General features: G+C 48.8%; 3 protein-coding genes across 7 annotated transcripts; 2 read left to right on the plus strand and 1 right to left on the minus strand.

Moving 5' to 3' along the window:
• The first annotated feature begins 1,257 nt into the window (after window positions 1-1,257).
• inpp5e (inositol polyphosphate-5-phosphatase E) lies at window positions 1,258-46,403 on the plus strand. Of its 5 annotated transcripts, XM_068012059.1 has the most exons (13): window positions 1,258-1,379; window positions 9,082-9,161; window positions 16,432-16,573; window positions 17,471-18,545; window positions 19,312-19,435; window positions 20,847-20,944; window positions 21,614-21,738; window positions 21,840-21,959; window positions 24,386-24,493; window positions 26,201-26,362; window positions 27,744-27,859; window positions 28,760-28,896; window positions 29,256-31,086. In XM_068012059.1, exons 4-13 carry the CDS (start codon window positions 17,713-17,715, stop codon window positions 29,383-29,385), a joined length of 1,953 nt encoding a protein of 650 aa, XP_067868160.1. In that variant the 5' UTR covers window positions 1,258-1,379; window positions 9,082-9,161; window positions 16,432-16,573; window positions 17,471-17,712; the 3' UTR covers window positions 29,386-31,086. The 5 variants fall into 5 exon arrangements, with proteins under 5 accessions (XP_067868160.1, XP_067868159.1, XP_067868162.1 ...); XM_068012058.1 differs by lacking the exon at window positions 9,082-9,161; XM_068012061.1 differs by lacking the exon at window positions 9,082-9,161 and having other exon boundaries at window positions 20,850-20,944.
• pmpca (peptidase, mitochondrial processing subunit alpha) lies at window positions 33,666-75,592 on the minus strand. The gene is made up of 14 exons (XM_068012063.1): window positions 75,489-75,592; window positions 75,169-75,368; window positions 63,100-63,179; window positions 61,840-61,922; window positions 58,435-58,529; window positions 52,816-52,916; window positions 48,795-48,978; window positions 47,911-47,990; window positions 47,310-47,402; window positions 44,664-44,782; window positions 41,270-41,360; window positions 41,060-41,122; window positions 38,916-39,060; window positions 33,666-34,154 (listed from the first exon to the last, which is right to left on the minus strand). The coding sequence occupies exons 1-14, from the start codon at window positions 75,533-75,535 to the stop codon at window positions 33,985-33,987; spliced, it is 1,551 nt and encodes a 516-aa protein (XP_067868164.1). The 5' UTR covers window positions 75,536-75,592; the 3' UTR covers window positions 33,666-33,984.
• Window positions 75,507-105,610, plus strand: entr1 (endosome associated trafficking regulator 1). Its single transcript, XM_068012064.1, has 8 exons — window positions 75,507-75,642; window positions 87,325-87,446; window positions 88,512-88,952; window positions 89,932-90,005; window positions 96,363-96,474; window positions 98,006-98,068; window positions 98,493-98,632; window positions 103,512-105,610. The coding sequence occupies exons 1-8, from the start codon at window positions 75,522-75,524 to the stop codon at window positions 103,618-103,620; spliced, it is 1,182 nt and encodes a 393-aa protein (XP_067868165.1). The 5' UTR covers window positions 75,507-75,521; the 3' UTR covers window positions 103,621-105,610.
• The last annotated feature ends 4,612 nt before the right edge of the window (window positions 105,611-110,222 follow it).

Here is a 110,222-nt window from a genome sequence, read left to right on the forward strand (position 1 = left end):
TCAGGTTGGAGAGTAAGGTTGAGGAGTAGTGATGGGTCGGGATAGGGATTTTGTGGGGGGGGGGTGCATATGGGTGGTGGCGCAGGTGTAAAGTACCCTTGAGGGGAGAAATGACTGGGTAACGGGAGGGAGATAGATGCAATGGGCTCTGGTCTGGAGCAGCAGACACAATGTACATGTGAATGGACGGTGAGGAAATTCAGCTTCCATTGACATGTCATAGATTAGAAACGAGATGTCCAGGTTGTAAACAGGAAGGAGGCAATGAGAGAGTCCAAAGTATGAAGAATTTCCTGATGCCTTGGTGTCTGAATGTTGCCCTGTAACTGTTTCGAAGCTTGGTGTTCAATCACAGCGTTTCCATTGGCCTGTTCAGTTTCTCTGACCAGCCTTGTGTGGTGATATTGGACCTTGGGAGGCCCCTTCTCCGCCAATGCACCCAACCCCCACCACAGTCCAGGTCATGACCTCCAATCGTCTGTCTGTACACTCGTGTCCAGTGTGTGTCTGTTCTGATCTTCTCTTCTTTGGCCTCCTTGTCTCGAGACGCAATGGGTAAGTGCCTGGAGGTGGTCAGTGGTTTGTGGAGCAGTGCCTGGAGTGGCTATAAAGGCCAATACTAGAGTGACAGACTCTTCCACAGGTGCTGCAGAGAAAATTGGTTGTCGGGGCTGTTACACAGTTGGCTCTCCCCTTGCGCTTTTGTCTTTTTTTCTGCCAACTGCTAAGTCTCTTCGACTCGCCGGTTCTGATAGTCCATTGTGAAACCACCAGGAATTTGCCAATGGAGATCATTCTAATCTGAATATTAGTGAGGCTGCTTCTCTTGGTTGGGTTGCCAACTTTGGTTGACCATATTCCTGGAGCTATCACTATATGGTGACCTGGCATTAACTACTTCACCCCTATAATCCTCCCATCAGTTCCCAAAGTGGCTTTCTTTTAATTTTCTCCAGGGTGTTGCATTTAGCAGAGTCGCTAGGAGATTAATCTTTAATTCCTGGAGACTCCAGGATATTCCTGGAAGGCAGGCAACCCTGTCTTCCAGATCGAAGCGCCCTGGAGGCCGCCAACTTTTCGTCTGATGCCCGGGATCAGCATCAGCGCCCTTCAGGCCCCCCCAAGTGTCGGTTCAGGGCGGAGGCCAAGGAGAGGTGCTCCTTTACCAAGATGGCCGCCGTTTGCCTGTCTCCGATATCCCGACATGCATTGCGGCTAAATGCCTGGGAGGAGTCATCCTTTATCCCGAAATGCACCGTGTCTGGCGTTGCCCGCTCTGCTCTGGTCCGGTTGCTAAGGGCCGCAGGCGGTTTCATGGCCGCGGCGTCAGGGCCTGGCGGACGGCACGGCAGCGGGGCCGGGCCGGGCCGCTGTGTGGGGTAAGCGGAGGCGGGTTCCCCGCGGCTGATGTGTTACTGGGAGCAGCGGCCCGAGGGAGGCGGCCTGGTCCCGAGCCGGGAGTAGCTTCAGCTTCCTAGCTGATAGCCACTGCTGATCGGGTCCCTGACCGCGGCTGGGCTCTGGGTTCCACAGAGAGAGGGAAAACTGGTCAATATATTCGACCGTGTGGGGCATCACAGCCCCCCTCCTCCTCCTCCTCCAAGGGTCACCCGGCGGTACTGAGGCCAAATGTGCTCTCGCCCCGGTATCCAACGTGGAGTCTGGGGGTGGAGAAAGGGCTCAGTGGGCAGATACTTTGCCTGGTGTGGTAGTGAGTTCCATCCCCAGTCTGTGCCCAGTTAGCCGGGGCTGCATTTGGCTTCAGTGCCCCTGGACTAGGGTTCCTGCTCCTGATCGCAATCCAGTGACTCCTGTGTGAACCCACAAGAACGCAAGAAATAGGAGCAGGAGTAGATCATTCGGCCCATTGAGCCTGCACTGCTATTCAGTACGATCATGGCTGATCTTGGGCTTCAACGACACTTTCCTACCGGCTTGCCATATCTCTCGATTCCCCGAGAGACCAAAAATCTGTCTATCCCAGCCTTAGATGTGTTCAGAGAATTCCAACCCTTTGAGTAATTTCTCCTCATCTCAGTCCTAAATGAACAACCCTGTGTTTTAGATTCCTTGACCAACGGAAATAATCTCTCAGCGATGACCCTATCCAGCCCCTTCAGAATCTTTCATCTTTCAATGAGATCACCTCTCATTCTTCTAAAGCCTCACAGCTCCAGCGACCCGGGTTCGATTCCGGGTACTGCCTGTGTGGAGTTTGCAAGTTCTCCCTGTGTCTGCGTGGGTTTTCTCCGGGTGCTCCGGTTTCCTCCCACAAGCCAAAAGACTTGCAAGTTGACAGGTAAATTGGCCATTATAAATTGTCACCAGTATAGGTAGGTGGTAGGGAAATATAGGGACAGGTGGGGATGTTTGTTGGGAATATGGGATTAGTGTAGGATTAGTATAAATGGGTGGTTGATGTTCGGCACAGACTCGGTGGGCCGAAGGGCCTGTTTCAGTGCTGTATCTCTAATCTAATCTAATCTAATCTAAACTCCAGAGAATATACACCCAATTTACTCATCCTCTCATTATAGGAAAACCCTCTCATCCCAGGGACCAATGTAGTGAACCTTCGCTGCACTACCTTAAATGTGGAGACCAAAACTGCACAGTATTCCAGATGTGATCTCACTAAAACCCTGTACAATTGTGGCAAGACTTAATTATTCCTGTACTCCAGTCCCCTTGCAATAAAGGCCAACATGCCATTTGTCTTCCTAATTGCATGCTGTGCTTGCATGTTAACTTTCAGCATTCCTTGTACAAGCACACCCAAGTTTCTTTGAGCAATACTTACAAGTTTTACACCTTTAAAAAAATATTCTGCTTTTTTATTCTTACAACCAAAGTGAATACCGTCACACTTCTGTACATTATACTCCATCTGCCATCTTGTTGCCCACTCACTTAACCTGTCTATATCTCTTTGCAGCCTCTTTGTGTCCTCCTCACAGCTTATCTTTCCACCTACGTTTGTATCATCAGCAAACTTAGATACATTACTCTCTGTCTCTTCATCTAAGTTATTAATATAGATTGTAAATAGCTGAGGCCCCAGCACTGATCCTTGTGGCACTCTACTATATACTGCCTGCAAACTTGAAAATGCTCCATTTATGCCCACCCACTTCCTGTCCATTAACCAATTCTCTATCCACGCAAATACAGTACCCCCAACTCCATCGGCCCTTATCTTGCCGATTAACCTTTTTTGTGGCACTTTATCATATGCCTTTTGGAGGTTCAGGTATACTACACCTACTGGTTCCCGTTTATCTACCCTACCCTTTATCCATCCTCAAAAAATTCTAATAAATTTGTCAAGCAGGATCTCCCTTTAGTAAAACCATGTTGACTTGTTCTAATCATACATGATCAGGCCTGGCTGTGATGCCCTACACAGTCGAAGAGCTCACTGCTCCTGGCCGTCAGTACAGAGGTAATTGTGAGCTGGAGTTGCATCTGCTGAACTGTGAGCCCAGTAAAAGTCACTGTTGCCACTAGCGACATTTATGCTGACTCCAGTATCATCTATTCTAACACTCTCCTGACGAGCCTTCATACACCCTCAGCTCGTCCAAATCTCTGCTGCTTGTGTCCTAACTCGCATCAAGTCCCGATCACCCATCACTCCTGTGCTTGCTGGCCTACACTGATTCCCAGTTAAGCCACATCTTGATGTTAAAATTATCATCCTTGTTTCCAAATCCCGCCATGGCCTTGCAGCTCCCTATCTCTCCAATCTCCTCTAGCCCCACAATCCTCCAAGATCTCTGCTTCTCCAATTCTGGTGTCTCGGGCATCCCCAACTTCGCTTGCTGGACCATTGGCGGCTGTGCCTTCAGCCGCCTGGGCTGTAAGCTCTGGAATTCTCCCCAACCTCTCTGCCTTTAAGACAATCCTTAAAGCCTACCTGTTTGACCAAGCTTTTGCTCATCTGCCCTGCTATCTTCTTGTGTGACTCAGTGTCAAATTTAGTCTGATAATGTTCCTGTGAAGTGCCTTAGGGTGTTTCACTACATTAAAGGTGCAATATAAATATTGATACTACCTCGCCATGATTTTCTTTACTTACAGTAATTAATAAATAAGGCGCTATCGTCCTACTGATTCCATGATAAATTAAACTCTCGTGCTAGATAATTTCAGGGCCATCTGCGAAGTGCAGTGAAAGCCTCCTGTGTCTGTTGACTGTAAAGGTTCTCTCAGATTGTCTTAACCCAGCTCCTGGTGGGCAGGAATCCTAGGTACAAAAATCCTCTCTAATTTGCACTAAATTTACCAATCTTATTCAGGGCCTACAGGATGACTTAAAAAAAAAATTCACGATTAGGATTGGGTGCACTGCTGTGGCACATTGTTGTGACAGCATAGAGGGAGCTTTACTCTAACCCTGTGTTTTTTTTCTTTTTTTATATAAGGTGGCCTTTATTCCCCAGGCCCCCTTTACATACATTTTAAATAAATAACTTTATTAAAAACAGATAAATAAACAAAACTCAAAATGCCATTCTTGGTAAAGCATGGCTACCCGACCCGAACCTGACGGGACCTGATGACGTGTCGGGTTCGGGTCCGATTTGCGTCGCTCTTCCGGGTCCAGAATTCGGGCTCAGGTCGGTTTGGGCTGGGTTGGACACATTCTATCACCACCTCCAGTACATGGCTCCAATGTTAATGTACTTTTTGGACTTGAAAGGCTGTTTAGTTACAGTTGTTTTAAGCTTGTGCAGATAAGCAACAAAGTGAAAAACGGAAGCTAGGTTAACTGATGGTCGGGTTGGGCGCGGGAAAAAGTGAAAGGACTCGGGCCGGGTCAGGTTCGGGTCGGGTTTCATTTGCAGACCCGAGCCGGCCTTTAATTCTCGGCATCAATGATGCACTCCAGTCCCTGTGGTGCCCGCTGGTCATGGAAGGCCTCAAGTGAACCGGCGGACACTGCATGCTCCTTCTCCAGGGACACTCGGGCGGGAACGTAACTTCAGAAGAGGGGCAGACAATCAGGGCGGACGGACCCCCCGACACCCGCAGCCTGGACTTGTGAATTGCCGCCTTGGCCAGGCCCAGGAGCAGAGTGACGAGGAGCTCCTCCTCCCAGCACACCCCCCTCTGCACAGGGTGCCCAAAGATCAGGAGCGTGGGACTGAAGTGCAACCAAAACTTGAGGAGCATCCCCTTTAAATATTTGAACAGGGGCTGCAACCTCGCACATTCCATTGTATACATGGAACACGGACTCATCCAGGCCGCAGAAATGACAGGCGGCCTGGGAGTCTGTGAACCTATGAGCTGCAGGTCCCTCAGCGTGCCCTTCTCTTTGTATGCCTGCCACAGGGCCGGGTCCGCGACGGTCTGACTGAGACAGGACTCCAAGTCGAGCACCTCCCTGTTTAGCGTCTGATCTCGGCTTCCCGCCTCTTGATCGGCCCCTTCGCGTATTCCTGACAGAAGACACAAGTGAGTCTTGCCCACGTCCCACCATAGCCTCAAGGAGGGGAAGCCCCTCGCTTCCTTCTTCAGTTGGCCCAGAATCGACAATGAGTCCCGGAATGACTCGTTCTCTAGCAGCCAGTTGTTAAAGTGCCAGTACGCGGAGGGTCCACCGGCAGGAAGGTCCCCCCCACAGTGAGCTTAGGGACAGGGATACCGCCTGCTCGGTCTTCAGGAAGAACACAGCCTTCCCGTACACATTTGAGGCTGCCACATTGTCCGAGGGGCCGACAGCCTCGGCCATTGCCTTTACACAAGCCTCAATAGACATGCTGGGGTGGCCATTGCTTTTCACCCCATGGCTAGAAGTGATAAGCTTGAATGGTGACGGGGCCACATGGGCAGCTGCAGAGGCTGCCGCTGCACAGGTATTGGAGGGTCCGCCACTGGCACAGATGGACTTGCCATGGGTTAAGAGCTGAACCCCAATTGTAGACCTACAGATTTGGAATAAAGCAAGAAAAAAAATTAATAAATATATAAGTAAGAAGATAGGAGAAAGGCAGAGGGTGTGCTGAAGAGGAAAAGGGAGGCTGAGAGTAATGACTTGTTTCACTGAGGTGGTATGACAGACAACAGTTCAATAAGACAGTCCTTCACAAGGTCTTCTATTTGGGGAGAGGTGTCTTCACCTGTCTCAGCTGAAAGCTGCCCAGGCAGTATCTGTCTTCTGCTTTCTTCTTAGCCAGGCAGCTTTAGCTGACCTAGGCTGGGCAATTGGGGTGTAGAGGGAGCTCCCTTGTATGTTTAAAGCAACTGCACAGCTCCCTGCAGAATTGTACAGCCCCCACCCCTTGTTCTTCCAGCCTCTCCAACCTCTCCCAACCGTCCAAATCAAATTCAAGTCTGGTGCTCGACACCCACCTCAAAACACAGCCTTATGTTTGAAGTCTTTTCCTCCTCTGTAGCAAAAGTTGTTCAAAATGTTGCAGCTCTCCCTCTCCAGCAACTGACTGCAGCACTGTCAGCTGTTGCTCATTGATGAACTCAGGACCCCAATCAAGCAGCAGCCAAGCCTGTTTTATTTTACTCTGTATCCCCATTTTTTTTTGGATGAGAATTTTAAAGTCAAGAAGTTGCTTAACCAGGGGCCAGTGTACGTCAGCAAGCACAGTAATGTGGGTGAATAGGATCTGGTGTGATTTAGGACATGGACAGCAGAGTTTTGGATGATGTCAAGTTTACAGAGGGTAGAATGGGAAGGCCAGGCAGGAGTGCATTGGAATAGTCAAGTCTGGAGGTAGCAAAGGCATGGATGAGGATTTCAGCAGTCACTGAGCCGGGCAGGGGAGGAGTTAAGCATTGGTACAGCCGTGGAAATAGGCAGTCTTAGTGATCTCATGGATATGTAGTCAGAAGCTCCTCTTGAGGTCAAATATGACTTGCGAACAGTCTGGTTCAGCCTCAGACAGTTGCCAGGGAGAGGGATGGAGTCAGTGGCTAGGGAGCAGAGTTTGTGGCAGGGACTGACAGTCTTCCCAATATTTAATTGGGGAAAATTTTTGCTCGTCCAGTACTGCATGTCAGACAAACAGTCTGATAATTTAGAGACAGTGGAGGGGTCGAAAAAGATGATGGTGAGGTAGAGCTGGGTGTCTGTGTACATATGGAAACTGACATGTTTTTGGATGATATTGCAGAGGGGCAGCATGTAGATGAGAAATAGGAGGAGACCAAGCATAGATCTTTGGGGACACCAGAGGTAAATGTGCATGAGCAGGTGTACCTGTCCTGGGAGTGTTTGATGGGGACAGTGTGGAGGGAGCTTTACTCTGTATCTAACCCTGTTTTTTTTTTCTCGGTTATAACCGGGTCGGGTGTCTCCTGGTTGGTGGTGGACTCCGGCTGGGAGGGCCGACCCTTTGGGGCCCCGCCCTCCCCTCTACTCAGGGCACCCGACGCAGTGGCAGAATGGGCGGCGTCCTCAGGCTCCCCCACCACAAGCAGGGCCCCACTTACTCCTTTAGGAGGGGCCTCATGTACCGGGGCCTTCCCCTCCCCTCCATCCTGAGGAATAGGGAGCTCCTGCCCGGACTTTGTATCTAACCCTGTTTTTTTTTCTTTTTTTTGGGGGGGGGAGAATGTGTTGGGGACAGTGTAGAGGGAGGTTTATTCTGTATCTAACCCCCGTGCTGTACCTGTCCTGGGAGTGTTTGATGGGGACAGTGCAGAGGGAGCTTTACTCTCTGGTTGTGAGGCATATCTGTTGTTTGCTAGACATCTTGAAGATTTAATCGTTAATAATCAAACTGACCTGGATGAATATAACTGGTCCTGGAGTAAAAGGCTTTCTTAGATAAACAGGAAAACAGGAGGGTGCCTCAGCAAGGAAATAAGAGACTGTGATGCCCTCGTCCATGAGTGATTAAAGTAGAACACTATTGGCTAGTGTAACTAACTTGGTTAGGAAGATAAGCTATTAAAACTATTCCTTAAAAAATTGAAGAACAGATAGGTCAGGATGTTTTGTTTAAGGGAAATATCTTTGAAGTAAGCCACTGAGACTGGTTATGCAAATAGATTGTTTTCAAAGAATTCAGGAACAGATAAATCCTGAGGTTTTATCTGTTACATCTGCCTTTGATATAGGCTATCAAAGCTGCGTACTTGCCCTGGGAGTGTTTGAAGGAGCATGGCTTTCATCAGTTAGTTAGAAAGCTTGAAAGATACAGAAACTGAAAGGCTGCCCCTCTACAGTTTGATTGATCACTGCGCTGAGTATGAATCAAGTCTGTTCTGTACACTCCACCATCAAGTGTCCCTAGCTTACTTGAAGCGTTCCGTTGTGAACCTTCAAAAGAAGGAGGTTGACCAGCAGTTGATCCACACTGCCTGTGTGGTGAGATGTGGCAGGAGCTGAGCTGTGTTTCTGGATGGAGAGAGTTAGTGATGATTTTGGAAGCTACCCGGTTGATCATTGGGTAAGGACAGTGCTTGGTGTGGGGTTGAGCAGCTTTGATCTCCAGGCTACTGTATGAGGTGAGGCTACTCGTTGGGAGCAGCAATGGGCCTCTATGTCCCAGGGGCCGTCAGCCAGGACTTCTACTATTCAGCATTCCCCAGTGATTCCTGCTGGAGGGTGAGGGGGTTCGGGGTATGTTCATGGTTGGCTGTGATGCTCCCTACAGCCAATTAGCCTTCTGGTAGTCTGTATCCAGACTGTCAAATCAGGGAGTGAGCTTGTAGGTGAAGTACCATGGATCTTTGGACCTGGAAGAGTCACCAGTTCAGGAGAGAAGAAAGTAGTCGGCAACTTTGTGGTTTAAATTGGGGCCATCTTTTGAATGAGACGTTAAACTGAGGCCCTTTCGGATGAACATTTTGAAGAGCAGGGGAGTTCTCCCTGGTGTCCTGACTAATATTTAGCCTTCAATCAACATGATTAAAAATTAACATGCCTATGGGGAAAAGGTGGGTGAGTGGGACTCGGTGAGTTGTTCTTGCAGGGAGCCAGCATGGACATGACCGGCTGAATGGCCTCCTCCTGTGCTGCAACCATTCAGTAATTCTAAAACAGTTTATTTAGTAATTATTTGTTGTTTGTGGGATCTTGTGCGCACATTAACTGCTGTGTTTCCTACATTACAGCAGTGACTACTTTCAAAAGTACTTCATTGGCTGTGAAGCACTTTGAGACGTCCTGAGGTTGTGAAAGGTGCTATAGAAATGCAAGTTTTTTCTCAATTACCTCCCAGTCCCCGAATCAGTCTGTCAGTATATCACTACTTGTTGAATGAGGAGGGTTGTGTGCACTGCTTGCCAATGGAAGCCTGAAGTGCTTTTTGTGTTGGCCACTTGTGATCTGTTCTTGTGTTCTCGGAGGTTGGGTTAAAGTGCAGAAGGTGTTGGACGGTTTTCTTTTCGCGTGCTGGATCTGTTAACCATGAGGCTGAATTCTGCAAACACTGACCTGCAGTTGTATGGATCATAAGAGAGAGGGAGCTCAGTCTTACTCCCGACAAGGAATCCTGAGGCTGAGGACTCCTGTCCAGTGGCCATTCCCTGCGAGAGAGTCTGGGTGGTCAAAGTTGGGCTATTTAACCATTTACCATTGTGCATGATTGATCTTACCCTTGCTGGGGCATCACGTGCTGACTTTCTGGGTTTCTTTTTGGTTTGCTACTTTGAGGCTGACTGTGGCCTACGGGTCACTGGCCATGTTGGAGTACAGCTGAGCCAGCAGACAGCAGGGATCTGAGCGAGCGTGGGACATGCTGCTCTGTGTGTCTCAGTACCTCACCCTATTTACCCATTGGGTGGCTGGAAAGGTGGATGTCTGATATTAGACTGATTATTATGTGACTGATGGATCATGGTTCACTGTGGTTGACAACTTGGATTAGATCATTGTCTTCAGTCCCAAACACAAACTCTGTCCCCTAGCCACCAAATCCATCCCCCTCCCTGGCCATTGTCTATGTTAAAAGTGCTATATAAATGTAAGCTGTTGTTTCTGAAATGCCTTCAGCATACCCAAACAACCAGAGGCTCTTCATAAGAGCACAATGAAAAAACTAGAGAGTGAACCAGAGGAGGAGATATAAGAAGGGATAAAAGTGGTAGCTTTGAAGATGTGCTTTTACAAAGGAGTGGAAGATAGCAGAGTGTAGTGAGGAATTCCAGCATAGGTACAAAAGCAAAATACTGTGGATGCTGTAAATCTGAAATAAAAACAGAAGATGCTAGAAATACTCAGCATCTGTGAAGAGAAAAGTAGAGTAAACGTTTCAGGTCTGTGACCTTTCATCGGAACACTTGATAGTGGTGATAGTGATCACAATTCGGTTAGGTTTACCTTAGCGATGGGCAGGGACAGGTATATACCGCAGGACAAGAATTATAGCTGGGGGAGAGGAAATTATGATGCGATTAGGCAAGATTTAGGATGCGTAGGATGGGGAAGGAAACTGCAGGGGATGGGAACAATCGAAATGTGGAGCTTATTCAAGGAGCAACTACTGCCTGTCCTTGATAAGTATGTACCTGTCAGGCAGGGAGGAAGTTGTCGAGCGAGGGAGCCGTGGTTTACTAAAGAAGTTGAAGCGCTTGTCAAGAGGAAGAAGAAGGCTTATGTTAGGATGAGACGTGAAGGCTCAGTTAGGGCGCTTGAGAGTTGCAAGCTAGCCGGGAAGGATCTAAAGGGAGAGCTAAGAAGAGCAAGGAGAGGACACGAGAAGTCATTGGCGGATAGGATCAGGGAAAACCCTAAGGCTTTCTATAGGTATATCAGGAATAAAAGAATGACTAGAGTTAGATTAGGGCCAATCAAGGATAGTAGTGGGAAGTTGTGTGTGGAATCAGAGGAGATAGGGGAAGCGTTAAATGAATATTTTGCATCAGTATTTACATTAGAGAAAGAAAATGTTGTCGAGGAGAATACTGAGATTCAGGCTACTAGGCTAGATGGGATTGAGGTTCACAAGGAGGAGGTGTTCGCAATTTTGGAAAGTGTGAAAATAGATAAGTCCCCTGGGCCAGATGGGATTTATCCTAGGATTCTCTGGGAAGCTAGGGAGGAGATTGCAGAGCCTTTGTCCTTGATCTTTATGTCGTCATTGTCGACAGGAATAGTGCCGGAAGACTGGAGGATAGCAAATGTTGTCCCCTTGTTCAAGAAGGGGAGTAGAGACAGCCCTGGTAATTATAGACCTGTGAGCCTTACTTCGGTTGTGGGTAAAATGTTGAAAAGGTTATAAGAGACAGGATTTATAATCATCTAGAAAAGAATAAGTTCATTAGCGATAGTCAGCACGGTTTTGTGAAGGGTAGGTCGTGCCTCACAAACCTTATTGAGTTTTTCGAGAAGGTGACCAAACAGGTGGATGAGGGTAAAGCAGTGGATGTGGTGTATATGGATTTCAGTAAGGCGTTTGATAAGGTTCCCCATGGTAGGCTATTGCAGAAAATACGGAAGTATGGGGTTGAAGGTGATTTAGAGCTTTGGATCAGAAATTGGCTAGCTGAAAGAAGACAGAGGGTGGTGGTTGATGGCAAATGTTCATCCTGGAGTTTAGTTACTAGTGGTGTACCGCAAGGATCTGTTTTGGGGCCACTGCTGTTTGTCATTTTTATAAATGACCTGGAAGAGGGTGTAGAAGGGTGGGTTAGTAAATTTGCGGATGACACTAAGGTCGGTGGAGTTGTGGATAGTGCCGAAGGATGTTGTAGGGTACAGAGGGACATAGATAGGCTGCAGAGCTGGGCTGAGAGATGGCAAATGGAGTTTAATGCGGAAAAGTGTGAGGTGATTCACTTTGGAAGGAGTAACAGGAATGCAGAGTACTGGGCTAATGGGAAGATTCTTGGTAGTGTTGATGAATAGAGAGATCTTGGTGTCCAGGTACATAAATCCCTGAAGGTTGCTACCCAGGTTAATAGGGCTGTTAAGAAGGCATATGGTGTGTTAGCTTTTATTAGTAGGGGGATCGAGTTTCGGAGCCATGAGGTCATGCTGCAGCTGTACAAAACTCTGGTGAGACCGCACCTGGAGTATTGCGTGCAGTTCTGGTCACCGCATTATAGGAAGGATGTGGAAGCTTTGGAAAGGGTGCAGAGGAGATTTACTAGGATGTTGCCTGGTATGGAGGGAAGGTCTTACGAGGAAAGGCTGAGGGACTTGAGGTTGTTTTCGTTGGAGAGAAGGAGGAGGAGAGGTGACTTAATAGAGACATATAAGATAATCAGAGGGTTAGATAAGGTGGATAGTGAGAGTCTTTTTCCTCGGATGGTGATGGCAAACATGAGGGGACATAGCTTTAAGTTGAGGGGTGATAGATATAGGACAGATGTCAGAGGTAGTTTCTTTACCCAGGGGTGTGGAACGCCCTGCCTGCAGCAGTAGTAGACTCGCCAACTTTAAGGGCATTTAAGTGGTCATTGGATAGACATATGGATGAAAATGGAATAGTGTAGGTCAGATGGTTTCACAGGTCGATGCAACATCGAGGGCCGAAGGGCCTGTACTGCGCTGTAATATTCTAATTCTAATTCTAGCATGAAAGGTCACAGACCTGAAACGTTAACTCTGTTTCTCTCTCCACAGATACTGCCAGACCTGCTGAGTATTTCCAGCATTTTCTGCTTTATTTCCAGTATGGAGCCTGGCTGACTGAAGGCATGGCTGTCAGTGGAGAGACACAGCGGTGAGGGTTGCAACACAGGCCAGAGTTGGAGGAACAAGGGTGGGTTGTTAGACTGGAGAAGCTTAGCAGAAGCGAGTGGCGAGAGAGGGAAGGAGTTTAAACGCTGGGAGCCAGTGTAGGTCAGTGAAGATAGATAATGATGGGTGAATGGGACTTGATGCGAGTTAAGTTACGCGCAGTAGAGTTATGGATGAGCTCAAGTTCATGGAGGGTAGTTGATAGGAGGCCAGTCAGGAGAGCATTGGAATAGGCGAGCCCAAAGGTGACAAAAGGCATAGGTGAGTGTCAGTGCCCCAGACACCACGTGTAGGTCAGTCTCCCAGCTGAATGCTTCATCATGGGCCAGTGTCTGCGCTTCTTAAACCGTCCATTGTTTTGCACATTAAAAAGTAACGAGGCAGATTGTGTTTCTGAACCGCTATGTGTGCATTAAGAATGCCTTACTATGCTCCATCAACATCTCGCCTGAAATTTCAGGCACCGTGTTCACAATTAGATATAATTTTTAATATATTTTCTGATGTTGGAGCAGTCAAGTGGAGACTGTCAATCCCCAGTTCTTTGCCTATTTGGACACTGATGCTCAGTTTGGGTTCCGCCAGGGCCACACGGCTCCTGAGCTCATTACAGCCTTGGTCCAAACATGGGCAAAAGAGCTGAACTCCAGAGGTGGGAGTGACTGCCCTTGACATCAAGGCAGCATTTGACCAAGTGTGGCATCAAGGAGCTCTAGCAAAATTGAAGTAAATGGGAATCAGAGGGAAAACTCTCCACTGATTGGACGCATACCGAACACAATGGAAGATGGTTGTGGTTGTTGGAGATCAATCATCTCAGCCCCAGGACATCACTGCAGGAGTTCCTCAGGGCAGTGTCCGAGGCCCAACCATCTTCAGCTGCTTCATCAATGACCTTCCTTCCATCGTAAGGTCAGAAGTGGGGATGTTCGCTGATGATTGTATGATGTTCAGTACCATTTACAACTCTTCAGATACTGAAGCAGCCCATGTCCAGATGCAGCAAGACCTGGACAACAGTCAGGCTTGGGCTGGTAAGTGGCAAGTAACATTCGAGCCGCACAAGTGCCAGGCAATGACCATCTCCAACATGAGCAAATTTAATCATTTCTGCTTGACATTCAACAGCATTACCATCACTGAATCCCCCACTATCAACATCCTGGGAGTTACCATTGACCAGAAATTGAACTGGACAAGTCACATAAATATGTGGCTAGTACGGGTTTTTGGGGGAGAGAGTTCCAGATTCTCACTACCCTTTGTGTGCGAAGTGCATCCTGATTTCACTGCTGAGCAGCCTGGCTCTGATTTTAAGATTATGCTCCCTTGATCTTGATTCCCCCACCAGAGGAAATAGGGTATTGACAGAGAAGCTATCAAAACCCGTCCTCAGAGACTGCCCAATATTGAGCAGGGAAACAAAACATTTCACAGTGGGCCACCTCCAGTCACATTTCAAAACGAATTGATACTCCTGTCATCATGGGCTTCAGCGTCGATGCCAGTTGGCGTTTGGCTATGTGTTAATCTGGGGCTAACTGAGCAGGTTACCCTTGGTAACTGCAGTGATGGTTATTGTGTCCCTGTGCCTCATGGTAGCTTGCTATGAGTGTGGTGGTAATGAGCTCCATCTGGAAACCTAATCAGAGCTGGGTTATAAAATGAAAGGTAGTTGCAGACAGGACAGGGTTACCATGGCTGTGAAAGGTTTACAGCAACCTTCCATCAGCAACAAAAGGAGATTCATTCCTTTATCCCTGACTGGTTGATCTGAATGGCTGTCCTGGGAGTTAACTCTGCTGTACTGGCAGTGAGGCGTGTAAGGGTAGAGCGTTGTGTTTGACCAGTGCGCTCCCTCTCTCTTTCCTTTCCTTAATGAGCTGACAGATTCTGTACGTGGAATCTGCATCCTTCACGTGTGAGGTTAGACAGTGAGCAGCAGCAGCAGGTTCTTTCACTGTGGACAGCATCCCAGCAGAACTTGGTATCCCCAACACACACACACGCTAACTCACACTATCCCTCACACACACTATCTCTCACACATACATACTGTCTCACACTCACAGACATAGTCACTCATTCTTACACTCACACACAGTCTCTCTCACACTCTCTCACTCATTCTCTATCACACTCATTCTTTCTTGCACACACACACTCACTTGCACATTTTCTGATACTCACAATCACACTCATTCTCTCGCACTCTCTCTCACACATTCACTCTCGCACACTCTCTCTTACACTCTCTTGCACGCTCTCTCTCTCACACTTCCTCTTGCATACTCTCTCACACATACATACTGTCTCACACTCACAGACACACTCACTCATTCTTACACTCTCACACACAGTCCCTCTCACACACACTCTCACACTCATTCTCTATCACATTCATTCTTTCTCGCACACACACTTCCACTCTCGCACATTTTCTGATACTCTCACAATCACACTCACTCTCTCACACACTCTCACACTCTCTCTCACACACTCACTCTCACACACACTCTCTCTCTCTCACACTCTCTTGCATGCTCTCTCTCTCACACTGTCTCACACACACTCTCTCTCTTGCACTCTCACACTCATTCTCATTCTCGCACTCTCTCACACTCTCACTCTCACACACACTCTCTTGCATGCTCTCTCTCACTCTTGCACGCTCTCTCTCTCACACTGTCTCACTCACTCTCTCACACACACTCTCTCTCTCACACTCTTGCACACTGTCTCTCTCACACTGTCTCACACACACTCTCTCTTGCACCCTCACTCTCACACATTCATTCTCGCACTCTCTTACACTCTCACTCTCACACACTCTCTTGCACGCTCTCTCTCTCACACTGTCTCACACACACTCTCTCTTGCACCCTCACTCTCTCTCACACACTCATTCTCGCACTCTCTTACACTCTCACTCTCTCACACACTCTCTCTCTCTCACACTCTCTTGCACGCTCTCTCTCTCACACTGTCTCACACACTCTCTCACACACACACTCTCTCTCTTGCACCCTCACTCTCTCACACATCTCAATTGGCTATATAACACTCTGGACCGGTCATCTTGAAGTTGTGAAAGGTGCTGTAGAAATACGAGTTTTTTTTCTCTCTTTAAACTAGCATACCAAAAACCATAGAATAATTCTGATTAGGAGGCCATTCGCCCAATTGTGTCTGTGCTTGCCCATTTGAAAGAGCTATCCAATTAATCCCACTGCTGCGGCCCTTTCCTCAAAAGCCCACTAATTTTTTTCCCCTTCAATTATTTATCCAATTCCCTTTTGAATCTGCTTCCACCGCCCTTTCAGCAGTGCGTTCCAGATCACAAAAACAATGCGTTTTTTAATTAATTTGTGGGATGTGGGTGTCGCTGGCTAGGCCAGCATTTATTCCCCATCCCTAATTGCCCTTGAGAAGGTGGTGGTGAGCTGCCTCCTTGAACCGCTGCAGTCCATGTGGGGTAGGTACACCCACAGTACTGTTAGGAAGGGAGGTCCAGGATTTTGACCCAGCAACAGTGAAGGAATGGCGATATAGTTCCAAGTCAGGATGGTGTGTGACTTGGAGGGGAACTTGCAGGTGATGGTGTTCCCATGCATCTGCTGTCCTTGTCCTTCTAGTTGGTAGAGGACATGGGTTTGGAAGGTGCTGTCGAAGAAATCTTGGTGCGTTACTGCAGTGCGTCTTGTAGATGGTACAATCTCCTCTGATTCTTGTTCTCACCAATGTCTTCTGCATCCTGATTAATCTCTTTTTCTCTCCAGAAGCCCTGTGATCCTGAAACAGTTCACACTCGAAATCCAGCACCTAGGTAACTTTCACAACAACGTGTAAGGACCCCTGTCTATGTTGGCGTCTCTATTTAGGTCAGCTACCGCCATGGAGATGCTGCAAGGATGCCAAGAGGTGCGTCTGGGTTCTCATGGTGTCAGTCCTGTGAGAGGGCACCTCCTCTGAAGTGGTGGAGTGGTGGCATGTCCGGGTGTACACTGTGTATTTGTCCCATTGGGGAGATGGGGAGTACTGGGGAGACAGTGTTGGCTGAGCTGTGATATATCCCAGTGGGTGAGAACTGGAAGTGGAGCAGAGTGTTGCACCTGGTGGCTGGTAGCTAAGTTACAGGTACGGGACCTAGAGGGCAACACAATGGGAATTTACCTGAAACCTCACAAGCATGAAAATGTTACTCACTGGATCCTTTGCTTGTTATTGGCCACTTGCTTTCTGATTGCAGTTTTATTTAAATTCATTCACCAGACGCGGGCATCATTGGCAAAGCTAGCATTTATTGTCCACCTTCTTGAACCAGTTTGGTACAACTGAGTGGCTTGCTAGGTCATTTCAGAGTGTACCTCATTGCTGTGGGTCTGCAATCATATGTAGGCCAGACTGGGTAGGGACAGCAGATTTCCTTCCCTAAAGCACAGTGAAGCAGATGTGTTTTTATGATAATCCAGTAGTTTCATGGTCACCATTCCTGAGACTAGCTTTTTATTCTAGATTTATTTAATTAACTGAATTTAAATTCCCCAGCTGCTGTGGTGGGACTTGAACTCATGTCTCTGGGTCATTAGTTCAGGCCTGTGATTGCTAGTGCAGCAACATAATTATTGTGCTACTGTTCCCCAGTGTCCTCGGAATCACTTGTTACCTAATCCATTTACTGAGGTATTAGCTGTAGTTCAATGGTAGTTCTCTTGCCTCCAAGTCAGAAAATCTTTTGTTTTTGAAGACTTCAAATATTTGAATTTAAAGCTGTCTGTTCCAGGTTTCTCCCCATAACCTTTGGTTATTTTACTGCAGGTGCTGCCTCACGACCTCTCCAATGGAGTCATCGATTGGGACTCTATTCCACCTCCTTATGCTGCTGATCCCACCTCTTTTTTTCTGTGAAAGTGAAAGGATGCAGCAGTCTGCTCAGCGGATCACTGGCGAAGGGAATGGGACGCTCTTAAGTGTTTTTTCACCCCGGGACAGTTGTTAAAGACAGGTCACTCTTGGTTGCACGCGCTTTGCTTGCTACGCACCACAGCAATTGGGCAAGAATGAGCGATCAGACCAAACTGCCAGCCCATGGTGCCTGGAACCCAATCTCCAGCACGGGCACCAAACAGCAGAGAGGCCATGACACTGGGAGAGGCCAACCGCAGGACCAGGAGGAGTCCACGCTGTTCCTTAGCGACACTTGGAAGTACCCCCCCGAGGAGCTGGGCCACGGGGTCCAAGGGCCGGAGCCAACATTGGTGCCAAGACCTCCAATGAGACCCAAGCCTGCCCGGCAGAGCAAGTTGCAGCGCCTGCACTCGGTGGAAGGCATTCCGGCTGGACGCAAAGTCAGGAGCAGGAGCAGCGAGGAGAGCTCGTCTGAGCCGGTCGACACTGACTCGTCCTGTGGCTCCCTATATGGAGATCTCTCAGGCTCCCCAGTGCAGTGTCTGCAGGGCAGGTCTGTGGTGGCTCCCCAGAGGCCCCTGCCCAGCAGCAGCAGCAGCAGCAGCTTGCGAGAGTGCGACACCAGCGAGTCAGCTGGCAGCACGGCAGAGTACCGCAATGGCCCTGCCCGCCCAGATTCCCAGCCCAGGCAGGATCATCCTGACATTAAAGTAGTGCCCTCAGCCAATCGGAAGCTGCCTCCTGTGGGGCCCACCAAGCCCCTCCCACCCATGGTCATTAACTTGGACTCACCAGCACTAAGGACCAGTAATCGGATCGACCCGGATTATGCAGATTACATTCACGTGACTCAGAGGAGGGAGTTGAGCCAGCACAGCGACCTCGTCACCCTGTCCCAAGGCACCGACGACGACCGCTCCTCATTCTCCATGAGTTCTTCAGCTAGTGCCTTGTTTCCTGTCCGTTCAGAGGATCTCCGGAACAGGTAAGGAGGCAAATGAGAATTAACGTGTTAAATCCTCTTAGCTGGGAACTGTCTGCAGGACCCACTGTGTCATTTAGTTCAGTGAGTAGCAGCTCTCTCTAGCCTCTGAGTCAGAAGGTCATGGGCTCAAATCCCACACCAGACACTTGAGCACGTAATCCTGTCTGATACCCCCAGTGTAGGACTGAGGGAGCACTGTCCCCAGTGCCCTGATGGTTTGGTCTGAATATCCACTTGTTTTTGACGATTAGGGAGTGCATTCACATATGCACACAGCATCGAGGTTGTCTTACCCCCAGCTTTGAGCTGCTGCTCTCCCTGAGACTGTCTCTATTCGAGGTGACTGCCCATTCTTTAATCCCATTCCTACTCGGGTGAGATGTTTAAATTGAGAAACCCAGGTGAGGGGCTGCTTTCACACTGCAGGACACTAAGCTTGAAATGACAAGACTAAGATGAGGTGAGTTTAGCTGTGGTTGGGTGATGCCAAATTTGAGTTTTATATCTTTCCAGTTGCAGAATGAAGGGAAGATTGAGGGAGATGAAGAACTGCAGTCTTCTGGGCTCCTGGAAAGGGGATGGGAGTGGGAGACGGGTGTGTGATGGGTCTTGAGGTCAATACGGTGAAGACTTGGGGAGGTGTAAGGGTGTGCAGGATAGAGTATTAGCAGCTGAGAAAAACAAGAGAGACTGCAACAGTGAGACAGAAGCTGCAGCAATCACAGTGCCATGTCTGGATTTTTAACCCGTCTCTCTGTCTCTACAGGAGTTACCTGGAGGGCAGTCTCCTGGCCAGTGGAGCACTCTTGGGAGCCAGTGAATTGGATCGTTATTTTCCAAACCGAAGGGTCCGAGTGTTTATTGCCACCTGGAACATGCAAGGCCAGAAGGTGAGTAACTGCAACCCTCAGAGCTGACCAAGACCAGGGATAAAACCCTCCGTCAAGAGGAATCTTCACCCTGACCTTTCCCCGCAATACAGAACAGGGGTAAGACTGGTCACTGTGGTTATTGAGGTGGCCACTGAGCTGTGCAGGGGATGTAGAGGCCATTGTATCCAAAAATGCCTCGAGAGTCAGATGTCTTGTACAAACGAGTGATCTTTATTTACGAACATACAAGGAGAAGTCCTACTCACAAATGATTGTAGAGATTCTGCTAGTACATTGTTCCAATAGTCATTTGATACAGTTTAACAGGAGGTTTGCTTGATAAACTGTTTGTTAATTACATCATCTCCCATCTATTGCCTTCCCCTGATCTCATCCTGCCTTGGTTATATTATTCATCTCGTCAACCTCTTGATTACCCTATTCATAGGATTCAGGTGTCTCCCTCCTGAACTTGTTTTGTTCTGATTGAGCTATTCATAGGATTCGGGTGTCTAGCAGGCAAGCTTTCTACAGGGACCTAAGTCACGCCAAATATCCCATGGTTCCCTATGCCAGTCTTCCCTAAGGCCGTGCAGTGAGGTCTCTCTTTCCCCTGATCTCTCAGCTGGTCAACGCAGCGAGTTGCCAAGCTGTATGGGCCAGGTCAGTTCAGGACTGTTCTCGGGTCTGTGCTGGTCTCGGCAGCCCTTGGCACCCCAGGGTCAGCGATGAGTAAAGCAGTCAGTGTTCCTGCTGCTGTGCTCAGCAATCCAGTGGGCCCCTGCCCAATCCCCAGTCCCAGTTGGAAGTATATGTGTGTGGGTATTGCATAAAAAATACATCAAAATGTATTTCATTGGCTGTAAAGTACTTTGGGTCATCTTGAGGTTGTGAACGGCGCTATAGAAATGCAAGTTATTGCTTCTGCCTTGATTGAGATTAATTAACTCGGCCCACATACCAGGAGTGGAACATGGAAATTTCCTGCTGTGCATGCTTCTACACCCTCACCTCTCCAGGAGGGGCACATAACCAACTGAGCCAGCGTAAGTTAGCCTTGTTGGTTTGATCTGATCAGGTTTCGCTTCAGGAGTTTTTATTTTTATTCTTTCATGGGATGTGGGTGTCGCTGGCAAGGCCAGCATTTGTCGCCAATCTCTAATTACCCTTGACAACTCAGTGTCTTGCTCGGCCATTTCAGAGGGCAGTTAAGATTCAACTACATTGCTGTGGGTCTGAAGTCACATGTAGGCCAGACCAGGTAAGGACGGCAGATTTCCTTCCCTAAAGGACATTGGTGAACCAGATGGGTTTTTACAACAATCAGTGATAGTTTCATGGCACCATTACTGAGACTAGCTTTCAATTCCAGATTTTTTATTAATTAATTGAGCTTGTTGTAACTGGTTCTGCATGTACTCTCCCACAGCAGCTTCCGGCTCAACTGGATGACCTTCTCCTGCCCTGTGACTCTCATTACATCCAGGACTTGTATGTCATTGGTACTCAGGAAGGAATCCCAGACAGGTAACAGGACCTCAACGTCAGAAATGAGCCTGATATAATTTCTGGCTGATTCTCATTTCTTCTCTTCCACTCTACTAAATCCTCCCCTCCCGTTCCTTTCCAATAAGCAGTGACTCTGTTGTGACAGCTTTCACCCTGGTGCCCATCCTTCAGGTGTGACACCAGACAGTGAGTGCCGTATTTTGAATGAGACATTAAACACAGGCTCTGCTTGCCCTCACTGGTGGATGTTTAGAAGAGCAGGGAAGTTTTCTTTCTCTCTCTGTCTCTCTCGCTCCTCTTGCCCCACGTCCCTCTCGATGCTGCTTGCCCAACAACCACCCACATGCACTGTCTAGCAGCAGTCGCTGGGTAGGGTCAGCAACTCTGCCTGTTCCCCCAGACCTCACCCGGACAGACCAGCTCCAACCATGGGGCCACTTGAGGCTGCCTGTAGAGGCTCCACTATACCCTAACCCTAACTGTACTACACCCCTGGCTGGGACCAGATTGGGCGGTGGGGTGGGCATGGATTCAAACTCAGCTGGTAGGGGTCCCATTGCGAGTCAGTGGTTTGTCTCACTGAGCTGGGGCTGTGCTCGCTGCTGGGTTTTAGCATTCTTGTCTTAGGGCTTCTGCGTGCCAGGACCACACCCTGAATGACCCACTTGTGCTTTTGTGTTTGTGCAGGAGAGAGTGGGAGATCCGCCTGCAGGAGATCCTGGGGCCTCACTTTGTGTTGCTGTATTCTGCAGTGCATGGAGTCCTGCAGCTCTCCATGTTCATCAGGAGGGACCTCATCTGGTTCTGCTCAGGTGGGTGCTGTGGCATCGAAGGCCAGTCCCAATACCTGCATGATAAATGGGGATTGTCAGGTTTGAAGGTTTACTGAATATACCTTGTGTCCCTCCCTCAGAAGTAGAACAAGCGACAGTAACAACTCGTATCGTCTCCCAGATCAAGACCAAAGGAGCCGTCGCAATCTCGTTCACATTTTTTGGGACGTCCTTCCTCTTCATTACTTCTCACTTTACCTGTAAGTTTCCTAGAATCAGTTTCTCATCTGATTGTGACCCCTGGGTGAGGCCCAAGTTCCACAGGATGAGGTTAGAAAGGGTGGGAGAGAAGACAACAATCGGAATGGGTTACCGCCAAGCTTGTGTTTTAAAAGCAAGTTTTTTTTAAGAGAGGAAGACTGAGGTAGATTGTTGATTCGGAGTTGATGGTCCCTCGTCAGTGACTGCTCAACCAATAAAGCAGACTTGTAGTTATACAGCAGTACAATGTCCCAAACAGTTTTACAGAAGTACTTTTGAAGTGGAGTCACTGTTGTAATGCAGGAAATGCAGCAGCCAATTTGCACACAGCAAGATTCCATAAATAGCAATGTAATAATGACCACATAATCTGTTTTAGTGATGTTATTGAGAGATCAATATTGGTCAGGAAACTGGGAAGAACTCCCCTACACTTTTTTTGAAATACTGGACACGGGATCATTTACATCCACCTGAGAGGGCAGATGGGGCCTCTGAAAGACTGCACCTGTGACAGTGCAGCACTCCCTCAGTACTGCCCCTCCGACAGTGCAGCGCTTCCTCAGTATTGACCCTCTGACAGTGCAGAACTCCCTCAGTACTGCCCCTCCGACAGTGCAGCACTCCCTCAGTATTGACCCTCTGACAGTGCAGAACTCCCTCAGTATTGACCCTCTGACAGTGCAGAACTCCCTCAGTACTGCCCCTCCGACAGTGCAGCACTCCCTCAGTATTGACCCTCTGAGTGCAGAACTCCCTCAGTACTGCCCGTCCGACAGTGCAGCACTCCCTCAGTATTGACCCTCTGACAGTGCAGAACTCCCTCAGTACTGCCCCTCCGACAGTGCAGCACTCCCTCAGTACTGCCCCTCCAACAGTGCAGAACTCCCTCAGTACTGCCCCTCCGACAGTGCAGCACTCCCTCAGTATTGACCCTCTGACAGTGCAGAACTCCCTCAGTACTGCCCCTCCGACAGTGCAGCACTCCCTCAGTATTGACCCTCTGACAGTGCAGAACTCCCTCAGTACTGCCCCTCCGACAGTGCAGCACTCCCTCAGTATTGACCCTCTGACAGTGCAGAACTCCCTCAGTACTGCCCCTCCGACAGTGCAGCACTCCCTCGGTACTGCCCCTTCGACAGTGCAGCACTCCCTCGGTACTGCCCCTTCGACAGTGCAGCACTCCCTCAGTACTGACCCTGCGACAGTGCAGCACTCCCTCAGTACTGACCCTCCAACAGTGCAACGCTCCCTCAGTACTGACCCTCCGACAATGCAGCGCTCCCTCAGTACTGACCCTCCGACAGTGCAGCGCTCCCTCAGTACTGACCCTCCAACAGTGCAACGCTCCCTCAGTACTGACCCTCCGACAATGCAGCACTCCCTCAGTACTGACCCTCCGACAGTGCAGCACTCCCTCAGTACTGACCCTCCGACAGTGCAGCACTCCCTCAGTACTGACCCTCCGACAGTGCAGCACTCCCTCAGTACTGACCCTCCGACAGTGCAGCGCTCCCTCAGTACTGACCCTCCGACAATGCAGCGCTCCCTCAGTACTGACCCTCCGACAGTGCAGCGCTTCCTCAGTACTGCCCCGCCGACAGTGCAGCACTCCCTCGGTACTGCCCCTTCGACAGTGCAGCACTCCCTCGGTACTGCCCCTTCGACAGTGCAGCACTCCCTCAGTACTGACCCTCCGACAGTGCAGCACTCCCTCAGTACTGACCCTCCGACAGTGCAGCACACCCTCAGTACTGACCCTCCAACAGTGCAGCACTCCCTCAGTACTGACCCTCCAACAGTGCAGCACTCTCTCAGTACTGACCCTCCGACATATGGAATTAGTATAGGATTAGTATAAATGGGTGGTTGATGGTCGGCACAGACTCGGTGGACCGAAGGGCCTGTTTCAGTGCTGTATCTCTAAAAAAAAAGTGCAGTGCTCCCTCAGTACTGACCCTCCGACAGTGTAGCGCTCCCTCAGTACTGACCCTCCGACAATGCAGCACTCCCTCAGTACTGACCCTCTGACAGTGCAGCGCTCCCTCAGTACTGACCCTCTGACAGTGCAGCGCTCCCTCAGTACTGACCCTCTGACAGTGCAGCGCTCCCTCAGTACTGCATTGAGTGTATCAGCCTGTTATGTGTTAAAGTCTCTGGAATGGGTCTCGAACACAGAACCTTCTACTCACTGAGGCACGGCTGACATCAAATGAAATAGTTGTTCCCTATTCAACCCTTCAAAACCCTTTGCCACTTTAAAAAAGCTCTGTTAAATCCTGGCTGATGAAGGCAGTGAGTTAGTATAGATGGAACTGTGTTTTGTGATGTGCTGGGGAGGGTGAGGAAGGAGTGGAGCATTGTGCTCTCTCCATTTAAAATCTTTCAGTTTAATTTCTCTTGGTTTAATATCTCTCTCATTCAGCTGGACAAGGCAAAGTTTATGAGAGGATGCTGGACTACAATAAAACAATTGAAGCCCTGGCACTGCCACGGATTGTCCCCGACACCAACATCTACAGATCTGACCCGTGTGAGTACCCACGGTTAAAGGAACAAGGATTTCCACAGTGGACGGATACTCCTGTCTGAGTTGGCTGTTACAAAGAACGTGCAGCAATCGGCCCAACCATTTTATTCTCCACATGAGCCTCCTCTCACCCTATCCTTCTATTCCTTTCTCCCTCATGCGTTTATTCAGCTTCCCCTTAAATGTATTGATACTATTCACTTCAACCACTCCCTGTGGTAGCGAGTTCCACATTCTCAGCACTCTGGGGAAAGAGGTTTCTCCTGAATTCCCGATTGGATTTATTAGTGACCACCTTATATTGATGGCCCCTAGTTTTGGACTCCCCCACAAGTGGAAAAATCTTCTCTACGTGACCCTATCAAACTATTTCATAATCAAGATCTCTATCAGGTCACCCCTCAGCCTGTTCAGTCTTTCCTGATGGGTATAATCTCTCAGTTCTGTTACCATCCTTGTAAACAGATGATCGGTAGAATGTGTTGGGCTCACTGAAGACTGAAGGGAATGTACAAATGTGAGGCAAACGTGGTCCAGGAGGGTGTCTGCCTTTCCGACTCTTGCTCTGTCCCTGATCTACCCCTCTCCCTTTTCATATTCTCATGGCAGAGAGAGGAGTGAAAAGTCAGCCAGGGTTCCTGCTTCGGATAGTTTTCTGGTGTTTCAACAACAGCTTACATTTATATAGTGCCTTTAACACAGTAAAACATCCGAGACACTTCACAGAACCACAGATTAGACAATATTTCACCCAGTCACATAAGGAGATATTAGGACAGGTGACCAAAAACTTGGTCAAACTGGTAGGAATTAAGCAGCGTCTTAAAGGAGGAGAGAGAGTTGGAGAGGTTTAAGGAGGGAATTCCAGAGCTTAGGGCCCAGGCAGCTGAGGGCACGGCCGCCAATGGTGGAGCAATTAAAAATTGGGGATGCTGAAGAGGCCGGAATTAGAGGAGTGCAGAGATCTCAGAGCGTTGGAGGGTTTCTGTTGGAAAGTCTCTGTGTGGATGGATCATGGTCACTGTCATGCCTCCCTTGGTCAAACAGCCTGCTGACAATTGAGGGGTGATTTTTTGAGCGGGGTGGGAGAATTGGAGCTGCATCTCTAACGCATGCACACCACTGATCTCCTGCCTGTAAAGGCCCAGACATGAAGAATGGGATCTTCCGCTTAGTTGCGGGAGAGCGATAGCACCTGTGGGACTGTGAGAAAGAGCGTGCATTAATGTCACACTTTACACATCCTCCAGAAGTCCCAGAGCTCATCACAGTCCATTGGTTACTTTTTGAAGTGCAGTCACTGATGAAATGCAGCAGTTTGTGCACAGCAAGATCCCCAAAACAGCAAATAGGTGAACAACCAAAATAATCTGTGGTGTTGGTTGCTGTAGAATGTTGGAACACCAGAGAACTCCTGTGCACTTGCTGGGAAAATGGCCGTGCGATCTTTCACGTCCACCCAGGAGGGCAGATGAGGCCTCAACTTACTACTTCATTAGAAAGATATAAAAGCAGAAGATTGTCAGTACTGCACTGGAGTATCAGTGTAGCCCTGGAGTGGGCCTTGAACCCTGCCTTTTGAGTCAGGAGTGAACATGCTACCATGGCAGCCTCTGTACGCCAGCAAGTGCCCACACCTTGCACATAGAGCAAGGGTAGAGTTGAAATCAGGTATTTTGCTAACATTATTTTCCCACCCACTTGCTCTAGATGACGTGACCACCCGATTTGACGAAGTTTTCTGGTTCGGTGACTTTAACTTCCGGCTGGATGTGAAGCGAGCAGTGATTGATGAGCTCCTGCACAGCAACACTGCAGACAGTCTCTGCTCCATTCTGCATTACGATGAACTAACCAAGAAACTACAGGAGGGTAGGAACGAGTCTGTGAACCTTCCACCAACCAAGGCTGGGGAGTGGGGCAACAATTAGTAGGGGTCCCACACACACTGACTCTCACTGGGGTACGGGTTCACACACACTGACTCTCACTGGGGTACGGGTCCCACACACACTGACTCACTGGGGTACGGGTCCCACACACACTGACCCTCACTGGGGTACAGGTTCCACAAACACTGACTGTCACTGGGGTACGGGTCCCACACACACTGACTCTCACTGGAGTACGGGTCCCACACACACTGACTCTCACTGGGGTACGGGTTCACACACACTGACTCTCACTGGGGTACGGGTTCACACACACTGACTCTCACTGGAGTACGGGTCCCACACACACTGACTCTCACTGGGGTACGGGTCCCACACACACTGACTCTCACTGGGGTACGGGTCCCACACACACTGACCCTCACTGGGGTACAGGTTCCACAAACACTGACTGTCACTGGGGTACAGGTCCCACACACACTGACTCTCACTGGGGTACGGGTCCCACACACACTGACTGTCACTGGGGTACGGTTCCCACACACACTGACTCTCTCTGGGGTACGGGTCCCACACACACTGACTCTCACTGGGGTACAGGTCCCACACACACTGACTGTCACTGGGGTACGGTTCCCACACACACTGACTCTCTCTGGGGTACGGGTCCCACACACACTGACTCTCACTGGGGTACGGGTTCCACACACACTGACTCTCACTGGGGTACGGTTCCACACACACTGACTGTCACTGCGGTACGGGTTCCACACACACTGACTCTCACTGGGGTACGGGTTCCACACACACTGACTCTCTCTGGGGTACGGGTCCCACACACACTGACTCTCACTGGGGTACGGGTTCCACACACACTGACTCTCACTGGGGTACGGTTCCACACACACTGACTCTCAATGGGGTATTGGTTCTGGGGAATCAGCCCTTTCCAGTAACTCGGCTGTCCTTTGTTTGAAGTGAGACAATGAATGTAGACAAAAACAAGAAATGCTGGATTCACTCAGCAGGTCTGGCAGCATCTGTGGAAAGAGAAGCAGAGTTAACGTTTCGGGTCAGTGACCCTTCTTCGGAACTCCGAAGAAGGGTCACTGACCCGAAATGTTAACTCTGCTTCTCTTTCCACAGATGCTGCCAGACCTGCTGAGTGAATCCAGCATTTCTTGTTTTTGTTTCAGATTTCCAGCATCCGCAGTATTTTGCTTTTATTTTAATGAATGTAGACATCAGATTGACAGGAGTGTCGAATACAGTGTTGCTCAGGCCTGTCTATACCAGGGGTATGGAGGGAGAGAACATTACAAAACCATTCCGCAGCTCACTGGTGTTGCGTTGTTCCACAGGCTCCATTTTCAAAGGGTTCAAAGAAGCTGAAATAAGCTTTCTACCAACCTACAAGTACGACATTGGATGTGACGTTTACGACAGTAGTGCCAAAAATAGGACTCCTTCCTACACGGTAAACAAATGATGGAAAGAGTTTGATTCTGCAGGAATATCGGGTGCTGCCTCTTGCTCGGGCCGTCTCCAATTTAATCAGTCTTCCTTTTCCCAGAACGCTCCCTAGTTTATTTTACTGGTGAGGTGGTTTTCTGATGGTGAGGCTGCGAAGCTGGGATTGGTCTTAGAGCACAGATAGTTAAGAAGAATTTTAACCAAAGTGTTCAAAATTATGAAGCGTCTCTTAATAGAGTAAACAAGGGAAAGTGCAGTGGCAGGAGGGTTGGTAACCAGAGGGACACAGATTTAAGATCATTGGCAAAAGAGGGGGAGATGAGGATTTTTTTAAGGGCAGTGGAAGCAGATTCAATAGTAACTTTCAAAAGGGAATTGGATAATTACTTGGAGTAGAAATCTTCAGGGCTATGGTGAAAGAGCAGGGGAGTGGGACGAATTGGATAGCTCTTCCAAAGAATAGAGTCGACAGCCTAAGAAAGTCCAGGAGTGTCTCTCAGCTAGTGCAGTACGTTTGAAGTGTAGTCGCTGTTGTAATGTAGGAAACATGGCAGCCAATTTGTGCACAGCAAGATCCCACAAACAGCAATGTGAAAATGATCAGATAATCTGTTTTAATGATGTTGATGGAGGAGTAAATATTGGCCCAGGACACCGTGGGGGTTTGGTTTAATGTCTGATCTGAAAAGCCACACCTCCAACAACGCAGCAGTCCCTCAGTACTACACTGGGAGTGTCGGCTGGATCATGGCCCTCGAGTCTCTGGAGTGAACTCACAACCTCCAAACTCAGAGGCGAGAGGGCTGCCCACTGAGCCAAGGTGTTTTGCAGGTTGATGCAGGTGTTTTTGTGGGAAGCTTGTAACACGCAGACACACAAACCACTTACCCCTCTCATCCTGCAGGACCGGATTATATACAAGAGCCGCCAGAAAGGTGATATCCTTGTGGTTAAATACGGTTGCTGCACCTCAATCAAAACCTCAGATCACAGGCCCGTCTACGGCTACTTTCAAGTCAGACTCCGACCCGGAAGAGATAAGTGAGTGATTGCTTTTTATTTCTCTCCTCCCTGTCCTGCGCTTTGCGTGGGATCCTCCTGTTCTGTATCCAAGTGCACACACTGAGCAGCCAGGCAACTGAACAAGAGAGGGCTTCCCAAGTCAACACTGATTGTGTTCTGTTCAGGGTCCATGCCTACTTTCTTCAGTGATGTCTCTATCAGAAAAGACCTTGAAGCAGAAGCTCAGACAGATTATCTCCCTGTGAGAGAAGAGGGCCCGCCCGGTACTGTCACGTGGCACGATCCAAACTGTGGGCTCAGAACTAAATAGGCATTGGATATCGGGGTTGGTGGGGGAATTGTTCCTTATTAAATAACGGCCTGTTTTGCTCCTTCAGCATCCCATTGTGCGCTGGTCAGTTTTACAGAGACATCTACAAAGAGGGAATAAAAAGACGGTTCCTGAGGGAGCAGAAGAGACGTGCATTCTCGAACCAGAAGAACAGTATGGTTTGCAGTGTGTCCTGATTGAACCCAGAGCTAAACGGGGAATTCCTTAACGCACCCAATCACTACAGCAGTGGACCGGACACAGCAACAGACTGTACAATCCGAATGCCGAGTGCATGGAGGGTGCTGATCACAGGCCTGGTCCTCAGGCAGGAGTAAGGCTCCTGGGACAGTCACATGTGTTTCGAAAAAAACTGTGGGAAAGAAAGGGTGCCACGTAACCCACTTATAAACAGCAGCTGTGTGCATATTTATCCACTATTGTTTGTGTTATAATTATGTTTTGTGGCTTTCAATATGTAGAAGACATTGTGCGATTTTAAAAAATTAACATTTTTCAATCAAAATTGTTTAAAAAATATTTTCCCCTTTCAACTGATTCACTGGGGTACGGGTTGACTTGGGAAGCCCTCCCTTGTTCAGTTGCTCAATGTGTGCGTACTGGGATATAGAACAGGAGGATCCCATACAGCGCGCAGGACGGTTGGGAGGGAGCGGTGGGGTGTGTGGAAGAGAGAGAGAGAAATAAAAAGCAATCACTCACTTTTCTCTTCCGGGTCACAGCCTGACTTGAAATACTGGGGTACGGGTCCCACACTGACTCTCGCAGGGGTATGCACATGGCCATTTTTCAAATGTGATCCTTGGCAAGGGGCGTCAGTGTGATATTGAACTGTAAAAGGCATCACTACTTGGCTGGATCCTGGGCTCACCCAACAACCACACATTTGTATCACCAGATCACAGGCGGCAGCCAAAACTCTCTGGTGCAGAGACAGTGATAGCAGTTTGTAGCATCCAAGCTAAAATTTGGGTGATGTGGACTGGTGTCAGAACTTGCAACCTTTAGCTGGGTGTCGCAGTGAGCAGGGCATGTTGCTAATGCTGGGAGGGCAGGTGTCCCAGCTATCATTGTCAAAATGGACTTTCCTTTGTAATTTCCCAGAGAAGCCTTGAACTTAAATTGACAGTGTTAATTATATTAAATGCTGAGCAAACTGGGGCCAAATTAATTATTGCACACAGACCTCAAACACACGAGATTTTAATCAACTTTATTTTTTTTTATTTGGAAGAATTATTAAATGATATCATTACTGAGAGCAACTCTAACTTTGCCACATTCCTTTTGGTTAAGTTGCTGGATGGCAGCATGACGAAAGACAAACCTTACCCAGACTGAGTCTCTCCTGCTGCTGTCAAGTCACCACGTAGCTTCCTGGACTGTGTGTAGGCTGCCAGGAGTCACTATGGAACATTAACTCTGGCCATATTAGACCATCAGCTGGTGTGAGGCCTGTCAGCGTCTCCAGGCACAGCTTCCCCTCCCCTCGTGGTCCTGCTTCTCCCCCTCAGAATCATTGATCGAGTGCAGCAACCCAAATCCTGCTTCACGCCCCCAATCGCACAGACTGTGGATGGGTAATTTGTGGTTTCCGCCTGTTGGTACTTGAGGTTGGGGGTGGGGTAGTGGAGAATGGCTTCATTTGATCAGTGTGCAAACAGCCACATCACCATGTCCATCAGCCAAATCCACACAGTGAGTCTGCTGGGGAAAAGGGTCTCAGTTACCCCCACCCCAGAGAGAGAGAGACCCCTCCTGGCAGCTGCCCACAGGGTTTGGATTACAATTCATGCTGTGCCCACTTTATAGGAGGACCACAAACTGGATTTCTGTAACACCTGAACTCATGTCTTAAATAAAAACATTGCTTTTTATTTTGGTTTCACTGACTTTCTATGAAAAATAAATAATTTTTAACAATTCTGTAGGTTGGTTGGGTGCTGGTTCTGGGATGATAGTCAACACTGTCGATCTCACCTGTGCAACGTACCTTTTTTTTTTATTCGTTACTGGGATGTGGGCGTCGCTGGATAGACCAGCATTTATTGCCCAACCCTAAGTGCCCTTGAGAAGGTGGTGAGCTGCCTTCTTAAACCACCACAGTCCTTGGGGTGTAGGTACACCCACAGTGCTGTTAGTAAGGGAGTTCCAGGATTTTGACCCAGCGACAATTAAGGAACGCAATACAGTTCTAAGTCAGGATGGTGTGTGGCTTGGAGGGAAACTTGCAGGTGGTGGTGTTCCCATGTATCTGCTGTCCTTGTCCTTCTAGTTGGTAGAGGTCACGGGTTTGGAAGGTGCTGTCTAAGGAGCCTTGGTGAGTTGCTGCAGTGCATCTTGTAGATGGTGCACCCTGCTGTCACTGTGCGTCAGTGGTGGAGGGAGTGAATGTTGATGGTGGTGGATGGGGTGCCAATCAAGCGGGCTGCTTTATCCTGGATGGTGTTGAGCTTCTTGAGTGTTGTTGGAGCTGCACCCATCCAGGCAAGTGGAGAGTATTCCATCACATTCCTGACTTGTGGCCTTGCAGATGGTGGACAGGCTTTGGGGAAACAGGAGGTGAGTTACTCGCTGTAGAATTCCTAGCCTCTGACCTGCTCTTGTAGCTACGGTATTTATATGGCTGGTCCAGTTCAGTTTCTGGTCAATGGTAACCCCCAGGATGTTGATAGTGGGGAATTCAGCGATGGTAATACCATTGAACATCAAGCGGAGATGGTTAGATTCTCGCTTGTTTGAGATGGTCATTGCCTGGCACCTGTGTGGCGTGAATGTTACTTTCCACTTATCAGTCCAAGCCTGGATGTTGTCCAGGTCTTGTTGCATATGGACATGGACTGCTTCAATATCCAAGGGGTCGCGAATGGTACTGAACATTACACAATCATCGTCGAACATCCCCACTTCTGACCTTATGATGGAGGGAAGGTCCCAGTCCAGCTGTCTGTTCTTGGTTACAATATGTGGGGGAACTAAGGGGCAAGAGCGCCTGTGATCAATAGGTGCAGAAACATCTTTTAGAATTAGAATATTACAGCGCAGTACAGGCCCTTCGGCCCTCGACGTTGCGCCGACCTGTGAAACCATCTGACCTACACTATTCCATTTTCATCCATATGTCTATCCAATGACCACTTAAATGCCCTTAAAGTTGGCGAGTCTACTACTGCTGCAGGCAGGGCGCTCCACGCCCCTACTACTCTCTGAGTAAAGAAACTACCTCTCACATCTGTCCTATATCTATCACCCCTCAACTTAAAGCTATGTCCCCTCGTGTTTGCCATCACCATCCGAGGAAAAAGACTCTCACTATCCACCCTATCTAACCCTCTGATTATCTTGTATGTCTCTATTAAGTCACCTCTCCTCCTCCTTCTCTCCAACGAAAACAATCTCAAGTCCCTCAGCCTTTCCTCGTAAGACCTTCCCTCCATACCAGGCAACATCCTAGTAAATCTCCTCTGCACCCTTTCCAAAGCTTCCACATCCTTCCTATAATGCAGTGACCAGAACTGCACGCAATACTCCAGGTGCGGTCTCACCAGAGTTTTGTACAGCTGCAGCATGACCTCGTGGCTCCGAAACTCGATCCCCCTACTAATAAAAGCTAACACACCATATGCCTTCTTAACAGCCCTATTAACCTGGGTAACAACCTTCAGGGATTTATGCACCTGGACACCAAGATCTCTCTGTTCATCTACACTACCAAGAATCTTCCCATTAGCCCAGTATTCTGCACTCCTGTTACTCCTTCCAAAGTGAATCACCTCGCACTTTTCCGCATTAAACTCCATTTGCCATCTCTCAGCCCAGCTCTGCAGCCTATCTATGTCCCTCTGTACCCTACAACATCCTTCGGCACTATCCACAACTCCACCGACCTTAGTGTCATCCACAAATTTACTAACCCACCCTTCTACACCCTCATCCAGGTCGTTTATAAAAATGACAAACAGCAGTGGCCCCAAAACAGATCCTTGCGGTACACCACTAGTAACTAAACTCCAGGATGAACATTTGCCATCAACCACCACCCTCTGTCTTCTTTCAGCTAGCCAATTTCTGATCCAAAGCTCTAAATCACCTTCAACCCCATACTTCCGTATTTTCTGCAATAGCCTACCATGAGGAACCTTATCAAACGCCTTACTGAAATCCATATACACCACATCCACTGCTTTACCCTCATCCACCTGTTTGGTCACCTTCTCGAAAAACTCAATAAGGTTTGTGAGGCACGACCTACCCTTCACAAAACCGTGCTGACTATCGCTAATCTTAAACCTAACCATCAGGAAAGGCAGGACAGGCTTGGGGTCTTCTCTCTAGAATAAAGACAAAGTGGTTCGAGCAGGAGCAGGCTGGTGGATTTTGGAATCCTCCTGTGCACAATCCCGCCATGAGACAAAATCCCTGGAAGGGGATAAAGATTAAACGAGAGACATCATGGATCAGTACAACTAAAATTTATATAAATGGACACAACATTCTTGTGCAGTGACACAGAACGATACCAGTCCAGGAGCAGGTGAACTGTAGCAGCATAACAAAGTAAACACATCCAATCATTTCAAAGCAGTTTCATCTCCCTATAGTTATATAAAATACAATAAATCAGACCACTTCACACTCCCAACCTTAGCCTGCCAGTCTATTTACACACAATTACGCCCTCTGCTCAAGCAACTCACAGACAAACGGCTACAAAACACCTGGACTATACGTATAGCGATTCTGTTGATCGGTTGGGGAATGGGAGCCGGTTATCCTCACCGGAACAGCCTGTAAATCCGGGGCAGACGCCCATCCTTGCTGGTCAGCGCGTGCTGGATGTGCTCATACGTTGGCAAATCACTGAGGTCTCCCAGGGCCGCCACGGCTGGCTTGCTGCGTAACATTTTGGCCGTGACCCTCTTGATATCGTATGCCGTCACCTCCCCTGCAAACACAACCAGTTCCCATTAGCTTATGTGCTGGCCTGGAGTTCAGAGGGATGAGGGAAGAGAATGAGGTTTAGCTGGGCAAATGTTGAGATTTTCCAGGTGGTCCCAATTCAGATCAAATCTTTGTTCAATAAATGTCTGGTTGATTCCCGAGTGATTCAGGTCAATAGAGAGATAAATGAATGACACTTTAGGGAGGATGTCAAGGAATTGGAGCGGGAACAGAGGAGATTTACTAGAATGGTACCAGGGATGAGGGACTTCAGTTATGTGAAGAGACTGGAGAAGCTGGGATTGTTCTCCTTAGAGGTGTTCAAAAATATGAGGGATTTTGATTGACTAAATGAGAAACCATGTCTACTGGCAGGAGGGTCTGCAACTAGAGGACACAGACTCAAGGACATTGGCAAATGATATTCTGGAATGCGCTGCCTAAAAGGGCAGTGGAAGCAGATTCAATAGTAACTTTCAAAAGGGAACTGGATAAATACTTGAAAAGGAGAAATTTGCAGGGCTGTGGGGAAAGAGCAGGGAAGTGGGACTAATTGGAGAGCTCTTTCAAAGAGACAGCGCAGACAGAATGGGCTGAATGGCCTCCTTCTGTGCTGTAAGATTCTGTGAGAAAGTGTTACAGGTTGAACACAAGAAATAGGAGCAGGAGTAGACCATGTGGCCCATCGAGCCTGCTCCGCCATTCAAAACAATCATGGCTGATCTTAGGATTCAACTCCACTTTGCTGCCTGCTCGTCATACTCCTGGATTCCCTGAGACACCAAAAATCTCTCTATCCCAGTCTTAAATGTATTCAATGATGGAGCATCCACAACCCTCTGGGACAGAGAATTCCAAAGATTCACAACCCTTTGAGTGAAGTAACTTCTCCTCATCTCAGTCCTGAATGATTGACCCCTTATCCTGAGACTGTGTCCCTGTGTTTTAGATTCCCCGACCAGCGGAAATAATCTCAGTGTCTACCCTATCCAGCCCCTTCAGAATCTTGTTTGTTTCAATGAGATCACCTCTCATTCTTCTAAACTCCAAAGAACATAGACCCAATTTACTTAGTCTCTCATCATAGGACAACTCCCTTATCCTACAGAACTATAGAAAAGTTACAGCACAGAAAGAGGCCATTCAGCCCATCATATCTGCGCCGGCTGAAAAAACGAGCCACCCAATCTAATCCCACCTTCCATCACCTGGCCTTACAGGTTACAGCACTTCAGGTGCAGGTACCTTTTAAAAGAGTTGAGGGTTTCTGCCTCCACCACCGATCCAGACACCCAACATCCTCAGGGTGGAAAGATTTTTCCCTCATATCCTCTCTAATCCTTCTACCAATCACAAATATGTGCCCCCTGGTAATTGACCTCTCTGCGAGGGGAAACAGATCCTTCCTGTCTACTCTATCTAGGCCCCTCATAATTTTGTACACCTCAATTAAGTCATCCCTCAGCCTCTTCGGTTCGAAGGAAAACAACTCTTGCCTATCCAATCTTTCCTCATAGCTGCAACTTTCAAGCCCTGGCAACATTTTTGTAAATATCCTCTGTACTCTCTCCAGAGCAATTATGTCCTTTCTGTAACGTGGTGACCGGTACAGTATGCAATACTCCAGCTGTGGCCTAACCAGCGTTTTATGGAGTTCCAGCTTTACATCCCTGCTTTTGTATTCTATACCTCGGCCAATAAAGGAAAGCATTCAATATGCCTTACATGTATATATACATATATATATATATATATACATATACCCAGGGACCAATTTAGTGAACCTTCGCTGCACTAGGGAGAGGCGGTGGAAATATCACTGGACTGGTATCCCAGAGGTCCAGGCTAATGCTCTGGGGACGTGGATTCGAATTCCACCACGGCAGACGGTGAAATTTGAATTCAATTAATAAATCTGGAATTAAAAAGCTAGTCTAGTGTGACCATTGTTGATTGTTATAAAAACCCATCTGGTTCACTAATGTCCTTTAGGGAAGGAAATCTGCTGTCCTTACCTGGTCTGGCCGACATGTGACTCCAGACCCACAGCAATGTGGTTGACTTTTAAAATGCCCTCTGAAATGGCCACTCAGTTCAAGGGCAATTAGGGATGGGCAATAAATGCTGGCCTAGTCAGTGACGCCCACATCCCATGAACAAATTTTTAAAAACTACCTTCAATGCAAGTATATCCTTTCTTAAATGTGGAGACCAAAACTGCACAGAGTATTCCAGATGTGGTCTCACCAAAACCCTCTACAACTGTAGCAATACTTCCTTATTCCTGTACTCCAATCTCCTTGCAATAAAGGCCAACATAGCATTTGCCTTCCTAAATGCTCATTGTATCTGCATGTTAACTTTCTGCATTCCTTGTACAAGTACACCCAAGTCTCTTTGAATGTCTACACTTACAAGTTTCACACCTTTCAAAAAAATATTCTGCTTTTCTATTCTTACGACCAAAGTGCGTAACTTCACACTTCCCTACATTATACTCCATCTGCCATCCCACTCACTTAACCTGTCTGTATCTCTTTGCAGCCTCTGTGTTCTCCCCACAGCTTACCTTTCTACCTACCTTTCTTTCATCAGCAAACTTGGATACATTACTCTCTGTCTCTTCATGTCATTCATTGATATCGACTGTAAATAGCTGAGGCCCCAGCACTGATCCACTAGTTACTGCCTGCAAACTTGAAAATGCCCCATTTATGCCCACTCGTTGTTTCCTGTCTATTAACCAGTCATCTATCCATGCTAATATATTACCCCAACTCCATGAGCCCTTATCTTGCCAATTAACCTTTTGTGTGGCAGCTTATCGAATGACTTTTTGAAATCCAGGTATACTACATCTACTGGTTCCCCTTTATCTACCCTACTAGTTACATCCTCCAAAAACTCTAATAAAGTTGTAAAACAGGATTTCTCTTTAGTAAAACCATGTCGACTTGCTCTAATCATACTGTGCTTTTCTAAGTGTATTAAGACTTCCTTAATAATAGATTCCAGGATTTTCCTGACAACTGATGTTAGGCTAACTGACCTGTAGTTCCCTGTTTTTTCTTTCCCTCCTTTCTTGAAAAGCGGAAAACTTCCAATCTGATTGGACCGTCCCCGAATCTAAGGAATTTTGGAAAATCATAGCTAGTGCATCCGCCATCTCTGCAGCTATCTCTTTTAGAACCCTAGGGTGTAGGCCATCACGTCCTGGAGATCTGTCAAATTTTAGTCCCTTAAGTTTCTCCAATATTTTTTCTCTGCTGATATGAATTTCCTTAGTTTTCTCACTCTTTTTAGTCCAAAGGTTACTGTCTATTTCTGGTATGGAACTTGTGTCTTCGACTGTGAAGACAGACTCAAAATATTTGTTCAATGCCTCTGCCATTTCCTCATTCCCCATGATAATTTCTCCTGTCTCTGCTTCAAAGGGATCAATGTTTACTTTAGCTACTCTCTTCCTTTTGATATACCTATAAAAGCACTTACAATCTGTTTTTATATTGCGGGCTACTTTACTCTTATTCTATTTTTTCCTTTATCAACAACTTTTTGGTGGCCTTTTGCTGGTTTCTGAAACACTCGCAATCCTCAGACTTGCTACTCTTTTTTGCAACATTGTAAGCCTCTTCTTTTAATCTAATATTATCCTTAACTTCCTGAGTGAGTCAGGATGGGTCTTTCTGGCTGAGTTTTTGTTTTTCAAAGGAATGTATTTTTGTTGAGCATTTTGAATTGTTTCTTTAAAGGTTTCCCACTGCCTATTTACCGCCATACTTTTTAGTCTTTTTATCCAATTCACCTTAACCAGTTCTCCCCTCATCCAATGCAAATTGGCTTTGTTTAAGTTTAAGATTCTTGTTTGCAAGAATCAAACTTAACATGGAATTCAATGGTATTATGCTCACTGTTTCCCAGTGGATATTTTACTATGGCATTGCTTATTAACCCTGCTTCATTACACAATACTAGTTCTGAGATAGCTTTATCCCTCGTCAGCACCACCACATATTGCTCCAAGAAACTCCTGAAAACATCCTACAAATTCATCTTCTAGACCACTCCTGCCAATTTCACTGTCCCAGTCTATATGAAGATAAAAGTCCCCCACAATTATTACAGTGACTTTGTTACAAGCTCCAATAATTTCTTGTTTAATGCTCTGTCCAACAGTATAATTATTATTAGGGGGCCTATAAACTACTCCTACCAGTGTTTTCTGATTCTTACTATTCCTTATTTCAACCCATACTGATTCTACTTCATGATCGTCTGAGGCCAGATCCTTTCTCACTCATGCCCCTATGTCATCCTTTAACATCAGTGCTACCCCTCCTTTGCTACTCTGTCTGTCCTTCTGAAATATTGTATATCCTGGAATATTTATTTCCCAACCTTGATCTCCATGTAACCATGTCTCTGATGGCAATTAAATCTAAATCTTGTACCTATTTTTGTGCCATTAGTTCATCTATCTAATTTGCAGATGCTTCGCGCATTCAGATCTCGAACCTTTAATTTCATTTTTTTGCTTCTATTCCCTTTAATGTCCTTATTTGCTGATGTACAATTTCTGTTAAACTCTCTGACCCTTCCTGTCCTATTCTGCTTGTCTTTATCCACAACGCTATACTGTTCCGATGCCTTGCAGGGAGTGAGGGGTGTGACGTTGTTCCAGGCAAGCCTTATGTTTGAAAAAGACTGAATTAGCACTTTACAGACAGACTGATTCCTCAATAGCTCTCGTCCAACTTCTACTCACCAATCAGCGTGCACAGCTCCTGTGGGAGTTTGCGGACTCCTGTTGCCAGCACCTGCCGTCCTACATCCTCGAAGATAACTGGTCGAGACTCCAGGTTCATCATCAGCATCGACTTGAGCTGGGTCTTTGCTCGCTCCAGCTCCATCTGAACAAAATAACAAAGCAAGCATCAGCGTCCATCTATACACCCATCCACCCACCCCCTCTACACTGTCCCTATCAAACACTCCCAGGACAGGTACAGCACGGGGTTAGATACAGAGTAAAGCTCCCTCTACACTGTCCCCATCAAACACTCCCTGGACAGGTACAGCACGGGGTTAGATACAGAGTAAAGCTCCCTCTACACTGTCCCATCAAACACTCCCAGGACAGGTACAGCACGGGGGTTAGATACAGAGTAAAGCTCCCTCTACACTGTCCCCATCAAACACTCCCAGGACAGGTACAGCACGGGGGTTAGATACAGAGTAAAGCTCCCTCTACACTGTCCCCATCAAACACTCCCAGGACAGGTACAGCACGGGGGTTAGATACAGAGTAAAGCTCCCTCTACACTGTCCCCATCAAACACTCCCTGGACTGGTACAGCACGGGGTTAGATACAGAGTAAAGCTCCCTCTACACTGTCCCCATCAAACACTCCCAGGACAGGTACAGCACGGGGTTAGATACAGAGTAAAGCTCCCTCTACACTGTCCCCATCAAACACTCCCAGGACAGGTACAGCACGGGGTTAGATACAGAGTAAAGCTCCCTCTACACTGTCCCCATCAAACACTCCCAGGACAGGTACAGCACGGGGTTAGATACAGAGTAAAGCTCCCTCTACACTGTCCCCATCAAACACTCCCAGGACAGGTACAGCACGGGGTTAGATACAGAGTAAAGCTCCCGAAAAAAAAGAAAAAAAAAACAAAAACAAAAAAAAACGGGGTTACAGTAATAGCCACTGAGTCACAGCTGAGAAGCCTTTCCCCAAGAGAGTGCCACCACTTTCGATCATTCATACCAGTCAGAATGGGCAGCAGCTGCAGTGTGTGTGTGTGCGTGTGTCTGTGCACCTGCATCTCTGTCTCTCTCTACACTTGTGGCTGCTCCAATCTGTGCATTTCTTTTGCAGCATCCCTCTCTGTCTGCCTGATTTCGCTCCTTTCTGTCCCTGCTGCCTCCCCACCCCCATCTCTCTGTCCATGCCTGCCCCCGCCTCTCTCTCTCTGTCCATGCCTGCCCCCGCCTCTCTCTCTCTGTCCATGCCTGTCCCCGTCTCTCTCTCTCTCTCTGTCCATGCCTGCCCCCGCCTCTCTCTCTCTCTCTGTCCGTGCCTGTCCCCGTCTCTCTCTCTCTCTCTCTGTCCGTGCCTGTCCCGGTCTCTCTCTCTCTCTCTGTCCATGCCTGCCCCCGCCTCTCTCTCTCTGTCCATGCCTGTCCCCGTCTCTCTCTCTCTTTGTCCGTGCCTGTCCCCGTCTCTCTCTCTGTTTGTTTAGAGATACAGCACTGAAACAGGCCCTTCGGCCCACCGAGTCTGTGCCGACCATCAACAACCCATTTTATACTAACCCTACACTAATTCCATATTCCTACCACATCCCCACCTGTCCCTATATTTCCCTACCACCTACCTATACTGGGGGCAATTCATAATGGCCAATTAACCTATCAACCTGCAAGTCTTTGGCATGTGGGAGGAAATCGGAGCACCCGGAGGAAACCCATGCAGACACAGGAAGAACTTGCAAACTCCACACAGGCAGTATCCAGAATTGAACCCGGGTCGCTGGAGCTGTGAGGCTGCGGTGCTAACCACTGCGCCGCCTCTCTCTCGGTCCGTGCCTGTCTCCGTCTCTCTCTCTCTCTCTCTCTGTCCATGCCTGCCCCTGTCTCTGTCTCTCTCTTTCTCTCCCTCTGTCCATGCCTGTCCCTGTCTCTCTTTCTCTCTATCCGTGCTTGCCCCCGTCTCTCTCTCTTTCTGCCTGCCCCCATCTCCCCCTCTCTCTTTGACTCTGTCCCCTCTCTCTGTGCCTTCCCCCTCTCTCACTCTGTCTTTGCCTGCCTTTCTCTCTCTCTCTCTCTGTCTGTTTGATGGAGTATGAAGTGTTGGTTCCATTGAGCGATTCCCTGTGAAACCCAGCTCCTGCACTCACCTCTCCCACTGAGCCAGTCATCAGAATAAATTCTCGAGTGATAATTTCCACCATCTCCCGGACCTATGAGACCAGAAAAGATAATGGAGGTGAGTAACTGAAGCAAACATCATGGAGGAGTTAAAGTAACAGGTTTGCATAGTAGGACTGAATGGTACAACATTGTAATTAGCTTATCAAAGGCATATGGTGATAGAGAGGGCTCAGTACCTGTCTAGGATCTGCGCTAGCGTGTATACACAGGAGCCCAGTGTCCTCGTAGCTGTGGTGATAGGCGGTGGCATTGTACATCCAGTGGTGTCTGAGGGAGAGAGAGAGCCGGTCAGTGTGATGTTTATAATCAAATTCTCCAAGAAACTCTAGCACATCAATGGATCGGGAAACATGACTTCCAAATCTCACCCTAATTCACAGTCAGCCAAGGTTCAGTGGGTAACACGCCCTCTTGCTTCTGAGTCAGAATTTTGTTGGTTGAAGGCCCAGACTTGATCCAGGCTGATGCTCCCAGTGCAGTACCGAGGGAGCGCCGCACGGTCGGAGGGTTAGTACCGAGGGAGCGCCGCACAGTCGGAGGGTTAGTACCGAGGGAGCGCCGCACGGTCGGAGGGTTAGTACCGAGGGAGCGCCGCACTGTCGGAGGGTTAGTACCGAGTGAGCGCCGCACTGTCGGAGGGTTAGTACCGAGGGAGCGCCGCACAGTCGGAGGGTTAGTACCGAGGGAGCGCCGCACTGTCGGAGGGTTAGTACCGAGGGAGCGCCGCACTGTCGGAGGGTTAGTACCGAGGGAGCGCCGCACGGTCGGAGGGTTAGTACCGAGGGAGCGCCGCACTGTCGGAGGGTCAGTACAGAGGGAGCGCCGCACAGTCGGAGGGTTAGTACAGAGGGAGCGCCGCACAGTCGGAGGGTTAGTACCGAGGGAGCGCCGCACGGTCGGAGGGTTAGTACCGAGGGAGCGCCGCACGGTCGGAGGGTTAGTACCGAGGGAGCGCCGCACGCTCGGAGGGTTAGTACCGAGGGAGCGCCGCACGCTCGGAGGGTTAGTACCGAGGGAGCGCCGCCGCACGGTCGGAGGGTTAGTACCGAGGGAGCGCCGCACGCTCGGAGGGTTAGTACCGAGGGAGCGCCGCACGCTCGGAGGGTTAGTACCGAGGGAGCGCCGCCGCACGGTCGGAGGGTCAGTACCGAGGGAGCGCCGCACGGTCGGAGGGTTAGTACCGAGGGAGCGCCGCACTGTCGGAGGGTCAGTACAGAGGGAGCGCCGCACAGTCGGAGGGTTAGTACAGAGGAAGCGCCGCACAGTCGGAGGGTTAGTACCGAGGGAGCGCCGCACGGTCGGAGGGTTAGTACCGAGGGAGCGCCGCACGGTCGGAGGGTTAGTACCGAGGGAGCGCCGCACGCTCGGAGGGTTAGTACCGAGGGAGCGCCGCACGCTCGGAGGGTTAGTACCGAGGGAGCGCCGCACGGTCGGAGGGTTAGTACCGAGGGAGCGCCGCACGGTCGGAGGGTCAGTACCGAGGGAGCGCCGCCGCACGGTCGGAGGGTTAGTACCGAGGGAGCGCTGCACAGTCGGAGGGTTAGTACCGAGGGAGCGCCGCACGCTCGGAGGGTTAGTACCGAGGGAGCGCCGCACGCTCGGAGGGTCAGTACTGAGGGAGCGCCGCACGGTCGGAGGGTTAGTACCGAGGGAGCGCCGCACGGTCGGAGGGTTAGTACCGAGGGAGCGCCGCACAGTCGGAGGGTTAGTACCGAGGGAGCGCCACACTGTCGGAGGGTTAGTACCGAGGGAGCGCCGCACGGTCGGAGGGTTAGTACAGAGGGAGCGCCGCACTGTCGGAGGGTTAGTACCGAGGGAGCGCCGCACTGTCGGAGGGTTAGTACCGAGGGAGCGCCGCACGCTCGGAGGGTCAGTACCGAGGGAGCGCCGCACGCTCGGAGGGTCAGTACTGAGGGAGCGCCGCACGGTCGGAGGGTTAGTACCGAGGGAGCGCCGCACTGTTGGAGGGTTAGTACCGAGGGAGCGCCGCACGGTCGGAGGGTTAGTACCGAGGGAGCGCCGCACGGTCGGAGGGTTAGTACCGAGGGAGCGCCGCACGGTCGGAGGGTTAGTACCGAGGGAGCGCCGCCGCACGGTCGGAGGGTTAGTACCGAGGGAGCGCCGCACTGTTGGAGGGTCAGTACCGAGGGAGCGCCGCCGCACGGTCGGAGGGTTAGTACCGAGGGAGCGCCGCACGCTCGGAGGGTCAGTACCGAGGGAGCGCCGCACGGTCGGAGGGTTAGTACCGAGGGAGCGCCGCACGGTCGGAGGGTCAGTACTGAGGGAGCGCCGCACGGTCGGAGGGTTAGTACCGAGGGAGCGCCGCACTGTTGGAGGGTTAGTACCGAGGGAGCGCCGCACTGTTGGAGGGTTAGTACTGAGGGAGCGCCGCACTGTTGGAGGGTGGGTGCTGAGGGAGTGCTGCACGGTCAGAGGGTTAGTACCGAGGGAGCGCCGCACTGTTGGAGGGTTAGTACCGAGGGAGCGCCGCACTGTTGGAGGGTGGGTGCTGAGGGAGTGCTGCACGGTCAGAGGGTTAGTACCGAGGGAGCGCCGCACTGTTGGAGGGTTAGTACCGAGGGAGCGCCGCACGGTTGGAGGGTTAGTACCGAGGGAGCGCCGCACGGTTGGAGGGTTAGTACCGAGGGAGCGCCGCACGGTTGGAGGGTTAGTACCGAGGGAGCGCCGCACGGTTGGAGGTGCCACCTTTCGGACAAGATGTTAAACTGACACCCCGTCTGCACTCTCAGGTAGATGTAAATGATCTCATGGCGGGGAGTCTTCTCCTGTGTCCTGACCAATATTTATCTTGCAATCAGCAACACAAAAGATAGATTTTCTGGTCATTATCACATTGCTAGTACTGGGATAGTGCTGTGCACAAATTGGCTACTGCGTTTCCTACATTACAACAGTGACTGGACTTCAAAAGTATTTCATTGTCTATAAAATGCTTTTTGGAATGTCTCAATGAGGTGAAAGGCTCTGTAGAACTGAGAGTCCTTTCTTTCTCTTTTCAACTTGATCCAGCTTTTAAGTGACAGGCTTTGCAGTACCAGCCAGGAGTGAGGCCATATCCTGTTTCTTTTTATTCATGAACCCCTTTCACTAGCTGTGGCTGCAGGTAACGATTCCAGGGATCCTGCAGGATAGGTCAGCCTCCTATCAGGATTCCCTGCATTATTGTGGCAACTCTATGCCTAGTGCAGTGCAGGGTACCAGGCAGTGCGAGTGGTCGGCAGAGGGTTGGGATAGGGCGATTCCATCTATGATCTTTGCATCTGCTCCCCCTGGGGTAAAGGGTTTCTGTTTCCCCTCCCTTCCCACCCTCTTTTAGTAGCAAAACTCTCAGGCAGCAACCCACTCCTCCAAACGGGCCAAAGCTCTGACACCACCAGTCCTGCGCCAGCTCCTTGATGCCAGATTGGTGCCCCTGGCAGACCAGAGATTCCCCTCCCCCAGAGCAGACCAGTTCTCCTCTCAAACCCCAAACAGGCCCAGACCACCCCCTACCCCCTGGGCTCCAGTGTAAACTTGGGAATGCGTGAGAGAGCTGGTTCCAGGACTGACCTGTTTAAGACGTTAAGGTAGAGTCTGGTGAACATGCCCTTTCCCGGACCCCCGGCTGAGAACGAGCCCCCGCCGCCCATCATCATGTTTAGTACGGCAAAGGGGATGAAATCGTCCTCCTGAAACCAAAAAGAACCTTTCAATCATGCTCACCCATCACACTGTGTCCCCCTCCAGCCCACACAACATAGAGGGAGCTTTACTCTGTATCTAACCCCGTGTCCTGGGAGTGTTTGATGGGACAGTGTAGAGGGAGCTTTACTCTGTATCTAACCCCGTGCTGTACCTGTCCTGGGAGTGTTTGATGGGGACAGTGTAGAGGGAGCTTTACTCTGTATCTAACCCCGTGCTGTACCTGTCCTGGGAGTGTTTGATGGGGACAGTGTAGAGGGAGCTTTACTCTATATCTAACCCCGTGCTGTACCTGCCCTGGGAGTGTTTGATGGGGACGGTGTAGAGGGAGCTTTACTCTATATCTAACCCCGTGCTGTACCTGTCCTGGGAGTGTTTGATGGGGACAGTGTAGAGGGAGCTTTACTCTATATCTAACCCCGTGCTGTACCTGTCCTGGGAGAGTTTGATGGGGACAGTGTAGAGGGTGCTTTACTCTGTATCTAACCCTGTGCTGTACCTGTCCTGGGAGTGTTTGATGGAGACAGTGTAGAGGGTGCTTTACTCTGTATCTAACCCCGTGCTGTACCTGTCCTGGGAGTGTTTGATGGGGACAGTGTAGAGGGTGCTGTTCTTCAGCCAGCTACAGGACCATGCTTTACCTCCCCTGAGCAGCGTGTCTCAGTGCAATGTGGAAAGGTTTGAACCCACATTTCTCGATTGTGCACATCAAGGTATTGCTCTGCACAGACCCTCAGACATGCTGCAGCCCCGCTCACTGCAGGGCCTGAACCCTCCTAGTCACCTGCAAACAAGCAAATCATTCCATTTCTTCCACTCACCTCGAAGTCCAGTGTTTAACATTTGAAATTGTTACGAAAGTTCTTCCATTTTTTGTTAAATTTTGAGGACTTGTGATTTAAAACTGAAAAGGATTCCATGGATTTTTTTTTCACAAGGGTCACTGATGGGTTGTTTGAAAACAACATTTACTGGAAGTCACTTGTCTTCAGATAAATACTCCCGGGACTTTTTGACCTGGGAAAGCTGTTCACAGAGAAGTGACAGGTCAAGATTTATAGGGGTCAGGAGGCTTGACTCTTGAGATATTGTTTTGGTTTTGCTTTGGACAGTCATTTAGGGTGTGGGCAGTGTTTTGAAAGGAGTTTTTAAAAAATAACCTGCCAAGGACAAAATCCCAACTCGGCCTTTCCATCTCTTTGAAAATCCTGCCAGTTTTTCCATCTCTTTGAGAAGCTCTTAGAAGTGAGTGTAAGAAATAGAGAAATTGATGCTGCATTCCTCCTGAAACCCCTGTTGTGCATTTCTCCTGAAAGGCCTGCCAAGCTAATCTTTAACGTCGCCTGAAAAGAACTGTTCTAGAAAGATCCCAGTGACAGCTGTCTACACGTATTTTGGACGCCAGAATAAAGGGACAACTGTCATCTTTCCACATCTCTTTTTCTCTTCAAGAATTAGCACGTAGTTAGCCAAAGTATTTCTTTGTAACAGAGCTCTAAGAGAGACAATCTCTATTTTTCCGTTAACCAGAGTGTGTATGTGACGGGCTAAGGTACAAAGGGAACTTTCATATCTCAATCTGTGTGTAAATGTTTGTTTCGTTGCTGGATAAGTCTTGTTTTATAATAAACTGTTAATTCTGTTGTTTATTAAAGAAACCTGGTTGGTGTACTTTATTCTGGAATAAAGAGTAGAGTTTATGATTGACCATATCGGTAACTGGGTAAACATTTAAGTATAAGTTGTGACCTGTGGAGAAGTGGAACTAGAAAAGACAGTGCACTCCTCCCACCTCAGTCATAACAAAATACCTTTCTGCTAATTCTTTCTGCTTCTCCCACGCTTTCCTGTCCTTTCTCATTCCTGGGGTTATGGTCCCATGGGCACCAGCTGCTCTCTGGAACCTCTTCCTAGGTGAGCCCTGACCAGACAGGCTATTTGACTGTTGGGGCATCAGAGCAGATCCTGATCTTGTTTCTACCCAATGCGCAGACATACACCTTCCAATGGAACAGCATCAGGATAGGAACACAGGGTAGGTTTCTCCTCCTTATCTCGGGGCAATGAATCCCATTTAAAAACAACTCACTGGATGTGAGCATTGCTGGTAAGGCTAGTGTTCACTGCCCATCCCTAGTTGTCCTGAGCTGCCTTCTTGAGCCGCTGGTAGCAGGCTTGATACAAACTGAGTGACCACTTCAGAAGCCAGTTAAGAGTCAAGCACATTGCTGTGGATCTGGAGTCACATACAGGCCCAGACTGGGTAAGGACCGCAGGTTTCCTTCCCTCAAGGACATTAGTGACCCAGTTGGGTTTTTACAATAATTCAACAGCTTCATGGTCACTTTTATGATCCCAGATCTTTATTTCCATAATTAAACGGAATTCTCAAACTGCCTGCAATGGGATTTGATTGTGTTCTCTCAATTATTAGTCCAGTGATGTAACCGTTACACCACAGCCCCATCCAACCACTGATTCAAAGTTTTTAGTGTTGTTATAAAACATACTCACCAGGAAGGAGCAGCTTTCCAGTCCGATCATGATGTGAGTGAGTTCTGGGATGGGAGTGGGTCCCATGCTGACGTCAGTCATGTCTTTCTCCACCTGGGGAATCAGATACACTGTGGGTTGTGTTGCACAGACAGTCACTGTCCCGCCTCTGTTTTCCCACCCCCTAAAACAACAGGAGACTAGACAGTCCTGTCCACTCCAGATGCTCAGAGTTGCTCACACTAGAGGGGTGCAAAGGAAACCCAACCCAAGTCTGAATGCTGGACCCGGAAGCCCGACCCGACGCGACACGTGCCGTCGGATCCCATCGGGGTCGGGTCGGGTAGCAGGCCTTTACCCATGTACTGATTACCCATGTCCCCTGCTCCCCCAGATACCCCCAGCCCCGCACCCCCATTCCTAACCCTTCAGGGCACAGGACAGGCAGGGGCAGAAAGAAAGGAAGAAAATGGCCTCCACAAGCCTGGGCCACCCTCTACCTTCACCTAGTCACAGTACAGCAGCTGCAGACTAACTCGGGGTGGTCTCCAGGTGGGATTTTCCTAGAGAATTTCTTGTGTGCATTCTGGGGATGATTTCTGCAGCGCAAACAGCGTCTCACCTTCACGATTCCCCCGGTGTACTGGGAGATGGACCGGTCCACATCAGTGGGCTTTCCTGACCCCCAAACTGGGGTTACTCCTGTGAGGCATTGAAAAGGGAAAGCGGTTGATCAGTGTAAGTAAGTCAGACCTCATCTGTATCTACAGACCCCTCCTCACCTCTCCCCATAGCACCTGAACAGTCATAACCCAAATGTCAGTCTTGTTCAGTGGGGAGCTCTCTCACCTCTGAGTCTGAAGGTTGTGTGATCAAACCCCACTCTAGAGATTTGAGTACAAAATCCAGGCTGACACTCCCAGCACAGTACTGAGGGAGTGCTGCACTGTTAGAGATGCTGCTTTTCAGCAGAGACGTGTAATTGAAGCACTGTTGTCTCTCTGGGGAAGATGTTTGAAGTGTAGCTGAATGGCAAGAATATGGAGAGCTTATGGAAACTGGGATTGTTCTCCTTAGGTAGGAGAAGGTTAAGAGAAGATTTAACAAAGGCGTTCAAAATCACAAAGGGCTTTGATGAGTAAAATCGGTTACCACTGGCAGGAGGCGGAAGATACAGGTTTAAGGAATAATGATCTGGAATACGCTACCTGAAAGGGCAGTGGAAGCAGTTTCAATCATAATTTTTGAAAGGGAATTGGATAAATATGAAGGGGAAGAATTTGCAGGCAAGTGGGATTAATTGGATAACTCTTTCAAAGAGCCAGCACAGGCACGATGGGCCGAATGGCCTCCTGGGCTGCAAAGAGGTACAAATAGTTTGATATTTGGGAATGACAGGCTTCTTCATCTGAACCATCATTCAGAGATTTCTTTTTGCCCATGGATACACAGATGAATGAAACAACAGATGTGTGTTTAACGATAGCTGTGCAGGTGCCCTGGTACCCAGGAGATATTTCTTTGCGTGCTCCACCAGTTGGTCATGATCCACTCCGACCCCAGCCAGCACCAGCCTGTCCGGAGTGTAGTAATTCCGCAGGTACAAGTGAAGCAGCTTCTGATCAATTTTCTCTACGTTTTCAGCAGGGCAGAATCTGGGCAGTCCCACGGTGTTGTCCCGGTAAGCTGCCTGGTGGGATAAAGGAGAAAATGTTCACCGTCTATTCCACCCCGACTCGACACTTTCAACTACCCAACATCTGCCTTTCTCTCCTCCTCTCCCGCCAACTTCTTCAATAAAAAAAATCTCCCTTTCATCGTGAGAGAGCTGGAATACAAAGAGATGCTTCGGCTGGAAAGGGCTCTGGTCAGACCCCATCTTGGGTAACGCAGGTTCCATTCTGGGCACCACACTTCAAGAAGGATATATTGGCCTTGGAGAGGGTGCAGCGCAGATTCACCAAAGTGATACTGCAGCTAAAGGAATTAAACTGAGGACAGGTTGCACAGACTACTCCAGTACAGAAGATTAAGGGATGATCTAACAGAGGGGTTTAAGATGATTCGAGGCTTTCATAGGGTAGAGCAAGAGAAACTAGTTCCTCTGATGGGGGGAGTCCAGAACAAGGGGTAAGAACCTTAAAATTAGAGCCTGCACTGAAACAGGCCCTTCGGCCCACTGAGTCTGTGCCAACCAACAACCACCCATTTATACTAATCCTACATTAATCCCATATTCCCGACCACATCCCCACCATTCTCCTACCACCTACCTACACTAGGGGCAATTTATAATGGCCAATTTACCGATCAGTCTTTGGCTGTGCAAGTCTTTGGCTGTGGGAGGAAACCAGAGCACCCGGCGGAAACCCACGCGGTCACAGGGACAACTTGCAAACTCCGCACAGGCAGTACATAGAACTGAACCCGGGTCGTTGGCACTGTGAGGCTGCGGTGCTAACCACTGCGCCACTGTGCCGCCCTTCACACAGAGGGGAGTGGAAATCTGGAACACTCTCCTCCAAAAAGCTGTTGGTGCTGGGGGTCAATTGAAAATGTCAAAACTGAGATTGATGGACTTTTGCTGGGTAAGGGGATTACGGGTTACAGAGCCAAGGTGGGTAGAGAGAGTTAAGATACAGATCAGCCATGAACCAATTAAATAGAACAGGTTTGAATGGCCTCCTCCTGTTCCTGTGTAACGAGCTCGAGGGGCTGAACGGCCTCCTCCTCACAGGGGCGCAGTGGTTAGCACCGCAGACTCACAGCTCCAGCGACCCGGGTTCAATTCTGGGTACTGCCTGTGCGAAGTTTGCAAGTTCTCCCTGTGACCGTGTGGGTTTTCTCCGGGTGCTCCGGTTTCCTCCCACAGCCAAAGACTTGCAGGTTGATAGGTAAATTGGCCATTATGAATTGCCCCTAGTGTAGGTAGGTGGTAGGAGAATGGTAGGGATGTGGTGGGAATATGGGATTAGTGTAGGATCAGTATAAATGGGTGGTTGATGGTCGGCACAGACTCGGTAGGCCGAAGGGCCTGTTTCAGTGCTGTATCTAAGTTCTTCCTGTGTAACTAGCTCAAGGGGCTGAATGGCCTTCTCCTGTTGTCTTTTCTTCCTAGAGGTGCTGACTACTGCTAAGGTTCGATCCAACATGATCCTCCCCACCACCATTCTGCCAGCGTACCTCCCCCGAGTGCTGATTCGATGTGCCGAGGTGCAGACAGCGTTTGCTGGCTGGATATTCAGCATTAAGCTGACCCAGATCTTGGCTTTAGCCAAAGTCCACACACACTCACATTACATCATGGACTTTGATCAGCAGAAGGTGCCCAGGCTGATATCCCCATTCCTAACCCTTCAGCGACTAGGCCATGGCACACTGGGTAGCACTCTGACCTCAAACAGATGTTTTTGGGACAGTTTGATGCTCCCTCCCTGGTTGAATATACTTCCAGCAATCATTCCAGAGACATGAGCACAAAGTCTAGACTGGAATTCCGAGTGCAGTCCAGAGAGTGCTGCACTGTCAGAGGGTCAGTACTGAGGGAGTGCTGCACTGTCAGAGGGTCAGTACTGAGGGAGTGCCGCACTGTCAGAGGGTCAGTACTGAGGGAGTGCTGCACTGTAGGAGGGTCAGTACTGAGGGAGTGCTGCACTGTCAAAGGGTCAGTACTGAGGGAGTGCCGCACTGTCGGAGGGTCAGTACTGATGGAGTGCTGCACTGTCGGAGGGTCAGTACTGAGGGAGTGCCGCACTGTCAGAGGGTCAGTACTGAGGGAGTGCTGCATTGTCGGAGGGTCAGTACTGAGGGAGTGCTGCAATGTCGGAGGGTCAGTACTGAGGGTGTGCTGCACTGTCGGAGGGTCAGTGCTGAGGGTGTGCTGCACTGTCGGAGGGTCAGTACTGAGGGTGTGCTGCACTGTCGGAGGGTCAGTACTGAGGGTGTGCTGCACTGTCGGAGGGTGAGTACTGAGGGAGTGCTGCATTATCAGAGGGTCAGTACTGAGGGAGTGCTGCACTGTCGGAGGGTCAGTACTGAGGGTGTGCTGCATTGGCAGAGGGTGAGTACTGAGGGAGTGCTGCATTATCAGAGGGTCAGTACTGAGGGAGTGCCGCACTGTCAGAGGGTCAGTACTGAGGGAGTGCTGCACTGTCGGAGGGTCAGTACTGAGGGAGTGCTGCACTGTCGGAGGGTCAGTACTGAGGGTGTGCTGCACTGTCGGAGGGTCAGTACTGAGGGAGTGCTGCATTATCGGAGGGTCAGTACTGAGGGACTGCTGCACTGTCGGAGGGTCAGTACTGAGGGGGTGCTGCACTGTCGGAGGGTCAGTACTGAGGGTGTGCTGCACTGTCGGAGGGTCAGTAATGAGGGTGTGCTGCACTGTCGGAGGGTGAGTACTGAGGGTGTGCTGCACTGTCGGAGGGTCAGTACTGAGGGTGTGCTGCACTGTCGGAGGTTCAGTACTGAGGGTGTGCTGCACTGTCGGAGGGTCAGTACTGAGGGTGTGCTGCACTGTCGGAGGGTGAGTACTGAGGGAGTGCTGCATTATCAGAGGGTCAGTACTGAGGGAGTGCTGCACTGTCGGAGGGTCAGTACTGAGGGAGTGCTGCATTATCGGAGGGTCAGTACTGAGGGTGTGCTGCATTGGCAGAGGGTCAGTACTGAGGGAGTGCTGCATTATCGGAGGGTCAGTACTGAGGGTGTGCTGCATTGGCAGAGGGTCAGTACTGAGGGAGTGCTGCATTATCGGAGGGTCAGTACTGAGGGAGTGCTGCACTGTCAGAGGGTCAGTACGGAGGGAGTGCTGCATTATCGGAGGGTCAGTACTGAGGGTGTGCTGCATTGGCAGAGGGTGAGTACTGAGGGAGTGCTGCATTATCGGAGGGTCAGTACTGAGGGAGTGCTGCATTATCGGAGGGTCAGTACTGAGGGAGTGCTGCACTGGACCCCTCTGCTCTCTCAAGTGAATGTTAAAGATCCTACAGCACTAATGTAGGAAGAGCAGGGGGAGTTTGTTCTCCCCAGTGTCTTGACAGATATTTATCCTCCAAACATCATCACAAAAATAAACAGGTTATCTGGTCATTATCGCATTGTTGTCTGTGGGATCGTGCTATGCGTAAATTGGCTCCCTTGTTTGCAACAGTGACGACACTTCAAAAAGTATGTCATTGGCTGTAAAGCGCTTTGGGACGTCCTACAATTGTGAAAGGCACTATAGAAATGCAAGTCTTCCTTTGTTTATGGTGTCCCTATGCTACCCTGAATCAGCTAACACAAGGAAGTGGAGGGGGATAAAAACAAGAAATGCTGAACCACTCAGCAGGTCTGGCAGCCTCTGTGGAAAGAGAAGTTTCGGGTCAGTGACCCTTCTTCAGAAGTGGAGGGGGAACCTGGATCAGCTACCGTGTCCAGCCTGGAACGTTTCTTGAAATAAATTCTGCTATAATTATGAATCTCACTTTGTTTCAAATAATTCCTGCTGCTTTCAACTTTCATTTGTGGTAAATCTGAAAAGTCACATTACCGCATGGATCATCTCAGTCAGGAGAGGCTCAGGGTCTGGTCTCATCTGCAGGTCCTCCAGCTCAAAGCGGACAGATAGACGGGTCATCTCCAGTTCCTCATCTGAGGCAAAGAACAGATTGACAAATACATCAGCTCTGAGTCCCAGGCATAGGAGGCAGCGACTGTGCAGCCAGAAGCTAATCCTGTGGAGGAGGTTAAGTTCACACTGGGTTAGATCCTCATGATCCCAGCCTGGCATTAAACAGTTCATGGCTCCCACCCACCCCCAACTCCAATTGCTCCCCTCTTGGAGTCACTGAGTCTTACTGGGTTACAGATTGTACATGGCCAGTCAGTTAGAGGAGGTACAGGGAGCTGGTGAGGAGACTGAACCCTAGGGACAGGAGGCAATGCTGGGGCTGAAAGGGAACCAAAGGAATAGGAGATGGCCATTCAGCTGCTCAAGACTGTTCTGCCATTCAATTAGATTGCCGACCAAACAGGCTGTCCTTTATGTGGGAGCTGAATCAAGCTATTTAACTTGGGGGTGCATCACAGCTGAACGTTCAACCGGCACTCACCCAACATGCATGCATGTTTTCCAGCGGAGTGTGTTATTGGGATAAGGATCACGGAATTTCCCTTTCCCTGACTCATGGCCAATGAGGTGATCTGTCACATCATGTCTGCTCCTTAACTCAGTGGATAAAACTCTCACCGAATGAGAAGGTCGTGGGTTCAATGCACACTCCGGAAACTTGAGCCCATAATCCAGGCTGACACTGCCAGTGCAGTACAGAGGGAGCGCCGCACCATCGGAGGGAGCCCCGCACCCTCGGAGGGGTTGGAGATTCTGTCTTTTAGATGAGATGTCAAACTGAGACCCTGTCTGCCCTCTCAGATAAACATAAAAGATCCCACGGCCACTATTTTGAAGGAGTTCTCCCCGGTGTCCTGGCCAATATTTACCCCTCAAGCAACATCAGTAAATCAGATTATCTGGATCATTATCACATTGCTGTTTGTGGGATCTTGTTGTGTGCAAATTGGATGTACTATTTTCTACATTACAATAGTGACAGCATTTCAAAAGTTCTTCATTGGCTGTAAAGCACTTTGGGACATGCTGAAGTGGTGAAAGGCGCCATAGAAATGCAAGTCTTTCTTTTTTCAGCACAGGCTGGAGAAAATTCACCTACTGAATCAGACAGAAAATGGGCTCGATGCCAGTGACAAATCTCAACACAGAGGAAGGTTTAGATCCCTAGTGTTCAGCTGTTTCAGTCCACTGACGTAGCAGAGGTGTATAATAAAGCCCTGCGGGTAACAGTGCAACTCACAGGACGAGATGTTCCTCTGTGAGTAAGATGCAGCAAAGGGACAGCCCATCCCACAATAACCACCCACTGCCCCAACACCACTGTCCAGGATTTGACCAGATCTCTGCACTCCTCCAATTCCGGCCTCTTGAGCATCCCGAGTTTAATCGCTCTACCATTGGCGGCTGTGCCTTCAGCTGCCTGGGCCTCATTTTTTCTTTCCTCCTTTAAGATGCTTTTTAAAACCCACCCCTTTTCCCAAGCTTTTGGTCACCTGGCCTAATATCTCCTTATGTGGCTTGGTGTCAACATTTTTCTGATAACACTCCTGTGAAACACGGTGGGATGTTTTACGTTAAAGCTGCTATAAATACAAGCTGCTGTTTTTTTTTTCCATTCATTCACGGGATGTGGGCGTCACTGGCTATGCCAGCATTTATTGCCCATCCCTAATTGCCCTTGAGAGGGTGGTGGTGAGCTGCCTTCTTCAACTGCTGCAGTCCATGTGGGGTAGGTACACCCACAGTGCTGTTCGGAAGAGAGTTCCAGGATTTTGACTCAGCGACAGTGAAGGAACGGCGATATAGTTCCAAGTCAGGATGGTGTGTGACTTGGAGGGGAACTTGCAGGTGGTGGTGTTCCCATGCATTTGCTGCCCTTGTCCTTCTAGTTGGTAGAGGTCGCGGGTTTGGAAGGTGCTGTCTAAGGAGTCTTGGTGCATTGCTGCAGTGCATCTTGTAGATGGTACACACTGCTGCCTCTGTGCGTCTGTGGTGGAGGGAGTGAATGTTTGTAGATGGGGTGCCAATCAAGCGGGCTGCTTTGTCCTGGATGGTGTCGAGCTTCTTGAGTGTTGTTGGAGCTGCACCCATCCAGGCAAGTGGCGAGTATTCCATCACACTCCTGACTTGTGCCTTGTAGATGGTGGACAGGCTTTGGGGAGTCAGGCGCTGTTACTCGCCTCAGGATTCCTAGCCTCTGACCTGCTCTTGTAGCCACGGTATTTATATGGCTACTCCAGTTCAGTTTCTGGTCAATGGTAGCCCCTAGGATGTTGATAGTGGGGGATTCAGCGATGGTAATGCCGTTGAATGTCAAGGGGAGATAGTTAGATTCTCTCTTGTTGGAGATGGTCATTGCCTGGCACTTGTGCGGCACAAATGTTACTTGCCACTTATCAGCCCAAGCCTGGATATTGTCCAGGTCTTGCTGCATTTCTACATGGACTGCTTCAGTATCTGAGGAGTCACGAATGGTGCTGAACATTCTGCAATCATCAGCGAACATCCCCACTTCTGTCCTTATGATTGAAGGAAGGTCATTGATGAAGCAGCTGAAGATGGTTGGGCCTAGGACACTACCCTGAGGAACTCCTGCAGTGATGTCCTGGAGCTCAGATGATTGACCTCCAACAACCACAACCATCTTCCTTTGCGCTAGGTATGACTCCAGCCATCAGAGGGTTTTCCCCCTGATTCCCATTGACTTCAGTTTTGCTAGGGCTCCTTGATGCCATTCTCGGTCAAATGCTGCCTTGATGTCAAGGGCAGTCACTCTCACCTCACCTCTTGAGTTCAGCCCTTTTGTCCATGTTTGAACCGAGGCTGTAATGAGGTCAGGAGCTGAGTGGCCCTGGAGGAACCCATACTGAGCGTCACTGATCAGGTTATTGCTAAGCAAGTGCCGCTTGATGGCACTGTTGATGACACCTTCCATCACTTTACTGATGATTGAGAGTAGGCTGATGGGGCGGTAATTGGCCGGCTTGGACTTGTCCTGCTTTTTGTGTACAGGACATACCTGGGCAATTTTCCACATTGCAGGATAGATGCCTGTGTTGTAGCTGTACTGGAACAGCTTGGCTAGGGGCGCGGCAAGTTCTGGAGCACAGGTCTTCAGTACTATTGCCGGAATATTGTCAGGGCCCATAGTTTTTGCAGTATCCTGTGCCTTCAGTCGTTTCTTGATATCACGTGGAGTGAATCGAATTGGCTGCAGTCTGGCATGTGTGATGCTGGGGACTTCAGGAGGAGGCTGAGATGGATCATCAACTCGGCACTTCTGGCTGAAGATTGTTGCAAATGCTTCAGCCTTACCTTTCGCACTGATGTGCTGGGCTCCCCCATCATTGAGGATGGGGATATTTGTAGAGCCACCTCCTCCAGTTAGTTGTTTAATTGTCCAGCACCATTCACGGCTGGATGTGGCAGGACTGCAAAGTTTAGATCTGATCCGTTGGTTTTGGGATCGCTTAGCTCTGTCTATCGCATGCTGCTTACGCAGTTTGGCATGTGAGTAGTCCTGTGTTGTAGCTTCACCAGGTTGACACCTCATTTTGAGGTATGCCTGGTGCTGCTCCTGGCATGCCCTCCTGTACTCTTCATTGAACCAGGGTTGGTCTCCTGGCTTGATGGTAATGGTAGAGTGGGGGATATGTCAGGCCATGAGGTTACAGATTGTGGATGAGTACAATTCTGCTGCTGCTGATGGCCCACAGCGCCTCATGGATGCCCGGTTTTGCATTGCTAGATCTGTTTGAAATCTATCCCATTTAGCACGGTGATAGTACCACACAACACGATGGACAGTATCCTCAATGTGAAGGCAGGACTTCATCTCCACAAGGACTGTGCGGTGGTCACTCCTACCAATACAGTCATGGACAGAAGCATCTGCGGCAGGCAGTTTGGTGAGGACGCGGTCAAGTATGTTTTCCCCTCGTGTTGGTTCCCCCACCACCTGCTGCAGACCCAGTCTAGCAGCTATGTCCTTTAGGACTTGGCCAGCTCGGTCAGTAGTGGTGTTACCGAGCCACTCTTGGTGATGGACATTGAAGCCCCCCACCCAGAGTACATTTTGTGCCCTTGCCACCCTCATTGCTTCCTCCAAGTGGTGTTCAACATGGAGGAGTACAGAGTCATCAGCTGAGGGAGGGCAGTAGGTGGTAATCAGTAGAAGGTTACCTTGCCCATGTTTGATCTGATGCCATGAGACTTCATGGGGTGCGGAGTCGATGTTGAGGACTCCCAGGGCAACTCCCTCCCTACTGTATACCACTGTGCCACCACGTCTGGTGGGTCTGTCCTGCCGGTGGGACAGGACATACCCGGGGATGGTGATGGCAGTGTCTGGGACATTGTCTGTAAGGTATGATTCCGTGAGTATGACAATGTCAGGTTGTTGCTTGACTAGTCTGTGGGACAGCTCTACCCAACTTTGGCACAAGCCCCCTGATGTTAGTAAGGAAGACTTTGCAGGGTCGACAGGGCTGGGTTTGCCATTGTCGTTTCCGGTGCCTAGGTCGATGCCGGGTAGCCCGTCCGGTGTCATTCCTTTTTATAGACTTCATAGCGGTTAGGTACAACTGAGTGGCTTGCTAGGCCATTTCAGAGGGCATGTAAGAGTTAACCACATTGCTGTGGGTCTGGAGTCACATGTAGGCCAGACCAAGTAAGGACAGCAGATTTCCTTCCCTCAAGGACATTAGTGAACCAGATGGGTTTTTACAACAATCGACAATGGTTTCATGGCCATCATTAGACTAGCTTTTAATTCCAGATTTATTAATTAAATTCAAATTCCACCTTCTGCTGTGGTGGGATTCGAACCCATGTCCCCAGAGAAATACCCTGGGTCTCTGGGTTACCAGTCCAATGATAATACCACTACGCCACTGCCTACCCTTGGTGTCCTTGACTGCACTGAGGAACTACGCCCCTGTGATGAGCGTAGGTCTCACACACAGGGTTAGGAAATAATGGCTGCCCACCAGTACAGTTGCCAACTCTAGTTGGACGCATTCCTGGAGATTGTGTCACATGGTCTCCCACCTCCAACTGCCCCGCCCTCAGACTCCCGTCATTGGCCTCCCGACATGTCAATCCTCGTAGTGTCCCATCTTTCTGCACCAATCAGAAAGCGAACAGACACTTCATTACCTCATTGGATGCTTCAGGACTGTCTGTCAAACAGCCTTTTATCTCCTGATAGCCAATGTTTTTATAAATAATAAAGAAAATGGTTTAAAGAATTTTACAATTTTTAAAAATATCCCCATGAATTTTCTCTCGGGTGTCCTGGAGATTAATCTTTAATTCCTGGAGGCTCTAGGGTAACCCTGGAAGGTTGGCAACCCCATGGCACCAGGCAAGAGGGCAATGGAAAAGCAGCCCCTTGTCCCCCATCCCATAAACCAGGAATGACCCCAATCCCAGACTCAGACCAGCTCGTCAAAGGAATTAACTCTTTCTGCAATTAATATGCGAAGTTATGCAGGAGAGTAATGTGAATCTCTCCCCTTCTCATCTCATCTTTGTTACCTGTGAACCTTGGGTGAAGCACCACATCAGCAAGCAGATTGATGACTGTCTCCAGACCCTTCACCTCAGCAGAAACAGCAAACATCGTCGTGTCCCTGCAACACGATTGGAAACAAATCTTAATCCAGGTCACAGGAAAAGCTTCAAACTTATCTTGAAACTACTGAAAGCGTCCGTCACAATCTCGGGTTTTAAGATTATCAGATATCAGCCTAAAGATCCTCAGCATCACAGGCAGAGAAACCAGCCCTTTAAATATTCTGTAGGACTCTACCTGCTCTGCTCACCTCCCAAAACATCCCCTCCCCAAGCTCCATCCTGTGCACCTGAGCACTCTCTCCCTCCTCCCAGTACAAGAGCAGTAGCATCACCAACTCTCCCCTTCCCCCTCTAACCACCCCCTATCCCAATCCATGGCCTCCACACAGCAAGCCAGGTTTGGGGGAGGTTTCTACGCCCCTGGTATCCCCATCAGCTGTGACCCCAGGCAACAGCAGATGAAGAGGACTGACTCTCACTCAGGTGACCATCGAGGCTGGAACTCAAGGCAGCAGCACCGGGTCCACCTCCCCCAGTGATCCGCTCTCTCGTTAATGTCCCAGTGTTAGTGTCGGCAGATATTCTCTGCCCCCCCAGCCCACCAAGGTCTCTCTCGCCTCTCATCTTGCTACACAGCTCGCCCTTTAAAGGGTATAAATCTGTGAAGAATGTGGGACGCAAACAGACAGAGTGTGAAATAAAGACAGAAAGGAGACAGAGGGAAGGGGCGGCAGGTTTATGAGATGGACAGGCTGGGACAGAGATAACAACAAAGTAAAATGTGTGAGAGACGTCCAGAAACAGAAAGAGCAGGATCAGGTGAGGAGAGAGGGGCAAGTTTATCTAATTATTGTCCCAGCTGTTAAGGGATAATTATAACCTTTCCACAGGTGCTCACCATCTCAGCCAAGTTCATGTTACACCTGAGAGGTTCTAACTATCTAGAAAGATGAACAGATTGGCTCTATTCTCTGGAAAAGAGAAGACTGAAGGGTGAACGGTCTGCTAGAGGTCTGCAAGATTATGAAAGAGTCTGATAGTGTAGACGTAGAGATGATGTTTCTACTTGTGGGGGAGACCAGAACTGGGCATCATAAATATAAGATAGTCACTGGGAGGTGATAGCGCAGTGGTACTGTCACTGAACTAGTAACCTGGAGGCCCAGGCTAATGCTGGAGACATTCAAATTCCACCATGGCTGGAATTGGAATTGAAAGCAAGTCTCAGTAATGGTGCCATGAAACATAGGAGCAGGAGTAGGCCATTCAGCCCATCGAGCCTGCTCCACCATTCAATACGATCATGGCTGATCATCCACTTCAATGCCTTCTCCCCACACTATCCCCATATCCCTTTATATCATTTGTATTTAGAAATCTGTCAATCTCTGCTTTAAACATACTCAATGACTGAGCTTCCACAGCCCTCTGGGGTAGAGAATTCCAAAGATTCACAACCCTCTGAGTCAAGAAATTTCTCCCCATCTCTGTCCTAAGTGGCTTCCCCCTTATTTTGAAATTGTGTCCCCTGGTTCTAGACTCCCCAACCAGGGGAAACATCTTAGCTGCATCTACCCTGTCCATCCCTTTAAGTATTTTGTAGGTTTCAATGAGATCACCTCTCATTCTTCGAAACTCTAGAGAATTCAGGCCCAGCTTCCCCAGTCTCTCTTCATAGGACAGTCCCGCCATCCTGGGAACAGGTCTGGTGAACCTTCGTTGCACTCCCTCTATGGCAATAATATCCTTCCTAAGGTAAGGGAACCAAAACTGCACACAGTACTCCAGGTACGGTCTAACCAAGGTTCTATACAATTGAAGCAAGACTTCACTACTCCTGTACTCAAATCCTCTTGCGATAAAGGCTAATATTTCATTAGTCTTCCTAATTACTTGCTGCACCTGCATGTTAGCTTTCAGTGACTTATTGACAAGGACACCCAGGTCCCTTTGTACATCTACACTTTCTAATCTCTTACCATTTAAGAAATACTCTGCACATCTATTCCTCCTACCAAAATGGATAACCTCACATTTTTCCACATTATATTCCATCTGCCACCCACTCACTAAGTCTGTCCAAATCCCCTTGAAGCCGCTTTGCATCTTCCTCACAACACACATTCCCACCTATCATCAATTGTCGTAAAAATCCATCTGGTTCACTAATGTCCTTTAGGGAAGGAAATCTGTCATCCCTTTCTGGTCTGGCCTACATGTGACTCCAGACCCACAGCAATGTGGCTGACTCTTAACTTCCCTCTGAAATGGCCTAGCAAGCCATTCAGTTGTCAAGGGCAATTAGGGATGTGCAACAAATGCTGGCCAGCAACAGCCACATCCCATGAAAGAATTTTAAAAAACTAATAAATGCAATAGGGAATTCAGGAGAAATGTCTTTACCCAGAGAGTGGTGAGAATGTGGAACAGTGGAGGCTGGGTTATTAATATTTTAAGGCTGAGTTCGATAGATTCACGATTGACAAGGGAGTCAAAGGTTAAAGCAGGCAGACAGGAAAGTGGAGTTGAGGCCGCAATCAGATCAGCCATGATCTTATCAAATGGCGGAGCAGACTTGAGGGGCCGAATGGCCTACTCCTGCTCTTAATTCATATGTTCAGGGAGTGGTTGAGGTAAATAGTATACATGCATTTAAAAGGAAGTTGGATAAACACATGTTGGGGAAAGTAATAAAAGAATATGGTGATAGGGTGAGATGAAGTAAGCTGGGAGGAGGCTCATGTGGAGCATAAACACCAGCGTGGACCTGATGGGCCGAATGGCCTGTTTCTGTGTTGTAAATACCATGTAATGTGAAAGCCTGAAGAGGCGAGTGCATCACATCTAACCCTGATCCTCTGCTCCCAATAGCCACACATGTGCTTTCCAGGGGAGAAATGGCTGGCCAGCCACCAGGAGTGTGAGCTCTGGCTAATTTCCACTCTCCTCCCTACATATACCCCAATGTCAACTTAGTACCTCTACTGCCCTGAGATCAGCCCAGGGTGGCACCCATGTTCCCTGTAAGCTGTGCGCATGCATGGCCATGCAGCAACCCAGAAAGAACCACATAGGTCGCTCACGAGCGTGTGGTGCGTATATGCGGCCACGCAAAGAGATTTAAAGATATCTTGCACTGTAATGAACAGGTTGCACACAGTGAAAGCACTTGGAGGTGACATTGCCGGGACCGTCCCAGTTTGTGTGGCCCCAGCTGCACCCAGGGACCCGCTGCTCGACACGGATCCTGCAATTTTTTATTTTTTTTTTAAATAGTCACCTCAGCACACATCCCATCAGAGCCCCCACACTGAAGGAGCAATCACGAGGTTACAAAGCACAGACATCAGTTCCTGTCACATTTACCTGGAAGACTGGCAGTCGCAGATCCCGCCGTGTTTTTCCAGAGTGAGGAGGATTTCATCCTTGGAGCCAAACTGTGCTGTGGACTGTTGACAAAAACACAGCCAGATACAAGCTTAAAGAGTTCCATCTCAGCGCAGACATTAAACACGAGATGACCAACACACAACCTCCCACACCACCTCCAAAGTCCTCAATGCTATCATTACTTCAGAACGCTGAGCCAGAGGAAACAACCTCCCAGCAGAACAAGCAGCAAGTGCGTTCTCGTCAGGGGGACAAGATACGGAGAACAGGAGACGATGTATTAACAGCTACGTTGACAGCTGGGATCTAGCTTAAAATCAACTATGCAGGAGAAGCCCCAGATTGAATCACTTTCTGTTACTGGGGCAATAGTGTTGACATCACTGACTGGGGAGGGGGAAATCAGCTAACATTCATTGAAACATATAAAATTCCTAAGCAGCTCGACAGGGTCAATGGTGAGAGGTTGTTTCCCCCTGGCTGGGGAATCTGGAACATGGGGTCACAGTCTCAGGATAAGCGGTCGGCCATTTCAGACTGAGATAAGGAGAAATGTCTTCACTCAAGAGGATGGTGAATTGTTGGAATTCTCTACCTCAGAGCTGTGTGGATGCTCAGCGGTTGTGTATATTCAAGACATATTTTTGGGTACTAAGAGAATGAAGGGATCTGCAGATAATGCGGGAAGGTGGAGTTGATGTAGAAGATCAGCCATGATCATACTGAATGGTGGAGCAGGCTCAAAGGGCCTACTCCAGATCCTTTTACTTATGTAACAGCAAACCGCCACACGGGCAGCATCATTGTGATGCCCCCTGTGGTAGAATATCTGCACCAGATATTCCAGTGTCACACATGGAAAATAGCCACTTAAGAGTCACAGAAAGAGGCGATTCGGCCTATCATGCCTGTGCCAGCTCTTTGAAAGAGCGATCCAATTAGTCCCACTCTGCTCTTTCCCCACAGCCCTGCAAATTTCTCCTTTTCAAGTATTTATCCAATTCCTTTTTGAAAGTCACTATTGAATCTGCTTCCACCGCCCTTTCAGGCAGCGCGTTCCAGATCACAACAACTCACTGTGTAGAAAACAAACATTCTCCCCATCTTCCCCCCCTCGCTTTTTTGCTATATACATACACTTGGGCGGAGGAAATGAATCTCAGTCTACATCTATGTATATATTTTAAAATCTATGCTAATGACCCTGGATAAAAAGTGGAATGAGTATATACTTACAGAAAATGCCAACTTTTCTAGAAAGTGGGAGATTCCACTGGGATATTTCACCTCGTGTCTTGATCCAGCATTTGCTAAAACTGAAGGACATGACCCTGTTAATAAGAGATAGTCCGAACCAGCATCCATCCAACATGGCAATAATAAAGCCCTAAGACACTGGACAGAGGCGAGAGAGATGCCCAGCATTTCAGCAGAGTTGAGGGAAAATGGAGACAGAACTCAATCGCGGGTCACAATCTGAAGTTGTACAAGGGCAGATTGAGGTGAGATAGCAGGAAGTGGTTCTTTCCTCAGTGAAGATGGTTCTCAGGAAGAAGCTGCCCTCTGTCTGTTAGATGCTGATTCACTGAATCCCTTCGAGCAGGATCTGGACCAGTTTCTGGCTGGGGTGAAGATCACTTTGCACAAAAAGGGTGGGGGCTGCAGAGAATTCAGCGCCAGGCTGATCTCCTGGGCGAGTTTCGATCGCCTAGATGGATCAAAGAGTAATTTCACAGATTTCTCCCCTGCCCAAATTGGCCTGGGTTTATAATCTGTTTCTTCACCTCTCCCAGGAGGTCAAATGATTTGGGTGGGGTGGAGTGTGTATATATTGTGACACACAATGTGTGGGGGACAGGCTGGATAGAGCAGAGGGTCTATGCTTCTCCATCATTGTCAGTATAGTACATCTCAAACACTGCCTAGTTTCACAGAGTAATAAGGTGCATGATTCTAACACAGTAAATACCCTGTCCTGATGATAGGCTCTCAGCATTTCTAGCTGGAATAAAGGGATGACCTCACATGACCTCCAGCACTGAGTTAGAGGTCAAGATCAGCACAACCAATCACTTTTAAACAAGTGAATCTGTCACAGAAATCATTTCCTCTAGCGTGAAATCCAACCTTGTGGATTGACCAAACGACCCTGCTTTGGGTCAAAGGTGATTGAAAATGTCACAAAGAAAGATAGATTTGATGGAACAATCTGTAGCAAGTGATTCACCTCCTGACTCCCCAAAGTCTGTCTACCATCTACAAGGCACAGGTCAGGAGTGTGATGGAATACTCTCCACTTGCAGCTCCAACAACACTCAGGAAGCTTGACACCATCCAGGACAAAGCAACCCACTTGATCCGGGCCCCATCCACCACTGACACAGCGGCAGCAGTGTGTGCCTTCTACAAGATGCACTGCAGCAGCGCACCAAGTCTCCTTAGACAGCACCTTCCAAACCCACGACCTCTACCACCTAGAAGGACAAGGGCAGCAGATGCATGGGAACACCACCACCTGCAAGTTCCCCACCAAGCCACACACCATCCTGACTTGGAACTATATCGCCGTTCCTTCACTGTCACTGGGTCTAAGTCCCTTCCTAACAGCACTGTGGGTGTACCCGCACCACATGGACTGCAGTGGTTGAAGGTGGCCGCTCATCACCAGCTTCTTAAGGGTAACAAATGCTGGTCTGGCCAGCGACATGTCAATGCAATTCAGAGACAATGAATTACTCCTGAAATACAACAATCATTTTGCATTGTGATGTCCCACTATTTGAAGAACAGGCGTATTCACCTCAAATAACATAACTAAAACCCATTATCTGATCATTTGTCACATTGCTGTTTGACAGAGTTTGCTGCACACAAACCAGCTGCTGTGTTTACTACATTGCAGCACTCATTACACCTTAAAGATACCAACTGGTTTTTAAGAGCTTTGGAACATTAAGAGATTGAGGAGGTCTCTAAAGAAATGCAAGTCTTTCTTACAACTGGCTGCTTCCTTTCTGACCAGTGAATGTGATTTTTTTTAAAAAATGGATGTTGGCTGAGAGATAAACATTGTCCAGGAGAACAACCTGCTCTTCTTCAAAATAGTGGCCATGGAATCCTTTACATCCACCTGAAGGGGGCAGACGGAGCCTCAGTTTAACATCTTAATCAAAAGACGGCACCTCTGAGAGTTTAGCACTCCTTCAGTAAAGAAAGATTTGATTTGACTGTTTTTCCTGACTGCTAGGTCATCCCAAAACGCTTTACACCCAATGAGGTGATTCATTTCAGTAGGAAGATCATGGAGAGACAACATAAAATAAAGGGTACAATTCTAAAGTGGGTGCAGGAGCAGAGGGACCTGGGTGCATAAATCATTGAAGGTGGCAAGCCAAGTAGAGAGTGGTTAGAAATCTTAGAATCATAGAAGATTTAGGCACAGAAAGAGGCCACTTGGCCCATCGTGTCTGTGCTGGCTGAAAAACAACCCACCTATTCTAATCCAACCTTCCAGCATTATGTCCATATCCCCGCAGATTACGGCACTTGAGGTGCATATCCAGACTCCTTTTGAATGAGTTGAGGGTCTCTGCCTCAACTACCCTTTCAGGCAGTGAGTTCCAGACTCTGGTGAAAAAATTTTCCTCATCTCCCCTCTAATTTTTCTACTAATCACTTTAAATCTATGCCCCCTCATCACTGACCTCTCTGCTAAGGTGAATAGACCCTTCACCTCCACTCTATCCAGGCTCCTCAAAGTATTTTGTACATTTCAATCAGATCTCCTCTCAGCCTTCTCTGTCCCAAGGAGAACAACCCCAGCCTATCCAATCTTTCCTCATAGCTGCATTTTTCCAGTCCTGGCAACATCCTCATAAATCTCCTCTGTACCCTCTCTAGTGCAATTACATCCTTTCTGTAATGAGGTGACCAGAACTGCACACAGTACTCAAGTTGTGGCCTAACCAATGAGTTATACAGTTCCAGCATAACCTCCCTGCTCTTATATTCTATACCTTGGCTAATAAAGGAAAGGATTCTATATGCCTTCTTAACCACCTTATCGACCTATCCTGCTACCTTCAGGGATCTGTGGCCATTCACACCAAGCTCCCTTACTTCCTCTACACTTCTCAGTATTTTCCCATTAATCGTGCCTTGTTTGACCTCCCCAAATGCATCACCTCACACTTATCCAGGTTGAATTCCATTTACCACTTTTCTGCCCATCTGACCAGACCATCAATATCTTCCTGCAGCCTACAGCTATCCTCCTCGTTATCTACCACATGGCCAATCTTTGTGTCACCCACAAACTTCTTGATCATGCCCCCTACATTTACGCCAAATCGTTAATGTAGACCACAAAAAGCAGAGGACCCAGTACTGAGCCCAGTACATTCTCCAATCCTCTGGCACCACACCTGTATCCAGTGAGGACTGGAAAATGATGGTCAGACCCTCTGCTATTTCCTCTCTTGCTTCTTTTAACAGGCTAGGATAATTTCACCAGGCCCTGGTGATTTATCAACTTTCAAGGATGCTAACCCCATTAATACTTCCTCTCTCCCTATGTTTATCACATCCAATACTTCACACTCTTACTCCTTAACAACAATATCTGCATCGGCCCCCTCTTTTTTGTGAAGACAGACACAAAGTATTCATGAAGAACCATACCAATATGCTCCACTGATACACATAAGTTACCTTTTTGGTCTTTTAATAGCCCTACTCACTCTTTAGTTATCTTACTCAATGCATTGATAAAACATCTTTGGGTTCACCTTGATCTTGCTTGCCAATATTCTTTCATGCCCTCTCTTTGCTTTCCTAATTTCCTTTTTGATTTCACCCCTCCACTTTCTATACTCCTCTCGGCATTCTGTAGTATTAATTTAATAAAGCATACAGTATCCTGGACTTTATGAATAGGGACATAGAGTAGAAAAGCAAGGAAGTTATGTTAACTTGTATAAAACAATGGTTCAGCCTCAACTGGAGAATGGCATTCAGTTTTGGGCTCCACACTTTAGGAAGGCATTAGCGGGTGCAGAAAAGATTCATGAGAATGATTCTAGGGATGAGGAACTTCAGTTACATGGAAAGACTGGAAAAGAGATGGTTAAGAGGAGATTTGATAGGGGTATTCAAAATCATGAGGAGTCTCGACAGAGAAGATAGGGAGAAACTGTTCCCATTAGCGGAAGGATCAAGAGCTAGAGGACACAGATTTAAGGTGATTGGCAAAAGAAGCAATGATATGAGGAAAAAACTTCTTCACACAGCAAGTGGTTAGGATCTGGAATGTACTGCCCGAGTGTGGTGGAGGCAGGTTCAATCAAGGCATTCAAGAGAGAACTGTATTATCAGTGCTGTAGTGAGAAATGATATAGGCACTGGAGATCAAGCCGCAGAATTAGTCTGGGTAGAAATAAGAAATAGCAAGGGAAAGAAGTCCCTGGTGGGAGTAATCTATAGGTCCCCAAACAGTAGTTCCGCGGTGGGGCACAGTATAAACCAGGAAATACTGGGGGCTTGTAAGAAAGGTACGGCAATAATCATGGGTGATTTTAATATGCATATAGACTGGATTAATCAAATTGGCAAGGGTAGCCTCAAGGGAGTGTTCATTGAATGCATTAGAGATTGTTTTTGGAGCAATATGTTGTGGAACCAACCAGGGAGCAGGCTATTCTAGATTTGCTATTATGTAATGAGGTGGGATTAGTTAATGATCTCATTGTTAAGGATCCTCTAGGGAAGAGTGATCATAGCATGTATTTCAAATTCAGTTTGAGGGCAAGAAACTGGAGTCCCACACTAGCGATCTGGAGTCAAACAAATGTAATTACATAGGCATGAGGACAGATTTGGCCCTCGTGGACTGGGCAGGAAGATTAAAAGGTAGGACAGTTGATGAGCAGTGGCAGATGTTTAAGGAGATATTCAATTCCTCCCAACTAAAATATATTCCAGAGAGGAAGAAAGATTGTAAGAGGGGGAAAAAAACATCCATGGCTAAGCAAGGAAGTTAAGGATAACAAAGACAAAAACGAAGGCATACCATATTGCAAAGGCCAATGACAGGCTGGAAGATTGGGAAACTTTTAAAGATCAACAAAGGGTTCTAAAAGAGTAATAAAAAGAGCAAAAGTAAATTATGAAAGTAAACTAGCGCAAAATATAAAAAAGCTTCTATAAGTATATAAAAGGGAAGAGAGTAGCTAAAGTGAATGTTGGTCCCTTGGAGGATGTGACTGGGAAGTTAATAGAGGGGAACACAGAAATGGCAGAGACACTAAATCAGTATTTTGCCTCAGTTTTCATGGTGGAGGACACTAGTACCATTCCAATAGTAACAGGTAATGCAGAGGTTATAGAAAGGGAGGAACTTAGAAAAATCAACATTACTAGGGAAAAAGTACTGAGCAAACTATTGGGATTGAAGGCAGACAAGACCCCAGGGCCTGATGGCCTACATCCTAGAGTCTTAAAGAAAGTGGCAGCGGAGATAGTGGATCCATTGGTTATAATATTCCAAAATTCCCTGGATGTGGGAAAGGTTCCAGTGGATTGGAAAAATGCTAATATAATGTCCTTATTCAAAAAAGGAGGGAGGCAGAAAGTAGGAAACTATAGACCAGTTAGTTTAACATCTGTCATTGGGAAATTGTTAGAATCCATTATTAAGGAAGTAATAACAGAACATTTAGAAAGTCAAAATGCAATCCATCAGAGTCAGCACGGTTTTATGAAGGGTAAATCGTGTTTGACTAATTTGCTAGAGTTCTTCGAAGATATAACAAGCAAAGTGGATAATGGGGATCCTGTAGATGTAGTCTATCTGGACTTGCAGAAGGCATTTGATAAGGTGCCGCACAAAAGGTTAATACACAAGGTAAGATCACATGGGGTTAGGGGCAATTTATTAGCTTGCATAGAGGATTGGCTAACCAACAGAAAACAGAGAGTCGGGAAAAATGGGTCCTTTTCTGGTTGGCAAGATGTAACTAGTGGGGTGCCACAGGGTTTGGTCCTCGGGCCCCAACTATTTACAATCTATATTAATGACTGGGATGCAGGGATAGAAGGTACTATAGCCAAATTTGCAGATGACACTAAAATAGGTGGGATCGTAAGTTGCAATAAAGAAATAAGAAATTTACAAATGGATATGGATAGGTTAGGCGAATGGGCCAAAATTTGGCAGATGTATTTTAACGTGGATAAATGTGAGGTTATCCATTTTGGTCGGAAGAATAGAAAGGCAAATTATTATCTAAATGGAGAGAAACTTCAGAGTGCTTTGCAGAGGGATCTGGGTGTCCTCGTGCATGAATTGCAGAAAACTAGTATGCAGGTACAGCAGGTAATAAGGAAGGCAAATGGAATTTTGGCATTTATTTCTAAAGGAATAGAGTATAAAAGTAGGGAAGTGTTGCTGCAACTGTACAAGGCATTGGTGAGACTGCACCTGGAGTATTGCGTACAGTTTTGGTCCCCTTACTTGAGGAGGGATGTAGTTGCATTGGAGGCAGTTCAGAGGAGGTTCACTAGATTGATTCCAGAGATGAGGGGTTTGTCATATGAAGAGAGATTGAGCAATTTAGGCCTTTACTCTGTAGAGTTTAGAAGAATGAGAGGAGATCTAATTGAGGTATATAAGATGATTAAGGGGATTGACAAAGTAGACATAGAGAGGATGTTTCCTCTGGTGGGGTAATCTGGAATGAGAGGTCATAGTTTTAGGATAAGGGGTAGCAGATTTTAAAAAGTGATGCGGAGAAATTACTTCTCTCAAAGGGTTGTGAGTCTGTGGAATTCACTACCCCAGAGTGCGGTGGATGCCGGGACATTGGGTAAATTTAATAAGGAGATAGACAGATTTTTAATTAGTAATGGGTTGAAGGGTTATGGAGAATGGGCGGGAAAGTGGAGTTGAGGCTGAGATGAGATCAACCATGATCGTATTGAATGGCGAAGCAGGCATGAGGGGCTGAATTGCCGACTCCTCCTAGTTCTTATTATCTGAAAAAGAGGAATGTGCAGGGCTATGGGGAGAAGCGATAGGGGATTCTATCGTAAGGGGTACAGATAGGTGTGACTCCAGGATGGTATGTTGCCTTCCTGGTGCTAGGGTCAAGGATGTCATGGAGTGGCTACAGGACATTCTGAAGGGGGAGGATGAGCAGTCAGAGGTCGTGGTACACATTGGCGCCAACAACATAGGTAGAAAAAGGGATGAGGTCCTGCAGCAAGAATTTAGGGAGCTAGGTAGCAGATTAAAAAGCAGGACCTCTAAGGTTGTAATCTCTGGATTACTCCTGGTGTCACGTGCTATTGAGTTTAGAAATAGGAGGATAGAGCAGATGAATGCGTGGCTGGAGATATGGTGCAGGAGGGAGGGCTTTAGTTTCCTGTATCACCGGGTCTGTTTCTGGCAAAGGTGGGACCTGTACAAGTTGGACGGGTTGCACCTGAACCGGAATGGGACAAGCATCCTTGCTGGGAGGTTTGCTAGTGCTGTTGAGGGGGGGGGGGGGTTTAAACTAATTTGGCAGGGGGATGGGATACAGAGCGGAGGAACAGTAGGGGGTAATACAGAACAGAAAGTGAGTCTGTCTGGAAGGCACAGCAAATATAGACCTGGTAAGGCACAAGTGAAAAATGCAAGGTTGGATTGCATCTATTTCAATGCAGATGAATTGAAGGTGTTGATTAGCACATGGGATTATGATATTATTGCTATCACAGAGACATGGTTGAGGGAGGGACAGGACTGGCGGCTCAATATTCCAAGGTACAGAATCTTCATGCGTCACAGGGGAGGGGATAAAAGAGGAGGTGGCATTGCACTGTTGATCAAGGAGTCAATTACTGCAGTAAGGAGGGATGACATCTTGGAAGGTTCTTCAAATGAGGCCATATGGGTAGAACTTAAAAACAAAAAGAGGGCAATCGCTTGGCTGGGTGTGTACTACAGGCCTCAAAATAGTCAGGAAGAGATAGAGGAGCAGATATGTAGGCAAATCTCTGAGAGGTGTGAAAATAATAGGGTAATCATAGTAGGGGATTTCAACTTCCCCAATATTAACTGGGATAGTCTTTTCTTCTCCCTGCTGCTCTCACATGCGTTCAAGTCTTCAGAAGAAGGAATTTTCCTCCACACAAGATCAGGTGGCAGATTGTTCAATCTTGCCCGCCTAAGAGCGAAGACCAAAGTACGGAAAGTCCTCATCAGGGAACTCCTCTTTGCTGACGATGCTGCATTAACATCTCACACTGAAGAGTGTCTGCAGAGTCTCATCGACAGGTTTGCGGCTGCCTGCAACGAATTTGGCCTAACCATCAGCCTCAAGGAAACGAACATCATGGGACAGGACGTCAGAAATGCTCCATCCATCAATATCGGCGACCACGCTCTGGAAGTGGTTTAAGAGTTCACCTACCTAGGCTCAACTATCACCAGTAACCTGTCTCTCGATGCAGAATTCAACAAGCGCATGGGAAAGGCTTCCACTGCTATGTCCAGACTGGCCGAGAGAGTGTGGGAAAATGGCGCACTGACACGAAACACAAAAGTCCGAGTGTATCAGGCCTGTGTCCTCAGTACCTTGCTCTATAGCAGCGAGGCCTGGACAACGTATGTCAGCCAAGAGCGACGTCTTAATTCATTCCATCTTCGCTGCCTCCGGAGAATACTTGGCATCAGGTGGCAGGACCGCATCTCCAACACAGTAGTCCTCGAGGCGGCCAACATCCCCAGCTTATACACACTACTGAGTCAGTGGGGCTTGAGATGGCTTGGTCATGCAAGCCGCATGGAAGATGGCAGGATCCCCAAGGACACATTGTACAGTGAGCTCGCCACTGGTATCAGACCTACCGGCCGTCCATGTCTCCGCTATAAAGACGTCTGCAAACGCGACATGAAATCGTGTACATTGATCACAAGTCATGGGAGTCAGTTGCCAGCGATCGCCAGAGCTGGCGGGCAGCCATAAAGGTGGGGCTAAAGTGTGGCGAGTCGAAGAGACTTAGCAGTTGGCAGGAAAAAAGACAGAGGCGCAAGGGGAGAGCCAACTGTGTAACAGCCCCGACAACCAATTTTTTCTGCAGTGCCTGTGGAAGAGCCTGTCACTCTAGTATTGGCCTTTAAAGCCACTCCAGGCGCTGCTCCACAAACCACTGACCACCTCCAGGCACTTACCCATTGTCTCCCGAGACAAGGAGGCCAAAGAAGACTTACTGTAAAAGGCTTAAAGGGGGTGGAATTCTTAAAATGCATAAAGGGGAGCTTTTTGAGCCAGTATGTAGAAAGTCCTACAAGAGAAGGGGCAGTACTGGACCTAATCCTAGGAAATGAAGCTGGTCAAGTGGTAGAAGTGTCAGTGGGGGAGCATTTCGGGGATAGTGACCATAACTGTAAGATTTAAGGTCGTTATGGAAAAGGACAAAGATTGACCAGAAATAAAGGTACTGAATTGGGAGAAGGCCGATTTCAATATGATAGAACAGAATCTGGCCAAAGTGGACTGGGAGCAGCTACTTGTAGGAAAGTCTACATCAGATCAGTGGGAGTCATTCAAAGAGGAAATTGTGAGAGTTCAGAGCCAACATGTACCCTTTAAGGTGAAGGGTAGGACCAACAAGTCCAGGGAACCCTGGATGTCAAGAGATATAAAGGATTGGATCAGGAAAAAAAAGGAGGCTTACGGCAGATCCCAAGCGCTGAAACCACGGAGGCACTAGGAGTATAGAAAGTGTAGGGTGGCTCTTAAAAAAGTAATTAGGAGAGCGAAGAGGGGACATTAAAAAACACTGGCGGGCAAGATAAAGGAAAATCCTAAGGCGTTTCGTAAGTATATTAAGGGTAAGAGGATAACTAGGGAAAGAGTAGGGACCAACGTGGCAATCTTTGTGTGGAGCCGGAGGACATAGGTGAGGTTTTAAATGATTACTTTTCATCAGTGTTCACTATGGAGAAGGATGATGTAGGTGTAGAGATCAGGAAGGGGGACTGTGATATACTTGAACATATTAGCATTGAAAGGGAGGAAGTATTAGCTGTTTTAGCAGGTTTAAAAGTGGATAAATCCTTAGGCCCAGATGAGATGTATCCCAGGCTGTTTTGTGAGGCAAGGGAGGAGATAGCAGGGGCTCTGACACAAATTTTCAAATCCTCTCTGGCCACAGGAGAGGTACCAGAGGACTGGAGGACAGCGAATGCAGTACCATTATTCAAGAAGGGTAGTAGGGATAAACCAGGTAATTACAGGCCAGTGAGTCTATCAGCGGATGGGAAAATATTGGAAAAAATTCTGAGGGACAGGATTAATCTCCACTTGGAGAGGCAGGGATCAATCAGGGATAGACAGCATGGCTTCGTCAGGGGGAGATCGTGTTTAACTAACATGATTGAATTTTTCGAGGAGGTGACTAGATGTGTAGATGAGGGTAAAGCAGTAGATATAGTATACATGGATTTCAGTAAGGCTTTTGATAAGGTCCCGCATGGGAGATTGGTTAAGAAGGGAGGAGCCCATGGGATCCAGGGTAATTGGCAAATTGGATCCAAAACTGGCTTAGTGGCAGGAAACAGAGGGTAATGGTCGAGGGCTGTTTTTGCAATTGGAAGCCTGTGATCAGGGATCAGTGCTGGGACCCTTGTTGTTTGCAGTGTACATTAGTGATTTAGACATGAATATAGGAGGTATGATCAGTAAATTCGCAGATGACATGAAAATTGGTGGTGTTGTAAATAGCGAGGAGGAAATCCTTAGATTACAGGGAGATATAGATGGGCAGAGCAGTGGCAAATGGAATTTAATCCTGAGAAGTGTGAGGTGATGCACTTTGGGAGGACTAACAAGGCAAAGGGAATATACAATGGATGGTAGGACCCTAGGAAGTGCAGAAGGACCTTGGTGTACTTGTCCATAGATCACTGAAGGCAGCAGCACAGGTAGATAAGGTGGTTAGGAAGGCATATGGGATACATGCCTTTATTAGCCAAGGCATAGAATATAAGAGCAAGGAAGTTATGATGGAGCTGTATAAAACACTAGTTAGGCCACAGCTGGAGTACTGTGTACAGTTCTGGGCACCACACTATAGGAAGGATGTGATTGCACTGGAGAGGGTGCAGAGGAGATTCACCAGGATGCTGACTGGGCTGGAGCATATCAGCTATGAAGAGAGACTGAGGTTGTTTTCCTTGGAGCAGAGAAGGTTGAGGGGGGACATGATTGAGGAGCATTGATAGGTTAGATAGGAAGACATTTTTTTCCTTAGCAGAGGAGTCAAGAACCAGGGGGCAGAGATTTAAGGCAAGGGGCAGGAGGTTTAGAGGGGATTTGAGGAAAGATTTTTTCACCCAGCGGGTGGTTGGAATCTGGAACACACTGCCTGAAGAGGTGGTAGATGCAGGAAACCTCACAACATTTAAGAAGTATTTAGATGAGCACTTGAAACGCCATAGCATAAAAGGCTACAGGCCAAGTGCAGGAATATGGGATTAGAATAGTTGGGAGCTGGATGACGGCACAGACATGATGGGCCAAAGGGCCTGTTTTTGTGCTGTATGACTCTACGACTCTATAAGGCAGGGGAGTGACACTAGGTGAACTGGTCCTTCAGAGAGCTAGCACAGACACAACAAGTCGAATGGCGTCTTTCTGCACTGTAATCACTAAGATTCTATTCTGTAAGTACTCTTGAAGTGTAGTCACTGTCGTAATGTAGGAAATGCAGCAACCAATATGCGCACAGCAAGATCCCACAAACAGCATTTTGTTTAACTGTCAGATTATTTTATGTGGTAGGGAATATGGGATTAATGTAGGATTAGTATAAAATGGGTGGTTTATGGTCGGCACAGACTTGGTGGGCCGAAGGGCCTGTTTCAGTGCTGCATCTCGAAATAAATAAAATAAAAGCAATATACTGCAGATGCTAGAAATCTGAAATAAAAACAAGAAATGCTGGAAATATTCAGGTCTGGCAGCATCTGTGGAGAGAGAAGCAGAGTTAATGTTTCAGGTCTGTGACCATTCATCAGTAACCAGTTCTGATGAAGGGTCATTGACCTGAAATGTTAACTCTTTCTCTCTCCAAAGATGCTGCCAGACCTGAATATTTCCAGCATTTCTTGTTTTTATACCTTTTTACACTGATGTTGATTAAGAGATAAGTATTAGCTCAAGACTGGGGAGCTTTGGCCTGGATTCTGGGGCTGAAACCCCCTGATGGTTCAGGTTGAGTTCAACTATCAGGCGCCTGGTGACCTTTGACCCCACTGACCTCCGACCGTGCAGAATTGGCCGAACTTGTCTTGCGAGGCCACTCGCAGCCCGTTCTCCAGCACCGTGATCCGCGTCTCGTACTTGTCGTGGCCGCCGACCGTGGCGTAGAAGGGTTTGGGCAGGTTGGGCAGCGGGACAGAGAGCGAGACCCCGGGGTAAACGGCGCTGCTGAACCGCCTGCTTCCAGCAAGGCCGGACCTGCAACACGGAACAAAGGGGGAGAGAGAGGGTTAGCGGCCGCTTCCATCGAACAATAACCACCCACTCCGCCAGCTCCAACTACCTGCGGGATCAGGGAGGGGGACCCGGTCTCTTTACCTGCCGAATTGGCTCCACGGCCGCAGCCTCGCCATGTGCGCCGCCATCTTGGCTGCCGGGGACTTCCTGTCACCGCCCAACAAACCGCTTCCGGGTCAGTCACTCCTTGGCAACCGGGCCTGCGGGGTGAGGATGAGCTCCCGGGGACCGCAAGGTGAGGGAGGCGCGGATCCTGGGATTGGGGGAATCATCCTCACACCGGGAGTGGCAGTATTTACAGGGGGTTCCCGGGGAGTGTGTCAGTATTTACAGGGGGTTCCCGGGGAGTGTGTCAATATTTACAGGGGGTCCCGGGGAGTGTGTCAGTATTTACAGGGGGTCCCGGGGAGTGTGTCAGTATTTACAGGGGTTCCCGGGGAGTGTGTCAGTATTTACAGGGGGTTCCCGGGGAGTGTGTCAGTATTTACAGGGAGTGTGTCAGTATTTACAGGGGGTTCCCGGGGAGTGTGTCAGTATTTACAGGGGGTTCCCGGGAGTGTCAGTATTTACAGGGGGACCCGGGGAGTGTGTCAGTATTTACAGGGGGACCCGGGGAGTGTGTCAGTATTTACAGGGAGTGTGTCAATATTTACAGGGGTTCCCGGGGAGTGTGTCAGTATTTACAGGGGGTTCCCGGGGAGTGTGTCAGTATTTACAGGGGGTTCCCGGGGATGTGTCAGTATTTACAGGGGGTTCCCGGGGAATGTGTCAATATTTACAGGGGGTTCCCGGGGAGTGTGTCAGTATTTACAGGGGGTTCCCGGGGAGTGTGTCAATATTTACAGGGGGTTCCCGGGGAGTGTGTCAGTATTTACAGGGGGTTCCCGGGGAGTGTGTCAGTATTTACAGGGGGTTCCCGGGGAGTGTGTCAGTATTTACAGGGGGTTCCCGGGGAGTGTGTCAGTATTTACAGGGGGTCCCGGGGAGTGTGTCAGTATTTACAGGGGGTTCCCGGGGAGTGTGTCAGTATTTACAGGGGGTTCCCGGGCAGTGTGTCAGTATTTACAGGGGGTTCCCGGGCAGTGTGTCAGTATTTACAGGGGGTTCCCGGGGAGTGTGTCAGTATTTACAGGGGGTTCCCGGGGAGTGTGTCAGTATTTACAGGGGGACCCGGGGAGTGTGTCAGTATTTACAGGGGGTTCCCGGGGAGTGTGAGTATTTACAGGGGGTCCCGGGGAGTGTGTCAGTATTTACAGGGGGTTCCCGGGCAGTGTGTCAGTATTTACAGGGGGTTCCCGGGGAGTGTGTCAGTATTTACAGGGGGTTCCCGGGGAGTGTGTCAGTATTTACAGGGGGTTCCCGGGGAGTGTGTCAGTATTTACAGGGGGTTCCCGGGGAGTGTGTCAGTATTTACAGGGGGTCCCGGGGAGTGTGTCAGTATTTACAGGGGGTCCCGGGGAGTGTGTCAGTATTTACAGGGGGTTCCCGGGGAGTGTGTCAGTATTTACAGGGGGTTCCCGGGCAGTGTGTCAGTATTTACAGGGGGTTCCCGGGAGTGTCAGTATTTACAGGGGGTTCCCGGGAGTGTCAGTATTTACAGGGGGTTCCCGGGAGTGTCAGTATTTACAGGGGGTTCCCGGGAGTGTCAGTATTTACAGGGGGTTCCCGGGAGTGTGTCAGTATTTACAGGGGGTTCCCGGGAGTGTCAGTATTTACAGGGGGTTCCCGGGAGTGTCCGTATTTACAGGGGGTTCCCGGGAGTGTTCAGTATTTACAGGGGGTTCCCGGGGAGTGTGTCAGTATTTACAGGGGGTTCCCGGGAGTGTCAGTATTTACAGGGGGTTCCCGGGAGTGTCAGTATTTACAGGGGGTTCCCGGGGAGTGTGTCAGTATTTACAGGGGGTTCCCGGGAGTGTCAGTATTTACAGGGGGTTCCCGGGAGTGTCAGTATTTACAGGGGGTTCCCGGGAGTGTCAGTATTTACAGGGGGTTCCCGGGAGTGTCAGTATTTACAGGGGGTTCCCGGGAGTGTGTCAGTATTTACAGGGGGTTCCCGGGGAGTGTGTCAGCATTTACAGGGGGTTCCCGGGGAGTGTGTCAGTATTTACAGGGGTTCCCGGGGAGTGTGTCAATATTTACAGGGGTTCCCGGGGAGTGTGTCAGTATTTACAGGGGTTCCCGGGGAGTGTGTCAGTATTTACAGGGGTTCCCGGGGAGTGTGTCAGTATTTACAGGGGGACCCCGGGGAGTGTGTCAGTATTTACAGGGGGACCCGGGGAGTGTGTCAGTATTTACAGGGGGTTCCCGGGGAGTGTGTCAGTATTTACAGGGGGTTCCCGGGAGTGTCAGTATTTACAGGGGGACCCGGGGAGTGTGTCAGTATTTACAGGGGGACCCGGGGAGTGTGTCAGTATTTACAGGGAGTGTGTCAATATTTACAGGGGTTCCCGGGGAGTGTGTCAGTATTTACAGGGGGTTCCCGGGGAGTGTGTCAGTATTTACAGGGGGTTCCCGGGGATGTGTCAGTATTTACAGGGGGTTCCCGGGGAATGTGTCAATATTTACAGGGGGTTCCCGGGGAGTGTGTCAGTATTTACAGGGGGTTCCCGGGGAGTGTGTCAATATTTACAGGGGGTTCCCGGGGAGTGTGTCAGTATTTACAGGGGGTTCCCGGGGAGTGTGTCAGTATTTACAGGGGGTTCCCGGGGAGTGTGTCAGTATTTACAGGGGGTTCCCGGGGAGTGTGTCAGTATTTACAGGGGGTCCCGGGGAGTGTGTCAGTATTTACAGGGGGTTCCCGGGGAGTGTGTCAGTATTTACAGGGGGTTCCCGGGCAGTGTGTCAGTATTTACAGGGGGTTCCCGGGCAGTGTGTCAGTATTTACAGGGGGTTCCCGGGGAGTGTGTCAGTATTTACAGGGGGTTCCCGGGGAGTGTGTCAGTATTTACAGGGGGACCCGGGGAGTGTGTCAGTATTTACAGGGGGTTCCCGGGGAGTGTGAGTATTTACAGGGGGTCCCGGGGAGTGTGTCAGTATTTACAGGGGGTTCCCGGGCAGTGTGTCAGTATTTACAGGGGGTTCCCGGGGAGTGTGTCAGTATTTACAGGGGGTTCCCGGGGAGTGTGTCAGTATTTACAGGGGGTTCCCGGGGAGTGTGTCAGTATTTACAGGGGGTTCCCGGGGAGTGTGTCAGTATTTACAGGGGGTCCCGGGGAGTGTGTCAGTATTTACAGGGGGTCCCGGGGAGTGTGTCAGTATTTACAGGGGGTTCCCGGGGAGTGTGTCAGTATTTACAGGGGGTTCCCGGGCAGTGTGTCAGTATTTACAGGGGGTTCCCGGGAGTGTCAGTATTTACAGGGGGTTCCCGGGAGTGTCAGTATTTACAGGGGGTTCCCGGGAGTGTCAGTATTTACAGGGGGTTCCCGGGAGTGTCAGTATTTACAGGGGGTTCCCGGGAGTGTGTCAGTATTTACAGGGGGTTCCCGGGAGTGTCAGTATTTACAGGGGGTTCCCGGGAGTGTCCGTATTTACAGGGGGTTCCCGGGAGTGTTCAGTATTTACAGGGGGTTCCCGGGGAGTGTGTCAGTATTTACAGGGGGTTCCCGGGAGTGTCAGTATTTACAGGGGGTTCCCGGGAGTGTCAGTATTTACAGGGGGTTCCCGGGGAGTGTGTCAGTATTTACAGGGGGTTCCCGGGAGTGTCAGTATTTACAGGGGGTTCCCGCGAGTGTCAGTATTTACAGGGGGTTCCCGGGAGTGTCAGTATTTACAGGGGGTTCCCGGGAGTGTCAGTATTTACAGGGGGTTCCCGGGAGTGTGTCAGTATTTACAGGGGGTTCCCGGGGAGTGTGTCAGCATTTACAGGGGGTTCCCGGGGAGTGTGTCAGTATTTACAGGGGTTCCCGGGGAGTGTGTCAATATTTACAGGGGTTCCCGGGGAGTGTGTCAGTATTTACAGGGGTTCCCGGGGAGTGTGTCAGTATTTACAGGGGTTCCCGGGGAGTGTGTCAGTATTTACAGGGGGACCCCGGGGAGTGTGTCAGTATTTACAGGGGGACCCGGGGAGTGTGTCAGTATTTACAGGGGGTTCCCGGGGAGTGTGTCAGTATTTACAGGGGGTTCCCGGGGAGTGTGTCAGTATTTACAGGGGGTTCCCGGGGAGTGTGTCAGTATTTACAGGGGGACCCAGGGAGTGTGTCAGTATTTACAGGGGGACCCAGGGAGTGTGTCAGTATTTACAGGGGGTTCCCGGGGAGTGTGTCAGTATTTACAGGGAGTGTGTCAGTATTTACAGGGGGACCCAGGGAGTGTGTCAGTATTTACAGGGGGACCCCGGGAGTGTGTCAGTATTTACAGGGGGACCCCGGGAGTGTGTCAGTATTTACAGGTGGACCCGGGGAGTGTGTCAGTATTTACAGGGGGACCCGGGGAGTGTGTCAGTATTTACAGGGGGTTCCCGGGGAGTGTGTCAGTATTTACAGGGGGACCCAGGGAGTGTGTCAGTATTTACAGGGGGACCCAGGGAGTGTGTCAGTATTTACAGGGGGACCCAGGGAGTGTGTCAGTATTTACAGGGGGTTCCCGGGGAGTGTGTCAGTATTTACAGGGAGTGTGTCAGTATTTACAGGGGGACCCCGGGAGTGTGTCAGTATTTACAGGGGGACCCCGGGAGTGTGTCAGTATTTACAGGGGGACCCAGGGAGTGTGTCAGTATTTACAGGGGGACCCCGGGAGTGTGTCAGTATTTACAGGTGGACCCGGGGAGTGTGTCAGTATTTACAGGGGGACCCGGGGAGTGTGTCAGTATTTACAGGGAGTTCCCGGGAGTGTGTCAATATTTACAGGGGGTTCCCGGGGAGTGTGTCAGTATTGACAGGGGGACCCCGGGGAGTGTGTCACTATTTACAGGGGGACCCGGGGAGTGTGTCATTATTTACAGGGGGACCCGGGGAGTGTGTCATTATTTACAGGGGGACCCAGGGAGTGTGTCAGTATTTACAGGGGGTTCCCGGGAGTGTGTCAATATTTACAGGGGGTTCCCGGGGAGTGTGTCAATATTTACAGGGGTTCCCGGGGAGTGTGTCAGTATTTACAGGGGGTTCCCGGGAGTGTGTCAATATTTACAGGGGGACCCGGGGAGTGTGTCAGTATTTACAGGGGGTTCCCGGGGAGTGTGTCAGTATTTACAGGGAGTGTGTCAGTATTTACAGGGGGACCCAGGGAGTGTGTCAGTATTTACAGGGGGACCCAGGGAGTGTGTCGTTATTTACAGGGAGTGTGTCAGTATTTACAGGGGGACCCAGGGAGTGTGTCAGTATTTACAGGGGGACCCCGGGCAGTGTGTCTGTATTTACAGGGGGGTTCCCGGGTGTGTGTCAGTATTTACAGGTGGACCCGGGGAGTGTGTCAGTATTTACAGGGGGACCCGGGGAGTGTGTCAGTATTTACAGGGGGTTCCCGGGGGTGTGTCAATATTTACAGGGGGTTCCCGGGGAGTGTGTCAGTATTTACAGGGGGTTCCCGGGGAGTGTGTCAGTATTTACAGGGGGTTCCCGGGGAGTGTGTCAGTATTTACACGGGGGACCCGGGGAGTGTGTCAGTATTTACACGGGGTTCCCGGGAGTGTGTCAATATTTACAGGGGGTTCCCGGGGAGTGTGTCAATATTTACAGGGGGTTCCCGGGGTGTGTGTCAGTATTTACAGGAGGTTCCCGGGAGTGTGTCAATATTTACAGGGGGTTCCCGGGGAGTGTGTCAGTATTTACAGGGGGTTCCCGGGGAGTGTGTCAGTATTTACAGGGGGACCCGGGGAGTGTGTCAGTATTTACAGGGGGACCCGGGGAGTGTGTCAGTATTTACAGGGAGTGTGTCAGTATTTACAGGGGGACCCCGGGAGTGTGTCAGTATTTACAGGGGGTTCCCGGGAGTGTGTCAGTATTTACAGGGGGTTCCCGGGAGTGTGTCAATATTTACAGGGGGTCCCGGGGAGTGTGTCTGTATTTACAGGGGGTTCCCGGGGAGTGTGTCAGTATTTCCAGGGGTTCCCGGGGAGTGTGTCAGTATTTACAGGGGTCCCCGGGGAGTGTGTCAGTAGTTACAGGGGACCCGGGGAGTGTGTCAGTATTTACAGGGGGTCCCGGGGAGTGGTCAGTATTTACAGGGGGCCCCGGGGAGTGTGTCAGTATTTGCAGTGGGTTCCCTGGGCAGTGTGTCAGTATTTACAGGGGGACCCGGGGAGTGTGTCAGTATTTACAGGGGGACCCGGGGAGTGTGTCAGTATTTACAGGGGGTTCCCGGGGAGTGTGTCAGTATTTACTGGGGGTTCCCGGGGAGTGTGTCAGTATTTACTGGGGGTTCCCGGGGAGTGTGTCAGTATTTACAGGGGGTTCCCGGGGAGTGTGTCAGTATTTACAGGGGAACCCGGGGAGTGTGTCAATATTTACAGGGGGTTCCCGGGGAGTGTGTCAGTATTTACAGGGGGTTCCCGGGAGTGTGTCAATATTTACAGGGGGTTCCCGGGGAGTGTGTCAATATTTACAGGGGGTTCCCGGGGAGTGTGTCAATATTTACAGGGGGTTCCCGGAGAGTGTGTCAGTATTTACAGGGGGTTCCCGGGAGTGTGTCAATATTTATAGGGGGTTCCCGGGGAGTGTGTCAGTATTTACAGGGGGACCCGGGGAGTGTGTCAGTATTTACAGGGGGTTCCCGGGGAGTGTGTCAGTATTTACAGGGAGTGTGTCAGTATTTACAGGGGGACCCAGGGAGTGTGTCAGTATTTACAGGTGGACCCGGGGAGTGTGTCGTTATTTACAGGGGGGTTCCCGGGAGTGTGTCAGTATTTACAGTGGGACCCGGGGAGTGTGTCAGTATTTACAGGGGGACCCGGGGAGTGTGTCAGTATTTACAGGGGGTTCCCGGGAGTGTGTCAGTATTTACAGGTGGACCCGGGGAGTGTGTCAGTATTTACAGGGGGACCCGGGGAGTGTGTCAGTATTTACAGGGGGTTCCCGGGAGTGTGTCAATATTTACAGGGGGTTCCCGGGGAGTGTGTCAGTATTTACAGGGGGACCCAGGGAGTGTGTCAGTATTTACAGGGGGTTCCCGGGGAGTGTGTCAGTATTTACAGGGGGACCCAGGGAGTGTGTCAGTATTTACACGGGGTTCCCGGGAGTGTGTCAATATTTACAGGGGGTTCCCGGGGAGTGTGTCAATATTTACAGGGGGTTCCCGGGGAGTGTGTCAGTATTTACAGAGGGACCCGGGGAGTGTGTCAGTATTTACAGGGGGACCCGGGGAGTGTGTCAGTATTTACAGGGAGTGTGTCAGTATTTACATGGAGTGTGTCAGTATTTACAGGGGGACCCGGGGAGTGTGTCAGTATTTACAGGGGGTTCCCGGGGAATGTGTCAGTATTTACAGGGAGTGTGTCAGTATTTACAGGGGGACCCAGGGAGTGTGTCAGTATTTACAGGTGGACCCGGGGAGTGTGTCGTTATTTACAGGGGGGTTCCCGGGAGTGTGTCAGTATTTACAGGGGGACCCGGGGAGTGTGTCAGTATTTACAGGGGGACCCGGGGAGTGTGTCAGTATTTACAGGGGGTTCCCGGGAGTGTGTCAGTATTTACAGGTGGACCCGGGGAGTGTGTCAGTATTTACAGGGGGACCCGGGGAGTGTGTCAGTATTTACAGGGGGTTCCCGGGAGTGTGTCAATATTTACAGGGGGACCCAGGGAGTGTGTCAGTATTTACACGGGGTTCCCGGGAGTGTGTCAATATTTACAGGGGGTTCCCGGGGAGTGTGTCAATATTTACAGGGGGTTCCCGGGGAGTGTGTCAGTATTTACAGAGGGACCCGGGGAGTGTGTCAGTATTTACAGGGGGACCCGGGGAGTGTGTCAGTATTTACAGGGAGTGTGTCAGTATTTACAGGGAGTGTGTCAGTATTTACAGGGAGTGTGTCAGTATTTACAGGGAGTGTGTCAGTATTTACAGGGGGACCCGGGGAGTGTGTCAGTATTTACAGGGAGTGTGTCAGTATTTACAGGGGGACCCCGGGAGTGTGTCAGTATTTACAGGGGGTTCCCGGGAGTGTGTCAGTATTTACAGGGGGTTCCCGGGTGTGTGTCAATATTTTCAGGGGGTTCCCGGGGAGTGTGTCTGTATTTACAGGGGGTTCCCGGGGAGTGTGTCAGTATTTACAGGGGTTCCCGGGGAGTGTGTCAGTATTTACAGGGGTCCCCGGGGAGTGTGTCAGTAGTTACAGGTGACCCGGGGAGTGTGTCAGTATTTACAGGGGGTCCCGGGGAGTGTGTCAGTATTTACAGGGGTTCCCGGGGAGTGTGTCAGTATTTACAGGGGTCCCGGGGAGTGTGTCAGTATTTGCAGTGGGTTCCCTGGGCAGTGTGTCAGTATTTACAGGGGGACCCGGGGAGTGTGTCAGTATTTACAGGGGGACCCGGGGAGTGTGTCAGTATTTACAGGGGGTTCCCGGGGAGTGTGTCAGTATTTACTGGGGGTTCCCGGGGAGTGTGTCAGTATTTACTGGGGGTTCCCGGGGAGTGTGTCAGTATTTACAGGGGGTTCCCGGGGAGTGTGTCAGTATTTACAGGGGAACCCGGGGAGTGTGTCAGTATTTACAGGGGAACCCGGGGAGTGTGTCAATATTTACAGGGGGTTCCCGGGGAGTGTGTCAGTATTTACAGGGGGTTCCCGGGAGTGTGTCAATATTTACAGGGGGTTCCCGGGGAGTGTGTCAATATTTACAGGGGGTTCCCGGGGAGTGTGTCAATATTTACAGGGGGTTCCCGGAGAGTGTGTCAGTATTTACAGGGGGTTCCCGGGAGTGTGTCAATATTTATAGGGGGTTCCCGGGGAGTGTGTCAGTATTTACAGGGGGACCCGGGGAGTGTGTCAGTATTTACAGGGGGTTCCCGGGGAGTGTGTCAGTATTTACAGGGAGTGTGTCAGTATTTACAGGGGGACCCAGGGAGTGTGTCAGTATTTACAGGTGGACCCGGGGAGTGTGTCGTTATTTACAGGGGGGTTCCCGGGAGTGTGTCAGTATTTACAGTGGGACCCGGGGAGTGTGTCAGTATTTACAGGGGGACCCGGGGAGTGTGTCAGTATTTACAGGGGGTTCCCGGGAGTGTGTCAGTATTTACAGGTGGACCCGGGGAGTGTGTCAGTATTTACAGGGGGACCCGGGGAGTGTGTCAGTATTTACAGGGGGTTCCCGGGAGTGTGTCAATATTTACAGGGGGTTCCCGGGCAGTGTGTCAGTATTTACAGGGGGACCCAGGGAGTGTGTCAGTATTTACAGGGGGTTCCCGGGGAGTGTGTCAGTATTTACAGGGGGACCCAGGGAGTGTGTCAGTATTTACACGGGGTTCCCGGGAGTGTGTCAATATTTACAGGGGGTTCCCGGGGAGTGTGTCAATATTTACAGGGGGTTCCCGGGGAGTGTGTCAGTATTTACAGAGGGACCCGGGGAGTGTGTCAGTATTTACAGGGGGACCCGGGGAGTGTGTCAGTATTTACAGGGAGTGTGTCAGTATTTACATGGAGTGTGTCAGTATTTACAGGGGGACCCGGGGAGTGTGTCAGTATTTACAGGGGGTTCCCGGGGAATGTGTCAGTATTTACAGGGAGTGTGTCAGTATTTACAGGGGGACCCAGGGAGTGTGTCAGTATTTACAGGTGGACCCGGGGAGTGTGTCGTTATTTACAGGGGGGTTCCCGGGAGTGTGTCAGTATTTACAGGGGGACCCGGGGAGTGTGTCAGTATTTACAGGGGGACCCGGGGAGTGTGTCAGTATTTACAGGGGGTTCCCGGGAGTGTGTCAGTATTTACAGGTGGACCCGGGGAGTGTGTCAGTATTTACAGGGGGACCCGGGGAGTGTGTCAGTATTTACAGGGGGTTCCCGGGAGTGTGTCAATATTTACAGGGGGACCCAGGGAGTGTGTCAGTATTTACACGGGGTTCCCGGGAGTGTGTCAATATTTACAGGGGGTTCCCGGGGAGTGTGTCAATATTTACAGGGGGTTCCCGGGGAGTGTGTCAGCATTTACAGGGAGTGTGTCAGTATTTACAGGGAGTGTGTCAGTATTTACAGGGAGTGTGTCAGTATTTACAGGGAGTGTGTCAGTATTTACAGGGGGACCCGGGGAGTGTGTCAGTATTTACAGGGAGTGTGTCAGTATTTACAGGGGGACCCCGGGAGTGTGTCAGTATTTACAGGGGGTTCCCGGGAGTGTGTCAGTATTTACAGGGGGTTCCCGGGTGTGTGTCAATATTTACAGGGGGTTCCCGGGGAGTGTGTCTGTATTTACAGGGGGTTCCCGGGGAGTGTGTCAGTATTTACAGGGGTTCCCGGGGAGTGTGTCAGTATTTACAGGGGTCCCCGGGGAGTGTGTCAGTAGTTACAGGTGACCCGGGGAGTGTGTCAGTATTTACAGGGGGTCCCGGGGAGTGTGTCAGTATTTACAGGGGTTCCCGGGGAGTGTGTCAGTATTTACAGGGGTCCCGGGGAGTGTGTCAGTATTTGCAGTGGGTTCCCTGGGCAGTGTGTCAGTATTTACAGGGGGACCCGGGGAGTGTGTCAGTATTTACAGGGGGACCCGGGGAGTGTGTCAGTATTTACAGGGGGTTCCCGGGGAGTGTGTCAGTATTTACAGGGGGTTCCCGGGGAGTGTGTCAGTATTTACAGGGGGTTCCCGGGGAGTGTGTCAGTATTTACAGGGGTTCCCGGGGAGTGTGTCATTATTTACAGGGGGTCCCGGGGAGTGTGTCAGTATTTACAGGGGTCCCCGGGGAGTGTGTCAGTATTTACAGGGGTCCCCGGGGAGTGTGTCAGTATTTACAGGGGGTCCCGGGGAGTGTGTCAGTATTTACAGGGGGTCCCGGGGAGTGTGTCAGTATTTACAGGGGGTCCCGGGGAGTGTGTCAGTATTTACAGGGGGACCCGGGGTTTGTGTTATTATTTACAGGGAGTCCAAGGGAGTGTGTCAGTATTTACAGGGGGTCCCCGGGGAGTGTGTCAGTATTTACTGGGGTCCCCGGGGAGTGTGTCAGTATTTACAGGGGGACCCGGGGAGTGTGTCAGTATTTACAAGCGGGTGTCCGGGATGTGTTGATATTTGGTGGGTGACCCCAATATAGAAATGTTTGAAAATAAAGAACTTGTAATTTCTACAGCTCCTTTCATGACCTTGGGTTGTTGAGAAGTGATTTATGGCCAATTAAATCTTTTTTTGGAGGACAGTATGCGCTGTTGTAATGTCGGAAACACAGCAGCCAATTGGCACACTGTAGGCTCCCACGAACAGCAATGTGATAATGACCAGAGAATCTGTTTTAGGTATTGGTTGAGGGATAAATTCTGGCTGTGACATCTGCAAGAAATCCCCTGCTCCTCTTCGAAATAGTGCCACGGGATCTTTTACGTCCACCTGAGTGGGCAGACGGAGACTCGGTTCAACATCTCAGTAAGAATACGGCACCTCCGACAGTGCTGCACTCCCTCAGTACTGCACTGGAGTGTCAGTTTAAGTTTTGTGCTCAAATATCTGGAGCAGGGTCTTGAACCCACAACCTTGTGCATTACAGGAGAGCACACTACCCACTGAGTCCTGGCTCACACTGTAACATATAGCATTGGGCTCTTTGCTCCTTCGGAGTGGGTAAGGGGCAAGGGTCCTGTTGTCCACTCGGGTACTTGCCAGCACAAGTCACTGGATAGTGTTTCAGAGTAGGAGTCCAGGTTGATCTTTTATTCCCCTCCTTAACTCCGGGCACTGAGTACAAATCTAGTAGTCCAGCATATCCCCAACTCAATTCTGCACATTTAGCACCATTTTACAGTACATTTATTGAACTGTGTCATTCAGTTATCTTTTACTGCTGTCTATTGCATCCAGGTCTAAAGGAAGAGGGAGCTGATGAAACCAACCCCTTCTCCTTCAAGGAGTTTGTCAAGATCAAAACTCAATCAACAGCAAAGGGAAGAGAGGTGAAAAACCAGACATATCAACCACTGAAGGTGCTGTCCAGTCCACGCTCTCACAGTTACAACAATTACATGTGTTTAGTGTCTTTAACATAGTAAGAAAAAGATGGTGTGAGGCTGTTTCCCCTGGCTACAGAGTCTGAACTCGGGCTCCCAGTCTCAGGCTAAGGGGTCCGCCATTTAGGAATGAGATGAGTAGAAATTACCGATCAGAGGGTTGTGAATCTTTTGAAAAGCTGTGGATGCTCAGTCACTGAGTATATTCAAGACTGAGATCCATAGACTTTTGGATACTGAGGGATTCAAGGGATATGGGGATAGGTCAGGATATGGAGTCCATGTAGGAGATCGGCCGTGATCTTATTGAATGAGTCTTGAGGGGCCGTATTCTTTTATTTGTTCGTGAGATGTGAGCGTCACTGGCAAGGCCAGCGTTAATTGCCCATCCCTAATTGCCCTTGAGATGGCTTACTCCTGCTCCAATTCCTTAAATTCTTGTGTCCCAATGTGCTTCACAGGAGCAGTTATCAAAACTTGACTACAATCCATATAAAGAGATATTAGGGCAGCTGGGTAGGTTTTAAGGAGTGACTTAAATGAGGAGGGAGACGCAGAGAGGTTTAGGCAAGGAATTCCAGAGCTTGGGGTCTAGGCAACTGAAAACACGGCTGCTAATGGTAGAGCAGTTAAAATCGAGGGTGTGCAAGGGACTAAAATTGGAGGAGTGCAGAGATCTCACAGGATTGTAGGGTTGGAAGAGGTTCAATAGTAACTTCCAAAACACATTGGATAAATATGTGAAGGGAAAAGAACAGAGGGGGAGTGGGACTAATTGGATAGTTCTTTCAAAGAGCCAGCACAGGCATGATGGGCTGAATGGCCTGCTCCTATGTTGGAAAATTCAATGATTCTGACGCGTTGTACTGTAATCATACCCCCATATTGATCGTCATGTCGAACTAATTTGCAATGCTAACTGTCTGTTTAGATTTTTTTTTAAAGTCTGCTTTTATTTTCTGGCAGTGTTGGAAGTTCCACTAATGGATATTTTCTTCACCACCCCCCCCCCCACCCAACCCCGACCTCTCTCTCCCACAGAACCCTGAAGGAATTCTCTTTGAGGGAGGAGCCACTGCCCCCAAAGGACTGAGCCTGAGTCTGGATTTTCCGGAGTGCTATTTCCCAGAGTCAACGGCCCACAGTCCTTCATTGGAAGAAGAGGACGATAACTGGAGTGAAACATACCAACCCGCCGTTATCGAGGCTGCCCACGAGTTCAGCTTCTCCGACTCACTTTATGGTGTGTCCTACACACCGCTGACACTGAGCCCCACTGAGCTTCCACAGCAGGACAGTGCCCAGTACACACCACCAGAGTGGCTAGTGGAGGAGGAGGGTCAGGAGGAGGAAAAGGATTCTTTCTTGGGGGACACGGTCCCACAACCTGCGCCCCCTTGCGACAAACCTGACCCCCCAAGAGATCATTTTGACTTGGTCAGTGAGGTCCTCTATCAAAGTCAACTACTGACCAATGAGAAGGCAAGTTCAATCAAAAGCAAAATACTGGAAATCTGAAATAAAAACAAAAATTGCTGGAATTGCTCAGCAGGTCTGGCAGCATCAATGCACAGTAAAAACAGTTATTGTTTCAGGACAGTGACCTTCCATCAGAACTGGAAGAAGTTAGAGATGTATTGAATAGGTTTAAAAAAATTACAGAGACAGGGAAAGGGAAGGGGAAAGAAGTAAAGAACAAAAGGAAGGATAGTGCGAGGGCAGAGGAGAGGAGTCATAAATGACAAAAGGGATGATGGTGTAAGGCAAAAAGGGATTATAAAGGGACAAAAAAAGAATGACAGAAGTTGGGTCCAGAGGAGATATTAGCAGATACAGCAGAACGATTATAACAACAATAACAACCTGTACTAATGTAGCGCCTTTAACATAGTGAAATGTCTCAAAGTGCTCCACAGGAGTGATTCTCAAACAAAACTTAACACCAATGCACATAACGTTTTTATTATGTTCAAGGCAATACATAAATGCAAGTTTTTGTTCTAGGTGAGGAGAGAGTGTCAAGGGGATTTAAGGAGGGAATTCCAGATCTTAGGGCCCAGGCAGCTGAAGACACGGCCACCAATAGTGGAGTGATTAAAATCGGGGATGTACAAGAGGCCAGAATTGGAGGAGCGCAGATATCTCGGAGGGTTGTGGGGCTGGAGGAGATTACAGAGATAGGGAGGGGCGAGGCTATGGAGGGATTTGGAAACCGGGATGAGAATTTTAAAATCGAGGTGTTGCTGGACTGGGACCCAATGTAGGTCAGTGGGCACAGGGTGAACGGGACTTGATGCGAGTTAGGATATGGGCAGTAGAATCTTGGATGAGCTAAGGGTGGCTGATAGGAGACTGACCAGGAGAGTGCTGGAATGGTGAAGTCTGCAGGTAAGAAAGTCATGGTAACTCCAGGGGCACCAAGAACAGCAGTCGTTTGGTATAACTCTTGTTTCTGTTTCAGCTGAAAGAAGAAAATGCTCAACTACGAAGACAAACTAAGGAAGCAAAGCAACTGATAAAAGCCCACATAAAGAGGTATGAACAGCTCAGCTTAAGAGTTTTGAAAAGGGATCAAAGGAATTGTGATGTGCAAAGGAAATGGTGCTGTAACATTTAATAATCTACCCTTGCTTTCTCTTTTCCCCCTTCAATTTCCTTCGGGAACTGTCTTCGCTCTTCTGAACGAGCTTGATGACACTTTATTCAATTGGCCATTGATCGTGTGAGTCTTTACAGAGTGTTGGCCAGCTATTTGACTGTGGAGGAGTCGCAGCTGAGTTGGTCATGCCCTGGCTTGACATCCACACCTCCATCAAAGGGATGCTGGGGATCGAAGTGCAGAACAGCTGGCATGAAGCAAACTTCCACAATGTTGTATAATAAAAGCAAAATGTTGTGGATTCCGGGATTCTGAAATAAAAATAGAAAATGCTGGAGATACACAGCAGGTCAGGCAGCATCTGAGGAGAAAGAAAGAGTTCTGATGACAGGTCGTTGACCTGAAACGTTAACTGGCAGCAATGAAATCCCGACATCAGGACCTAAAGTGGGTGGCGTGGCCGCACGGGCAGGAGGAGGATTTGGGAGCGTGATGCAATTAACAGCCGGCAGGCGGAGGAGCCAGACAGTTAGGAGGCGTGGATGGCGGAAGTACCAGTGAAGGCATATTTAAAAAGCAGTCAGCATTACTTTCAAAGACAGCAGCCCTGGGGGGGAACAGTGAGGGAGGCCTGGCAATGGCAGAGATAGCGACATGCCAGAAGGCAGAGGAAGAGTCGCTCCTAGGTTCACTGATGCCCCCCTGGAGGTGCTGCTCCAGGATTTAAGGGCTTGGAGGGACATCCTTTTTCTGCAGCAAGGCAGGAGGTGACCGGCTTGTCAAACCAAACAGGTATGGATGGAGATAGCAGAGGAGGTGAGCAGGCTGCAGTCTGCCAAAAGAGGATCAATGACCTGATTCACTCTGGCAAGATGACTGCAGCACATAATCGTAAGCTTGCAGCTTGAACAAAGAACAGTACAGCACAGAAACAGGCCATTCGGCCCTCCAAGCCTGCACCTTTTCTAAATGAATAGAAAAGGATTTAAAACTATTGCAGAATAATAAGATACTGGCAGCATCTTTCTGATGGTTCTTGTAGCGACTGTGACATAATGCAGTACCAGTGTATGGAATATGTTTAGGATATACAAACAGGGTGGTTTTATTTTCATTTAAAAAAAGTCAACAGATGAAACTCTCCGCCGAACAAAGGCAGTGGAGGGGTGCCACCACCACCCGGTAAACGGGACCTGGAACAAGCAGAGATCAGCAGCCGCAAGCCTCTCAATCCGGTGCCAGAGAGGATGCCTGCCTAAACTAAAACCTTCTGCACTTCCGGGGACCGTATCCCTCTATTCCCATCCTATTCATGTATTTGTCAAGATGCCTCTTAAACGTCGCTATCATACCTGCTTCCACCACCTCCCCCGGCAGCAAGTTCCAGGCACTCACCACCCTCTGTGTAAAAAAACTTGCCTCACACATCCCCTCTAAACTTTGCCCCTCTCACCTTAAACCTATGTCCCCTAGTAATTGAGTCTTCCACCCTGGGAAAAAGCTTCTGACTATCCACTCTGTCCATGCCGCTCATAACTTTGTAAACCTCTATCATGTCGCTCCTCGACCTTCGTCGTTCCAGTGAAAACAATCCGAGTTTATCCAACCTCTCTTCATAGCTAATGCCCTCCAGACCAGGCAACATCCTGGTAAACCTCTTCTGTACCCTCTCCAAAGCCTCCACGTCCTTCTGTTGTGTGGCGTCCAGAATTGTATGCAATATTCGAAGTGTGGCCTAACTAAGGTTCTGTACAGCTGCAACATGACTTGCCAATTTTTATACTCTATGCCCCGACCGATGAAGGCAAGCATGCCGTATGCCGCCTCGACTACCTTATCCACTTGCGTTGCCACTTTCTGTGACCTGTGGACCTGTACGCCCAGATCTCTCTGCCTGTCAATACTCCTAAGGGTTCTGCCATTTACTGTATACTTCCCACCTGCATTAGACCTTCCAAAATGCATTACCGCACATTTGTCCAGATTAAACTCCATTTGCCATTTCTCTGCCCAAGTCTCCAACCGATCTATATCCTGCTGTATCCTCTGACAATCCTCATCATTATCCGCAACTCCACCAACCTTCGTGTCGTCCGCAAACTTACTAATCAGACCAGCTACATTTTCATCTAAATCATTTATATATACTACAAACAGCAAAGGTCCCAGCACTGATCCCTGCGGAACACTATGACTAAAGGTGAATATGACATTGGAGAAGGGGTTGCCCACCCAGTTAGCAGAAATGCCCAGACATCCGCATGTTAGCCTCTCTGTGGACGGCACCGGTCAGGCAGAGGTGACTCCTGCACGGCCAGTGCTAATTGGCCACATGCAGGTGGCATGCCTGTGGCACCACGATGGGCAGTCAGGCTGCCATCAACATAGGCAACATACCTGTCTTTGGGCGAGTTACAGTGGAAATTTATGTGCTTGCAGGAGAAAAGAATTTACAACGCAAGGGAAAGATCAAGGACTGGAGGCACCATGCCCTATGTGGCCATCCTCATGCCTATACAGGAAGACGCGTTGGAGCTGGGAGACCTGGAGGCAGGGCAGGCAATCGCTGATGGTGAGACGGGTGTGGAGTCCCCAGGGAATGAGTAGCCTAATGGATGGGGGCGAGAGACCCTCAGGTGAGCACAAAGCACAGTGCTCATGTGTGTACCACTGGTCACATCAAGCTGCAGATGAGCAATAGTCAGGAGGACATGTTGGAAAGCACATTGCCCTCATCACACTTCTCTCTATTGCTCATGGACAAGAGCAGCCAGCTGCCAAGCCTGAGGGACAACCCTCCACCTCTGAGGAGGAGATCTCAGAGGGTGTATGTTACATCATTCCCCAGCACCCTCCACCAGCACAGATACTCTCACATCAGTGGGTATTTGCATGTGAGTAGTAACAGGGTCACAATCTGGTGAACACAGCACAGACTCACCCAAGCAGCTGACGGAGACAGTGACATTGAGGCCACTCACGCTCGGAGACTGTGGGAGGCCCCGGCGATGCTGAGCTTCAGTCTGATGACATGCCTCTGGAGTCATTAGCAAAGGAAGCAGATGCTGGAGCTGCAGCGTGAGGTGTGTGAACATCTGGTGGAGCTTCCAGACCCTATGCACACCCATGCGTGAACGATGGAGTAGTCCATCCAGGCCATGAGTGCAGCCTGAAGTCATCACCATGTCCTTGAACTCCTTGGGTGGGCAGGGAGGGGCGTGTGCCCTGAAAGGGAAGAGAAACGGCTGTCTGAAGCACCTGGGGGCTCCTCCCAGGATGCTCCTGGCATGGGAGGGGCCCTTGTCATCCCCCCTCCCTCACCTTCCGACGGTGATACTGATACCTTAAGAAGCTGCAATGACAGAGGCAGCTTCCGGGCCCACAAGACCTCAAGCAACCAGAGGACGACAACCACGGCCTCTGAAAGCCATGGAACAGAATGGTCAGCAGCCTTCCTCCACCTCCGCTGACAGTGCAGGGGAGCACCAGCAAGCGCGTGAGAAAGTCCACCTAACTGCATTTGAGTTTTACGGGGTTCGATTATGTAGTTTGATGTCACCTTGCTGTTTATTTGTTTGTAATGAATTATGATTTGCTGCAGTACAGAGAGATTCCTTCAGTTATTTAAACAGTACTGGGTGATTAACAGTTCAGTGGCTCTTGTAAAGGATGTGATGGGAATGAGCACACTGGATAAGGTCAATGCATTTCCTGTGCCGTGGTCTCATGTGATGATAGGTCCAGGGATATTTTAAAGGACATTCAAGGAAAGAGCAACAGGGCTGTAGAAGATGGAAGATTTATTTGATTGAATGGGTGTGTAAGGAAGGCTCATGAGAAACATGTCTGTATTAATGAGTCACGAGTCTCCCTCGCGTGTATCTCCTTGTGCTTTGCCTGCCATCCCTCGGGGTCTTCATCATAGTCTGCCTGGTCAGCAGCCCCCTCCGTATCCTGGTCTTCGGAGGAGGTATCGTGTTCCAGGATGTCCTCATTGTTCACAGCTTTTCCCCTGTGTAGCGCAAGGTTGCGCAGAGCACAGCACACCACCACGATATGCGAGACCCTTGCTGGGACTCCACCAGATCTATCAAGGCATCTGAACCTGGTCTTCAGAAGCCCTATGGCCTGCTTGATGGTCGCTCGAGTTGTCCCGTAGTACAAGTTGTGTATCTCCTCTGCATCAGTGCTTGGGTTCTGCTCTGGCGTCAGTAGTCATCTCTTCAGTGGGTAGCCCTTATCACTCAGTATCCATCCTTGAAGGCACGTGAGGGGCCTGAAAAGGTCGGTCACTGAGACTGCCTTGTTATGTAGGCGTCATGCCAGCTTCCCGGGAACCTTGCACAAACCTGAAGGATCTGTTTGCTTTGGTCACAGACCAGTTATAAATTGAGTGAGTGGAAGCCCTTCCTGTTGATGAAGGCTGCTGCCTGGTCTTTGTGAGCCTTGGTGGCCATATGTGCGCAGTCGATGACACCCTGCACCTGGGGGAATCCAGCGATGGCCCCGAATCCTACAGCTCTTCCAAGCTGACTGTCCGGATTGGTGCAAATACACATGTATTGGCTGGCCTTCTTGAACATGACATTGGTGACCATCTTGATGCAGCGATGAACTGCAGACTGGGAGATCCCACACAAATCTCCAGAAGAACCCTGGAATGATCTTGAGGCTCAGAAATTCAGTACCATGGTGAGCTTCAACACGACAGGCATTGGATGTTCACCACTTCCCATTGGGCTTAGCTCCTGCGCCATCATGGCGCACAGCTCGGCGACCGTCTCCCCGGAGGGGCGCACAGCTCGGCGACCGTCTCCCCGGAGAGGCGCACAGCTCGGCGACCGTCTCCCCGGAGGGGCGCACAGCTCGGCGACCGTCTCCCCGGAGGGGCGCACAGCTCGGCGACCGTCTCCCCGGAGGGGCGCACAGCTCGGCGACCGTCTCCCCGGAGGGGCGCACAACTCGGCGACCGTCTCCCCGGAGGGGCGCACAACTCGGCGACCGTCTCCCCGGAGGGGCGCACAGCTCGGCGACCGTCTCCCCGGAGGGGCGCACAGCTCGGCGACCGTCTCCCCGGAGGGGCGCACAGCTCGGCGACCGTCTCCCCGGAGGGGCGCACAGCTCGGCGACCGTCTCCCCGGAGAGGCACAGTCTTCAGCGACACTGCTGCTTCAGCATTTGCAGAATACCATCTTCTGTGCACAATGACTGGTTGTTTGTCCCTTTGTACCCTCCTCTTCCCTACCCCCTTCTAGCATGATCCTGGTGCCCCTCCCATACTGTCTGAGTGGAGCTTTGTTGCTGTAATAGAAACATAGAAAAATAGGAGCAGGAGTAGGCCATTCAATATGATCATGGCTGATCATCCAAACTCAGTATTCTGTTCCCGCTTTCTCCCTGTATCCCTTGATCCCTTTAGCCCTAAGAACTATATCTAACTCTTCCTTGAATATATTTAATGATTTGGCCTCAACTGCTTTCCGTGGTAGAGAATTCCACAGGTTCACCACTCTCTGGGTGAAGAAATCTCTCTTCATCTCAGTCCTAAATGTTTTACCCCTTATCCTTAGACTGTGACTCCTGGTCCCGGACTCCCCCGCCATCAGGAACATCCTTCCTGCATCTAGTCTGTCCAGTCCTGTTAGAATTTTGTAGGTTTCTATGAGATCCCCCCTCATTCTTCTAAACTCTAGCGAATACAAGCCTAATCGACCCAATCTCTCTTCATACGTCAGGTCTGCCATCCCAGGAATGAGTCTGGAAATATTCCTGGGCACAACCATTCTTGTGCCTCTTAGCCGTCTCGGAGGGGCCACAGAATGGATAGTGTGAGAACATAAGCCTCATTGGGGTAGCTGGGAATAAAGCCTGGCTCGGGTATAAAATAAAAACCCGAGCCGGGCCCGGCCCGACAACAGCCAACCTGAATCCAACCTGGGCCCGAGTCCTTTAATTTCTTTTCATGGTTGACCCGACCTGAAAATAACAAACGTATTATTGAAACAGAAAAAAAATCACAGGTTAAAACGAAAACAATACGAAACAAAACAGTACAGTCCAGCCCGAGCCTGAATGCTGGACACAGAATACAGACCCAACCCAAACCGAACCCGACACATGTAATCGGGTTTGGTCGGGTTCGAGTGGGGTAGCCAGGGAAAGGGATAGGGGTGATGTTCCAAGTGGCGAGGGATATTATTGGGGAAGGCGAGATGCATCAGGGGCACAAAAAGAGTCTGAAACGGGCAATCTCTCAGCATTTGTAACACTTTGTCCCCTGGCCACTTCCCTAGGACGAAGAGATTGGAGGAGGAGCTGGAGAAAAGGAAAATCAAAGAGGAGAAGGAGACACGAGCATTAGAATCAATGGTTCAGCAAGTGGAAGAGAACCTGCAACTGATGACGGTGAGAGACTGGAGGGAGGTGGTGTATGGCCCCGTGAGAACGCCCTCAAACAGCAGAGATAAATGACCAGATAATTTTTTTTTTGTGATGTTTGTTGAAGGATAAACGATGGCCCAGGACACTGGGGAGAACTTTCCTGCCCTTCTTCCAATAGTAGCCAAGGGATCTTTTACATCCACCTGAGTGGGCAGATAGGACCTCAGTTTAACATCTCATCCGAAGCACACCCTCACCGACAGTGCAGCTCTCCCTCAGTACTGACCCTCCGACAGTGCAGCTCTCCCTCAGTACTGACCCTCCGACAGTGCGGAACTCCCTCAGTACTGACCCTCCGACAGTGCGGAACTCCCTCAGTACTGACCCTCACCGACAGTCCGGCGCTCCCTCAGTACTGACCCTCCGACAGTGTGGCGCTCCCTCAGTACTAACCCTCTGACAGTGCGGTGCTCCCTCAGTACTGACCCTCCGACAGTGCGGAACTCCCTCAGTACTGACCCTCTCCGACAGTGCGGAACTCCCTCAGTACTGACCCTCACCGACAGTGCGGAACTCCCTCAGTACTGACCCTCACCGACAGTGTGGCACTCCGTCAGTACTGACCCACCGACAGTGCGGTGCTCCCTCAGTACTGACCCTCCGACAGTGCGGCGCTCCCTCAGTACTGACCCTCCGACAGTGCGGCGCTCCCTCAGTACTGACCCTCCGACAGTGCGGCGCTCCCTCAGTACTGACTTTCCGACAGTGCGGCGCTCCCTCAGTACTGACTTTCCGACAGTGCGGATCTCCCTCAGTACTGACCCTCCGACAGTGCGGCGCTCCCTCAGTACTGACCCTCCGACAGTGCGGCGCTCCCTCAGTACTGACCCTCCGACAGTGCGGCGCTCCCTCAGTACTGACTTTCCGACAGTGCGGCGCTCCCTCAGTACTGACTTTCCGACAGTGCGGCACTCCCTCAGTACTGACCCTCCGACAGTGCGGCACTCCCTCAATACTGACCCTCCGACATTGCGACGCTCCCTCAGTACTGACCCTCCGACAGTGCGGCGCTCCCTCAGTACTGACCCTCCGACAGTGCGGCGCTCCCTCAGTACTGACCCTCCGACAGTGCGGCGCTCCCTCAGTACTGACCCTCCGACAGTGCGGCGCTCCCTCAGTACTGACCCTCCGACAGTGCGGCGCTCCCTCAGTACTGACCCTCCGACTGTGCGGCGCTCCCTCAGTACTGACCCTCCGACTGTGCGGCGCTCCCTCAGTACTGACCTTCCGACAGTGCGGCGCCCCCTCAGTACTGACCCTCCGACAGTGCGGCGCTCGTACTCTAGGAGTGGCTGCCTGGACTATGTGCTTCTGTCTGAGGAGTATTGAGGACAATTGTAGTCCCTGCTACTAACACGGCACAGACGAGCGATGGAGGCTGGGATTTGCAGTGAGCTTCACATATCAATGTTTATCTGATTTGCATGGGGTAGCACTTTGCACTTTACTGGTTTTGTAAGTGAGGTTACGACATCTACCTATCTATTTATTTCAGAAACGGGCAGTGAAAGCGGAAAACACAGTGACTAGGTTGAAGCAGGAATTTTTACTCCTACAGGTAAAGTAACGGAGGCTGTGACAGACAATTCTTCAATTAATACAGTATTTAAAGCTTTCTATTTATCACTCTTAACAGCTTGGGGATTTTCTATGGTAATTCTGTTTAAAAAAAAAAAATACATACACCATTTTCAGTAGAAGTCAGTCATTGATGATCAGAAGCAGGAACTCCAGTTGATCTCTGCCTGTTTTGTCTCTCCCTCACTCTGTATGTGTCAGTCACTGTCTAATGCTCCCTACCTCTCTCTGTCCCCCTTCTCTCCCCTCTCCCCTCCCCTCTCTTTCCCTCTCTCTACCCCTCTTCACCCTCTCTCTCTGCCCCTCCCTCTTCCCTCACCCTTGCCTTCTCTCTCACCCCTCCCCCTTTCCCCTCCTTGCCTTCTAGATGTGAATAATGCTGTTTTGATCTTTCTGTCTGACAGGCTGAGCTGCAACAGTGGAAATCTGAAAATGAGAGGCTACGATCTGAAGACTCGATCGCTCTGAACTCAGCAAAAAGCAATGCCCGGCTTGCATCAGACTATCTAGTGAAGGCTGCACAGGGAGCGGAGAGCACAGTAAAGTATGACATCCTGCTCCTCACAGGCAGGAAGGCATCTGAATGCTTTATAGTAAGGAAAGGGATGAGGTGAACCCCAATCATGAAGACTGGGAAGCAGTTAGGAGGGGGAACCACCATATATATCCCATACCCATCATTCTTGCCCTACATCTCCCATTCCCCCCCCACCCCCAAGCCTACTCTATATCTCCCATACCTGTCAATCCCACCCTATATCTCTCATACCCCCTAATCCCACCCCATATGTCCAATACCTCTCAATCCTGCCCTGTATATCCCATACCCGTCAATTCCACCCTATATCTTCTCAAGGGCAATGAGGGATGGGCAGTAAATGCTAGCATAGCCAGCGAAGCCCGCATCCCATGAATGAATTAAAAAAAACCTCAATCTCACCCTATATCCCATACACCTCAATCCTACTGTATACTACATACAAACAAATTAGGAGCAGAAGTAAGCCATTTGGCCCCTTGAGCCTGCTCCGCCAATCAATAAGATCATGGCTGATTTGTTTGTGTCTCGAATTCCACACTCACATCTACTCCCGATAACCTTTGATTCCCTTGCCTAACAAGAATCTATCTACCCCCGCCTTAAAAATTTTTTTTTATATAGATACAGCACTGAAACAGGCCCTTCGGCCCACCGAGTCTGTGCCGACCATCAACCACCCATTTATACTAATCCTACATTAATCCCATTCCCCTCTCACATCCCCACCTTCCCTCAATTCCCCTACCTATACTAGGGACAATTTATAATGGCCAATTTACCTATCAACCTGCAAGTCATTTTGGCTGTGGGAGGAAACCGGAGCACCCGGCGAAAACCCACGCGGTCACAGGGAGAACTTGCAAACTCCACACAGGCAGTACCCAGAATCGAACCCGGGTCGCTGGAGCTGTGAGGCTGCGGTGCTAACCACTGCGCCACTGTGCCGCCCCTTATTCAATGACCCCCACCTCCACCACCTTCTGAGGCAGAGAGTTCCAAAGTCGCACAACCCTCTGAGAGAAAAAGTTTCTCCTCACCTTTGTCCCAAAATCACACGGAGCAATCACACTGCTGGGAGTGTACTATAGACCCCCAAACGTGCAGAGGGAGATAGAAGAGCAGATATGTAGGCAAATCTCTGAGAAGTGCAAGAACAATAGGGCAGTAATAGTAGGGGATTTTAACTACCCCAATATTAACTGGGATAGTTTTAATGTGAAAGGAATTGAGGGAGCAGAATTCTTGAGGTGCATTCAGGAGAACTTTTTTGTCCAGTTTGTAACAAGTCCAACAAGAGAGGGCGCAGTTTTAGACTTAGTTTTAGGAAATTAAGATGGACAGGTGGAAGGAGTGGCAGTGGGAGAGCATTTTGGTGGGAGTGATCATAATTCAGTCAGTTTTAACATAATTATGGAAAAGGACAGAGATAGAACAGGAGTTAGAGTTCTCAATTGGGGCAAGGCCAATTTTACTAAACTGAGGAGTGATTTAGTGAAAGTGGACTGGAAACAGCTACTTGAAGGTAAATTAGTGTCAGAACAGTGGGAGGCAAAGGGGAGATTCAAGGGATTCAGAGTAAACATGTTCCCACAAAGAAAAAGGGTGAGATGGCCAAATCTGGAGCCCCATGGATGTCAAGGAGCCTACAGGGTAAGATAAGGCAGAAGAGGAAAGCTTATGTCCGACACCGAGAAGTCAATACTACAGAAAGCCGAGAGTATAGAAAGTGGAGGGGTGAAACAAAAAAAAAGGAAATTAGGAAAGCAAAGAGAGGGCATGAAAGAATATTGGCAAGCAAAATCGAGGTGAACCCAAAGATGTTTTATCAATACATTAAGAGTAAGAGGATAACTAAGCAGAGAGTAGGGCCCATAAAAGACCAAAATATGTGTAGAGGCGGAAAATGTTGGTATTGTTCTTAATGAATGCTTTGCGTCTGTCTTCACAAAAGAGGGGAACGATGCAGATATTGTAGTTAAAGAAGAAGTGTGTGAAGTATTGGATGTGATAAACATAGGGTGAGAGGAAGTATTAATGGGATTAGCATCCTTGAAAGTTGATAAATCACCAGGGCCAGATGAAATGCACCCCAGGCTGTTAAAAGAAGCAAGAGAGGAAATAGCAGAAGGTCTGACCATCATTTTCCAGTCCTCACTCTTTACAGGTGTGGTGCTGGAGGATTGGAGAACTGCTAACGTTGTACCTCTGTTTAAAAAGGGAGCAAGGGATAGACCAAATAATTACAGGCCAGTCAGTCTAACCTCAGTAGTGGGCAAATTATTGGAATCTATTCTGAGAGACAGGATCTACTGTCACAAGTTAATCCTTACTTTTATTTTCAATTCCTCTTGTAATAAAGGATAGCATTCCATTAGCCTTCTTTATGACTTACTGTACCTGCATACTAACCTTTTGTGACTCATGCACGAGAACACCTAGATCCTTCTGCACCTCGGAATTCGGCAGTTATTCCCCGTTTAAGTAATACTCTGCTTTTTTATTCTTCCTGCCAAAGTGAACAACTTCACATTTTCCCACATTATACTCCATCTGCCAGATTTTTGCCCACTCATTCAATCTATCTATATCAGTCTGCAACCTCCTTATGTCCTCTTCACAACATACTTTCCTACCTATCTTTGTGTCATCTGCAAATTAAACTACCATGTTATCACTCTCTTCACTCTGTTTCTGTCACCTCTCGGCAATAAATCTGCAGCTCCATCCTAAGGTTGCTAACACTATGTTGCCTCCATTGGCCAGTGAGCAGACTGTCCAGACTGGAGGAACATAGGAACAGGAGTAGACCATTCAATACGATCATGGCTGATCATCCACTTCAATGTCTTTTTCCCCACACTATCCTCATATCCCTTTATATCATTGGTATTTAGAAATCTGTCAATCTCTGATTTAAACATACTCAATGACTGAGCTTCCACAGCCCACTGGGGTAGAGAATTCCAAAGATTCACAACCCTCTGAGTAAAGAAATTTCTCCTCATCTCTGTCCTAAGTGGCTTCCCCCTTATTTTGAAATTGTTTCCCCTGGTTCTAGACTCCCCAACCAGGGGAAACATCTTAGCTGCATCTACCCTGTCTATCCCTTTCTGTATTTTGTAGGTTTCAATGAGATCACCTCTCATTCTCCGAAACTCTAGAGAATACAGACCCAGTTTCTCCAATCTCTCTTCATAGGACAGTCCCGCCATCCCGGGAACAAGTCTGGTGAACCTTTGTTGCACTCCGTCTATGGCAATAATATCCTTCCTAAGGTAAGGGAACCAAAACTGCACACAGTACTGCAGGTGTGGTCTAAGCAAGGTTCTATACAATTAAAGCAAGACTTCACTACTCCTGTACTCAAATCCTCTTGCGATTAAGGCTAACATACCATTAGCCTTCCTAATTGCTTGCTGCACCTGCAGGCTAGCTTTCAGTGACTTATTGACGAGGACACCCAGGTCGCTTTGTACATCTACATTTTCTACTCTCTTACCATTTAAGAAATACTCTGCACATCTATTCCTCCTACCAATGTGGATAATCTCACATTTTTCCACATTATATTCCATCTGCCATGTTCTTGCCCACTCACTAAGTCTTTCCAAATCCCCTTGAAGCCACTTTGCATCTTCCTCACAACACACATTCCCACCTAGTTTTGTGTCTTCTGCGAACTTGGAAATATTACATTTGGTCCCCACATCCAAATCATTGATATATATTGTGAACAGCTGGGGCCCAAGCACTGATCCCTGCTGTACCCCACTAGTCACAGCCTGTCATGCAAGAATGACCCGTTTATTCCTACTCTCCGTTTTCTGCCTATTAACCAATCCTTAATCCATATTACCTCCTATCCCTTGTGCTATAATTTTTCTAACTAACCTCCTATGGGGGACTTTATCAAAGGCCTTTTGAAAATCCAAGTATACCACGTCCACTGACTCCCCTTTATCAATTCTGTTAGTAACATCCTCAAAAAACTCCAACAGGTTTGTCAAACATGATTTCCCATTCATAAATCCATGTTGACTATGTCCAATCAGATCATTATTATCCAAACGTCCATTTATCACATCCTTTAGAATAGATTCTACTGATGTAAGGCTAACAGGTCTGTAATTCCCTGTTTCCTCTCTCTCCCTCCCTTCTTAAATAGTGGGGTGACATTTGCGACCTTTCAATCCGCTCCAGAATCTATAGAAATTTGGAAGATGATCATCAATGCATCCACTGTTTTCCTCGCTACCTCTTTCAATACTCTGGGATGTTGAATATCAGATCCTGGGGACTTATCAGCCCCATTAATTTCTCCAATACAACCTTCTTACTAATACTAATTTCCTTCAATTCCTCATTCTCCCTAATCCCTTGGATCTCTAATTCTGGGAAATTTCTTATATTTTCCTCAGTGAAGACAGACACAAGGTAATCATTTAGCTTCTCTACCATTTCTCTATTCCCCATTATAAATTCTCCTGACTGCTTGTAATGGACCCGCATTTTTGTCTTAGCCAAACGTTTCCTTTTTACGTACCTGTAGACGCTTTTACAGTCTGTTTTTATATTTTTTGCTAGTTTTCATTCATATTCTATTCTCCCTTTCTTTATCAGTTTCTCGGTCCTCCTTTGCTGTATTCTAAAATCCTGCCAATCCTCAAGTTTACTACTATTTCTGGCAACTTTATAGGCCTTTTCTTTTAATCTTATAACACTTTGGGAGACACTACACCCCTGCCATTTCACCATTGAAGAGGAACATAAGTTTTAGACAAAAACCTTTTGATAAATTTTATATCAATGCAACTCGAAGTTGCAGAGCTGAATAATTAGTAATAATGTCTTCTTAAACGCTTTTTTTATTCCTTGATTTCAGACAGCTCATGTCTGGAGTGGAAACTCTATGTCTGGTGTCTGACCTACTCAGGTCCATCGACAGAATCTCGGAGCTGCCACCCCAGGACAAAGAGGAGAGCCACAGCTGATGTGCAGGCAGCTTCTCCCCACTGGCCATCAGTCCTGGATCTGCGCTGCTATCTGAACATTTCCAGCCAGAGTATCTATGAACACCACACGCTAGCTCTGGCCCGAGATGCCCTTTTTCATTCAGTGCGACTCCAGATGCCCTTTTCCAGCCTTCAGTGTTTCAAGTGTCCTCCCAGTGTGTGTTTGTGTGAAAATGAAAGGATGATGAACAAATTTTAGATAAGTGAGTAAATGGAGAATAGCAATAATGAATCCTGCCTGTCTTTGTTTCTCTGTAAAAAGCTGCTTGCCACTGCTAGTTGTTTTATAAAGTGTTTTGTTTTAAATTTAATTTTTTGAATTGTGGATGAAATGTGTAACCATATGAGACTACACAGGAGGAGTGGGGGAAACAGATACAGTCCACCTTTCCAATCTCCCTCCACCCCATGCCACATCGGGGTCACTACCTAGGCTGCCCACTCGACCTCATACAATGCACCACCCGCCACTCCCCTCCACACTCCTCCACCCCCCCCCCCCCCCCCCAACTACATAACATAGGAAATAGGAGCAGGAGGAGAACATTCGGCCGCTCAAGCCTGCTCCGCCATTCAATGTGATCATGGCTGATCTTCTGCCCCAGCTCCACTTTTCCACCTGCTCCCCATATCCCTTGATTTCCTGAGACCAAAAATCTATCCATCACAGCCTTAAATATATTCAACGATGGAGCATCCACAACCCTCTGGGGTAGAGAATTCCAAAGGTTCATTTCTCCTCAACTCAATTCTGAATGATTGACCCCTTACCTGAGACTGTGCCTCTGCGTTCTAGATTCCCCAGCCGGGGGAAACAGCCTCTCAGTGTCTACCCTGTCGAGCCTTCTCAGAATCTTGCGTTTCAGCAAGATCACCTCTCATTCTTCTGAAGTCTAGAGAGTATAGGCCTAATTTACTCAGCTTCTCATCATAGGACAGCCCCCTCATCCGAGGAACCAATTTAGTGAACCTTCAGTGTACCACCTCCAACATAAGTATGTTCTTCCTTAAATGCACTGTTGTGCAAATGGTGATAAATCATCTTCAGTTAGATTAACTGCCTCCCACTCCCCAAAGTCTCATTGGCTGCACAGACCAGGAAGCACCCAGGCTTGACCTTTGATCTCTCCTTGGTCAGCTGACCCTAAAGGGAGCAGCGCCAGAGGCGCCATGATTGGCTTCGACTCCCTCGGCTGCAGGCGGGGGATATCAACCAGGGTCCCCCCTGCTCCTGCTCACTACCCAGTGACCCCCACCCCCCAACTTGGCTGGAATGAGCATGCAGAGGAGGTCAGCACCAGTTCAACAGTGATGCCCACCAGGATTGAATAGCCTATACACTGGGCTCACACACAAATATCACCTGCTTGTGTGAGGAAGAACATAGGGAACAGGAGGAGGCCATTCAGCCCTTCAAGGCTGTTCCATCATTCAATTAGACCATGTCTCATCTGTATCTTAACTCCATTAACCTACCTAAGTTCTGTAATCCCCCTCACCCAACAAACCATCCAGAACTTTATTGGGAAGAGAGTTCCAGATTTCCCCTTCCCTCTGTATGAAGAAGTGCTTCCTGAAATCACCCCTGAACGGCCTGGCTCTAATTTTAAGATCCTGTCCCCTTGTTCTGGATCCCCTCCTCCCTCCCCCTCCTCTCCCCCCCCCCCCCCCCTCCCCCACCCAAGAGGAAATAGTTTCTACCTTTTCAAATGTTTTAATCATCTTAAACTCCTCAATTAGATCACCCCTTAACCTTCTACAGTTGAAGGAATACAAGCTGAGTCTGTGCAACCTGTCCTCATAATTTAACCCATTAAGCTCCAGTATCATTCTGGTGAGTAAGGGCCACGGTATGTGGTTAAAGTCACATGGCTTGTAAAATTGCATTCACGCGAAAAGAATAATGTGGATTTTCAGTGAGGTATTCTTCACTCAACTGGTTTTGAATAAACTATACTTTTAAAAAGTATTGAGATATGTATTTAAGAATTTATATAATATACTAGAATGACACAACTAACTTAGAATTCAGGTAAATAAAAGAATCTCCTGGATTCAGGTTGATAAAAATCTCATGTTTGATGTTTCTCAATCTATCCCCATGCACTTATGCTAGCTGCACACCTGTTAACATTCTTGGTCTGAGATAAATACAGAAAGTGCCGGAAATACTCAGCAGGTCTGGCAGCATCTGTGGAGAGAGAAGCAGAGTCAACCTTTCAGGTCTGTGACCTTTCATCAGACATTCTTGGTCTCTTGTGCTCTCTGGTCTGAAGTGGAACTCCACATCTCCTCCATCGCTGAAGTTGCCCCCAAGAAACTCAGTTCCCTTTTTGTCAAATACCCCTTTTCCTGTTGCTCAGTGTGTGGCACTCTCACTTCTGATTCAGTAGGTTGTAATTTCAGTCCCCACTTTGAGCGCAGAATCTAGGCTGACACTGCCAGTTGTCACGGAACTGTTTTTTTTTCTCCTCTTTAAAACAGTGTGCCTTTAAGACTCTTTAAAACCGGTGTGCCTTTAAAAACTAAGGGGGCACAGTTGTGCCAGCTGCACCTGTTTCCTAGGCCACAGCAGGAGAGAGAGAGAGGTCACGAGGTGTACTGTAACTTTTGACTGTAAAAACTGGCTAAAATAGTCTGGAGTCCAGCACAGCGTGCTCTGAAGGAAGAAGCTGTCTATTTTACTTAGCAGAAAAACAGTTACAGGCTGTGTTACTGACTAAGGAGAGAAATAAAATCCTAGAAAAAGAACATTTGCCTTTAAGATTGACTGTCTGTCGTTTGTGATTGCTCGAATTCTCAGTAAAGTTTCTACTGAAAAACTACCAATTTTAGAATCCAAATAGACCTGTGGCTATACTCCTTGTTAAGAAAACTATGTGACGCCTGCTGCAACCAAATTGCTTTGAACGCCTATCTGTTATAGACTGTCAAATTCCCTGGAGACTTCGAGTGGCATCTGATTGTTCTAATCTGGGACACCCCACAAAGACTTACAACCCAACTATTTATTTATTCTTATGAAACAGCTAATTTTTAAAAACACCATTTTGAATGTACGTGTGTGAATGGGGGAGTTAGGATAAATAAGAAGTTATAAGGTCTTTAGAAATAAATTTATCTGAATATTGTTTAAGATTTAAGGGCGGCGCAGTGGTTAGCACCACAGCCTCACAGCTCCAGCGACCCGGGTTCAATTCTGGGTACTGCCTGTGAGGAGTTTGTGACCGCGTGGGTTTCCGCCGGGTGCTCCGGTTTCCTCCCACAGCCAAAGACTTGCAGGTTGATAGGTAAATTGGCCATTATAATTTGCTCCTAGTGTAGGTAGGGGAATATAGGGACAGGTGGGGATGTGGTAGGAATATGGGATTAGTGTAGGATTAGTATAAATGGGTGGTTGATGGTCGGCACAGACTCGGTGGGCCGAAGGGCCTGTTTCAGTGCTGTATCTCTGAATAAATAAATAAATTCAGTTTGTTAATAAATAGTTAATTTGTTGATTAAAGATTCCTGGTTTGGTCTGTTTTATTCTGGGGTTACTAAAGTGTTTAATTTGGCTAATTTCCAGTAGGTGGGAAAACTTTAATAATATGCTGTAACCTGTGGAGTAATGGGACTGAATTGACTGCATTACCCCAGCCTCGGTCATAACACAGTGCAGTACCGAGGAATGCTGTACGGTTGGAGGGTCAGTACTGAGGGGTTGCCGCACTGTCGGAGGGTCAGTACTGAGTGGTTGCTGCACTGTCGGAGGGTCAGTACTGAGGGAGTGCTGCACTGTCGGAGGGTCAGTACTGAGGGAGCGCTGCATTGTTAACGGGACAGTACTGAGGGGACGCTGCACTGTCGGAGGTGCTGTCTTTCCAATGAGATGTTAAACCTAATGCCCCTTTTTTAATAAATATACTTTATTCATAAAATTTGTGAAAGGACATGACATAACAGTGCAAATTTAACATTACATAAAGTGCAATACAGTTCAATATCTTTCAAAACAGTATGTGGCACTCTGAAGTGCCACACTAATAGTACAATTACTGGTCAAATTTGCAATATTCATTTCATGTCAAACATTCTCTGGTGCATACAGCCGAGGGGTTTTACACGGGTTCCAGCCCGTCGGTATACTATGGCAGGAGGGCCATACACCGTGGTCTTTCCCCATTGAGCCTTTGCCGCAGCTGCCCCAAGCTTTAGTGCCTCCCTCAGCATGTAGTCCTGGACCTTGGTATGTGCCAGTCTGCAACACTCGGTTGTGGACAGCTCTTTGCACTGGAAAACCAGCAGGTTTCGGGCAGACCAAAGGGCATCTTTCACCAAGTTGATGGTCCTCCAGTTGATGTTTATCTCGGTGTGCATCCCCGGGAACAGCCCAGAGCCCAGCCCAGCAGCACAGAGTCCTGTATAATGGAGCAGCTCGGGATGAACCTTGACAAAAACCACTGCATCTCTTTCCAGACCTTTTTGCAAAGGCACATTCCAAAAGGAGGTAGGCGAGGGACTCTGCCCCACTGCAGCTGCCTCAAGGCCAGCATGTGATACACTAAGACTCCAGATATGCCTGAAGGATCTGACAGGGATGGCCCTTCTCACCACCACCCAAGCTACATCTTGGTGCTTGTTTGAAAGTTTTGACGGTGAGGCATTCTGTCAAATCATAGAATCAAAGAATGGTTACAGCACAGAAGGAGGCTATTCAGCTTCTCGTATCTGTGCCAGCTCATACAGGTTTAACTCAGCTAGTCCCACTCCACCACCTTTTGTCCGTAGCCGTGCAAATATTTTCTCTTCAGATAATTACCCAATTCTCTTTTGGAGGCCACAATTGAGTCTGCCTCCACAACACTCTCTGACAGTGCATTTCAGATCCTAACCAATCGCTGCACAAAAAAAGTTTCTCGTCATGTCACTGTTGCTTCTTTTGCAAATCACTTTTAAATTGGTCTGGTTCTTGATCCTTCCACCAATGGGAATAGTTCCTCCCTGTCCAGACTCCTCATGATCTCTCAACCTTCTCCTCCAAGAAGAACAGCCCCAGCTTCTCCAATCTCTCCATGTAGCTGAAGTTCCTCATTCCTGAACCATTCTTGTGAATCTTTTCTGCACCCTCTCTAATGCCGTCACATCCTTCCTAAAGTGTGGTACCCAGAACTGGACACAGTGCTCCAGTTGAGGCCAAACCCAGTGTTTTATACAGGTTTATCATAACTTCCTTGTTTTTTGACGTCTATGCCCCTATTATAAAACACAGGATCCCGCATGCTTTATTAACCGCTTTCTCAACCTGCCCTATCACCTTCAATGATTTGTGCACATTTACCCCCAGGTACCTCTGCTCCTGCACCCATTTTCAATTGCACCTTTTCTTCTATATTGCCTTTCCTTGTTCTTCCTACAGAAATGAACCATTTCACCTTAAGTTTCATCAGCCACTTGTCTGCCCATTCCACCAGCCTGTCTTTGTACTTTTGAAGTTCTACACTATCCTCACAATTCACAATCCTTCCAAGTTTCATATCATCTGCACATTTTGAAATTGTGCCCTGTAGACCATTTCTAGGTCATTAATATAAATCAAGAAAAGCAGGGGTCCTAAGGGAACCCCACTATATACCTCCTCCAGTCTGAAAAACAACTGTTCACCACTCTCTGTGTCCTGTCATTCAACCAACTTTGTATCCATGCTGCTACTGTCCCTTTTACTCCATGAGCTCTAACTTTGCTCACAAGTCTGTTGTGTGGCACTTTATCAAATGCCTTTTGGAAGTCCATGTAAACCACATCAACCCCACATCAACCCTCTCTGTTACCTCATCAAAAAGTCAGTCAAGTTAGTTAAACATGATTTGCCTTTAATAAATCCATGCTGGCTTTCCTTAATTAATTTGTATAAGTGATTGTTAATTTTGTCCCAAATAATCATTTCTAGAAACTTCCCCACCACTGAGGTTACACTGTCTGGCCTGTAGTTGCTGGGCTTTTTTTTGACCAAAGGTGTACCATTTGCAATTCTCCAGTCATCTGGCACCACTCCTATATCTAAGGAGGGCTGGAAGATTATAGCCAGTGCCTTCCCAATTTCCACCCTTATTTCTCTCAGTATCCTCAGATGCATCGGATCGTGTCCTGGTGACATCAACTTTTCAGTACAGCCAGCCTATCTAATACCTCCTCTTTATCAATTTATAGCCCAACAGGTTTCTCAACTACCTCCTCTTTCACTATGACTTGGCAGCATCTTCTTCCTTGGTGTGGGAACAGAATTTTCGAGAACAGAACTATTGGGGACATTTAAAGTGAATTAATCAATCATGTATTGCTAACAAGCTAGCTTTGGAGCTGCAGAGACAGCTTATCAGAAATTAATAGTAGCCCTTTCAGTGCTGTAGGGACAGCTTATCAGAAATGACTTCATAACTTCAGGGCTGCAGAGGCAACTTGGCCTTGCAGCTGTTACAGCGCAATAGCAGAAAGAGACATTATGCTTCAACAACACTTCTCTTATCTCATCACCCAGACATGACACATTCCTAAGGAACAGTTAGTGTGAGAAACATACTGACCAGGCAAACCCACGCCCC

This window comes from Heterodontus francisci, chromosome 32 (genome assembly GCF_036365525.1).
Source record: "Heterodontus francisci isolate sHetFra1 chromosome 32, sHetFra1.hap1, whole genome shotgun sequence".
In the NCBI taxonomy this organism is placed as follows: Eukaryota; Metazoa; Chordata; class Chondrichthyes; order Heterodontiformes; family Heterodontidae; genus Heterodontus; species Heterodontus francisci.

Coding starts and splice junctions, on each gene's coding strand:
- pmpca (XM_068012063.1), bottom strand. CDS start 75,535: ATGGCGGCGCACATGGCGAGGCTGCGGCCGTGGAGCCAATTCGGCAG. Junction 47,403..47,910: donor ACACCGGGGGAATCGTGAAG/GTGAGACGCTGT, acceptor CTGATTCCCCAG/GTGGAGAAAGACATGACTGA. Junction 41,123..41,269: donor CTAGCGCAGATCCTAGACAG/GTACTGAGCCCT, acceptor CTGGTCTCATAG/GTCCGGGAGATGGTGGAAAT.
- inpp5e (XM_068012059.1), top strand. CDS start 17,713: ATGAGCGATCAGACCAAACTGCCAGCCCATGGTGCCTGGAACCCAATC. Junction 18,546..19,311: donor TCAGAGGATCTCCGGAACAG/GTAAGGAGGCAA, acceptor CTGTCTCTACAG/GAGTTACCTGGAGGGCAGTC. Junction 24,494..26,200: donor CATCTACAGATCTGACCCGT/GTGAGTACCCAC, acceptor CACTTGCTCTAG/ATGACGTGACCACCCGATTT.
- entr1 (XM_068012064.1), top strand. CDS start 75,522: ATGTGCGCCGCCATCTTGGCTGCCGGGGACTTCCTGTCACCGCCCAAC. Junction 75,643..87,324: donor GAGCTCCCGGGGACCGCAAG/GTGAGGGAGGCG, acceptor TATTGCATCCAG/GTCTAAAGGAAGAGGGAGCT. Junction 90,006..96,362: donor ATAAAAGCCCACATAAAGAG/GTATGAACAGCT, acceptor CCACTTCCCTAG/GACGAAGAGATTGGAGGAGG.